At 44.2% G+C, this 115,034-nt stretch overlaps 2 protein-coding genes across 2 annotated transcripts; one reads left to right on the top strand and one right to left on the bottom strand.

Annotated features, from left to right (window-relative positions):
• Positions 1 to 4,868: 4,868 nt before the first annotated feature.
• On the top strand, positions 4,869 to 8,690 carry ppil3 (peptidylprolyl isomerase (cyclophilin)-like 3). Its single transcript, XM_084180365.1, has 6 exons — positions 4,869 to 4,910; positions 6,612 to 6,686; positions 7,334 to 7,427; positions 7,647 to 7,714; positions 7,811 to 7,929; positions 8,257 to 8,690. The coding sequence occupies exons 1-6, from the start codon at positions 4,908 to 4,910 to the stop codon at positions 8,381 to 8,383; spliced, it is 486 nt and encodes a 161-aa protein (XP_084036491.1). The 5' UTR covers positions 4,869 to 4,907; the 3' UTR covers positions 8,384 to 8,690.
• Positions 8,691 to 23,791: 15,101 nt separating this feature from the next.
• On the bottom strand, positions 23,792 to 112,343 carry LOC311144687 (uncharacterized protein). Its single transcript, XM_084180770.1, has 60 exons — positions 112,170 to 112,343; positions 109,621 to 109,691; positions 101,347 to 102,755; positions 97,593 to 97,646; positions 82,885 to 82,938; positions 78,884 to 78,937; positions 78,497 to 78,550; positions 72,690 to 72,734; positions 71,259 to 71,312; positions 69,983 to 70,027; positions 68,575 to 68,628; positions 67,912 to 67,956; positions 64,227 to 64,280; positions 60,930 to 60,974; positions 60,561 to 60,614; positions 60,377 to 60,421; positions 59,910 to 59,963; positions 59,753 to 59,806; positions 59,556 to 59,609; positions 59,401 to 59,454; positions 58,290 to 58,343; positions 58,041 to 58,085; positions 55,887 to 55,940; positions 55,356 to 55,400; positions 54,878 to 54,931; positions 54,106 to 54,159; positions 53,084 to 53,137; positions 51,750 to 51,803; positions 44,767 to 44,820; positions 44,172 to 44,216; positions 43,716 to 43,760; positions 43,398 to 43,451; positions 40,192 to 40,245; positions 40,035 to 40,088; positions 39,743 to 39,796; positions 39,213 to 39,266; positions 37,863 to 37,970; positions 37,491 to 37,544; positions 37,088 to 37,195; positions 36,941 to 36,994; positions 36,605 to 36,658; positions 35,080 to 35,136; positions 33,375 to 33,428; positions 33,218 to 33,271; positions 32,962 to 33,015; positions 32,739 to 32,792; positions 32,503 to 32,610; positions 32,263 to 32,370; positions 31,984 to 32,091; positions 31,805 to 31,858; positions 30,887 to 30,949; positions 28,735 to 28,788; positions 28,592 to 28,627; positions 27,938 to 27,991; positions 27,778 to 27,801; positions 27,597 to 27,662; positions 27,176 to 27,347; positions 26,729 to 26,838; positions 25,973 to 26,191; positions 23,792 to 25,734 (listed from the first exon to the last, which is right to left on the bottom strand). The coding sequence occupies exons 1-60, from the start codon at positions 112,220 to 112,222 to the stop codon at positions 25,588 to 25,590; spliced, it is 5,208 nt and encodes a 1,735-aa protein (XP_084036896.1). The 5' UTR covers positions 112,223 to 112,343; the 3' UTR covers positions 23,792 to 25,587.
• Positions 112,344 to 115,034: the final 2,691 nt, after the last annotated feature.

Below are 115,034 nucleotides of genomic sequence, written 5' to 3'. Positions count from 1 at the left end.
TATCAAGATGGCTAGCGTTCAGTGCAACTCGATTGTCTCTTTGAAAGAAGTTCACTTCAAAGACCATTCAAAACGAGCTACTGGAGTGTATGCTAGCGGTCATGAGGGAACATATTGTGGAGGAGGTGAAGTCGGCGAACTTCGTAGCTATCCAAGCTGACGAGACCACGGACGTTTCTACACAAACACAGCTGGTGCTTGTGCTGAGGTACATAGATAGCAACCACAAAGTGCAGGAGCGCTTTTTTGAGTTCCTTCCCATCTCGGAATCAACCTCAGTCTCAATCGCCAGTGTGCTTTTGGAGAGACTGAACGGTCTTTTTGCCGATGACGAGAAAGTCAAACTGTGGTGCACTGGCACTGTACCAGGTTCTCATGAGCTACAACCTCCAGGAGACGTTCTCTGAGACTGTGACTCTGTTGAACATCCTCATAACTACTCCCATGACAACAGCTGAAGCTGAGAGATGTTTCTCAACTTTGACACGAGTTAAGACATTCCTGCGAAATTCAATGGGCCAGGAACGTCTGAATGCACTGGCCGTGCTTTCCATGGAGAGGGAACTAGTCCTCAGCATGCCTGATTTCAATGAGAAAGTCATTGACCGCTTTGCTGCATTGAAAGAGAGAAGATAACAGTTTCAGTACAAGTAATGTAGCCTCTCTCTCTCTTTGTACCTCCCTGTCTGTCTCTTTAACACACACACGCCCAAATCAGTTCACAGTTGAAAATAGTTGTTGTTTAAAATAGTTATTTTTCATTTAAAAAAAAGTAAAAAAATATATATAATCTGTTCATGTTCATTTTTACAAATCTATACAATTGGCCAGAATATGGTTGTTCATATTTACAAATCTATACAATTGGCCAGAATATGGTTGTTCATTTTTACAAAGCCATACAGATAGCTGTGTTTACCTTTTCTAGAAATTATTTTCAAATTCTGTTTTCAGGCAAAATGTCTATCACTGTTCATTTTCACTAATCTATACAAGAGGGCAGAATATGGAAGTCTATAAAAATTTCTTATTACCAATAACTTGCATCAATGTTTTCAGTAGCCTCTATCAAAAGCTCCTGCTTGCTTGTTGTGAATTATGCTCAGGTGCACATATTTCCAATTCAACCATGAGGCAAAAAATGTGGTAAAAGCTCTTGTTGATCCTGCAATCTGAACAAATACCAAGATGCTGTATTTTCAGCTGATATTTCATTTGTTTATGGAAATGCATATTGTTTATGCAGTGTTGAGGAATGTGAAAGAACACCCTTGATTATTTTTACTGTGATAACTTATTTTGCTTTTGTAAGCCAACACTTTTGAGATCAGTCAATAAATGCTTCTGGCATTGACTTATATGCTGCCCCTGTCTTCATGTTGTTGCTGGACATATCTTTTTTTAAATGTGTGTAGGTCACCTAAATCATCAGAAAAATTGCCCCCCCTGAGAATTTTTTCAGGAGCCGCCACTGGCTCTGACACAGCAACACACCACGTGCATAGAGGAGCCGGCTTGTCATCAGGAACCAGGGACTATAACACAGCTGCAAAGAACATTGCTGTGGATGACATGAAGATAAACAAAATATGCAGTGATTTTATGACTGAAGGACAACACAAACAACACAGGAATGATGGCTGGCTATGTAAAGCTGTTCAGGCATTGCTTGTCTGTCACTCACTAACTGCTAAAGTGTGCAATAATACCTTCGCTCCTTGTAGCCAAAGCTTAATACATTAAGAGATTATTTTTAATTGGCAATGCATGGGCATTTTCACATTCAGTTTATGGGTGGAGAGACATGAACAAGAAGTCAAGAAGATTTAAAGGGATTTATGAGAAATAAATCACACTAGATGGATGAAATCACATAGTAAGAGGATAGTAGAGGCTGGTGAGAGGAGCTATAGGAGGATGGGCTCATTGGAATGGTTGGAATGGATCCACATGTTTGACTCCGTTCCATTGATTCCAGTCCAGCCATTACAATGAGCCCGTCCTCCTATAGCTCATTGTAGTGGCTGGACTACTCTCACTCACTTATTTTTTTAATATACTCTAACTCACTAAATCAATCTTCTTGAAGCCATTAGTATTGTTGTGGATTTTCAAAGCATGTTTACATTTTATTTTCTATTTTATTTTGTATTTTGTGTTCTGTCTAGGGTAGCATAATCAAGTGGTTAATGTGAGCAATACCTAACTATGATAGCTATTCATTCGAAAAATAGTCGCACTTACACATTTTCCCTCCCGTTTTTCTTCAGTGTTGACAGTTATTATTGTACACTATAACCTCAGGAAATTTACATTTCAGTTTTGCATATTTTTTGTTGTTGCTTTAATAGTTTTTTTTTTCACTCAGTATTTTTATGTTAATATAAACAGTTGTTATACTACACATTTTTATAATTCTATACGTTTTGAAAAATGTTCTAGTTTTTATTAGGATTTAATATCATATTTAATATTAATTGCAGGTTCGAAATTATATTTAAAAAAATAAAAAATATATATTTTTAAAAAAATCATACATCACATATCTGTCAATCGATTTCTATTTATTTGGGTATTACTTTGTATTGTTTCCTTTGTTGCTCACTTGAATTAAGAGAATGGAAGGAATGTGTGTGTATATGTTTTAGGGCCATCAAAGACGTACAGTAGGCCATACTCCTACCACAATCCCCTGTAGTTCTATTTTTTATCTGGATTGTCATCCTCCAACATGTTTTTTTTTTTTTTACACCATATTTAAAAAAAATATAATTCGAATTCCTAATTCAAGAGACTGACAACCGCCATTTTACTTTTCATTCAGACACAGTGACTAGCAGTAAGTAGTGCATCAGCAGTATTAACTTAGTTGCCAAAATAAATCTCCCAGCACTTTAGGAAAATAATGTTGCTATTTTGTTTACATGACATGATGTTGTGAACTGTCTATTTGATCCTAATTATGCCCTAAAGTATTGTCATCGTTCCCCTCCTTTACTCCTCACTCCTCTTATGAAATTACAGTATAATAAACTTAATTACGCACACATACTTGTCTCATTTTAGCATTTGTTTCCTGGATCAATTTGTGTTGATTTTGATAAATTAAGTGGCCACTTCACTCTGCCTAACCACAACAATCAAGAGGCTTGATATGGGTATGAAGTATTACTTTATTGGAATAATATTGGAATAGGAGATTCCAATATTTTCTAATAGACATTTGCATATAAGTCTGCAAGTAATTATGTTGACCTTCTCTAGATGAGAGAAAAAAAGTTGAGTTCCATCATAACAGTAGTAACAGAGACCATGTGAGGATGTGACAGAACCAGGTGACAATGGTCGTGTTCCCCTGCTCAGTGCTCCTGGTGCTTTCAAAACAACTCGGAACCTCAGAGTTAACATTTGCGTACGTGTTTTGCGTAGAGCTTCCTATTGGTTGATTCTGATCCTTTCCAAGTGGGAAATTGAGCTCATCTTTCTACAACGTGATTCCAAGTCGGTAAAAATCAGAGTTTCCGAGTTCAAAGTTGTACAACCGTCGGGCACCAGATTGCTTTAACATATGATGTAGTAAAATACCTATCCAAGCGTTGTAAGATCTGCCATGCGTAAGCAACGTCTGAGCAAAGGAACACGTCCTTTGTGTACAGAGAGAACCAAAGGGGACCGAGCCTTAAGGACACCAGTAGTGTTGACGCTTTCAAGGGAACTCTGAAAGAAAACCAGGTTAAATCATGACATCAGTGATTTTCAGGTAGGAAAGTCGGAGCTCTAGAAAAATGCGTTGGAATTCCAAGTTGGATGACGTTCAAAAAACATATTTTTCTGAATAGTTGTCATGAACGCACTGAAGTTGGAAGTCTGAGATTTCCCAGTTCCCAGTTGTTTTGAACAGGGCATGAGGGGGTAAGGTGTGGACATATGGAGATAGATAGAGGACTCATCTTTGTATATGTTCCATTATAGCGTCTGTGACAGCATGGGCAGCGCCATTGAGGCAATCTCCATTTTGAAGTAGTCAATTTTCTTCTTCACGATTGGCTGATCCCTCCTGATGACCCGGTTGGTCCAACAGGGTCACTAGGAGGGATCAGCCAATGAAGTTGGAAGTCCCACCCAGTTGACTACTATAAAATAGTAATAATTAAATAATAATAATTGGTCAATTTAGCAGACGCTCTTATCCAGAGCGACTTACAGGAGCAATTAGGGTTAAATGCCTTGCTCAAGGGCACATCGACAGATTTTTCACCTAGTCGGCTCGGTAGTAGTAGTAGTAGTAGTAGTAGTAGTAGTAGTAGTAGTAGGAGTAGTAGGAGTAGTAGGAGTAGTAGGAGTAGTAGTAGTAGTTTTGTCTTCAACCGAAAATGTTGCCATATTTTGTTTTTCACCTTTAAATATTCATGCTGTAATGACGTTTTACATTTGAACCAATCCAATCTATCTGTTTCAACTTCGATCTAGTGTACATAATTGGCATCAGCTGATGGGGGATGGCGGCAACCATAGCGATAATTACACAACCTCATATCTGTCCGATTATGGCATCTGTGAGAGCATGGGCAGCGCCATTGATGCTAAAATCGGCTTTTGGGCACTAGAGTCGTCTATTTATCTTTATGGCGGCAACAAACAAATCTGTGATTTCACTTCTTGCCACTGTGGGTATTATATATAGCTTTGTGGGGTATTCAGGTTCTCCGGTAATCAAGCACGGGCGATTGAAATTCATGTTTTTCTATTTTACAGCTAATACAAAACACCACGGCAATTCGTCATTTAAACGTCCGATAAGTAGTCAAATCGAACTATAGGTAGAGCGGAACCTATGTTCATTCAGCGTACGACGCTGGTCGAATCTATTTCTCTGACGCACCATCTCATTTTCCGGCGTTAAGAAAATGGTGAGACTTTTCTCTCTTTTACCACGTTTTTCATGTATAAACTGTTGAAGAGATGCAGATAAACATGTAATACAACGCCTTTCTTTTGACTGAACACAGTAATCTTTGCTTGAGGTAAAAAAAAAAATGCCAGCTGTAGTTTAGGGAGCAACATATCGTTTACGCGTCTGCTTCAATGCCAATGTCCACTCACTGACAATGCAATTTACCTGGCTATTTAGCCAACTTTGTGTAAACAGTAATTGCTGGTAATTCTTAATACGTAGATATTAAGGATTAATTAAACAAATATCAACGCTTTTTTAGTTCTTATAAGGAAATCAGTCAATTGAAATACATTCATTAGGCCCTAATCTATGGATATCACATAACTGCGAATACAAATCAGAAAACCAGTCAATATCTGGTGTGACCACCATTTGCCTTATGCAGCGCAACACATCTCATTTGCATAGAGTTGATCAGGCTGTTGATTGTGGCCTGTGGAATATTGTCCCACTCCTCTTCAATGGCTGTGTGAAGTTGCTGGATATTGGCGGGAACTGAAACACGCTGTCGTACACGTCGATCCAGAGCATCCCAAACATGCTCAATGGGTGACATGTCTGGTGAGTATGCAGGCCATGGAAGAACTGGGACATTTTCAGCTTCCAGGAATTGTGTACAGATCCTTGCGACATGGGGCCGTGCATTATTATACTGAAACATGAGTTGATGGTGGCGGGTGAATGGCACGATAATGGGCCTCAGGATCTCGGCTCTTTGCATTAAAATTGCCATCAATGAAATGCAATTGTGTTCGTTGTCCGTAGCTTATGCCTGCCCATTCCATAACCCCAACGCCACCATGGGGCACTCTGCTCACAACCGGGATTAATCCGTGAAGAGCACACTTCTCCAGCATGCCAGTGGCCATCGACGGTGAGCATTGGCCCACTGAAGTTGGTTACGACGCCGAACTACAGTCAGCTCATGACCCTGGTGAGGACGACGAGCACGCAGATGAGCTTGCCTGAGACTGTTTGACAGTTTGTGCAGAAATTCTTCGGTTTTGCAAACCCACAGTTTCATCAGCTGTCCGGGTGGCTGGTCTCAGATGATCCGGCAGGTGAAGAAGCCGGATGTGAAGGTCCTGGGCTGGCGTGGTTACATGTGGTCTGCGGTAGTGAGGCCGGTTGGATGTACTGCCAATTTCTCTAAAACAACATTGGAGGTGGCTTATGGTAGACCGCTATGGTGGACATTCCTGCAGTCAGCATGCCAGTTGCACGCTCCCTCAATTTCAGACATTATTATTATTATTATTATTATTATTATTATTATTATTATTATTATTATTATTATATATATTTTTACCTTTATTTAATTAGGCAAGTCAGTTAAGAACAAATTCTTATTTACAATGACGGCCTACACCGGCTAAACCCGGACGACGCTGGGCCAATTGTGCGCCGCCCTATGGGACTCCCAATCACGGCCGGTTGTGATACAGCCTGGAATCGAACCAGGGTGTCTGTAGTGACGACTCAAGCACTGAGATGCAGTGCCTTAGACCGCTGCGCCACTCGGGAGTTGTGTGACAACTGCACATGTTGCGTTTATATGCGTTGATATTTTTGTTCAGTCTAGTTCATGAAGGAAACAATAAACAACTTTGTGCCTTTTTGGCAATATTTCATTATTTTCAAATCCCTTTTACAGGCTGTGACACTGCACACAGACCTTGGGGATTTAAAAATCGAGCTGTTCTGTGAACGTGCCCCGAAATCATGTGAGGTGAGTCGAGTCATACACTGTGTGTGTGTGTGTGTGTGTGTGTGTGTTCTGATCCTGGAGTCCCACCGGTCTTTGTTCTACCTCAACACTATCCCTGGATTAGTTTGGATTAGTCACCTCAGTCGATAGGGGACTTAACATTCTACAAACACATGTCATACAGCAATTAGCTGCTACGCACTAGCTCAGCACCGGGATGAAACACTCTTGTTTAGTTTCATGTGAAGTCAAACAGTAGTTACCTAGCCACAGCCATCTACCACAGCAATCTTTCACCTCTGCACTGGTTTGAGGGGAAAAGTCGCGCTATTCACTGCAGTTGCATTGATGTGCTTGTCCTAAAGCCAGCCGGGCAAGTAGCCTTCCCGCCCGCTCTGAGCCATTGGCATGGTCCTTAAGCCAGCCCCTTTATACTGCTAAACTGCACTTGCCATTTCATCGGGATTGGAATTATTTTAGAAGCCTATTTTAAATGTGTTGGTGTTGAACTAGTGTATGGCGACTGTCATACCCAATCAACGTCCCTGCTTTACCTCCTTTGGGACTCTAGGACCAGGATTGAAGATCACTGCTCCACATTAGCATGTAATTACAGTCGGCTGTAGCCAATACATTACTCTAATTTAACTTACTGTTTGTGTTGACAGAATTTCCTAGCCCTGTGTGCCGGTGGGTTTTACAATGGCTGCATATTCCACCGGAACATCAAAGGGTTCATGGTTCAGACTGGCGACCCCACAGGTAGCTTAATCAGAACTGCATCATGTTGGAAGGCTTCTTGTTCTTATACTGGCACCAATAGCCCAATATACTGTACAAGTCAATTACTTTATCAGATACCAATTGTCAGCATGCCACTCCAAACCCATGGAAACGTTACTTTCCTCCCCATGATCAGAGACCAAACTATCTGCCTCTCTCTTGACAACATGCATTACTTACTTTTTTTAATCTTGGAAGGCACTGGAAAAGGAGGGACGAGTATTTGGGGGCGGAAATTTGAAGATGAGTTGAGTGAACACCTAAAAGTGAGTACCTCAATGGGACAGGCAGCAACAATTCTGGGTAAATATTATCTGATGACATTTTTTTCATTTGTTATCGTCTCATTTATTTCCCTGCAGCATAATGTGCGAGGCGTGGTTTCTATGGCGAACAACGGCCCCAACACCAATGCCTCCCAGTTCTTCTTCACCTATGCCAAGCAGCCCCATCTGGACATGAAGTACACAGTGTTTGGAAAGTAGGTCATCGTTTCGGCACTTAATGTGGTTATAAGTGGTTGAGTAAGTTGTCTGAAGTTAGCCAACTAAGAGGATTGTCAAGAATGGCTTTAGCTACAATCTGGAGTTGTATGTCATTGTTTGTTTATTTGGATCCTCATAGTGTCAGTACTTAATGTGGTTATAAGTGATCGCTAGCTGATCATGACTTCAATCTCTGTTATTTTGACCTGAGAACACATTCTCCTGATGGTGCATATTATGTGGTTTGTGTATTAACTCTGCAACATTTATTGTGAACTAATACAACAATACTATTTTCTCTTATTTTCTCTTTCGATATGTAGAATAATAGATGGCTTGGAAACACTGGATGAACTGGAGAAGCTCCCTGTCAATGAAAAGTCATTTCGGCCGCTGACTGAGACTCGTATAAAGGACGTGACACTTCATGCCAACCCATTTGCAGGATAGACTGTCTTAAGCACACATGCACGAACGCACACCCCCAGACCTGACGTGTGCCAATTTAGGTGAAATCTTAATGTAAGCCTTCCTAAAACGTTTAGACCATAAATAAACCACAGAAGGAGGCCTTTGATTCAGTAAGGCAACTAAAGAGACTGTTAATGGATTGTAAAACACATTTCCCTTCTCACTGAAATTGACATGTAATACGTCCTCAATGCTCTGCCCTTGCAGCTGTGTGAGCCCAACATGTTGGTTTTATAAGTAACTTTGTGTTTAATATTTTGTACCAAATAAAACGTTTTTTAATACATTGTGTTTTAATTTTTACACCATGATAACTTGACATCCCCTGGGTTTGTGAAATCCATAAAGAAAACTGCATTCGTTTCAATTTGTAAGTCGCTCTGGATAAGAGTGTCTGCTAAATGATGTAAATGTGATTTTGATGACGTCAGAAACTTGTCAATTGTGTGGGATGGAGTTGCTGAGTACAGCCAACGATGGTGGATAAATTAAGATTAGTTCACTCAGGCTGTTCACCATTGGAAAAATATAGTCAGTTCCGGTCTAATTAACTGGGTACCTCCCACAGACACCAATCCAATAGCTGCTGGTTCTGGTCTACTTATTAGTTCATTGACATTAATTGAACCGTCTCTGGCACAGCCACAACTGAACTTTACCGACTTAAAATGTACTTGTAATAGACGTTCTAAAAGCAGTTACGGCCTCGGAAGGATTTCAGGTGAGTCGGATTTCATTGCATATTACGCCTCGATCACACCGATAGTGTTTTTGCATTTAGTCACTCCAGAAGTACATTCATTTCCAATGGAACGCTGTGTTTGGCTTGCAGCGTTGCAGTGCGTTCTGTGTGGTACATACGTTGGATTTATCGAACGTATGCATCAAACTATGTGTAGACGGCTTGACCGGAATTGTAGCAGAAGGTGAATGTTGAGCTTTTGTTGCACACATCCAGATGACGCTGCTTGCCATTTTGTGCTTAAAACTGTCAGTGTGATCCAAGCGTTCGATTAGAACATTTGTCAGGCACTTCATCTTTTTGCAAATATCGTAACCAGTTATAAACCCAGCCTTTAACTCACAAGCATCAGCTGATCCAGATAATGCCTGGAAACCCGACATTGAATTGCACTGATTTCTATGTCTGGCAGAAATAAGCGTTTGGTCGGTTGTTTTGGCAGTAGGAATGTGAGACGATATAGCCACAGGAAAGTACATCAACTTTTCAAAGCACTGGTAGTGTGTGGTGTCGAGAAAACGTTGCTAATTATGCTGTGAGACCAAGGAAATCCGCTGACGCTGTACTTTGATTATAAAGGTTTATTATATCAGAGTATTCCAGCATCAATTTACAGATATCTGGAGAATAATCGCCCCATCTCAAATATGATTATTCTGTCCTCCTTTGTCTCAACCAAGTATTTATAATCTTTACCATGATATGGGTGTTTTTCCTACCAACCAATCCCAGGAGGCCACCTAACAGACTTTCTCGGCTTTAGGGTGCCCCTATAGAACTACTCCCCAGATGCTCCCTTTAAGCTGAGTCAACATCCTCTAAAACCACTTGAAACCATTAGCAAAGTCATAAATTCCTCAGATACTACAAGTGCAATCAGATTTCTATCACCTGAAGCACGCACACAAGATAAAAAATACATGCACGAGATGCATGCATACTTGCCGAGCTTGGACACCTGTTTTACATGGTTCTACACATACTTCAGGTGATAGAAATCTGCTTGCACTACCAGCGCTTTGAAAAGTTTATGTACTTTCCTGTGGATATATTCTCACACAACTACTTTCAAAAGGACCAACTGCACTGACAACTGGTAAAGAACCTTAAAATATAATTATATACAACATTCTGAGTTTCCTCATGACCTCTCATTTTTGCCCTTTGTAGAATTCAAACGTCAGGTTTCCAGGGAAATCCAGATGGTGCTGGATGGGTAAAATGTTATTTGGTTTACATACATTTTTATCTCTAGGTATTGCAGAGCTGCCAACTCTCACGCATTGGCCTGAGATACATGTATTTAACCCTCTTCTCACGCTCTCACGGCACACCTTATCTCACACATTGAAAAGTACTGCTTTATTTTTTTGGTCAGCCCGTTAATTTAGCTACAAATCGTTTTGAAATTGGAGCATCTGCGCCTGCAATTTAACATCACGAGCTGCACCTCTATCGTTGTCCTGTCTTGCCACAGCACTGTGAAAAGCGGTACGTTGAAGCATATGATTGGTCCTTTTATGTAAGTGATCAAGGGGATTGGATGCATGTTTTCAAGAAACGCCCCTCAAGATTAGAGTGGAGTTGAATGGAGAGAGAGAGAACGTTCTCTGCTGAGTTTAAAACTCTAAAAAGAGTAGCACGGTAGCGCTGTTTCATGTACACTGCTCAAAAAAATAAAGGGAACACTTAAACAACACATGTAACTCCAAGTCAATCACACTTCTGTGAAATCAAACTGTCCACTTAGGAAGCAACACTGATTGACAATAAATTTCACATGCTGTTGTGCAAATGGAATAGACAACAGGTGGAAATTATAGGCAATTAGCAAGACACCCCCAATAAAGAAGTGGTTCTGCAGGTGGTGACCACAGACCACTTCTCAGTTCCTTTGCTTCCTGGCTGATGTTTTGGTCACTTTTGAATGCTGGCGGTGCTTTCACTCTAGTGGTAGCATGAGACGGACTCTACAACCCACACAAGTGGCTCAGGTAGTGCAGCTCATCCAGGATGGCACATCAATGCGAGCTGTGGAAAGAAGGTTTGCTGTGTCTGTCAGCGTAGTGTCCAGAGCATGGAGGCGCTACCAGGAGACAGGCCAGTACATCAGGAGACGTGGAGGAGGCCGTAGGAGGGCAACAACCCAGCAGCAGGACCGCTACCTCCGTCTTTGTGCAAGGAGGAGCAGGAGGAGCACTGCCAGAGCCCTGCAAAATGACCTCCAGCAGGCCACAAATGTGCATGTGTCTGCTCAAACGGTCAGAAACAGACGTGAGCGTGGTATGAGGGTCCGACGTCACAGGTGGGGGTTGTGCTTACAGCCCAACACCGTGCAGGACGTTTGGCATTTGCCAGAGAACACCAAAATTGGCAAATTCGCCACTGGCGCCCTGTGCTCTTCACAGATGAGAGCAGGTTCACACTGAGCACATGTGACAGAGTCTGGAGACGCCGTGGAGAACGTTCTGCTGCCTGCAACATCCTCCAGCATGACCGGTTTGGCGGTGGGTCAGTCATGGTGTGGGGTGGCATTTCTTTGGGGGGCCGCACAGCCCTCCATGTGCTCGCCAGAGGTAGCCTGACTGCCATTAGGTACAGAGATGAGATCCTCAGACCCCTTGTGAGACCATATGCTGGTGCGGTTGGCCCTGGGTTCCTCCTAATGCAAGACAATGCTAGACCTCATGTGGCTGGAGTGTGTCAGCAGTTCCTGCAAGAGGAAGGCATTGATGCTATGGACTGGCCCGCCCGTTCCCAAGACCTGAATCCAATTGAGTACATCTGGGACATCATGTCTCGCTCCATCCACCAACGCCACGTTGCACCACAGACTGTCCAGGAGTTGGCGGATGCTTTAGTCCAGGTCTGGGAGGAGATCCCTCAGGAGACCATCCGCCACCTCATCAGGAGCATGCCCAGGCGTTGTAGGGAGGTCATACAGGCACGTGGAGGCCACACACACTACTGAGCCTCATTTTGACTTGTTTTAAGGACATTACATCAAAGTTGGATCAGCCTGTAGTGTGGTTTTCCACTTTAATTTTGAGGGTGACTCCAAATCCAGACCTCCATGGGTTGATAAATTTGATTTCCATTGATAATTTTTGTGTGATTTTGTTGTCAGCACATTCAACTATGTAAAGAAAAAAGGATTTAATAAGATTATTTCATTCATTCAGATCTAGGATGTGTTGTTTAAGTGTTCCCTTTATTTTTTGAGCAGTGTACAATGTTGTCAACAAAATTAGGTTGCTGTTACTCTCTATTGCAGAATGCAGCCTTTTGACAGCATGTACTAATGTCGATTTAATCCACACTTGCATTAGTCCCCTCGTTTGGTGATTGACGTTTAGGCTGTGACAATGAAAAGGCAGCAGACAGACCTACAGTATGTTTTAGCAGGAAGTTTGGTAGGGTGACCTGATTTGTAACTATGAAAATAATTTTCTCAAACAGATTGTGAACCCAAACGTGTACGTTTTATTCTAGAGGGGGGACAATAAATATAAACATAATTTGGTTAGGGTGTAGTGGCAGATTTGTTATTTTGTCTTCAGGAGATTTGATTATTTATTTACTTGATTTTGTCTGATCAGTGGAACAATTCTCATTCTTAACAATGTGCTAAATATAGGGTAATTACTGTGCTTGTTAGCAAGAACACTACTGTCATTCCCCACACTTATTGTATTATTCCACTTATTCCCAATTCTGCCAGTGTTAAAACATATTTGAAATCTGATATGCCTACTGGTGTCTTTGAAAATGAATTATATGAGGCTATGTATTTTTGCAGCCATTCATGGACAGTTTTGAATAAGTCATACAAATAAGCATTGGATATTAAATGCTCCAGGAATCAAATATCATTTTGTACATTTTAGTATTGTTCACATGCTAGGCAGAGATGGTAGGGGTACTCAAACTCATAAACACATCATATTTTGTCTATGTAGAGTAAGGTGATGGCAAGGATCTTTCAAGTAGACAAAATATCTTGACTCACCCAACTTGTAGAGAAACGCCAAAGCCATCCTCTCTTTCATGTTGCCGAAACGGTCTTTGACTGTCATACAGTACACGTTTTTAGTTTTTGTTGTCCTAGACTACCTGGCTAAAATGCTTGCTCGCTAGCCTAACTTCTTTTCATGGGCAACAATGAGCCAGCTAGTTAACATTAGCCTTTTACATCTAGCTACATATTGAACTTCCATCCTCTCAGGCCAGGAGCACAATGTATGAATTTATGGTTGGATCAGAATCGCTGTTATAATCATTGGCCAGAACGGATAAAAAATACTCCAAATCCCTATCTCTGTGTATGTCTAATTTAGAAAAGGGCACATTTTTGCTAGCTAGTTAGCTAGCCACCGGAGGACAACAACACAAGGAGATGCAACAATTACTTTTTTTTCTGTAAATGATGTTTGGCTTTTGATGTGATTGGTGTGACGCTAAATCCAAGCTGGCTTCCTTTATTTATTTGTTGGTGTGCCAGGACCATTCACAGTTGAGTGCACTCATTTTAGCTCAACATTGATTGGCTATTATTATTATTATTATTATATAGACTTGAAGGACAATTCTGAAACAGAGAGACGAAAGATACATTTATTTTTTTCTTAGTCAGTTTTTTGGCATTCATGAATACACACCGCTGGGCTCCTAATGGCATCAATAGCATTGGCAACACTAACAAAATATATCTTGAGTGAGTGACATGATATCATATCCCTGTCCATTGCTGTCAGTGCAGCCCTGGCTTGTACCAGGAGACCTGACCAACAGTAAAGACACACAATACCCCATAATGACAAAGCAAAAACATTTTTTTAGGAATGTTTGCAAAAAACAAAGAAAACGGAAATATCACATTTACATAAGTATTCAGACCCTTTACTCAGTACTATGTTGAAGCACCTTTGGTAGCGATTACAGCCTCGAGTCTTCATGGGTATGACGCTACAAGCTTGGCACACCTGTATTTGGGTAGTTTCTCCCATTCTTCTCTGCAGATTCACTCAAGCTCTGTCAGGTTGGATGATGAGCGCCGCTGCACAGCTATTTTCAGGTCTCTCCAGAGATGTTAGATCGGGTTCAAGTCCGGGCTCTGGCTGGGCCACTCAAGGACATTCAGAGACTTATCCCGAAGCCACTCCTATGTTGTCTTGGCTGTGTGCTTAGGATCGTTGTCCTGTTGTGTAACAGATGTATATCGTACTCTCCTTGCGTTGTGTTTTCTCTTAATAAATCACATCAGCCAGTGGTCCCAGTTGAGCATCATTTATTTCTGTTGTTAAATGGGAAACAGCACGTCAGTTGTGCAGAGCTTAACGATATTGATGGCTGTCGATGGCAAAATCTGTAACATGAAGGCAACTGTGTTAGCAGTGGGCTCATGTGACCATTACGTCGGTGTATGCTAGCTAACACACTTATCTACAGCAATCATATGCCAAAGCACATCCCAGAAAGCCCCTCAATCCCTAACAGGTACCATATACCCACACATGTATGAATCAGTAACGTACAGCAACCTTGTATACATTGTAAAATATAAAACAGTATTCAGAACATGACCTACCCCTTGCATCACATTTTCATACTGGGAAGACCTGACGTTCACGATCTCCCCCTAGCTGCAAGCGGGGCCAATCACAACACGCCTTATTGTCATCAGAGTTGAACCAACCAATAAGAATGCTTGAACATTATATACACATTTCTTTAGAGGCAAGTGGAAACATAACCAACCCTGTTACATTCTCCCCTGCTGAATTACACTTGCATACTATAAAGAAACAAAATGAGGTATGCAATACCTTGCAATACATATGTCACCAAATATTCCAGTGCAAAGACTATTCTCAAAAGAGAATTAGGGGAATTCAAAGACCCCGTAGGACTACATGCCTGTTACATGTTCAGTACACTCAGTGACAATAAGAACCTCAGACAGAAAAAACTTGACCTCTGACCCATGACCTCTATGGGGTCTCTTGAAAGTAAAAAAGAAAAGAAATGGCCTACAGACTTGGATTTTAATCCTATACCCACACAGGTATTCTAATGAATTCTGTATGAAAAACCCTCTGTGTCTGCATAGTCTCTATGAGCCTCACTGGGCGTTTCCTAACCCGACCAGCCCCAGACCTGACAGGCCTAACAGAGTTATTACGTTTAACCTGTTCACCTACAACCACCACTGGTGGGTCACTGTCCACAGTCGGTGGATAGTCAAGGTCAAGGGTTCTGTGACTGTTGTGGAGCTAGTGCTACCAGCGGCATCTTCAGAATGCCTTTCTTCTTCAGAGGGTTCTGACATTTATTCTCCAAAGGTTAGCTCTGACATGCTTGTGCCGCCAGTGGCACCCTCAGAATGTGGTGTTCTGAGGATCCCTCCCCAGTGGCCCATCTTCCAGCACATCTGGGGTTTCTTTTTCAGAGTGCTTCCCCCGAGGTCTGTTCTGATACCCACACCCTAGTCCTCTCACCAATGTCCATTTCTGGTATATCGTTCATGGATGAGTCCTCCATCTCCTCACTCGGATCCTCACGGTCTCCTGTATTAGGTGTCTCCAAGGCAGTGTCGGGGAGAGGCAAGAAGTTTACAGGCATTATCAGATTACGGTGGACCGTTTTCTCCTGGCCAGTTGACATGTTCTGTATCTTGAAGATGTGGATGTCACTATTCTTCTCCGTAACAATATAGAGGTTGTTCTCCCAACGATCTGCCAGCTTTCTCTTTCCACGTTCACCCTTATTCACCAGCAGCACCCGATCACCGACCTCCACTGGAGCTCCTCTGATCTTCCTGTCGTAGAGGCCCGCATGCCTCTTCAGCTGTTTGGTTGCCGACACCTGTAACGTCTCCATGGCCTCCCTCAGGTCTCTCGTCAGGGACTTGATGTACTCATCATAGTCTACAACCTCTGAGTCTTGCAGCACAGTACCAAACATCATGTCGACAGGCAGACGTGGGGTTCTCCCAAACATCAACTGGAAAGGGGCGTAGCCCGTGGTTTCATGGACTGTACAGTTGTAGGCGAAGGTCAACGACTTCAGCTTCTGGGGCCACCTGTGCTTCGCTCTCGCAGGTAAAGCCCTGATCATGTTTCCCAGCGTTCTATTGAACCTTTCGACTCCCCCATTCCCCATCAGATGGTAGGGAGTTGTGTGCGACTTCTGGACTCCTGCAGCACTCAACAACTCAGCAATCAATTTACTTTCAAAGTTGGCCCCTTGGTCAGAGTGGATACGACCAGGAAAACCATACACACAGAAGATGTTGTTCCACAGCTGAAGTGCCACTGCTTTAGCTGATTGGTTCGGACACAAGAAGGCATGGGCCATCTTAGAAAAATGATCAGTGACAACCAGAACATCCAAGGACTTGTTGTTGGAGTCTTCAGCAGACCAGAAGTCCACACACACCAACTCAAGGGGCTCAGTCGTGATGATGTTCTCCAGTGGAGCTCTGGCCTCTAGCTCGGGGGCCTTACTGAACACACACCTCTTGCAGGTCTTGACATACTCTCTCACATCCGACTCCAGACCATGCCAGAAGAACCTCTGTCTCGTCAAGTACAACGTCCGCTGTTGCCCCTGATGACCAGCTTCATCGTGGACACCCTTCAAAACTGTCACCCTCATTGAGGTGGGTACTACATACTGGTACGTCTTCTTCTTTGACAGTGAACTTTTGGTAACGCGATATAGTACACCCATTTTCAGAGTGAGCTTCTCCCAGGTCTTCAGAATCCGCAGAGCCTCGAGTGGTTCATGGCCACGTTCCCTCCTAGAAGGTCTATGGCCCCTGTCCATGTAGAAGACAACTCTGGCGAGTGCGTCATCCTGGCGCTGCTTTGATATCAGGTCGTCACGGGATAGCACTCTCACATCTGACATCTCAGATGGCACCAGTGACTGAGTGAGCTGAGGCAGTAGCAGCGCACAGTTCTGTAGACCAGCCTCCCCCTTGCGACCTCAGGACTGCTGACACCACTTCCTTTGACAGAGAACCAGGAGAAGGATAGGAGGTAGTTTGGCAGTCCATGACAATTTCACAGGCATCTGCCTCAATTGACGGTGAGCAGCTTTCGAGGTCGAATGGGTGGTTCGACCAGCGGAACACATCTTGCACCTTCTCAGCACGTACTCCCGCAGCTTCTTCCAGCAAGCCCTTGTTTGGAACCCTTGTGATGCGGTGGAGAGCGCTCGGCTGCACAAATGGCTGTCTACTGAGTGCATCAGCAATGACATTTTTGGGACCGGGGATGTACTTGATGTCAAACTCGAATGGAGCGAGTTTAGCAACCCATCTCTGTTCACAGGCGTCCAATTTGGGCTTGGACAGGGTGTACGTTAATGGGTTGTTGTCTGTCCATACAGTAAAAGGCTTGCCCCTTAGCCAATGACTAAACTTCTCACAGACGGCCCAGCGTAAAGCAAAAAACTCTAACCTATGGGCAGGATACTTTGACTGTACATAAGTAAGTGATTTGCTAGCGAATGCTACGGGTCTGGATGCAGACCCATCCTCTGGCACCTGGGAGAGGACAGCACCTAATCCATTACTAGATGCGTCTACAGACAGCAAGAAAGGTCTACTAAAATCAGGGTGGGCTAGCATGACCTGATCGAGGAGAGCTTGTTTCAACTGACTAAAGGCCTGTTTGCACTCACCAGTCCAGTCTGCTGCTGTGAGTTTCCTATGTATTCCTCTTTTCCTCTTGCCTTTCCCATGGCGTGGTGCCTTCGTCCCTGTTGTCAGCCCATGCAGCGGCTTAGCGATGGTGGAGCACCCCTCAGTGAACTGCTGGTAATAGACTATTATTCCGAGAAAGGACCGAATCTTCCCTTGAGAGGGCACGTCCGTGTTGTCCTCCATGAGATCCTTCTCTGTCATCCCTGCAATAGCCTTCACTTTTTCTGGGTCTGTGGCCACACCTCCTTCACTGATGACATGCCCCAAGAACCGCACTGACCTCTTCATGAAATGGCATTTCTTTGGAGACAATTTCAGATTATGGGCTTTGAGACGCTCAAAAACTGACTCCAAGCGTTGCAATCCAAGTTCTTCAGTCAGGGCAAAAACCAGCACATCGTCCAGGTAGCATAGAAGGCTAGAAAAATGTTGATCCCCAAAAATGCTCAACATCATCCTCATGAATGTAGCTGGGCTGTTGCAAAGTCCTTGTGGAAGACGGTTATATTCATATAACCCAAAAGGAGAAGTGAAGGCTGTAAACTTCTTGTCGTCTTCATGCACCTCCACATTGTAGTAGCCTGAGGTCAAATCCATTGTAGAGAAGAAGGCATTGCCACCCAAGGCCGCCAGCGCATCAGCTTGGTGAGGTAGAGGGTGAGCATCCTTTACGGTGCGAGCATTGAGCCATCGGAAGTCTGTACACAGTCTCAGATCACCAGACTTCTTCCAGACCAGCACGAGCGGGGAGGCGTACTCATTGCTGGATTTCCTGATTATCTCTCGCTCTTCCATCTCATCCGAGGCCTGCCTGAGCTTGTCATAATGGTTAGGGGAGAGCCTACGGTAAGGTAGCCTAAAAGGCTTAGTGTCACTGAGTCTGATGCGATGGACATATCCAGTAGCCTTCCCGCAATCTAGTTTGTGCCGGGAGAAGAGAGACTCGTAGCGGGCTATAAGCTGAACTAGCCTGGCCTTACACTGTTGCGACAACTGAGTGGACTCAATGTCAATGTCACCTAGCCCTAACTCGTGCAACACCTCATTTGTCACTCTGTTCGGTTTGACGGTACTGTCAACGGTCAAGCTATCTCCACTACCATTGTCAAAGTCTGGATTGTCCTCCATTTTGTATACCTGCTGCACCAGGGGGACCGGTTAGACAGTGGGCCTATCCATATAGTCAGGGTCAAAGTCCTCTAATGCCATGCAAGGAAAAACGTCCGCTATCTTGGCATTGCGTCTCACTGTTACTGGCTTTGATGAGGGATTGATAACTTTGACAGGGACCCAGCCATCGCTCCACAATGTCGCTACTGTTCTCCCCACTAGGATGTTTTTTGGTCTTGAGCGTGCCCTCGTAGGCTCAATAATGACAGCACTGCCTGCGGATACATTTTGAGGCGTACACAGCCGGCCCCAGACTAAATGTTCCTGCATAGGTTCCAATGTGACCGTCCACTTCAGCCTTACTGTGCCCACTCTTTCTGGTACTTCGGTCCCTTTCCATCTCTCTACATTAGCCAGCAGACGGAACAGTTTGTCATCTCCATTGTGTTCAGATGATGACATCTTCTCCCAGAAGTCACCTGTCGTCTTCAGCTCCCTGATGAGGTGTTTTATCACATTGCTGCCTAGGATGAGCTCATGACGTTGGCCATCCACTACTAGAACAGGGACAGAGACCCTGCTGCCATACACACACAGATTCAATTCACACACACCTACAGGCTTGGTCTTCAACCCCCCGCAGCCAACCAACACCACTTCAGTTGGACTGAGGGAGCCACTCTTGAGCACACCTGCTTTCTCAAGGCGTGGCACCACTGTTGAGCTCAATGTGCATGCCATAGAACCGCTGTCAAACATAGCGCTCACCTCTATAGCATCCCCCAGTAACACCCTAGTATAGAAGAGTTCATCATTGTGGAGCACTCTCTGTGTATTTTGCATAATGACTTTTTCGTTCGACTTGACTTCATCACAAACCCTTGAATATATTGACTCTAAATCTACACCACTATCTGATTGGGGCACCTCACAAGGCCCAGCACTTCCCCCCCATCCCGTGCAGGCCAGCTAGTTTTCCTGCCGCTGTGTCGTGTTGCTGTCTGATGGAGGGACGGGAGTTACCGATGAAGTGCGAGGGCATTCTTGACGTGTGTGCCCCGCTGCATAACAGAGGAAGCATAGGTGGTTAGAATAACAATGATCCATTGTGCTGTGATTCGCATCCCCACACACTTTGCATTGCAAAGACGGGTTATCCCTTCTCCTGGGCCTCCTCTGGAAATGGTTATCATAGCCGCCTACAGGTTGCTGTGGCCTCTGCTCCAAGACCCGTTCAAGCATGCCAATCACACGATCCAATGCCTCGGATGAGCCATTTGTGGGCTGCTGCAAGGGGTCCGGGCAGTTTGCAACAGCCAACACTAGCCTACTTACTTCCTGCGTCAGTGTGGTGACCAGTGGGGCCAGCCGCAAGGGACGTGGAGCCTTGCACTTCCTCTGGTACTCCTCCAGCCTGCCATGGACCTCCGCAGCCGTCCACTCATGCAATGGTTTGCACATGAATATCAATGACAGCTCTGGGTTCGGACAGTGCTTGATTAACATGACAGTCAGAACACGTGATGGATTGTCTAGCTCCTTGTTCTGCCTCTTCAAACAGTCCTCTGCCACCTCTATGGCCCTGTTCAGTCTGATCCACTAATCAAATGGAGTCTCCCCTTCCATTGGCAACGTAGAATAAACATCAGCTAGGGGCATGTCGGAGTTGATTGTGTCGCTAAAGTGGTGCTTCAGAATGTCAAAAACTGGTCTAGGGCCCTGGCTTAAGTCAACTGGGTTACTGCGTAGGCTTACTCTTACCACGTCACGTGCCCGCCCTGACAGCTTACCCAAAACTTCATCTGACCTCTCCTGCCCACCATAGCCCTTCTTCTGCATGTACACTAACATGGTCTCCTCCCATCATGCATTGTGCATTCCTCTGAACCATCCCCCCTGAAACAGACTGGTTCCCTGACATCATTTTTCACCACAACATTTAGACTAGAGCTGGCCCCAGCCTTGGTACCACCAACATTATCAACCTTCTGTCCCACCCCATCTCCCATAGCCTTTGATTCCAAACAAGAGGCAATATTTTAATGTAACAAAATGTGGAAAAAGTCAAGGGGTCTGAATACTTTCTGAATGCACTATATACTGTACCGCAAAGGAGCTGGTGTTTATATTTCGCTGCTTGGATGAAGCCTTAAATCTGCAGTACTTCGTCATTGCAGTACATGCTTATTTGGACACTAGGCTAACCTCGGTTAACCAGAACTAAAGTATCACGTAATTGGTTAGCTGGTACCAGTTATGTTTACGTAGATCTGTCCACGAGAGATGACTAGTAGGCGAATTATTTTTCTTTCTTAGTGAAGGTTTGTTTCTTTATTTCACAGATCAGTATCCCACCTGACTCAGCTCTGTGTACCTCACCTCATCAAGTCCAAGGGTTCTATCGTCGCTGTCTCCAGCGTCAACGGCCAACGATCAGTAGGTATCACCACACCAGCGTGTGTGGAGTGTACACCACACAACTCATTTACAGAAGAATATCTGTTAATTGAGATAAGAGCAATAGACAGTGAGGGGTGTGTGTAATACTATTAGTTACCGGAAGTCCCCACAAGGATAGTAAAACGAGGAAAATTCTCCCTCGTGGGGACATTTCTCAGGTTCCCATGAGGAGAAAGGCTATTTTAGGCTTACGGGTTAGGGAAAATAGGATTTTTAATGGAAATCAGTTTTAGGTAGAAACAAGGATAGTAAAACGTGTGTTTCTTTATTATGCTCTCCTGAGTGGCGCAGTGGTCTAAGGCACTGCATCGCAGTGCTAACTGTGCCACTAGAGATCCTGGTTCGAATCCAGGCTCTGTCGCAGCCGGCCGCGACCGGGAGACTCATGGGCGGCGCACAATTGGCCCAGCGTCGTCCAGGGTAGGGGAGGGAATGGCCGGCAGGGATGTAGCTCAGTTGATAGAGCATGGCGTTTGCAACGCCAGGGGTGTGGGTTCGTTTCCCACGGGGGGCCAGTAAAAAAAAATATATATATATATGTATTCACTAACTGTAAGTCGCTCTGGATAAGAGCGTCTGCTAAATGACTAAAAATGTTTAAAAAATGCTCTATTAAATTATGGTTTCTGTTGAGCTCAATTATCTTCTTTTTTTTAGTTCCCAGGTGTCCTTGCCTATTGTATAGCTAAATCTGCCATTGACCAATTCACACGTTGCATAGCACTTGGTCAGGACAAGTTTTTTCTTTTGACTACTTCTTGCTAATTATTTCGGACTGTATTGAAAGCACAGGCACTCATGACTCATATACCTCCCGCTCAGAGCTGGCATCAAAGCAAGTACGAATCAACTCTGTCCGGCAAGTCAAGTCTGTTTAGGTACTAATTTAGGTTACTTTCTAAATGTAATCTGTTACTAGTTACCTGTCCCAAATTGTAATCAGTAAAGTAACTTTTTGATTACCCAAACTCAGTAACATAATCTGGTTACTTTTGGATTATTTTCCCCTGCAGAGTCATTAGAAGAAGACAAAAATGATCCGTCAAACGTTATTGGTATGTCACAGTGGTCTCTAACTTGTGGTCAGACTCGCTCAGGTGGAACAAACGTATAATATATGCATCGATTTACAGTCAAGCGTGCATACATTTTACGTATGGGTGTTCGCGGGAATCGAACCCACTACCCTAGCGTTATAAGCGCCATTCTCTACCAACTGAACTACAAGGGACCAACTTAAACATGCTCTTTTTTTTCAGTGCTGAATTGAATTTCATTGAGAAAACATAAGTGTCATAATGTCTTTTTTCTAGTTTTTCAAAAGTATCTGTAATCTGATTACAATATGTTTGCTGGTAACGTAACTGATTACATGTAATCCGTTACCGCCTAACCCTGCTTATTATGTAGTTGTTACTACAGTGTTGATCTCTCTCTGTCTTTCCTCCTCCAGTCCCGGCGTGATCATAACATAGGTCCACAGGAGAGCAGGACTGGATGAGGAGCAGTATTCTCAGGTAACTCTCTTATGTTATACAGATGTCACACATCATGGTTTACAAGGTCAGGTCCACTGGCTGGGGTTCCAAAGGTTGGGAATACTGTAGAGATCATATATTTGGAGAAAACACGGCTCACATCACAGACCCCCACTCTACTTAGTCTACCTTGCACAGTGTACTTCCTATTTCTCTCACTCTCTCTCTCTCACGTTCACGCTCTTTCTCCTCCCAGTTCCTGGAGAAGCGTAAGCAGACCAGGTGAAGTGGCTCATGCTATAGCCTTCCTGGGGTTGGATGCTGCCACATTCATCACGGGGTCAACCTACCCGTGGACAAGGGGCGCCATGCCATGTGTCCAAGATAATATCGTGTGACCTCGTCATCAGTGGCCTGTCAATACAAAACCCTGAAATATCTGCTTTGTGTCATTTTTGTATCTATGGACAGATAGCTTGATTAAGTGTAGAGCTCTATTCTAGTAAAAAAAACAAAAAAACAACGGATGATGTGATGAATAAGACCCTTAGCTAAATGTTAAACTAGATTAAGTTTTGTTTAAAATTAGACAAGAGTGCCCTCATGTGGCGAGGAGGTGAAGTGTATGGAGAAGGGCCGATCACTAGTCTTTCAAGATACATTTTTCAAAAGGGATAACTATTCATATTGCAGTATTTAAGTTGCAATAACACATGAGCTGTTTTACAATTAAAAACCTCTGGGTTTACACACTGATAACTATTAATAATGCATTAAATATTTAACTTTTATTGAGAACTAAACTCCACTCAGTGTCTTTAGCTGACAATGAAATCGATAATGACCTTTTTAATAAGAGAATAAGAACCAATTGAAACACACAGATCTACTTGGGTTTCAAATATTTATTGAACACCTGAATGTTGAAGAAAATGAAAGTGTTGAAAACTAGAAGCTGTTTTATTATGATGCTGAGGAAGGACCTACAGAGATGAATGAATGAATGAATGAAGTACATGATGACAACTAATATCTGTTCCTGGTCCTAAACAAAGATGTCAGATGACTCTTTTGGATGTGTTATGGTTATAATAATGTAAGAACATGATGGAGGGCTGTTTAAGCTGTGTGATATGAGAGGTATTCTGAGCTTATGGATTGGTTGGTTGAGCTGACTGCCTGTACAGAGATTTCACGAACATGGTCAACAATAAAGTAAAACAGTAAGGCGTAAAAGCATTGAAAAATGGTTACAGTACAGTTATGATTATTTAAAAAAACAACCTATAAAACAAAATTGATGAAGCCCCAAATTTATACAAAATGGAAAATGCTCTACTGATGATGGGTGTCTGGCTTAAAGTTTACAGAAAGTTGCAAAAACCATGGACATTAAATAACATAAATTAGCATGTTGGGATCCACTGTATACAACAAAGCTTTGCATAATTATACACATTTATACATTTCAACAAGTCAAAAATAATACCTAAATCTTTCAATAATAGCTTCAGACTCATACAAAGGGGAGTACAATAACATAACGATGCAGGGAAAGAAATGCTGTTTTGCTAGCTTGAAAAGAGAATTAGATCATTTTTCCTTCTTCTTTGCATTCATACTGTATAAAAAAATATTCCCTTTGCTGTACAAAAGGTTGATTATGTTCTGCCAGGATTAAACAAGACAGCCTCATAACCGACCACAGGAATTATTATAGCACCAGGTATCAGGTGTCATCTCTGGTTCTCTTTTAGTTGAACCACAGCTAGTTGAGAGATGGGAGGTAGACCGACTCTTCTGACACTCTTCTGGATTCACTCTCTTACCGCAACTTCAATTAATTTGACTATGGAAACACACATCAGGAATGTTTGTGTGTGAGCGCAATAGTTATTCGTAGACCGGTGGGCATTTCTTCAGCACCTAATCACCACTACAAGTAGATTAATCTGTCATCTACAGACTAGGCAGGAGAAAATAGATGGACACCTTGTGGATGTATGCTGGAAACTAGGCCTACACCTGAATGTTATAAAATTATATCCAATGGTTTGGTCTCACTGTAAACCTTAATTGCTTTGAAAAACTGCAGGACGAGATATGTTTATTGCACTTTTATGTTAAGATATACATATAACATGTATAAATAATACATGTGTATGTATAACATTTAAAAAGATAAGTAATGCATTCATAATATGCAAATGCATTTATAATTGTTCCCTATTACTTTACACATTTCATAACATGTTGAGAGTTTGTGACCATAGAAAGTAATAAGTTAAAAATGTTTTCCAAGAGTGATGTCAGAGACTGTCATATTATGTTTATCTCACTCGGGCATCTAGGGCTCGTGCTGTGCGACAGTAAAACAAGTCCCTGAAAGAAGCCAAAGCTTAATATCTTCTCCTCAGGCAGACGGTAGGAACTATAGTGCGAGACGTCCCAGTATCTCTGCAGTTTCTCCTGGTCCGTCCCTCAATGGCACCCCCTGCCTGTTTCTGCAGTCCGAGCATATGCTGGAGGGTTAAGGGCCTGCCTCTCCTGAAGGGCCCCAATATATGGAGACAGGGAGACCCCCTAACCTTCCCCATCCCCCCGCAAGTCACTCCTATGAGGAGGCTGTGTATGTACTGTATCCTGGGCCTCTATAAGAACAGGCCTCTATAACAACAGGCCTCTATAAGAAGCACACAGGGCCCACCTCTAGGTGGTAGTGTGAGCCAGGCTCTGTGGCCGGTAGGTTATACACATCCAGGATGGGGAGTAAGTTGGGGTCCTGGGTCTGGAAGACGAAATGGGTCTGGTGCCAGCGGCCATCTTGAATCTGAAAGACAAGGGGATTTGACTTTTAGAACCTGTGATAACAACATTTGGTCAGACTGTGCAATACATTATCTTCAGTTGGTGTACAGTTTACTATAATTACATGATAGCCTTAAATACATGGTAGCCTATGTAACATAATGTAAAGTGTCATCCAATATTTCATTCACTAATCTCCTTCACCAGCTGTATGTTCAGTAGGAGAACAGCATGTCACATGAGGCTGGAGGTTGACATACCCAGCAGTCGTCCTTCACTATGTAGGGCTTTAGTCCTCCAGCCTGGATCATGTCTCCTCCGCTCCAGGCCTTGAAGTGCACGGCGGTGGGGGAGGGCTCCAGGGAGGAGCTGTTGGCCCACACAGGGACGTTCAGGCAGTGGATGGTAACGTGCTGCACCGCCTCAGAGCTCAGGAGGTGGAGGAAGTTCATCTGGATACGACCCACCCCTATCTCCAGCTGCAGACAGACACACATCAACTACCGTTACAATTTAATCCCTAATCTATTGTGACAGACAAGACCAGTGGACATTCAAGATTTGGTTCTGGGTGCCAGATACAAAACCTGTCTGAAGTAAAAATATAGGATGTGTCAAAAGAAACGGAAGACAGGAAATTCAAATGAGCTAAAGAGTAAGAATGCTGTTCTTTAGTACAGTACGACGGTTTTGTGTGGAAACATATGTAGGATCTTCATTTGAGCCAGTTTGCTACAGTAGGAAAATAATCCTGCAAAAACAGGAAATGTGAATTATGTGGATTATAATTAATAGGCATATTTCGTAAGGGAAAATCAAGTTTGAAATTGCAAAGTGGAAATTACAAACTTTAGAAGCCTTTTAAAACCTCAAATACACAACACCTTTTACAGTTCCTGAACATGTTTCTCTGAAAACCTGACTAAAACATTGGCTTCCTATTATCAGTTGTTTTGACTGGATAGTGGCTTGTTTTGACTGTAAACGGCTGAGTAGTAATGGAAGTTGATGCTGACCTTGGATACTGTGATGGGTTTCAGACAGGTCTGGCCGCCGCTGGTGAAGTTACACGTCACCTCGATGGAGTCGGCAGAGCAGCCGAGGTTTGGGTCGATCCAGTAAGTGCCTTAGGAAAGGAGAACAAACTTGAGTGAAAAAGGATACAGGAGTAGTGTACTTTTAGCAGAGTGGACACATATTGGGCTATATGGCAAGTATGTAATGCTTTTGGAAGGGATATCACTGGTCAGGTGTATAGACTTGCTATTTATCATTATAGATTATAATTTAGCTTAGTTATAGCCTTAACTTATAACTAAGGCACAGAGTTTTTCCTAGTCAGGTCCACATGGTCTAGAAAAACTCTTGGACCAAGTATACTGTAACTGAAGGAATGAACCCAAAACATGAGTCTCAGGCTACAGTGTGTCCTGTATCTCAGACGACGTTTGTTCCTCCCTCACCTTCGTTCATCCTCTGTTCACAGTCCTTGAGGTCTCTGCAGATGCGCGCGGGGTTGTCATGGGTTCCTAATGGGTTCTTCAGGCTCTGGATCAAGGTGCTGAGGTAGTGGAGGGTCTTGAATATCTCTGTACCCTGGTGGTCCAACATGGGCAGGTCCATGTCATGGTGACTCTAGAAATGATAGAGACAAAGGGTCACACACAGCACCAAATCACCACAAACAGCCAGCCACTGTTGGAGAGTGATAAATGGCAAAATCCTGGCTTGAGGAGCATGAGGGTAACCCTACATGAATGCTAATGGATACTTTTTGTAAGAGTTGGTCATACAAACAGTACAACCATACAATTATTCTCTGTATTGTACTGGGTACATTGCTTATTTTCCAAGGGACCAATGATGCATCTCACAGTGACTCACCTCTGACCTCAGTGCAGCATGGGAATCAATAATGAGCTGAAAAGCAGCACCAATAGCCTCCCTTCTCTACAAGAGAAGACAAAAAGACATGTATGAACTCTGAAACATTCTCCCGCATTCACTCCTTCTCTCCATCGCTTGATGAGATGAGAAAGTCAAGTTGTAAATAGAGGAGACTTACGAATGGCATAGAACCAGGAAGACCCTATTAAACAAAGGAAATAGAAGGGGGGGGGGGTTAATGCATGGTCCAGTCATAGTACAGTATATACAAATGTTTACTTAAAAAGGAGTGATGCCACTCTTGCGAAGTCTGTACATAAATAACAGAAAGGGCTTACTGGGGGTCCGGGTGGACCAGGAGGACCAGGAGGGCCCCTTGGTCCTTGCACCCCCTGTTTGTAAAACAAAACAAAACAAGAACACTATTGGATTAATCCATCCCCCTAGACCATAATACTGCAGCTTGACCTATCAATATCAAGATCCTCTTCATCTAAACTCCTCTGGCAACAGACGGTAAAGCAGCATCAAGCAGTAAGTAGCCTTTCTGTCTCAACTTATTCCTAGTTGTCATGGTGAGTGGAACAACAAACAGAGAAGCACTGAGGGAAATGAAAAGTGCTTTAGGGGTTGAGGCTGAATCCCTTCTTAGCAGTGTGCTCTCCATACTAAGCACCCTATCCTGTCCTGTGATAAGTAGTGTGCTTTCCATACTAAGCACCCTATCCTGTCCTGTGATCACTCTAAGCCTCAGTGTAAGGCAGAGCTGGGTTCAAATACTATTTGAAATCATTTCAAATACTTTGTGTGATTAATTGAGCTTGCCTGTCTTAATGGACCAATAGAATAGTCCCACAACTCTAATCGCTGCCCATCTGAAATTCCAGGCAGGCAGGCTAGAGCAAATACTCAAAGTATTATAAATATTTCAAATAGTATTTGAACCCAGGTCTGGTATAAGGGATATGATTCATCAAAATAAGGACACGCACCGTATCCCCTCGATTTCCTTTGTCACCTTGGGGACCCTGAGAGAGAGAGAGAGGAGAAATTACTCCATCATAGCCCCCCCAAAAACAGAGGGATAACATGTTCTTTGGCAGATAAGGGGTATGAGATTTGATGATGTACATACTGTATTACCACTGGGGCCGATGATACCGACTGGGCCTGTGGCACCAACATTACCCTGGAGAGAGAAAGAAAGAGAAGCATTGTTAGTGAGGGCAGGCACTATATGAATTAACAAGGCATATATTGTCAATATGGTGGCCCTCTTTTGCTCAGTTAGTTGAGAATGGTGTTTGCAATGCCAGGATAGTGGGTTCGATTTCCCGGGACCACCCGTACGGAAAATGTATAGATAAAAGCATCTGCTAAATGGCATATACTATATGTATTATGAATTAATATGTCCAGTGTTTCTGCCTAGGATGAAATATTGACCAAAGTTCCAACCTATACAGTGGCTAGCGAAAATATTCACCCCCCTTGGCATTTTTCCTATTTTGTTGCCTTACAACCTGGAATTAAAATTGATTTTTTGGAGGTTTGTATCATTTGATTTACACAACATGCCTACCACTTTGAAGATGCAAAATATGTTTTTTTGTGAAACAAACAAGAAATAAGACAAAAAAACAGAACTTGAGCGTGCATAACTATTCACCCCCCCAAAGTCAATACTTTGTAGAGCCACCTTTTGCAGCAATTACAGCTGCAAGTCTCTTGGGGTATGTCTCTATAAGCTTTGCACATCTAGCCACTGGGATTTTTTCCCATTCTTCAAGGCAAAACTGCTCCAGCTCCTTCAAGTTGGATGGGTTCGGCTGGTGTACAGCAATCTTTAAGTCATACCACACTCTTATCCAGAGCGACTTACATGAGCATTTAGGGTTAAGTGCCTTGCTCAAGGGCACATCGGCAGATTTTTCACCTAGTCGGCTCGGGGATTAGAACCAGCGACCTTTCGGTTACTGGCACAACGCTCTTAACCATTAAGCTACCTGCCGCCCCCATTCCAAGACATTTAAATGTTTCCCCTTAAACCACTCGAGTGTTGCTTTAGCAGTATGCTTAGGGTAATTGTCCTGCTGGAAGATGAACCTCCGTCCCAGTCTCAAATCTCTGGAAGACTGAAACAGGTTTCCCTCAAGAATTTCACTGTATTTAGCGCCATCCATCATTCCCAGTCCCTGCCGATGGAAATACATCCCCACAGCATGATGCTACCACCACCATGCTTCACTGTGGGGATGGCATTCTCGGGGTGATGAGAGGTGTTATGATTGCGCCAGACATAGCGTTTTCCTTGATGGCCAAAAAGCTCAATTTTAGTCTCATCTGACCAGAGTACCTTCTTCCATATGTTTGGGGAGTCTCCCACATGCCTTTTGGCGAACACCAAACGTGTTTGCTTCTTTTTTTCTTTAAGCAATGTTTTTTTTCTTCTGGCCACTCTTCCGTAAAGCCCAGCTCTGTGGAGTGTACAGCTTAAAGTGGTCCTATGGACAGATACTCCAATCTCTGCTGTGGAGCTTTGCAGCTCCTTCAGGGTTATCTTTGGTCTCTTTCTTGCCTCTCTGATTAATGCCCTCCTTGCCTGGTCCGTGAGTGTTGGTGGGCGGCCCTCTCTTGGCAGATTTGTTGTGGTGCCATATTCTTTCCATTTTTTTATAATGGATTTAATGGTGCTCCGTGAGATGTTCAAAGTTTCCGATTTTTTTTAAATAACCCAATCCTGATCTGTACTTCTCCACAACTTTGTCCCTGACCTGTTTGGAGAGCTCCTTGGTCTGCATAGTGCCGCTTGCTTGGTGGTGCCCCTTGCTTAGTAGTGGTGCAGACTCTGGGGCCTTTCAGAACAGGAATATATACTGAGATCATGTGACAGATCATGTGACACTTAGATTGCACACAGGTGGACTTTATTTAACTAATTATGTGACTTCTGAAGGTAATTGGTTGCACCAGATCTTATTTAGAGGCTTCATAGCAAAGGGGGTGAATACATATGCACGCACCACTTTTCCATTATTTATTTTTAAGAATTTTTTGAAACAAGTTATTTTTTTCATTTCACTTCACCAATTTGGACTATTTTGTGTATGTCCATTACATGAAATCCAAATAAAAATCCATTTAAATTACAGGTTGTAATGCAACAAAATAGGAAAAAACGCCAAGGGGGATGAATACTTTTGCAAGGCACTGTAAATAGGCCACGTTACCTGACCAGGAAATACATAGGGAATTATGTAATAACACTTTTTCTAATCTCCTCTTACCATCAAACCATGTGGCCCTTTTGGTCCCTGTATGCCGGCTGGGCCCAGATCTCCTGGAGGTCCCTAATGAAGATACAAACATATGTGTTGATAAGATACAATGTGTTAATAAGGCCAGTATCACTTCATATAGAAGCTTAGGCCAACTGAGTGAAAGGTTGCACCATGTGGGCTGTGTGTAGTATGCACAGTAAGCAACACCGTCAGCAAGAGACACAACACTCCAAGTGTCTTCAGTTAACAGCTCTTTCACTGGAATGTTTTCTTCGATAGGTCTTGATGAGGAGTCATTAAGCCTACAGTACGTCTGACATCAATCTCCACTTTAGCATGAAGCCAAGGCTCATCTGCCTAACACTCCTCGTATACAGTATATCAAACTGAAACCCTCTAGGAAAATCTCCAACTGGAGCACTGGCAGTCATATGACTCACTAAATTACCGCCTAAATGTTAATTAAAGCCTGTAACTTCTCAGTTTTCTTAACTGCCCAACACCTGCAGAGCAACATCACTAGAGGGTAATAAAGTAACCGAAGTTATGGCGTGTTAAGTGACATTACACATGGGTGTGTTAAACTTCTTGTGGACCGTGATAGATTTTCTGCCCCAATGCAGCAGTCTTTAATTCAGATTTATCCCTTTCAGACGAAAGACAATAAACGCTACCAAATCGTTCGAGACTTTAAATTCCTTTTAAAGCTTTCTTATTAATCTCCAGCAGATCCCTGATTTACCGCTGAAAATGGGTTATGCTTTTTTGCCGTTGTTTTATTAGAACCATATTTTTTGCAGACGCTCGCGGCTTAGAACTTTATTCTTGTAGGGGAAACTTTATAGATGGTCCATGTTTAAAGCTCTGTGTTATTTGATCATGTGACTCAGGTGTGAGATGAAAATGGAGGGAAGTCTAGTGTACCTTTGGTCCAAACATCCCGAGAACCCCTGGGTACCCTGATTCACCTGTGTCACCCTGGGGAGAGAGATGGAAGCATCTTCATTATCATCATCGCCGTCGTCATTGTCATCCACCTCATCATCATGTCCTAGTCATGATGACCAATCAAACTGACTTAGCAATGTTGCTATGTTACTCACGGGCTGTCCTTTGTTCCCCTGGTCACCCTGTTTTCCTGGAATTCCCATTCCGCCAATGTGGCCTCCTTTCCCTGGAGGTCCAGTTTGGCCGGAGAGACCCCTCTCACCCTGTGATACCGTGTGGAGAAGGTTGATTTCTTTCAACACTCGAGTAACAAGTTACGATGGAGCAACAGTTCCAAGTACCTATTTCTCATCCTTCACACCTAGTACAACATATCATTCGATAACCATGGTGGTCACAGTTCATTGGAGCATGTTCTCTCTTCTCTCTCTCACCTTGGGTCCGAAGGAGCCCTGATCGCCTGGAAGCCCTGGCACGCCCATTTTACCGCTGTTACCAGCTTTGCCAATGATACCTAACTCTCCATCATCCCCTTGCTCCCCCTAAGGAATGGACACAAACAATTTGAGGATGGCTGAGGCTTAACAGAGAAGACCAATCATACAGTAGCAACAGACTCTGCTTATTTCAGTCAATGAGAAGAATACACAGTTATGATGTATGTCCTTCTTCACCTTCACTCCTTTGTCACCATCTTTCCCAGGAGGCCCGTCCATTCCAGGTTGGCCCTCAAGGCCCTCTCTTCCCACCACTCCCTTTGGGCCAGGAGGACCCTCGGGACCCTGAGAAAAATAGAGAATAATGTTACATATGAGATCCTGCATTCTAGCACAATCAATTAATCAATCAACCAATCAATCAATAAATGACATGCGGTATTAAAATGAAAAGATCAAGATGTCTCACTCACCGGTGGTCCTTTGGTCCCAGACTCGCCTTGTTTCCCCCGTTTGCCTTTCTGACCCTGCAGTAGATCAAGAGTTAAAGACCATCAGCTTAAACATGACATCACCACATTGCAAAAGTGCCCATACATTCAAATCAATCAAAGGGGTACCAAATTGGTTCAAACAGGTATTGTGGGTAAAACTGGATACTACAGTTCAGTCGTTGTCGAAGTATTTTGTCCTTACTTGATCACCTTTGGACCCTTTCAGACCCTCTATTCCCCTTGGTCCAGGATGTCCCTACAATATATATATATATAAAAAAAGAATGAATGAAAGAACAAATAAAAGATGAAACAATCAAACAAACAAATCACAAGTTTTGCCTTTTGAATAGGTAGATATTCTAATGTGGATACTGTCACAAATAAAATGTGGTTTGATTTGTATCAGTGTGAGTGAACACTGAATCAGCATGTCATGAACAGAACATTTTACTCACAGGCAGTCCAGTTGCTCCGGCTTTGCCTCTCAATCCATCCACCCCTGGCTGGCCCTGGGAAATAGACATGTGTTAATGTTAGCCCTTTCCATGTATGAAGGATGTATTCCAAATGAGACAACAGTAACGTATACAATACAATCGACGTCCCACTCACTAGGTATCCTGGGTCCCCTGATTCTCCTCTGTCTCCCCTGTCTCCGGTAGGACCCTGGTTTCAGATGATAACCAAAAATAATTAAGCATATACACTACCAGTCAAATGTTTGGACACACCGACTGATTCAAGGGTTTTTCTATATTTTTACTATTTTTTACATTGTAGAATAATAGTGTAGACATAAAACAATGAAATAACACATATGGAATCATGTAGTAACCAAAAAAGTGTTAAAGAAATCAAAATATATTTTATATTTGAGATTCTTCAAATATCCACCCTTTGCCTTGATGGCAGCTTTGCACACTCTTGGCATTCTCTCAACCAGCTTCATGAGGTAGTCACTTGGAATGCATTTCAATTAACAGGTGTGCCTTCTTAAAAGTTAATTTGTGGAATTTATTTCCTTCTTAATGCATTTGAGCCAATCAGTTGTGTTGTGACAAGGTAGGGGGGTGGGGGGGTGGGGGGGGTATACAGAAGATAGACCTATTTGGTAAAAGACCAAGTCCATATTATGGCAAGAACAGCTCAAATAAGCAAAGAGAAACGACAGTCCATCATTACTTTAAGACATGACGGACAGTCAATACGAAATATTTCAAGAACTTTGAAAGTTTCTTCAAGTGCAGCCGCAAAAACCATCAAGTAGTATGATGAAACTAGCTCTCATGAGGACCGCCACAGGAATGGAAGACCCAGAGTTACCTCTGCTGCAGAGGATAAGTTCATTAGAGTTACCAGCCTCAGAAAATGCAGCCCAAATAAATGCATCACAGAGTTCAAGTCATAGACACATCTCAACATCAACTGTTCAGAGGGGACTGTGTGAATCAGGCCTTCATGGTCGAATTGCAGCAAAGAAACCACTACTAAAGGACACCAATAAGAAGAAGAGACCTACTTGGGCCAAGAAACACTAGCAATGGACATTAGACCAGTGGAAATTGGAGATCCAAATTGGAGATTTTTGGTTCCAACTGCCGTGTCTTTGTGAGACGCAATGTGGGTGAACGTGTGTAGTTCCCACCGTAAAGCATGGTAGAGAAGGTGTTATGGTGTGGGGGTGCTTTGCTGGTGACACTGTTTGTGATTTATTTAGAATTCAAGGCAAACTTAACCAGCATGGCTACCACAGCATTCTGCAGCGATACGCCATCCCATCTGGTTTGGGCTTAGTGGGACTATCATTTGTTTTTCAACTGGACAATGACCCAAAACACCTCCAGGATGTGTAAGGACTATTTTACCAAGAAGGAGAGTGATGAAGTGCTGCATCAGATGACCTGGCCTCCACAATCCCCCGACCTCAACCCAATTGAGATGGTTTGGGATGAGTCGGACAGCAGAGTAAAGGAAAAGCAGCCAACAAGTGCTCAGCATATGTGGGAACTCCTTCAAGACTGTTGGAAAAGCATTCCAGGTGAAGCTGGTTGAGAGAATGCCAAGTGTGTGTGCAAAGCTGTCATCAAGGCAAAGGTTGGCTATTTGAAGAATCTCAAATATAAAATATATTTTGATTTGTTTAACACTTTTTTGGTTACTACATGATTCCATATGTGTTATTTCATAGTTTTGATGTCTTCACTATTATTATTATTGTGTCCAAACTTTTGACTGGTACTGTAGATCCCTAGCTACTATAGCAAAGCAACACCAAACAACGCAGCAGACGGAGGGCTACATGATGAGAGGAACTCACTCTGTCACCTTGTGGACCGGGAGGGCCTTCCACCTTACTGTCCTCCCCCTGTTCACCCTGGAAAACAGACAGGGAAAACAGATTTAAAAAAATATATATATATATTTTAATCAGGTTAAATTAATGTTATTCCTTTCAGTACAATGGAATATTCTAAACAATTACAGTTTTTGTTGATGATGGCAATAGGTTGCTTTCAATAAAAAGATTGCGTTGAATGTTCCAGTGACTTTACAGGGGCCGGTGAATGATGTGGAATGCTTGTAGTATTTCATAGTGCATGTGCTGTACATCAGTTAAACACAGGAGGAAACAGTGGAACAGGGATCCAAAACTAAACCATTTATGAGTAGTGGCACAATATTGATCTCATTAGAACGTAAGTATGGTCGACATTACGAGTTTACCAGCAAACAGGAAAGAGTACTTCATATCGAAGTTCTATTTATCCAACTGAACCATGATTGATCTCCTGAATAATGATGACTAGGATTATTCCAATAGCAGTTGAAAGCAGTTTGTGGCCAATGACCTACGTTTGATCAAATTTCTCCAGAGTTAATGAGAAGTAACATGGTGCATACCATTGATCAATTATATTTAATCGCTTCTTGTGGGATAATCAGACTGAAACAGCCGTGGAATTCAGTCACTCTCAGTGGCTGGACACCAATTGATATGGCTAGGACTTTTTCCTGACAGTAATAGCCTATCTCTATGGCCCAGTAATAGCCTATCTCTAGGGCCCAGTAATATCCTATCTCTATGGCCCAGTAATAGCCTATCTCTAGGGCCCAGTAATAGACTATCTCTATGGCCCAGTAATAGCCTATCTCTATGGCCCAGTAATAGCCTATCTCTATGGCCCAGTAATAGCCTATCTCTATGGCCCAGTAATAGCCTATCTCTATGGCCCAGTAATAGCCTATCTCTATGGCCCAGTGATAGCCTATCTCTATGGCCCTGTAATAGCCTATCTCTATGGCCCAGTAATAGCCTATCTCTATGGCCCAGTAATAGCCTATCTCTAGGGCCCAGTAATAGCCTATCTCTATGGCCCAGTAATAGCCTATCTCTATGGCCCAGTAATAGCCTATCTCTATGGCCCAGTAATAGCCTATCTCTATGGCCCAGTAATAGCCTATCTCTATGGCCCAGTAATAGCCTATCTCTATGGCCCAGTAATAGCCTATCTCTATGGCCCAGTAATAGCCTATCTCTAGGGCCCAGTAATAGCCTATCTCTAGGGCCCAGAGTTTCTCCATGACTGTAAGTCGCTTTGGATAAAAGCGTCTGCTAAATCGCATACATTAAATAATAATAATATAATATAATATAATAATATAATAATATAATAATAATAATTAGTATTATATATTACATGGATTGACTAAAGGACAGAGAGAGACAGACAGTGCTAGGGCTGTCACCACTATACCTCCACAGATCATTAGTCCAGACACACACGTCCAGACGCCCACAAAGGGAGAGCTATTAGACACAGACAGGACTGTGGGAAGTGTACCTTTTCACCTTTTGGTCCAGGAGGTCCCAGTGGGCCCTGCCGTCCTGTGTGGCCCTACAACCACAGAGGAGGACAATAGAGACAGTGTTATTCATCACACAGGGCAACGACGATAGCTACCCTCTTGGAGCCATTCAATGGTATGTGTCATTAGGTAAACAATACTCACTAAAGGCAGCAATTTAGATACGGTAGATTTTGTTTGATAATGTCCTAGGTGGCAACGCTTTATAACTCTTCATCGATCGATCATCTGGCTATATTTTAATTGATCTAGAATCATATTGCGTTGATATTGAGTGAAGGATATTGTATGTAGTAAAGGGTAGCTTTTACCTCGTATCCTGTGATGCCTGTTTCACCTTGCTGGCCCATTCTCCCTGGTGCACCCTGTGAACATCAGATGTTCAGTCTTTACGACCTAGCACACAAGGCAACCAACACATCAGCCGAAAAACTATGAATAAATCCACAGAGCCTTACCACTGGTCCAATGGTTCCTCTCGATCCCTTCGGCCCAACAAATCCCGCTTCTCCTTGTTCACCGATTGGCCCAGTCTCTCCCAGGTGACCCATGTGACCCTTGCTGCCCTAGAGAAGGCATGCAAAATGAGCAAGGTCGACTTTCAGTCACTGACAAGTTGTGTGTGGATAGTTTTACTGTGTCATCTCAACTCTCCATTTTGAATGTCCACTTTCAATATAGTGGCTCTAGAGGCCATTGGCCCCTAATGTTTGTTGAATACAATAACAAGCAGCCATCCATATTTCTTTAAAAACCAAGACAGGTACGGTGAAACGACTAACAGGTTTCAGTGAATTAAATTAATGACAGTGACAGATGGAGGGAGGCGTACTTCATGAGGATCTGAGCTGACATACATACCTTCTCTCCTGGTTTTCCTCTTTCACCAAACTTGCCAGGTTTGCCCTCCTGACCCTGGAAGACAGTTATTGGTGTCAGAAGTCAACAGCTGTTTATTCTAACAGCAATAAACCTCTATGACGAAGACAAGGCAATGGTCAAAATGTTCATCCACAGTTTTCTCAGTAAAGAAAATAAAACATCACTGTTTGCAGGAGACAAAAGTGTGTTGGTATCCTTTTTGCCTTGACATGTAGTAGCCTACATGTTGCAGAGTAACATTTCATCTAAAACAACAGCAAGTGAAGCGAGAAACTCAGCAATCTGATTCATGAAAACCTGAGAGTCAAGTACAGGAAATTTAAGAATGTTAGGTTAAGTTTGGACACTCACCCTCACTCCCACTAAGCCAGGAGGTCCGGGAGACCCTTCCTTTCCTTTCAGTCCGATTTCACCCCTCTCTCCTTTACCCCCTTCCGGTCCCATGTCACCCTTCTCACCCTGAGCAGAGGACCAAGGAGACAATTACACCTGATCACACATTTCACGGGTGCAGATGTTGGCGGTAGTAGAAAATATTCAAACAAGGTATTTGAAGGCCGAAGTGGAGAAGGGTTGGGTTCCATGTGAACAGCAATGTATTTCCATAACAACTCCTGCCAGAAGGAAGAGCTCAAAATAGGCCTGCTGCCTGCTCCATGTTTATTTTCACTCAGCGTCAACAGAATGCAGCTCCAACTGTATGACTGCCAATATCTTACACAATGCAACACTTGAGTCTGACCAAAAAGAATTACAGTTTAACAGTATAGTACAGTTCATTAACTCCATATGAGCATGGCTTAGATCACATCTGATGACGATAGAATCACATTCTCTTGTGTGTGTGTGGGGGGGGGGGGGGGGGGTTCTACTAAGCTAATGGAATTGTTTTAAGGTCATACCAAGGATCATTTTGCTATTTGATTTTGAATTTTAAGACCCCTTGAAGCATCCCAAAAATATATAAAAAACTATTTAATGAGAAATGTTTTTGGGCCTTACTGCTATTAGCCCACACAAACACATTGAATAACAGATTCACTACACGGAACAACAGATAGTCCCCCCCAAAAAATCTAAACAAAGTTTGTTCTGAAGTGTCTGTCCTATATCTGAGAGAAATAAGAAAGATCAGGAAACATTTGTATATTTTTTTAAACATGTATTTAACCCCTTCTTTTTGGCACTAAACAGTATCCATACAATATATCCTGTACTTCCATTCATCTGATACCGGGGGACCTTCAGACGAGTCTTGTGAGGCATGTCGGCGTCCTAGAGCAAAACCGACATGTATGTGTTGGTGAGAGTCTCACCTTTCCACAGATGGGTCATATTAGTGTGTAGCCCAAACTCTTCGGACGCTACGGACGATTTTGTAAGAAACACTGATTGTCGGAATGTCTCATAGACTGACACACACCGCTCTAGCTCTGTTACATTTCATAAGTCCGACATAGGCGGATGCGGCAAATTGAGACGCATCCAATGCAAAAAAACATATCTTTAGTTTAAACTGACGGGGGCGTGGACATCGACCTTAGGGGGTTAAACAGTCATACCCTAACTTGAGATAACTGGCAAATCGTCTATTGATGTCAATGAGACAATGACTGTCAACTGTCAACTCTGGTCCAAGACTTTCAACACAAGTTAGGATTCATCACAGTGACTATTGCCTTAGTGTTTTTAATCTCTTACCTTGAGTCCATCAGGACCACTCTGTCCGGCGTCCCCATCGATCCCCATCTCACCCTGAAGGAGAGGGGGTTTAAGTACAAGTGAATAAGGCCAAAGTACCTATGGAACACTGGTCCCTTTAATAATGTTTACATACTGTTTTACTCATTTCATATGTATATACTGTATTCTACTGTCAATGCCACTCCGACATTGCTTGTCCTAATATTTATATATTTCTTAATTCCATTATTTTAGATTTGTGTTTATTGTTGTGAATTGTTAGATACTACTGCACTGTTGGAGCTAGGAACACAAACATTTCGCTACACCCGCAATAACATCTGCTAAAAATAAATAAAATAATAATAATAATTTAATATAATAATATAATAATAATAATAATAATAATAATAATAATAATAATATAATAATAATATAATAATAATAATAATAATACAATAAAATAAAAATGTGTATGTGACCAATAGGATTTGATTTTTACAAGAATCACAAACATTGGTAGAAGACGTGTGCTCTGGGGTACTCACCCTCTGTCCGATAAGGCCCTGCTCTCCGAGGTTTCCTGCTGGTCCGAGGGCACCCTGTCACACAGGTCAATAACACAATGAACAAATGGACGCTTTCCATTTCAATACACTGTGTGCAACGTACATAGACTGAATCGATTAATGGAAATGTGATTACTGGAAATGTGAATATGTCACTGAAAGTATTTAGTATTTTACCAGGATCCCCATTAGCTGTTGCCAAGGCAGCAGCTACTCTTCCTGAGGTCCAAACAGTGAGTACCTTGTTGAGCATTAAAGAGTATAATCTTACCTTCTCTCCTGGTTCGCCTGGTAGTCCCCACTCCCCAATCTTTCCAGTTGGACCCTGTCAGAGAACAATTACCATTGATAATCAAATTCGGGGGCTAGGCATTGGTCACTGGAGCCAGAACTAAGCACACTACGCCATTTAGAATAGTGTAACTCACCTTCAGTCCCATTTCTCCCAGTGGACCCATAGTTCCTGGTGGCCCAGTAAGTCCCTATGGTGATAAGACAGAGCCATGGTATGATGTGATGACCAAGAGCCTACGAAGCCCTTTATATCCTAGTAACTACACTGGTAAAACTAAATAAGTACAGTGCGGATAAAAAAAGCAAATGTGAGTGAAAAAAAGGCAGCAAGAATAGAGTTTGAAAAAGACGTTGAGGATATACATGTGGATGGTGGAGATAAATTAATCTGGTCTTGAGATTGAGATCCAGTCCCTCTCCTGGAGTCTTAGAACACAGAGCCAAAGCTTCTGTATGTGGTGGAAACTATCCAATACTCACATAGAGCTGTCTGCAGGAAGCTCAGAGTAAATCATCTCATCTTACTGTCCTCTCTGTCTCTCTCCGTATTATTTTCTCTCTCTGTCTTTTTCTCTTCCCCCTTTCTCTTTCTCCCTCTCTCTCCCAGTTACATAATGCAGGATGCAGGTTTAGGCTTCCCTGGGCTGCTCAAGCAGATGCTGCACCATTTCAGGTGTCGGAATGAAGATGTACTGTAAAGACAAGTGCACACTTAAGTCTGTCCAATGCGTGGAGATGCAGTTATTTAGGCAAACTGCCCCTAGTCACCTCCTCTCTAAGATGTTGGTTGGGTCCAAAAAACCCTGATTTCAAGCTTGACAGATCCTAACACTAGGCAGAAGGAGTACCCAGCACCGACTGGACAGAGTAGTAGGCCAAACCCAGAGACAGAGAGTGAAGCCCAAGGAAGGGTGTATGGAGATCTTATGGTAAACAGAGTTAGGAATAGTAATGAAATCAGACAGCTTCCTGGCTTGAAGGTGAAATATCATGCAAACCTGATGTGGCATTAAGTGTTGAGCTCTACAGGAATTTAAATATAGGAAATAACACTCATATCCCTGCCTGGGCCGGAGACAGTTAGGGCTGGCAGGGTAAAACAACAAGATGGCGCCTACAATGGTCGCCCGGTTGCTAGCTCCCAGCCAACTTTGCAGTCTTTTGTTTATTTTAATGTTATTTTGTACTTTATTTGATCAGAAAGGTTCTAGTATTATTTCCTATTACCGACAAACACTTCTGGACATCAGATCTGAGATTACTCACCACAAATTCGGCTTTCCGGAGTGGGAACCTCTGTCTAGACTAACCGAAGCAGTTCCCTTCATCACGGGAGCCCTTTTTCCAAAAAGACCCAGCCGGAGGAGGGGAAGGCGAGCTGGAGTTCTAGTCCGATTAAGGAAAAGGGCAAACCACCCTCCTCTCCCTTGTATACTTTACACGGGCAAGGGGGCTTAACCATTGTCAGTTCATTCAGCTGCTCAATGACACAGAGGCAGAGCACCAGGACTTGTTGTACCGTTCAAATGTGCGCTGGCTAAGCCTAGGAAAAGTATTTTGCCGCGTGTGGGAACTGAGAGGGGAGATAGGTATGTTCCTTGATACAGTTGGTAAAGCTGACAACTTCTCAGAGTTGAAAGACACAGACTGGCTGGGCGACTTTGCTTTCGGTGTGGACATATTGGGGCATCTGAACGATCTAAATGTGAAACTGCAGGGAAATTGTGTTTTTGTGCATGAACCTTATTCCAACGTGAAAGCATTCAATGCCAAACTTATGTTGTTCTCCAGACAAATGAGCAGCCGGTCTCTCGCTCATTTTCCGACACTGGCCGCAGTGAACGTGCCCACATCGCAGTGCCGCACTGAGACATACAGTAGCACTTTGATCGACCTGCATGCTGAGTTTTCCCGCCGCTTCTCAGACTTCACCAGGATTGAGGCTGAGCTGGAGCTTGTATCATGCCCCTTGTCTTTCGACAGTGAGAATGCACCACCAGACACACCATTGGAGCTCATCGACATCCAATGTGACAGTGCTTTGAAGGAGAAGTACAAAACAGCAACAATAGAACAGTTCTATGGCTCACTGAGTGAAACAAAGTTTCCAAACATTAAAAAGCATGCCCAAAGGATACTTGTTCTTTTGGTCCACATATGTGTGAACAAACGTTGTCAGTCATGATTTACAACAAAACCTGTCACAGGTCAAATTTAACAAATGACCACCTGTCAGCTGTTCTGAGAATCTCTACATCAAAGATGACACCAGACTTTGATGCCCTTACCAAGAGAGGTGACCAGACCCATCGTTCACATTAAGACTCAGATAACCGTGACTGGCGTAGGCAAGGATTACAGTGAGGGAAAAAAGTATTTGATCCCCTGCGGATTTTCTATGTTTGCCCACCCCTGCCTTAGACCCTCACAAACTTCTACAGATGCACCATTGAGAGCATTCTGTCGGGCTGCATCACCACCTGGTACGGCAACTGCTCCACCCTCAACCGCTCTCCAGAGGGTGGTGTGGACAGCCCAACGCATCACCGGCCCATGCTGCCTGCCCTCCAGGACATCTATAGCACCCGGTGTCAAGGGAAGGCCAAGAAGATCATCAAGGACCTCAGTCACCCGAGCAACGGACTGTTCACTCGGCTACCATCCGACAGACGGAGACAATACAGGTGCATCAAAGCCAAGACCGAGAGACTAAAAAACGGAATCTATTACCAGGCCATCAGACAGCCATCACTAGCCGTCTACCAGGTGATGCACACTCACTCACACGACACAAGCTATCACACACACACACTCACACACACACACTCACAGTCAACACTGCTGTCCCATGTTATAGAGACATTGAACCACTGGTCACTTCCCGTTTCACACGGTGTATTTAAATACTGAATCCCCGACATAGCTTATTCTGATATTTCTACTACTGTACATTGTAGTTTAGTTACACTGTTTATACACTGCATATTTATTTATATACTGGATTCTTGACATAGCTCACTCTAATATATCTACTGCTTTACATACCATTCCTAGTATATCTTATGTAAATTCCCCCGGTGTACATATGTATAGATTGCATTTTGATACTGCTACAGTGCTATTTGGGTTGTTAATTGGATTCGTCCTGCCGTTCTTGATTTCTTGCCTTTTTTTCATTTATTTTTAAAACATTTTAATTGTTTGACATTTGACTGCATTGTTAGGAGCTAGTAACATAAGCATTTCGGTGCACCACTATAACACCTGCTAAACTGTGTACGCGACCAATAAACTTTGATTTGATTTGGGATTTGAAACTTTTAGAGATAAAAGGACTTACCGGCTCTCCTGCTATTCCTTTGGCACCTGGAGCTCCTGAGGGTCCTTTGCGACCCTGGAATATTACAAACCCATTGTAAGGAATGGAGATAGTTTAGTGCTTAGGGCACGTCCATGTTCTACTATATACAGTACATCCCACCCCTAGGCTAGTTGGTTTCGTTACACCAATACATTACTCTCACATTCATATATAAGTGTAATGTCTAACATGCTACACACAAGCCTCTCTTTTCCAATTGCTAATGGTTTCCGCCAACAGGTGTCCACCCTAGTCATGACTAACCTAAAAGAGCACTCTGTTAGCCCAATCACTTACTGGAAATCCTTTAGGCCCAGCTTCCCCAGGCTCCCCAATCTTTCCCTGGTGCAAAATAACACAGAAAGAAAAAGGGTGTAAAAATAATAAGCACATAATATTTCGGTGCATACTTTCCGTTGAAGCTTGCATCGATGTACAAACGGAGTACGCATTCGAGAAGTGCCCACCGTGCTCCGTTTTGCATACTTTGATTTGTACTCCACTCCGACACTCCCGTGCTCCAATTTGGTGCTCAGAGCAGGAAGTAGGTAGTATGCATTTTGAGAAACGCCCATAGTCTCATCGTACTATATTATTCATTACCAGGCATGGCAAAGTAAACATGTAAGGTAGGAAAGCCTATCCCCAAAGGCCCATGAGTTGGACACAGCCTATAACTGGGAAGAGTGGGAGGGTATGAGCAAAAGCTGTTATTAAAAACATAACGATCTTAAAACTGCTTGTACTACATACCATCTCCCCTGAGAAGCCTAGTTTTCCTGGTGGACCATCGGGACCCTGTAGAAAAACACATTTGGCAATGTCACTTACGGTCTTACTAACACACACACACACACACACACACACACACACACACACACACACACACACACACACACACACACACACACACACACACACACACACATACACACACACACAGATAGATGGACACAGACACACACACACAGACACGCACACACACAATACCCAAGAACTCTTGTCTTTAAGAATGCCACAAACCATTTACAATTGCTTTAATTAAAAGTTTCCCAAAGTTGGCAAAAGGAAATGTCCCTAAAAGAAGAACATGTCCCAGAAAGTGTCTTTCAGATGTTGAAAATAATCAAAGCAATAAAAGACTTGTGAACAAAGCCACATTTAAAAGTATTATATGGACATAAAAGTACCAAATTAAGGCACAAACAAATGTCGCATTGCAGTATCCATGTTTTCCATTGGCTGTGGTTGGTGTTCATTGGGGAATGATGAAGTCAAATTGTTCCGTAACTGTGGAGGTACATGCAGCAGAACAACCAACAGTGTGACCGCTGAACCCCATCCTCACCTTTCCTCCAACTGACCCCTTCTCCCCAGCTGGACCGTCGGGACCCCTCGGACCCTGTAGGAGAGAGAGAGAGAGAGGGCGAGCGAGAGAGAGAGAGAGAGAGAGAGAGAGAGAGAGAGAGAGAGAGAGAGAGAGAGAGAGAGTAATTCAATGAATATAAAGTGTCCTCTTCTTCATGTAGGGCTCTTCAGCCAGAAAGGCGTTTAACAGCAATAAATGTGCTCTAACATAAAAGTTTAAATGTTCCCACTTAAATGTTCCCATCCTACTGAAATTGTGTTAATTTGAGGATTTCCTTAAAAAAACAATTTCATCTTTTATTTAGGCACTTCCCATGACTGTGGTGGGTACCGTGGTTACAGAGAGGAAAGAGTGATTATTGGAGACAGTTTTGAAAATACGACTGTGGTTGGAGACACAGAGGGAGAGGTGACTGTGGTCGGTGCTGTAAACGCTAGGGGTTTTCTCCTAAAGCCACTTGTGACCTATACAGTACAATGCACACTGATGTCTCTATACTGCTCCCATCTTCTTTCCATGATCACATGACCACAGTATTCAGCTGAACATTGGGGACAGTGTCACACAGATAAGCCATGACCTTTCAAAGTCCTACTGCTGACTCATTCTTCCTTTTCAACCAAAACAACTAGATATCAATGCCTGCCGAGAAACTCAAAATATAAAAGTGAACAGTTTCACACATTTTTCAATCATCTTTGATCTTGCATGGGTGCATAGAAGATAAAAAGCCATTCTGGCATGTTCTGTTTGAAGGAGAAAAATACAGGGTCAGTCATATGCAGTGAACTAGCCTCAACGTTTGTGAGGAGAGGACATCGCTGATAGGACAGAAATGATAGGACATCACTGGTGGGACATCACTGATAGGACAGCAATGATAGGTCACTTATCCCCTGAAGAGTTTCAGTAGTCCAGTAAGTACAGTAAGATCCAGTCAGCCATCTGATTAGGGTTGGGCGGTATCCAGATTTTCATACCTTTATACCATTTCTGAATACGGTATTACTGGAAGTGCACACAAGGGGTGCTATTTCAAATTATTATTTTAAAAAACACAAAATAAAGGGATATTGATCCAGGAGGGGATTGAATGTCTCTGCTCTAACCAAGAAGCTTGATCTTGACATCTAGCCACTTAGTTAGCGAGTTAGAAAGCCAAATGCATAGCTGGAGCCCTGAGCTGGATATCATTTATTTGACACATCTTAGATTTCTTATAGTTCTACTTAACATACAGTGGGGAGAACAAGTATTTGATACACTGCCGATTTTGCAGGTTTTCCTACTTACAAAGCATGTAGAGGTCTGTAATTGTATCATATGTACACTTCAACTGTAATAATTGCGCCAACAGTTGTTGCCTTCTCAGCAAGCTGCTTGCCTATTGGCTCTCTGGTCTTGGCCATTGTGGAGAGGTCGGAGTCTGTTTGATTGAGTGTGTGGACAGGTGTCTTTTATACAGGTAACGAGTTCAAACAGGTGCAGTTAATACAGGTAATGAGTGGAGAACAGGAGGGCTTCTTAAAGAAAAACTAACAGGTTTGTGAGAGCCGGAATTCTTACTGGTTGGTAGGTGATCAAATACTTATGTCATGCAATAAAAAGCAAATTAATTACTTAAAAATCATACAATGTGATTTTCTGGATTTTTGTTTTAGATTCCGTCTCTCACAGTTGAAGTGTACCTATGATAAAAATTACAGACCTCTACATGCTTTGTAAGTAGGAAAACCTGCAAAATCGGCAGTGTGTCAAATACTTGTTCTTCCCACTGTAGTTAGTTATAAGCAGTGGCGTAGCACACACCCCCGTAGGCCCCGCGAGGCGGGAGTGCCCCCAACCCCCCCGGTATTGAAAACATACCGTCGGTATTTCAAAATACCCCGGTCTACGGTATAAACAGTATATCGCCCAAGCCTACTTCTGATGTCGATAAACGACTTCATCCCATTGCACAGGACAGACTGTAACTAGATACAGTCATTCAGTTTGCTGAGTGATGCCGGTTCTGTACTCATCTCTCTCTGCTGAGTTAATGGGAAATCAACCGTCCTGTTTCTTTGGACCAGAGATGATCGTGACGCTGACTACACTGGTCCATTCTCTGCTCTGGCTATGGACGCCATGATCTGTTCTGCATCGTATCCACTCGACCAGACCATGCCTTTTTGCTGGACTTCTTCCTCTTCCATGCGCATCTTTGTGAATACTATGGCTCTTGGTCTTACAGGAAGAAGAGACTTGATGTATGGTTGAGGTCAAAGATTCAAGGTGGCCAGCATGTGTTTGGTTATTGTACACATAGGATTCGGAGAGATGCATCCCTTGAGGGCTGAAGAGTCATGGATAAAAATAACTCACACCAGGGGGGGTTAGAGTCAATGAAAGAACTGTATACTGTACTGTCATTGTTCCTCCTCCAGCCTCATTCAAAACCGCACTGGCAACGGCTGTCCAACCTCAACATACGCCAGCAAACACTCAAGTAACAAAGGAGGACTTGGACTGATGCTATATAGTAAATGGTCCAATCTGTTGTTACAGAAATGCTCTTACTATCCTTCTCTCTCAAACAGATATCTATCATCTCTGTTCCCAGTGTTGCTGTGCTACTGGCTAGCCTGGGTGCCAGTCTGTGTCTGCTCTCTTGCAAACTCCTTATGGGATTGCCATGCCATGTTTGGCTTGATACTAGGTTTCTGTATGTTCCTAGGCTTGATAATGGAGTTGGCAAGATCACAAACAGATCTGGGACCAGTCGGTGGTGGTGCTGATCTAAAAGATCTCACTGTCTGGCAAGGTTTGGGTAGATGGTGGTGTTGGTGGTGCTTTAATAACTGATCTATCTATATAAGTTATGGTTGTTTCACTTCCAATAATTTCTGCCTCAGAACCAGCTGGTGATCATTTCTAACATTAGTCTACTAACAGGCCTAGGCGGCCTTTGGTAACTGTCCCAATAGAAGACGCTGAGGGGTATTTTCCATTTCCTAATGTGTCTGAACTGAGTTTAATTGCATTCATCTTCTATGGTTTATTTTTATAAGCCTTATTATAATGTACTGCTATTCTAAGTTATTAAATATTCAATATGTGATTGCATAGAACATTAAATGAGTTATGCAAAATTATTCCATAATATGCCCATAATTATACCACTTATGCATATTAGAGGGATCAGTCATATGGTTGGATAGACCTGCAGTTAGTTAACCCATTATTCAAACTGTACAAGAAAGGGTTACCAAGGGTTATTTTGTAGTTGAAGTTGTGAGACTGTGCATTGTACTTTGGTGGTGTCATGATAGCAAATCTATAGTTAGCGTGCGAAGGTCTGCACAAGTTTCCATCCATAGTGATACTAGCTTGCATTAATTCAAAATGTAGCCATAACAAATGATGGTGTGTAGGGAACGTAGTGGATGCTCTTTGTTCTGCGGCAGCTGTCCCCAAAACGAAGACAGTTCTGCCAAGTTGTTCTGCAGGAGTTAGTCGAGGGAGGCCCCGCTCTCTTGCTTCCCCAGATGTTTAGTTAATTTCATTCTGATCTCTTTTGCATTATTGTAGCCTTTTCTGTAGCCTGTCAACTATGTGTCTGTCTATCCCTGTTCTCTCCTTTCTGCACAGGCCATACAAACGCTTCACACCGCGTGGCTGCTACCACTCTAATCTGGTGGTCCCTGCGCGCACGACCCACGTGGAGTTCCAGGTCTCCGGCAGCCTCTGGAACTGCCGTTCTGCGGCCAACAAGGCAGAGTTCATCTCAGCCTATGCTACCCTCCAGTCCCTCGACTTCTTGCCGCTGACAGAAACATGGATTACCACAGAAACTGCAACTCCTACTGCTCTTTCCTCGTCTGATCATGTGTTCTCGCATACCCCGAGAGCATCTGGTCAGCGCAGCGGTGGCACAGGAATCCTTATCTCTCCCAAGTGGACACTCTCTTTTTCCCCTGACCCATCTGTCTATCTCCTCATTTGAATTCCATGCTGTCACAGTCACTAGCCCATTCAAGCTTAACATCCATGTCATTTATCGCCCTCCAGGTTCCCTTGGAGAGTTCATCAGTGAGCTTGACGCCTTGATAAGTTCCTTCCCTGAGGATGGCTCACCCCTCACAGTTCTGGGTGACTTTAACCTTCCTACGTCTACCTTTGACTAATTTCTCTCTGCCTCCTTCTTTCCACTCCTTTCCTCTTTTGACCTCACCCTCTCACCGTCCCCCCCTACTCACAAGGCAGGCAATACGCTTGACCTCATCTTTACTAGATGCTGTTCTTCTACTAATCTCACTGCAACTCCCCTCCAAGTCTCTGACCACTACTTTGTATCCTTTTCTCTCTCGCTTTCCTCCAACACTACTCACTCTGCCCTTACTCAGATGGTAATGCGCCGTCGCAACCTTCGCTCTCTCTCTCTCTGCTAAATCCTTCTCCCTCCGGTCTCCTGATTCTGCCTCCTCGACCCTCCTCTCCTCCCTTTCTGCATCCTTTGACTCTCTATGTCCCCTATCCTCCCGGCCGGCTCGGTCCTCCCCTCCTGCTCCGTGGCTTGACGACTCATTGCGAGCTCACAGAACAGGGCTCCTGGCAGCCGAGCAGAAATGGAGGAAAACTAGACTCCCTGCGGACCTGTCATCTTTTCACTCCCTCCTCTCTACTTTTTCTTCCTCTGTTTCTGCTGCTAAAGCCACTTTCTACCACTCTAAATGTCAAGCCTCTGCCTCTAACCCTAGGAAGCTCTTTGCCACCTTCTCCTCCATGCTGAATCCTCCTCCTCCTCCCCCTCCCTCCTCCCTCTCTGTGGATGACTTCGTCAACCATTTTGAAAAGAATGTTGACGACATCCGATCCTCATTTATTAAGTCAAATGACACCGCTGGTCCTGCTCACACTGCCCTACCCTATGCTTTGACTTCTTTCTCCCCTCTCTCTCCAGATGAAATCTTGCGACTTGTGACGGCCGGCCGCCCAACAACCTGCCCGCTTGACCCTATCCCCTCCTCTCTTCTCCAGACCATTTCCGGAGACCTTCTCCCTTACCTCACCTCGCTCATAAACTCATCCTTGACCGCTGGCTATGTGCCTTCCGTCTTCAAGAGGGCGAGAGTTGCACCCCTCCTCAAAAAACCTACACTCGATCCCTCTTTCTTTTCTCTCCAAAACTCTTGAGCGTGCCGTTTCTAGCCAACTCTCCTGCTATCTCTCTCAGAATGACCTTCTTGATCCTAACCAGTCAGGTTTCAAGACTGGTCATTCAACTGAGACTGCTCTTCTCTGTGTCACGGAGGCTCTCCACACTGCCAAAGCTAACTCTCTCTCCTCTGCTCTTATCCTTCTAGACCTATCTGCTGCCTTTGATACTGTAAACCATCAGATCCTCCTCTCCACCCTCTCCGAGTTGGGCATCTCCGGCGCTGCTCACTCTTGGATTGCGTCCTACCTGACAGGTCGCTCCTACCAGGTGGCGTGGCGAGAATCTGTCTCCGCACCACGTGCTTTCACCACTGGTGTCCCCCAGGGCTCAGTTCTAGGCCCTCTCCTATTCTCTCTATACACCAAGTCACTTGGCTCTGTCATATCCTCACATGGTCTCTCCTATCATTGCTACGCAGACGACACACAATTCATTTTCTCCTTTCCCCCTTCTGATAACCAGGTGGCGAATCGCATCTCTGCATGTCTGGCAGACCTATCAGTGTGGATGTCGGATCACCACCTCAAGCTGAACCTCGGCAAGACGGAGCTGCTCTTCCTCCCGGGGAAGGACTGCCCGCTCCATGATCTCGCCATCACGGTTGACAACTCCATTGTGTCCTCCTCCCAGAGTGCAAAGAACCTTGCCGTGACTCTGGACAACACCCTGTCGTTCTAATAATATAATAATAATATAATATGCCATTTCGCAGACATTTTTATCCAAAGCGACTTACAGTCATGTGTGCATACATTTTTAAGTATGGGTGGTCCCGGGGATCGAACCCACTACCCTGGCGTTACAAGCGCCATGCTCTACCAATTGAGCTACAGAGGACCACATTGAGCTACAGAGGACCAGTTAGTTCTCTGCTAACATCAAAGCGGTGACCCGATCCTGCAGGTTTATGCTCTACAACTTTCGCAGAGTACGACCCTACCTTATACAGAAAGCGGCACAGGTCCTAATCCAAGCACTTGTCATCTCCCGTCTGGATTACTGCAACTCGCTGTTGGCTGGGCTCCCTGCCTGTGCCATTAAACCCCTGCAACTTATCCAGAACGCTGCAGCCCGTCTGGTGTTCAACCTTCCCAAGTTCTCTCACGTCACCCCGCTCCTCCACACACTCCACTGGCTTCCAGTTGAAGCTCGCATCTACTACAAAACCATGGTGCTTGCCTACGGAGCTGTGAGGGGAACGGGACCTCCTTAACTTCAGGCTCTGATCAGACCCTACACCCAAACGAGGGCACTACGTTCATCCACCTCTGGCCTGCTAGCCCCCCTACCGCTACGGAAGCACAGTTCCCGCTCAGCCCAATCAAAGCTATTCGCTGCTCTGGCACCCCAATGGTGGAACAAGCTCCCCCACGACGCCAGGACAGCGGAGTCACTGACCACCTTCCGGAGACACTTGAAACCCTACCTCTTTAAGGAATACCTGGAATAGTAATCCTTCTATCCCCCCTTTACTACCACTGTCTTTTGTCTAAACTAACACCTGACTTATTTCACCTGCTAGCACTGACTTGTTTAAAGAAATGTACTTATTGTGATCGAGATGTATTTGTCCCTGATTGCACTGACTTTGCTCACAGCTGCTTGTTTGAAGAAGTGTACTTACTGCAATCAAGATGTGGTTGTCCCACTGGCTATCCTAAGTTGAATGCACCAATTTGTAAGTCACTCTGGATAAGAGCGTCTGCTAAATGACTTAAATGTAAATGTAAATGATGCTGAAGGAGTAAATCCTGTTCCTTACCCTCCTGCCTTTGGGTCCTCTGATCCCACCGAGACCCCTCGAACCGGCCGGACCCTGTAGGAGGAAGAACACACCACATTATATGAGGGAAGGCAGTAACGTTACCACACTCACTGAGACGAGTAGTAGGACTGACTAATGAGACTGGAGCTGGACCTACAGGATGCTAGTGAATGTAATTAATCCCTATCATGACCAAAGAGCTGATATCATGCCCCTGAAGTATATGCATTTAGTCATGCTTGCACAGGATATCCTATTGAGATGAAGCATGTCATTTTCAAAGGACACCTGGTCAGAAGAAGTTTAAGAGTATTTTCTACTATTAACACTAATGCACTCTGCTGCTGCAGTCTCCTGTGCAGCTTGCTAAAGCATCAACGTGTGTGATGTCAGTGCACGGCGTGAGGAGACTAAAGACATGTAGACATGCTATAAAGGTAAAGGGTGGGAGCTGCATTAGCTTAGCCAGAGGTGCTAAAGTTTACAGCTGGCATGGCAGTACTGAATAATCCTGCCACTTATTGAGTGTCTTTCTGTCACTCCCCATCAACATCAACAAAGATATGTGCTGTGGGGAATGTCTCCCAACCGCCTCTTGTGTGTACAACTGTCTTTAGTGTCTAAATGAGTGAAGATTAGACGTTTTAGTGAGGGTAACTATGTGGGCCTCGTCACAGACCATAATTGGCTATGTTTACGTAGCTGGATTCCAAACAAGGCAGGCAACAAACCCTTGAGGAGCCAGAATGAGTAGTAGCCTAAGAGGTTTTAAGAGGCTAAGTCTGACCTTTGAAGACAGTTAAACTAAACTCAAACAGACTCTATGCCAAGCTGCTGAATGTACCAAATATATTGATGTCTCGTTCAGTTTGTTTACAGCAGTGATGCCTTTCTTATAAATTCATTCTCCCATGCTGTATCCAATGCCAAACTAGAAACTATGATATTTTACATTTACATTTACATTTACGTCATTTAGCAGACGCTCCTATCCAGAGCGACTTACAGTTAGTGAGTGCATTCAATTTATGATAGCCAGTGGGACAACCACTTTTTTTTTTTATGGGGGGGGTGGAGGGTAGAAAGATGACTTGCTTCACACTCTATTTCAGAGTAGTGTTGGTGGGATGGGGTTCATTCTTGTAAATCTACAGGGCACAATAAGTTTAAAATGGTACCAAACGTTATGGGCCGGTTACCCGGACCCAAATTAAGACTATTCCATGGAATAAAAATAATCTCCACTGAAAGTTGTTTCTGGTCCAGGACTAGGCTTAATCTGTGTCCGGGAAACTGTCACTAAATGTGTAAAGCAAACAGGCTTTACTTACTGGTATCCCTAGAGGTCCTGATGAGCCACACTCTCCAGGAGTTCCAGGATGACCCTGACAGACAGACAGAACAACACAACACCATGAAGACATCCATCATACTTCAAACCCATTTAAAACCCCTTTCTAACATACTCTAATACTGACAGTGAACTGATAACTATTGACAATTGTTGGCTGTTCAACTGTTTTGATGTGCTGTATTGTCTATTTTTAGACTGCCTAAACTAATAAACTGTCCAGTCAGCCACATCTTGCTACACTCTTAGAAAAACAGGTGCTATCTAGAACCTAAAAGGGTTTTTCTGCTGTCACCATAGGAAAGCCCTTTGAAGAACCCTTTTTGGTTCCAGGTAGAACCTTTTTGAGTTCCATGTAGAATCCTTTCCATAGAGGGTTCTTCTACATGGAACCCAACATAGTTCTACCTGGAACCAAAAAGGGTTCTACCTGGAACCAAAAAGGGTTCTCCCATGGGGACAGCCGAAGAACTCTTTTGGAACCCTTTTTTCTAAGAGTGTACTGAGATCTGACATAACTGCATCGTACCTACTCTATCGCTTCTCAATAGCTGCAGCACTAAAGCGTGTGTTGTTATACAATCAACATCTTGAGTCAATATGCTGTGAAGATATGTAGATTCAAACAATATGGGGCCTTCAGCTGTTTGCTGCTGTGTGAAGCAAATATTCCTGCATTTACCATACTAGGTAATGAGTTGAGAGACCAAGAAGAGATATATAAATAACTAATTTGGAAACTTCTGCACATTTATATACAACATAAATGCTATACTTCTTACAGTGCAACCCAACATGGAGTTGAGCTGACTTACAGTATGACTTAACAAAATCTTAATTTTGTACAAGATGTACAAGCTATACATATCTCTTTCTCAGTCAGAAGGTTACCTATCTTAGTGCACCATTCCTCATCTCCAAGCCCCCAAATGACATCCTGTCCTACCCATATAGAGTTGAAGGCCCCTGGGAATAGAGACGGGGTCCAGACTTACTCCTTACCATCGCCCCCTTTTCCCCTGGCGGTCCAGGCAAGCCCATCTCCCCACGGTCCCCCTGGGAAAACCAACACAGCTATGAGGACCCTGGATCACATAGGTAGGACCAGGAGTTTTCCCTGTAGTTATTTCTGGTCAGGTCACAAGGTTAAAAATAAACGATGGTGCCTTAGGTACATAGTTAGCAGGGCGGCAGGTAGCCTAGCGGTTAGAACGTTGGACTCTAGTTCGAATCCCCGAGCCGACAAGGTGAAAAATCTGTTGATGTGCCCTTGAGCAAGGCACTTAACCCTAATTACTCCAGGTTTGCCGTTGATAATGGCAGACCCTGGCTGTGACCCCACTGTCCGAGGGTGTCTCAGGGGGAGTGGGATATGCAAAAAACACATTTCCAATTCACATGTGTATTAATACACACTTGCACATGTGTGAAATAGGACAAATATAAGCACCCACCAAATTATTATTATAATTCACATTTCCTGTTGCCTAAGGATTATTTTCTTTCTGTAGCCAACTGGCTCAAATTAAGATCCTACATCTGTAGTTATATCACAAGACATCAACAGGAAGCAACCCCAGCAGGCAAAACGGGTTGAAATGGCATAATTAATTTCAAACAGCTTACAACTGTTTGTAATAACGTCATTTCAACCATCTTTGCCCGCTGGGAAAGTAGATCAATAATATATCGGAATCTTTCAATATGAACAAAACAACAGTATATGAGTTGAAAAGTCTTCCTGTAATGTCTAATGCAAAGATACACAGCTAACCTTTTCTCCTGCGAGACCAGGCTCCCCAATAGGACCAATGAAACCCACCAGCCCCTGAAGAGACCAACACAGGAAAGCACACAGTCAAAGTCCAGTACTTCCACCATGACCTACAGAGCAGTGGGGCAACAGCAAAACACACAGACACACACACAGACACACACAGACACACACACACAAACAGACACACATAGACACACACAGACACACACACAGACACACACACACAGACACACACACACACACACACACACACACACACACACACACACACACACACACACACACACACACACACACACACACACACACACACACACACACACACACACACACACACACACACACACACACACACACACAGACACACACACAGACACACACAGACACACACAGACACACACACAGACACACACACACATACAGAGGAAGTATAAACAAACAGAGAGCGAGAGAGAGGAGAGAGAAAAGCCTTTACCCTCTCGCCAAGCTTTCCGACCTCTCCAGTTATTCCAGTCTCGCCCTACAGCAGAATACCAAATTAGCATTTCATAAAAAGATTCAAAACTTTTTAAAGTTCAGATCAGTCAGAGAGAACATGCTTAGTTAGAGGCCGGTCCCCCTGGTAATAGAAACGTAACATCTAATTTACACACAGTTAAATGAGAGAGAGAGAGAGAGAGAGAGAGAGATAGAGAGAGAGAGAGAGAGAGAGAGAGAGAGAGAGAGAGAGAGAGAGAGAGAGAGAGAGAGAGACAGAGGGAGACAGAGAGAGAGAGAGAGAGAGAGAGAGAGAGAGAGAAGAGAGAGAGAGAGAGAGAGAGAGAGAGAGAGAGAGAGAGAGAGACAGAGAGAGAGAGAGAGAGACAGAGCAGGGGGAAACCATGTTAAACAATAGATGACAGTGATAGTGATAGACTCTGGTGGATGGATGGAGAGAGAGAGTATTAGAGAGAGAGAGTGATAGACTCCGGCGGATGGATGGTGCATTATGTTAATAGAATCTGACCTTTAATCCTTCGGGACCTGTTTTCCCCGGGAATCCCTGCCTTCCAGGTCTGCCCTGAACAGAAAATATACATGAACCATAGTACTGAACCTCTTCACACAGTACAGTAGAATCATAATCTGCCCTAAAGACAACCGTCCTAGTACCGTAACCCACCCGCCACCACACTAACATACCTACAGACAGAATATACAGTAAAGCTACAATCTGTCCTAAGGAGTCCTCCAATCTGGCTTTAAGAGTGTCTGGATGAATGTATGGTGTGAAAATGATGGTTGACTGTGTCATGCAGCAGCATACTGTGTCCAAGACATTTGTCCTTTTAGGGACAGAATATTATACTGTCTTATCTTATCTTACTCAGACCAGTGATATGATGATTGGAAGAATGGGTTAGAACAATACAAGACTAACAAAACGTTCCAAAGTGTACAAGCTATACAGTCAAAAGGTTACCTAGCTTAATGCACCATTCCTCATCTCCAAGCCCCCAAATGACATCCTGTTATTAAGAGCACCATCAGCTTTCACACTCGTGGAATGTCGTCTGTTATCGTCAAAGTTTTAATGCCTGAACAAGCTGTGCTACTTTTGTTGGCTTATTACGAACGTGCTTTTCCTGGCAGAGAAGAGCAACGTCACTGTCCCTCTCTATATTATTCAAAGATTCAAGTCCATCAACAATGGAACCGAGAATTTTGCTCACTAATGCATTAGTAAAACATAATTGGATCTAATGTGTTATATTGAATCAGTATATTCAATGAGTTGTGGTGTCTGTCTTTCGGAGATGGCCGTTTGGATTCCTCTGTTCTTTAATGTGCTTAGTCATCTGTATGAGAGAGTAGAACTGGATTAGTGCTCTGCTATTGTAGAACTGGATTAGTGCTCTGCTATTGTTGAACTGGATTAGTGCTCTGCTATTGTTGAACTGGATTAGTGCTCTGCTATTGTTGAACGGGATTAGTGCTCTGCTATTGTTGAACTGGATTAGTGCTCTGCTATTGTTGAACAGGATTAGTGCTCTGCTATTGTTGAACTGGATTAGTGCTCTGTTATTGTTGAACTGGATTACTGCTCTGCTACTTGAATTTGGGACGACTCCAGACTAACTCTTTATTTAGTCTATAATGGATGAAAATGGGAAGTCTCTGTAGGAGGATACATTATGATGGAATCCAAGGCCAGGCTACTCACTGAAACAATCAGAAGAAAGGTCTGGATTTCAGAGCTAGCTTAACGGATCTAGGAGAGAGAGAGCCTGCGTCCCAAATGACACCCTATTCCCTACACACCTTTAGACCAGAGCTATATGGGCCCTAGTCAAAAGTAGTTCACTATATAGGGAATAGGATGCCATTTGGGATGCAACCAGAGTCTATCCTTATAGATATCCAGATGTTTATGATTATTCAGAGTAAGGAATGGGGGATATGTCCATCTATCAAAATATTAGGCAAGGGAAACATTTACATTTACGTCATTTAGCAGACGCTCTTATCCAGAGCGACTTACAAACCAAGAGGTATTATTTCACAACAGCCATTCCAAGCCGTTTCATAAATTGATTTTTCTGTATTTTTAATGAAGCATTGACATTTACTTCCAGTGTTTAGCAAAATGGCCGCTCTCCAAAAGTACCATCTATACAGATATTTGAACAGTTTTCATAGTAATCCTACTAACTGGGCTAACTGCCTATGCACGGAAATTAATGGCTTTATTTTCATTGGTTTAAAACCATAAAGCTTAGTTTTTTTATAAGTATATCTCATCCCAGGCTGTTGTCTTTGTATAACAGATGAGCACCATGTTGAGATGTGGCAGAGCACAGCAGTTTTACTTACCAAACTCATGCCACAAATCCACACTAAGCAGTCAGCCATCTATCAAAATAGATTTTCTGCACAATAGACTAACAACTCTGCCAAGAGCTAATGGTATATAGCTAACCATATCATAGTGATTCAGCTGGATTTAAACACTAACTGAAGCAAATTGCTTCCCACTCTGAAAGATCCTGGTTATGAAACAGGCTATGGGATGGTGAGAGGTGGACATTTGGGGGTTTTCATGTGCTAAGTGACCCATATTGTATTTTTGGACTTCCTTGTTTTGTTTGTTTTGGTCTTGTGCTGTCCAATCAGCACTCACCTCCGGTCCTGTAGGTCCAGGTGGTCCCAGTGGCCCCTCATCGCCCTGGAAAACAATATGTAGACAGAGGGTCAAGACAGGGACAAAAATATTTTGCACTATCACTGGACTATGTGGAAATGCAAGATCATTGCTGTCATATCTCTTACATACAGTACATCCTATATACATAGCCAAAGTAAGACTTGGTCTTGACATGAATACGTTAAGCATTGTATGTTTTATACAATAAACTATAGACAATCCCACCTCTAGTCTGGCTGTTCCTCTGGGCCCTGGTAAACCTCTGTTTCCTGGCTTCCCCTGAGAAGGATGATACAGGATGTTAGATTATGTACGGACCCCATGTTGCTGTCCATGATGCACTGGCAGTCCAACAGCACTGGTCCCCAGCAGTCCCCATGCGACCCAGAAAGGACCCCCAAGGACCTGCTCCTTGCCAACCACTGTTCTTTGAATTCACTAAAAACCAACTAAACCTCTCAAAGCACTTCCCAAGACTAAGGGTAATCATTGCTCATAAAAGTGCTTGATCCTGCCGACTATGCCAAATGCAGATGTCAAGTAGCCTACACTAATAGATGTCATGTAGCCTACACTAAAGCCTTGTTTATACCTGGTTCTAACATGCATCCTTTTTCGTGATCTTGTCCAAATTCTGATTGTGCCCACATTTTCAGACAGGTGTAGACAATTAAAAGATGCATTGTGGTCTGATTATGATCTTCCTGACCACCTCCAGAGGTAGTCAGGCACACATTGTCGACAGATCTGGACAGAGAAACAATTGAAATCATCATTACAATCATTGACAGGTGGCACCATTGACTTATGGCATACATTTATGTCTTAAAATAAATAAATAAATATTATTTTGAAAGAATAGCTGTTCAATAATTTGCATACAGGGAGGGACCAGGAAATCTGGTCACAATGCTTACACAGTGGACGGATATAAGACACATCAGAATGTAATCTCCCGAGTGGCGGAGTGGTCTAAGGCACTGCATCGCAGTGCTAGCTGTGCCACTAAAGATCCTGGTTCGAATCCAGGCTCTGTCGTAGCCGGCCGTGACCGGGAGACCCATGGGGCGGCACACAATTGGGGAGGGAATGGCCGGCAGGGATGTAGCTCAGTTGGTAGAGCATGGCGTTTGCAACGCCAGGGTTGTGGGTTTTATTCCCACGGGGGGCCAGTATGTAAAAATTATGTATGCACTCACTAACTGTAAGTTGCTCTGGATAAGAGCGTCTGCTAAATGACTAAAATGTAGACAAGATCAGGACAAAGGATTCATGTTAGCACCAGGTATAAACAAGGCTTAATAGGCGTGAGATAGTTTGATTACAGGCTACTGACCTTTGGACCCTCTGGGCCGTTGTGACCTGGTGGGCCGATGTCTCCTGGGAAACCCTTAGAACAACCAGACAACAGGTGGTCATCTCTACCATACATAACAAGGAGAAGATCAGACCTGGTTCATGAGTAATCTTGACGCCCTCACAGATCCTTACCTCTTGGCCCGGAGGGCCAGGTATACCATCAGGACCCGGCTCACCTGTCACCCCCTAGGACAGAGACAGCATGGTAGTTTACTGGATAGCCTTTGTATCACGAGCCATTTCAAAAGTGATACCCTAGTAATTTACCGTACTGTATTCTATACATGGTCCCAGGTACACAGACCCTATATAAGGGTTAACGGACTCACCTGTGGCCCTGGTTTCCCTCGAATGCCTGGCAACCCTGGGGAACCCTGGATACCCTGTAAAACAATGAGAGCATTTTTGTGAAAAGAAAAGACAAACCCCTGACACACAGACTCAGACCACAGGCACCACCATCTGTTAAGTAGTGAAGTGAAATACCTTGTCACCTTGGAATCCATTCTCTCCTTGCTCCCCTGGAAGTCCAACGTCACCCTGAAGAAAGACATAGGTTTTCATACAGTACAGTATGAAAAATGTATGCACTCACTAACTGTAAGTCGCTCTGGATAAGAGCGTCTGCTAAATGACTAAAATGTAAATGTAAAATGTATTTTTACAAAGAAAAGCACATATTTCTCAATAGCTTAAACATACAGCATGTGTGATACGTGGAGCACATTGCAAGCCCAAGCTCTAAACTAGCAGTGATTGATGATAAGCTACAGTAGATACATCTAGTAGGCTTGAGGGTGGTCTACAAACTGTTCCTGAATCAGATTTCTAGAGAAGTCTATGTAGTTATACCTCATGTCCCCCAGAGTGCCAGCTGGTGGATGAGACTACATTTTATCTGATAGCATGGTTGATTTAAATACAGTAGGCTAATAATGAGGTATTCAGATCACCTTATCACCTTTCAGTCCTGGTTCTCCTGGGTTTCCGGGTACCCCCTGAAAAATAACCAGATGAGTAAACAGATATAACATTGCCATAGCGATAGAGATAAACCCCTCTTGAAATTATGACTCCTGCATTTTATTACATCTACAGCATTTACAGTAAAAGTTAGTAAAGGAGTAGGTCAGTTACCTTAAGTCCACATGGTCCTGGCAAACCCATCATCCCTAGAGGACCCATGTCTCCCTGCCACAAACAACATACAGACCACACACACTTAGAAGACTTAGAAGACTTAGAACACTGTAGAGGAAAATGCAGTAGGACAACGATATCATGCACAATCCCAACATATGTATGCAATAGTTGAGCTTCAACGATGACGTAATGCTCTTGCTCTATGTTCTTTAAGGCAACATTTGGGACCTCTGTTAAGCTCTGTTTAGCATCAACAATGTTGCAACAAGGCAAGTCATAAACAGGCATCCCCAAACCAAGCAGAGTGTCCTAGAGAGTGCAGTGGAGCACAGAGTGAAGGTACACATGGCTTTAAATACTCACAATGAGGCCGAGAACTCCGTTAGGACCAGGGGCTCCCAGCTCGCCCTAAGAAAGAAAGAAAGAAAGAAAGAAAGAAAGAAAGAAAGAAAGAAAGAAAGAGAGAGAGAGAGAGAGAGAGAGAGAGAGAGAGAGAGAGAGAGAGAGAGAGAGAGAGAGAGATAGAGAGAGAGAGAGAGAGAGAGCAGATTTCTAAGGTTATAGGCTTTGTTCTAAACAAACACAAGCAGAAGAGAGGCACAGTGTTCCTTTACGCTGCTGGCAGTAGGAGTGGGAGAGACCCCAGCCCTCAGTGTGTTTGTGTTTTCCCCTGATAGCTTGTGTAATCTCCAGCTCCCATCTCGCAGGCCAGGCTAATGAAAGATGGTGCAACACACAGAGAGGGGCTTGTTGTCCCCGGTAACTACCCCACTGCTACGTGCCATGCCCACATCCTCTCCAGGGAGAGAGAGAGAGAGAGAGGGGGAGAGAGATAGGGAGAGAGGGTGAAAGAGAGAGAGAGAGAAACCGAGGGAGAGGGAGAAAGAGGGGAGCTTTTTCTAAAAGGGGAGATAGATGTTAGAGAGCCCTGTGTGGCCTTCCTGCCCCCTCCCCCTCCTCCCCTCCCTCCTCCTCTAGTTTCATTATGACTGAAGGAGAGGTTATTCAGCCAACAGAAACTTTCCCTCTTGTTCCAACAGGGCAGGAAATGGGGTTGTAGAGGTCTGTCGAGGTCAGCCAATCATAATATCTCCATACAGCTGCCACTCAAAGAGCTGTTAAGAGAGGTAGAGTTTAGGGAGCTTTAGAACCACATATGTCCCATGTCAAACTGGCTTGAGTGAGATGTGGTCTAAGAAATTGCTTTAGTGAAGATATGATTATCTTTTTGACCTTGTGAAGTACAGTACCCGCTTCATTGCTTGGATATACACTCTTATGCAGTGATCTGATTCTCCCAAGTTGTCACCAATGCAGCTACTGAGAAGTGCATAAGAGTGTACACTGCACCTATAATAACTACTTGGCATATGAGTGCTCTAGGTTACAGTTCTTACAGACATTACTGCAACATTTAAAACAGTAGACATGGTCCAGATCTCACAGAGTCCAGAGCCCCCTCCCTCATGGCTGTAAATGTGGATAGCTGTGGTCTGACATGATCAGAGACCAGAACGAGATGCTCTGGGCATGTAACTATGTAACAAACTCTCAGGCTGGAATCATTATGGCCTCAGGAGCAGGAATAAATCAGGAGGTCTCACTCCCAGGAAGAAGCAGAGGAGATGAAATGCAGTGCGGAGGTCTACGTACCCCAACAGGGGAAACTAAAGGTGGTTGTTTTCAATTCATCAAGTGTGACTTTTATTAGCATGTCTGTTCACCAGACAAATTATATTAGTGTGGGTGTGTGTGTGCGCGTGCGTACGTGCGTGTGCGTGAGTTTAAGTAATTCCTTGAAGCCAGGGTATGTTCCAAACCAGTCAGGTTTCAAAACTGGTCATTCAACTGAGACTGCTCTTCTCTGTGTCACGGAGGCTCTCCGCACTGCTAAAGCTAACTCTCTCTCCTCTGCTCTTGTCCTTCTAGACCTGTCTGCTGCCTTTGATACTGTGAACCATCAGATCCTCCTCTCCACCCTCTCCGAGTTGGGCATCTCCGGCGCGGCTCTCTCTTGGATTGCGTCCTACCTGACAGGTCGCTCCTACCAAGTGGCGTGGCGAGAATCTGTCTCCGCACCACGTGCTCTCACCACTGGTGTCCCCCAGGGCTCAGTTCTAGGCCCTCTCCTATTCTCGCTATACACCAAGTCACTTGGCTCTGTCATATCCTCACATGGCCTCTCCTATCATTGCTACGCAGACGACACACAACTAATCTTCTCCTTTCCCCCTTCTGATAACCAGGTGGCGAATCGCATCTCTGCATGTCTGGCAGACATATCAGTGTGGATGACGGATCACCACCTCAAGCTGAACCTCGGCAAGACGGAGCTGCTCTTCCTCCCGGGGAAGGACTGCCCGTTCCATGATCTCACCATCACGGTTGACAACTCCATCCTCCCAAAGTGCAAAGAGCCTTGACGTGACCCTGGACAACACCCTGCCGTTCTCTGCTAACATCAAGGCGGTGACCCGATCCTGTAGGTTCATGCACTACAACATTCGGAGAGTACGACCCTGCCTTACACAGGAAGCAGCACAGGTCCTAATCCAGGCACTTGTCATCTCCCGTCTGGATTACTGCAACTCGCTGTTGGCTGGGCTCCCTGCCTGTGCCATTAAACCCCTACAACTCATCCAGAATGCCGCAGCCCGTCTGGTGTTCAACCTTCCCAAATTCTCTCACGTCACCCCGCTCCTCCGCACACTCCACTGGCTTCCAGTTGAAGCTCGCATCTGCTACAAGACCATGGTGCTTGCCTACAAAGCTGTGAGGGGAACGGCACCTCCGTACCTTCAGGCTCTGATCAGTTCCTACACCCAAACGAGGGCATTGCGTTCATCCACCTCTGGCCTGCTAGCCCCCCTACCTCTGCGGATGCACAGTTCCCGCTCAGCCCAGTCAAAACTGTTCGCTGCTCTGGCACCCCAAAGGTGGAACAAGCTCGCTCACAACGCCAGGACGGCGGAGTCACTCACCACCTTCCGGAGACACTTGAAACCCCACGTCTTTAAGGAATACCTGGGATAGGATCAAGTGATCCTTCTACCCCCCCCCCCCCTTACCCCAACCCAAAAAAAACAACAAAAAAAAACAAAAAACTTTTGTAAAGTGGTTATCCCACTGGCTATCAGGTGAATGCACCAATTTGTAAGTCGCTCTGGATAAGAGCGTCTGCTAAATGACTAAATGTAATGTAAATGTATGTAGTTTACACCACTTATGGAGTGATTAAGCCCACTTGACCACTGTACTGAAATGATGTAAATCAGTCATTCAAATTCTCTAAATAGATTGTTGTTGTGTATACTTCAGGAGATAATGCACTGGCTAATTATTGAATCCAAACCAAGATCCAAAAACAAGAAGGCTAGACCTGTGACTTTAAAAACAAACAACAGAAACCTTCACTAAAGGCTGAAACTCCAATTGTTTTTAGTTTTTTTTTGTATTTCAAATACCTTGAGCATTTGATTGAGCCTGCCTGGAGTGCCTGAAGGATGAGCTTTGCACTTTTGGGACTATTCCATTCGTTCCATTGCACCAGGTAAGCTCAATAGAGCACAACGTAAGTATTTGAAAAAAATATATATATATATCTGAACCCAGGTCTGAAGTGATGGCCAGGGGAACAGTCATCTCTGCTGTTTCACTTACTGGGTTTCCGTCTGGTCCTGGTGGTCCCCGCTCGCCAAAGTCCCCAGGAAACCCCTGAGTACACAAACACAGAGAGAGTAGGCATGTTATCACTCTGTACAAGGGTGGCAGAGAGCTGTTAAACACTGTGGAAGAAACACATTCAAACACAACCATTCTGCAAAGAAACAAAATTGTACTAAAAATAATGGTATTGAACCATAATGCTTGGCATGGCCAACCATATCATTACATACCATTACTTTTCCACACCCAGAGTAGTTGACCATGAGAATGTGTTCTTGGAATATTGGGCTTCCTAGTATAAACCATAATGGTGTGGATGTATATTAGACACAAAGCTAAAGTATTACGGCATGCACATGTCTTACAATGCATGATTTGTTGCGTTGTTTTGCTTACCATTCAGTTCAGCAAATCAGCAGATAAAAGAATGGTGATGTTTTTCTAAATGAGTTTAGTTAATGAGTGATTACCTCATTTCCCTTCTTCTAGTAATTACAGTATTCATTTACTGATTCTTTACTAGTCCTTTATGTTTATCCACACTGCAGTTCTGTATGTGCGGAAAATAAACCAAACACAATGTCAGCACTCAGTAGACAAACTCAATCCCTGTCAAAGAGGTTTGCTGAATAAACCCCAAGCAAGCGAGTAGCACGTCAAGCAGCATGTCAAGCAGCACATCAAGCAGCATGTCAAGCAGCACATCAAGCAGCATGTCAAGCAGCACGTCAAGCAGCATGTCAAGCTGCATGCTGCAAACAAGCTCCTTAGACTCTTTATTCCTAGAGACCGTGTGCGTGCGCGGCGGCAGGAAATTCCATGGCAGAATGTTTGGGAGTGCGCGTGCTGCGCTGAGCCTCGCTGGCAGGAGCCCTAACCAGCAGCCTGGGGACTGACTGGCTGGCCCAGGATCTGCTGACTGGGCTCTTTCCTTTCCTCCTCCTGGCTCCAACTGTTCCATTATAAAACCAGAGAACAAGAGCGGTGACACTATGATAGGCTACACTAAGGCTCTGGGAGGCTGAGGGTTCCACTAGGCCACACGCTCAACATGTGCTGCTTGTCACAATGCCAAGGTCAACAAAACCTTGCTGTAGCTTCAGCTTCAGCCTTGGCCTTTCTCCACCACAGAATACAAGCGCTGTAGTTACTGTAGTTACTGTATAGACTGCGTCTGTATGATTAATGGCACTAGTAGTAGAGGTCTCATAGGCACACAGAGTGAGAATGGAAAATGTAATATTAGATGAAGCAATGGCGATCTTACCGGCAGTTTCTATTGCATGAGATATTATTCAGATGGACGGAATGTGTGTGGCAGGCAGAGTGTTGAGTTAAGCATTAGTAAAAAAAATCTGGGGGAACGTAATAAATTGGTAATTGCTGTAATGTGATGCCATCGAAAATGTGCAAAATGGCACTTTTATCCAAAGATTCTAATAGTGTTGGTTTAAACTAAAACATATGGCTCCTCCTCAGCTCTTGAGTTGTTTTAACTCAAAGATGTTACTTGAAAGATTGCAGGTAGTACGACATCTGCTGCAAAGGTAATGTGTCTGATCCCAGATTTGATTAACTCTGTCATATGCAAGTGCCACTCAGAGAACATTACGCTAGTAACTGTGAACATATAGTATGTTTAGACGACTCAATGTAAGGAAGCAAAACTAGCTACTGAAGATGAAAAGGAGATGGTACGGCACCACAGAGACAAACACACACAGAGATGCCATCATCAAATGCTAAAGTTGCACTCTCCTCATAAAAAACTACAACATCTTAGTCATTTAGCAGACTTACAGGAGCAATTACGGTTAAGTGCCTTGCTCAAGGGGCACATTGCCAGATTTTTCACCAAGTCAGCTCGAGGATTCTGTGCCAGCTTCAATTCTCGTTCACTGACCATCGTCAGCTTAATAACCCAATTCATCATGTAACATTGTAAAGCTATGCTTGGGAAAATATCTCTATTACATAAGTAATTGGGAACATCAGGATTTTCCATGTAAGCACAACTCAACATGTTGATAGGAGAATTGGAAAATCCCCATTCAGGCGCCAATGAATATACTTCCCTGGTCTGTGGCTAACTGGTCTGGAATTCCAAAACCAAAAGTTCCTTCACTGCACTAAAAATTGTTCCAATGTAAAAGGCTTTGTTATAGTCCAATGTAAAAGGCTTTGTTTTAGTCCAATGAAATAGACTTTCGAATAACACAATACAAAACACAGATATGCTCAGTGAACTACCCTCTGAATGAATTTCATTTTAATGATATAATTGTTCAACATTTTATTAAATTAAGGACTAGAACTCTGTGTTAATCATATGTGATGATATACACTGAGTGTACAAAACATTAAGAACACCTTCCTATTATGGAGTTGCACCCCCTCCCCCTTTTGCCCTCAGAACAGCCTCAATTCGTTGGGGCATGGACTCTACAAGGTGTCAAAAGTGTTCCACAGGGATGCTGGCCCATTCTTGACTTCAATGCTTCCCACAGTTGTGTCAAGTTGGCTGGATGTCCTTTGGGTGGTGGACCATTCTTGATGCACATGGGAAACCCATCTGCGTTGCAGTTCTTGACACAAACCGGTGCGCCTGACACATACTACCAAACCCTGTTCAAAGGCACATAAATATTTTGTCTTGCCCATTCACCCTCTGAATGGCACACATACACAATCCATGTCTCAATTGTCTCAAGGCTTAAAAATCCTTCTTTAACCTGTCTCCTCCCCTTCATCTACACTGATTGAAGAGGATTTAACATGTGATATCAATAAGGGATCATAGCTTTCACCTGGATTCACCTGTTCAGTATATGTAATGGAAAGAGCATGTAATGTTCTTAATGTTTTGTACACCCAGTGTATAATCAATGGGATAGTTGTCCATTGGTGTCCTAGTTATAGTCCGTTGAGATCTCATCCTATTCTAAATGATATACTGTATAGACTAGTGGAAATATGCAGACAGACTCAAGGCTCAAGGGGTAGCCAGCCATCTCAAGAGTGAAAAGACAACAGTCGTCAACAGTCTTCCTCACTGGTTGTGTGGAGGCTACCACAACATACATCACTGATGTATGGCTAAAACCAAGATGGCCCCATACACACTCAAGACTGTTCCTCTGAATAATAGCCATGCCATACTCACTAAATTACCCTAGCTATATCTTTATAGGGGCAATTCTGCCACTTTGCAACCTCATATTCATTATCTCCAGCACCAAACCAGTGTCTACATATGTGAAAACAGAGCGTTTCTATGATCTGTGGTTAAAAAGATAAGAAGAAAGGTCCTAAGAAAAAATGCTTCTCTGTGACACCACGGGTAGGATTAAAAGTAAAAAAAACAGTGATTTTCAAAACCTGCAACGTGCTCCTAGACCAGGGGAGGGTATTTTATTGCTCCTTGCGTCACCGTGAATCTCATAGTGTTTGAAAATCCCTGTTTTAACTTTTGGTGAACTTTATATTTTTTCCTACAAAAAGTAGAAATGCGGCCGTTTTCACATCTATGTTGACACTGGTATTGTGCTGGAGATAATGAAAATGAGGATGAAAGTGGTGGAATTGCCCTTTAAGCTATGACAGAATTGAAAAAATAAACAGTTGATTTCATGGTATTATTGCATTCACTATAAAAAGGTATGTTGAGAGAAATCTTTACCGGCCTACCCATCTTGCCCTTCTTCCCATGAACACCAGGAATTCCCTGAGGAGGTAGAGAAAAAGAAAGAAGATAATTGTCAATAATAATTGCATATTTATTTTACAAGCAGATTATGAATGGTTCTTAAAAGGTAGCCTACTAGAACCAATACAAATACTGTATCAAATGTAAGTTAGTGCAAGCATGTCCAAAAATACTCTCTAATATAGCCTACAATTCTACTCCAGTGGCCTGGGGGGTGCTGGGAAAATGAGTCTTGGTCAGGCTAATCCGAAGCAGCTCTTGTTCCAGCTCCTTAGTGTTAGCCCATCTCCTGACTATTATCCCGAACAGTAGGGATGGCTGGAATTCCACCAGCACTTGATCCTGTGCAAATATTGTGAAAGGGCTACTCCAGTCATCTTTCTGCGGTTTGGTGGAGCGCGTCTACTACTAGCATTTCATCTAGTTTAAAGCACCTCTATTTCACAATCATTTTGACTCACTAAGGATTAGATCTGATAATCCTGACTGATAACAAATGCTTACAGGAGGGTTTTCAGCTACTGTGTACCCCTCACATAGGACGCACCAAACAAGTAGCTGAAAGAGGTAGAAATCCTCAGGTTCTTGTATAGTTCTTAATTTTCGTATTTTGCAGAGTTATTCTGGACTACTTACTCTCTCACCATCAGGTCCAGGAAGGCCAAAAACCCCAGGGATTCCTATGAAACCCTGCAGAGATAATGGGTGGGATAGAGGGGTATAGGTGAGAGGAAGTGGATCAGAGGAAAGTGGGAGGACAGTGGAGAGAGGAGGTGAAAGTGGAGGATGGGTGAAAGAAGGGTTATGGAATAAAGCAGAGGAGAGGAGACAGGTGAAGAAAGGGATAGTGAAGAAGGAAGTGGGAAAATAGAGGGAGGAGGGACAAAGGAGGAGGAGATCAATTAGATTTCTATAAGTCTCTTCTTTGGTTTCATCACATCAGTGTTGCTTTAGTCCTTTTGGGGATTTTCTGTTGGCCGCAGGGGTGGGGCTCTTCGTGAAGAACAAAGCCTTGAGGCAAGTGTATATGCCCATGGACTGCATGGTGCTGGCTTCCACGATGTAGTCCAAGGGCACATACCCTCACGTCAGGGATCTCTGATGAGTCCAGGGTGGCTGCTTAGTGATGGAGGGATAGAGGAGGGAACTAGAGGACAAGGGATGATCAAAATGTTTAAAGGGGAAAATACATTCAAGAGTCAACAGGACCATGTTGGCCTTCAGATGAACGCCAGCAGAGCGATGCAGGGTGGTATAGCTGTTGGTACTATACATGCAACAACAACAAATACAACAAATACAACAACAACAACAACAATAACAACAACAAATACAACACCAGCAACTACAATTGACATTCAGGTGAAAAGTTTTTCAACACAATCCTATCCAACACAAGCTAATTACTTTTACAGCACTTCAAATCTCCTGTTGTACCAGCATCACCACAAAGAGCTCTGTGATTGTAATCATGGTGAGTTAACAGGGCCAGCTTGTTGGACGCATGGTGTTTACATTATGGCTCTTTCTATGTGGCCGCTCTGGTCTTGTTGATTTATTTAACATGTTTTTCCCAGTTCATTTAACACAGCCAAATCCTCTTTAGAGTAGGGTGTGCTGTACTGTTGGGTGTACTGTACTGTACAAACAGAGGATTTGACTGTGTGGCCTTGCTCGTTGTCTGTAAAAAACATTCTGTGTTTTAATCTGTAACATGTCTTGGGCAAGCACTCTGGCTGACAGTGATGCTCTCTGACCTTGACAGAAGTCATAAAGATTATTCTAAACATCTTCCAATGATATGACTGTATTGGCAGTGGATTTACACAGTAAGTAAACAGAACATGATAGAAATCAAATCAAACAGTAAGTAGGTTCATACGGTACATATCATTCTATAAATACAAATATATGTGATATTTATCAGACCGATTGCACCGAAACACTCAAACAGAACAAGATATACAGTATCTTTAACACTGATTAACAACCATATACAGAACAGAGATAGTACTTTGTTAATGCCATTTTTTTGATGACTCACCCGGACTCCTTTTGGACCCATAATGCCAACAGGCCCAGGTAAACCCTACAGAACACAGCATAACAAATTACGTTACAAATGAATTTACATAATGCATTTCATAATGCATACAATACATTAAATGTTTAATGTCCATAAAACAGATAGAATTGTAAGTGGATTGGACCCAAATTGTGATTAGTGCTTTCACCATCATAACTAATTGACGATTATTCGTTTTGGCTGAATATTTCCAAGATGTGTTTACAGGCATGCAGATTAGTGGAGTGACAGTCTTGTTAGGGACTCATAGAACATCTCCATGATGTCATCTTGAAGATGAGCAGACCTTAATGAACATACATGGCCTCTGTCTACACTGTCTCAACTCCTCAGGAGACCAACTGGTCCAGCGATTCACACTGTCTCAACTCCTCACTGTAGCCAGTGATTCACAGTCTACAGATGGTAGGTGGTGCTAAAACCTAATTCATCAGTCTGAAGGGTGTGTGTGGGTGTCTGAAGTGTGAGTGTAGCTAGGGAGTTACAACAGTGTGTGTGCGTTTGTGTGTGTGTGTGTGTGTGTGTGTATATATATATGGGGCATTACAACATTGACAGGGTAAGAGCACTAAAGAAACAGAGGCAAAACACAAAGCCCCAGGTCTGAACTCTAAGCTATCATAAACATTTTCTAACAAGCCGAGTTATGAGCGATTTTGCAGCTGTTCTTGTGTGTAGGCGGCATTACAAATGTGCATGTTTTACAGTGCGGAGAAACCCAAATACTACTCAGCATTGAGAGACTTTTAAAAATGTATTCAAATGATATTCCCAGAAGTGGCAGCGCTGCATGAAACTCACAGAGTGAGTTCCTAAAGACTCCTAAGGATATGTATTCACATCGGGGGAGCAGCTACATTAGTCACAGCTTTATTGCATTTCCATTTTCAGTCAAGGTATTGACTACTAAGTAAAAGCCTATGGCAAGTCCAGGGGCAGCAAACCAAAGAATCGTATCCCTAATCCTGCCACGGGTGCTTTTGACAGTGTTGCAGCTCTTTCAAAGACCCTTTCTTTCTCTCTGCCCACCTCGTACAGAGTGTTTGCACTCCCAGTCCCTCACTCTAGCCTCCACACACTCTCATGAGCGGAGTGTGTTTGGTGTGTGTACTGTAGTCCTGCTTAGCTTAGCCTTAGCTAGCACCTCTCTCTCTCTCTCTCTTACAGCTGTTAATGTACTGTATGGTGTGTGTAGTCCTGCTTAACCAGCACCGCAACATTAGATTTACTGCACCTGCCTGCCAGGATAACCTTTGGCCCCTGGGCTTCCGTCTGCCCCTCGCTCGCCCTGCGGAAAGAGGGAAAGGAGAGAAGTGAGACGAGAGAGAAGGATTGGGATGAAAGAGGTGGGCGGGGGTTGCGACAATAGTTGTGTCATTCTCAGCCTCCATGGCTTTGGAGTGAAGCTATGTGAGTATAGGAAGAAAGGGGAAATGGAGGGAGCAATACAGGGAGAGGGTTTCATCTACACACTCTTCATAAAGACCCTTTGTTTCATCAGCATTGTGTTTGGAAGGCAGCAGAACCACTGCAAATATTGACACTATTTAAGTTCAACTGAATCCCAGTGGGTAGTTTTATGTTGTGGTAGAACCAAGTACTGTTTGACTACTGTACAGTAGTGGTCTGTTACTCATGGGGCTTTCCTTAACTCAAATATTTTCCATGTGGAGAAATAAATGTTCAATTATTCTCTTCATAAAACTTTAATTTTTTATTTTTTTAATTTTTTACTTTAAATATATGCAAAGGACAACATGGGTTTTTTAATGAATGGAAAATTACAGCTTATTTGTAATGAGAGCCAACCAATGTAATTACAGACTACCGGCGATGACGTTGATGCATCATGCATTTTCATTTCCCACTGGAAACCCAAACACGAACATCGCTGTGAGAGCACAGTGTTGTCTATAGCAACAAAAGAGCCAAAGAGTATTAGTGATACTCTAGATCACTAGGACATTTCCTGACCACATCAACCTGACCAGGAAGAAGTCTAGCCCTTTAAATAAGACCCAGATTATGTTCCTGCTCAGGCCATGTGGTCAGGAAGAACTCAATACTGTTTGTACTGATAGTACACTACACATTGCACATTCTTTGTAGTGAAAGTAAGTGCACTAAACACTATTTTTAGTTTTCCTTAGGAATCCCTGGGAGCAGTGACCTTAGGTTGTCCAGACTATTTGACCCACTTTAAGCTCTGCCAAAAACTAAATCTCTCTGGCCAAGATTCCTTAAGTACTAATGTGTTCATGTTTAACATCCTCCCCTGACAAGGCTTAGTCACCTCCTCTCTCTCTCTCTCTCTCTCTCTCTCTCTCTCTCTCTCTCTCTCTCTCTCTCTCTCTCTCTCTCTCTCTCTCTCTCTCTCTCTCTATATATATATATATATATATATATATATAATATTTCCCTTCTCTCTATATCTCTCCTTCCCCCCCACTCTCCCTGCATCTCTCTCCCTCTCTTTTCTTCTCTCTGTTCAGGAATTCATGTTTGGGTCCTCAGGGAGCAATGTGTTCTGACAGCGAGCCATAGCTTTAGCTTTGTTGGGTAAACAGATGGAGAGTCTATTGTCTGATGTATGCAGTGGTTCAAACACAGTCTAGGTTGAAGATGCAGAAGTTATTGATATGATATGATACAACAGAATACTCACAGAATCTCCTGGTTGACCGGCAGGACCTGGATGGCCTTTCTGTCCCTGCAGAGAGCGGAACAATAAAGTTAGAAAACTTTATATGGATATGATTTGGATCACATAACTCCTCATATCAGGGATATGAACAGTACCGATATGCTATGCTTCATTTCAGTTACCAAGTTAAGTTACCATAGCACCAAGATACAGACTCACATGTAGTCAATCAGAGACCAGTGGAACATTAACAAAGTACTGAGAGGAAAGGATGGAAATCATATTTAAATCTAGAGGAGGAGGTTTTGATCAAAGAGTTCCTTTAATCCCAAGGTTCTGTTTTGTAAGAACACACACACACACACACTGCAGGGAGCTGAAATCACGTCAGAGTGTTTCCCTGTGTTTCATTACTGTATGTTTATTGGAGGAGACACCTCACCTCATTAGCTTGTAAAAGAGCTCAAAGCTATGGATGATTTGGCTTAAAGAGACCCAAAAAATCCACAACAACAAACAACAGAGTCTAATGGTTGTGAAACAGCAGGCCATTAATCAACTGTGAGGCTGAGAAATTGTCTCAGTATTCTCTCTGTGATGCAGGCTTATAACGCTTGGTGCATGCTGTACAACTAGACGGTGTACACACATAATACTGAGTACAATGAATGTGGTAATATGCAAATGACCCTAGGCCGGCCACTGTCAATCAGTGTAGCTAGAGGAAGCTTCAAAACAACAAGACTCAGGACACATCTGTTATTTTAGAACCTGCATATCAGACTCCTGAGGAGACAGAGAGACAGGAGCATATGCGTGTGTATGCGCACGAGCAAGTGTGTGTGTGTGTACGTGCAAGTGTGTGTGCATGTGTGTGTGAATGTATCCCCCTCAGTCTGTTGTGCCACTGCAGGCTCCTACGAATGGCCATGCCTTTCAGCAGCAGGCACATTGAGTAAACCACTGCCTGCCAACACCACCATCGAGATGAGCATCGATGTAAACACACAGACCAACCACCACAGCATGCAGTTCCAAATGTTCCTAACTCCATCTCCTACAGTTTACATACAGACATTATGAGATACAGTACTTCTATGAAGCCAGGTCGTTGTTTTACAGGTGATTCTAAACAGAAGGCTGGCCGTTTTTTGTTTTGTTCCTGCTACCAATCACGCACCACCTGAAGACCGAAATACACTATATAAAGTCTTTACTGCCCAGTTCCCTGGAGCAGAGTAAATGATACCCTATTCCCTATATAGTGCTACTACTTTTGACCATAGCCTTATGGGCCCTGGTCAAAAGTAGTGCACTCTGTAGGGAATAGGGTGCCATTTGGGACACAGCCTAGATGAGGACTAGGAAGGAGCCAATGCACGACCATAGAGAAGGGAAGGGGGGAAGAATGTGTCTGGGCTCCAGAGCCAGCGATATACAGCGGAGCACAGACAAAGGAAATGCTGCAGTCTCCGACCTGAGAGTCCCTGCCAGAGAGACAGACAGGAGCATTATCCAACCTGAGAGTCCCTGCCAGAGAGACAGACAGGAGCAGTCTCTGATCTGAGATTCCCTGCCAGAGAGACAGACAGGAGCAGTCTCTGATCTGAGATTCCCTGCCAGAGAGACAGACAGGAGCAGTCTCTGATCTGAGATTCCCTGCCAGAGAGACAGACAGGAGCAGTCTCTGATCTGAGATTCCCTGCCAGAGAGACAGACAGGAGCAGTCTCTGATCTGAGATTCCCTGCCAGAGAGACAGACAGGAGCAGTCTCAGATCTGAGAGTCCCTGCCAGAGAGACAGACAGGAGCAGTCTCTGATCTGAGATTCCCTGCCAGAGAGACAGACAGGAGCAGTCTCTGATCTGAGATTCCCTGCCAGAGAGACAGACAGGAGCAGTCTCTGATCTGAGATTCCCTGCCAGAGAGACAGACAGGAGCAGTCTCTGATCTGAGATTCCCTGCCAGAGAGACAGACAGGAGCAGTCTCAGATCTGAGAGTCCCTGCCAGAGAGACAGACAGGAGCAGTCTCTGATCTGAGATTCCCTGCCAGAGAGACAGACAGGAGCAGTCTCTGATCTGAGATTCCCTGCCAGAGAGACAGACAGGCGCAGTCTCAGATCTGAGAGTCCCTGCAAGAGAGACAGAGGAGAGCAGCAGTGTCTACATGTGTGCCATTGAAGGCGTGTTTCAGTCCAAGTGTGAAGTCAACATAAGCCCTGTTAGTTGAATAATGTGATTCAAATGGCCTTGTAGTATCTGTTGCTATAAACTTTATTGGAGGAGAAGTATGTGCCTGAACATGTAGTCCCGTGCAGTGTACATGTATACAGCCATTGCTCTCGGTTTACAGAACATCAAAGAAAACACTACTTTATCATAAAACTAATCATATAAAAGAACGAGGCAGGGTCTTGACCATGATCCACAATTGTACATGCATGTCACAAGGTCTAATCTCACCCATTTTGTATGAAGCAGTAAAATGACTTTGGTAGACAGACAATATTCTTTCCATTGGATTCTTTCATTATTAATGAGAAACTGGCTTCATATTCTCACGTCTTTCATCCCCACAATTTACCCTTACGCCAATGTAATTCTCTGCTGAACAAATAGGAAACCTAACCAAGGCCCAGCCACCAAACGTGTCAGACCATTACCTATAGCCAGGAATATGAAGGGAAAGTCTAGGAGAAAAAAGACTTAGCTAGTATCTAATAAAAATCAGAGCAATTCCACCATGCCAATGATATCATAGCTGGACTGGTAGTGGAAAGAGCAGGGTCCAGACGCATGTGAGCAAGCACGCTACCATTCACGCATGCACACACACACACACACCCCGCTCCACTACATCCAGGTCCAAGGCTGGTAATGCTCTCCACAGTGTGTCAGTTTCCCCACCAGCCCACCTGCCTCTTCTGATTTACTAGCCCAACCACTGACTCTGTCTGGCTGACTGCAGGGTAACCTTGACCCATTACACCTCTGACTCTGTCTGTCTGTCTGTCTGACTGTCTGTCTGTCTGTCTGTCTGGCTGACTGCAGGGTAACCTTGATCCATTACACCGCTGACTCTGTCTGTCTGTCTGTCTGTCTGTCTGTCTGTCTGTCTGTCTGTCTGTCTGTCTGTCTGTCTGCAGGGTAACCTTGACCCATTACACCGCTGACTCTGTCTGTCTGACTGTCTGTCTGTCTGTCTGTCTGACTGCAGGGTAACCTTGACCCATTACACCGCTGACTCTGTCTGTCTGTCTGTCTGTCTGTCTGACTGACTGCAGGGTAACCTTGACCCATTACACCGCTGACTCTGTCTGTCTGTCTGTCTGTCTGTCTGACTGACTGCAGGGTAACCTTGACCCATTACACCGCTGAATCTGTCTATCTGACTGTCTGTCTGTCTGTCTGTCTGACTGCAGGGTAACCTTGACCCATTACACCGCTGAATCTGTCTGTCTGTCTGTCTGTCTGTCTGTCTGTCTGTCTGTCTGTCTGTCTGTCTGTCTGTCTGTCTGTCTGGGGTACAACTTCAAGAGGCACAGGGAGCAAGTGCCTACACAGCTGTTGAGGTCACAGGGTACTGTAGAACACAGTCAGTGAGGTCACAGGGTACTGTAGAACACAGTCAGTGAGGTCACAGGGTACTGTAGAACACAGTCAGTGAGGTCACAGGGTACTGTAGAACACAGTCAGTGAGGTCACAGGGTACAGTCGAACACAGTCAGTGAGGTCACAGGGTACTGTAGAACACAGTCAGTGAGGTCACAGGGTACTGTAGAACACAGTCAGTGAGGTTACAGGGTACTGTAGAACACAGTCAGTGAGGTCACAGGGTACTGTAGAACACAGTAAAACACAGTCAGTGAGGTCACAGGGTCGGTAGAAGTGTATGTAGGAATCAACAGATTCCTGGTTACAGAGTACAGATTCCTACATACATGCAGCAGATGCAACTGCAACAAGTGCCACAAAATAGTGAGACGTCTATGTGGTGGCCTTAGTAACTAAACATTTTTTTTTTTAACACATAACATTCAGCTACCTCCCAGCATGATTCAGGGGTTTCTCATGCTGACAATAGTGAGTAAGGGAAAAAAATATCCCCCAGCTGGACACCCACCTCCCTACAGTACATTAGTTAGAGGGATGCAACATTCACTTCCCCCTACAGTACATTAGTTATAGGGATGTAACATTCACTTCCCCCTACAGTACATTAGTTAGAGGGATGTAACATTCACTTCCCCCTACAGTACATTAGTTAGAGGGATGCAACATTCACTTCCCCCTACAGTACATTAGTTAGAGGGATGTAACATTCACTTCCCCCTACAGTACATTAGTTAGAGGGATGTAACATTCACTTCCCCCTACAGTACATTAGTTAGAGGGATGCAACATTCACTTCCCCCTACAGTACATTAGTTACAGGGATGTAACATTCACTTCCCCCTACAGTACATTAGTTACAGGGATGTAACATTCACTTCCCCCTACAGTACATTAGTTAGAGGGATTTAAGAGTCACTTAACCTCTGTCCACACTTAGAGAGAAGCTGCAATTACCATCATTCAGCTCTTCAATGGAAGAAAGAGACGCTATTTTCCCATAAACTATTTTTTCCATTACGCACATCATACAGGGTGCATCACAAATTGGACCCTAATTCCCTATGTAGGCTCTGGTCAACAGTAGCGCACAATATTGGGAATAGGGTGCCATTTATTACGCACCCACATAGACAGCTGAAAGAGACCCTCTATTTTACTGTGGTGAATGAAACAACCTTGACTGGAGCCTAGACCAGATGGTCTTTCACCGCCAGCCTGTCCTACTGCGTAGCTGTTGTTTCTACGCCAGGTTCAGGCTTTACTGCTCTCATACAAATGTGTCCAAAACGGACTGCATGGTGATTGTGCGTGTTGCTGAACAGAGCTCATCATCATTAGGGATTTTTTAAATTAGCACCAATGTTATTTTCTGGTAATGAAAAACGTGTTGGGGCATTGGGGCACGGAGCAGATGTTCCCCTTCCCACCTGAGTGTGTGTAATAGTCTCCCATGGGACATGTGTGATTAAGCTGTGTTACATGCTCAGGGCAAGGCCAGGTCTGGAGCAATCAAGCACACAGAACAGCTCTGGCAGCCTGGTAATCCCCTGGAATACTGACACGTGTGACTGACCGTCAAAGAAATGAGCGTCCTAGAAAATGACTGAATAATGATCCTCATACTCAGTTTGGACATGTTGATTTGAGGCAGTGCACCAAAGGAGCTAAAGACGTTACAAAATGTAATGGTTACTAAACATAGTAGCTGCAGAATACTGTTGAGGACAGTTGTCAAAGAGAGGCAATGACATAACATTTTGAGCTGCATGGAGTGAAAGCGTGATTCCCACTGTAAAAAGTTCCCACCCAAAAAAGACTCTCCTCAATCGCCCTCTTCGTGTTGGAAGCCATTAGTGATGATGTCACAACCCAGCTATTCCATTCCAATCCACCTGCTCCAGAGTCCTGAAGAAGAGTCTGTCTGAACACAGGCACTCTAAACGTACAGGACTACTACGCCTTCACTATGTTAGGTTCTTCTCCAAACAAGAGAATAAACATCATGTGAAAAAAAGCTCTTGGCTTCAGCCCTCCTAACCAGTCCTCTTTGAAAAATTCCTGCTGAACACTGCTTGAAAGAGATTTAGGAGTGGGCAGGCAGGGTGTAGCCTATGATTTAGTGCACTTCAATGTGGTCCACCGTACTCCTTCAAAGAATCTGATTCATAACGTAAGGTGAGCATGGCAGGATTAAGGGTAAAGGGGTTTCCTACCTTTCTACCAACTTGACCAGTCAGTCCAGGGGATCCTGAAGCACCACGGTCTCCCTAGACAGATCATAATTAGTGATACAGTACATACAGTTAAATCAACTTCATACTCTTCATGTTCATGAAACAGGTTTCTACTACTTTACTTGCTACTTGCCAGCTAACACAGATAACACTTTAGGTCTTATCGGACAATGTTGAAAATTGGGTTATTGCAAAATGTGTTTCCATTTTGTTGAGTAACTCTCAATGACTAAAGCTCAATGATATGATTCTCTGTTACAGATAACGTATTATATTATTGAATTATTACATTATCCGGAGTTATTAGGTTAGCCGTTGTTCCACTCCCGTTTTAAAGAACGATACACTGAAACACAAGATACTCACTCTCTCTCCTTTTGGTGCTCTGCCAGGTGAAAGGCCAGGGTCTCCTTTCCGTCCCTGGAACAGAGAAGACACACACACACACACACACAGAGAAACAGAGAGAGAGAAAAACTGTTTAGTAGTCAGATTCCCCTGATTCTCTTGACGTCTTACGGCATTAGTCTCCAAATACTGAACAGATGTAGATTTCTGAAATCTTGAAAGAAGGTTCAGGACGGCGACATGATTCCCCTCAATAGTATTTATTTTGAAGCAAGCTGCTTCGTCAAAGCACAGATGTTGATTTCTCCCATATACCTTGACTTAAAGAGCCTACTCAATGTTACTCAGTTCAAATCAAATTTTAACCTCACATGCGCCGAATACAACAGGTGTATACTTTACTGTGAAATGCTTGCTTACGAGCCCTTCTCAAAGATGCAGAGTTTAAAAAATATATGAAAAATAAAAATAGTAACACAAGAGGAATAACATACACAAGAATAGAGCTATACAGGGAGTACCAGTACCAGATCAATGTGGAGCTATGTACAGGGAGTACCAGTACCAGATCAATGTGGAGCTATATACAGGGAGTACCAGTACCAGATCAATGTGAAGCTATATACAGAATGTACCAGTACCAGATCAATGTGGAGCTATATACAGGAAGTACCAGTACCAGATCAATGTGGAGCTATATACAGGAAGTACCAGTAGCAGATCAATGTGCAGGGGTACGAGGTACTTTAGGTAGATACAGTGGGGGAAAAAAGTATTTAGTCAGCCACCAATTGTGCAAGTTCTCCCACTTAAAAAGATGAGAGAGGCCTGTAATTTTCATCATAGGTACATCTATGACAGACAAAATGAGATTATTTTTTCCAGAAAATCACATTGTAGGATTTTTAATGAATTTATTTGCAAATTATGGTGGAAAATAAGTATTTGGTCAATAACACAAGTTTCTCAATACTTTGTTATATACCCTTTGTTGGCAATGACACAGGTCAAACGTTTTCTGTAAGTCTTCACAAGGTTTTCACACACTGGTATTTTGGCCCATTCCTCCATGCAGATCTCCTCTAGAGCAGTGATGTTTTGGGGCTGTCGCTGGGCAACACTGACTTTCAACTCCCTCCAAATATTTTCTATGGGGTTGAGATCTGGAGACTGGCTAGGCCACTCCAGGACCTTGAAATGCTTCTTACGAAGCCACTCCTTCGTTGCCCGGGCGGTGTGTTTGGGATCATTGTCATGCTGAAAGACCCAGCCACGTTTCATCTTCAATGCCCTTGCTGATGGAAGGAGGTTTTCACTCAAAATCTCACGATACATGGCCCCATTCATTCTTTCCTTTACACGGATCAGTCGTCCTGGTCCCTTTGCAGAAAAACAACCCCAAAGCATGATGTTTCCACCCCCAAGCTTCACAGTAGGTATGGTGTTCTTTGGATGCAACTCAGCATTCTTTGTCCTCCAAACACGACGAGTTGAGTTTTTACCAAAAAGTTATATTTTGGTTTCATCTGACCATATGACATTCTCCCATTCTGGATCATCCAAATGCACTCTAGCAAACTTCAGATGGGCCTGGACATGTACTGGCTTAAGCAGGGGGACACGTCTGGCACTGCAGGATTTGAGTCCCTGGCGGAGTAGTGTGTTATTGATGGTAGGCTTTGTTACTTTGGTCCCAGCTCTCTGCAGGTCATTCACTAGGTCCCCCCGTGTGGTTCTGGGATTTTTGCTCACCATTCTTGTGATCATTTTGACCCCACGGGGTGAGATCTTGCGTGGAGCCCCAGATCGAGGGAGATTATCAGTGGTCTTGTATGTCTTCCATTTCCTAATAATTGCTCCCACAGTTGATTTCTTCAAACCAAGCTGCTTACCTATTGCAGATTCAGTCTTCCCAGCCTGGTGCAGGTCTACAATTTTGTTTCTGGTGTCCTTTGACAGCTCTTTGGTCTTGGCCATAGTGGAGTTTGGAGTGTGACTGTTTGAGGTTGTGGACAGGTGTCTTTTATACTGATAACAAGTTCAAACAGGTGCCATTAATACAGGTAACGAGTGGAGGACAGAGGAGCCTCTTAAAGAAGAAGTTACAGGTCTGTGAGAGCCAGAAATCTTGCTTGTTTGTAGGTGACCAAATATTTTTTTTCCACCATAATTTGCAAATAAATTCATTAAAAATCCTACAATGTGATTTTCTGGATTTTTTTTCCTCAATGTGTCTGTCATACTTGACGTGTACCTATGATGGAAATTACAGGCCTCTTTCATCTTTTTAAGTGGGAGAACTTGCACAATTGGTGGCTGACTAAATACTTTTTTCCCCCACTGTATGTACATAAAGGCAGGGTAAAGTGACTAGACATCAAAATAGATAATAATAAGACTACTCTTAGAACCCTTTTTGGTTCCAGGTAGAACCCTTTTGGTTGGTTCCCTTTCCACAGAGAGTTCTACATGGAACCCAAAAGGGTTCTACCTGGAGCCAGAGAGGGTTCTCCTATTGGGACAGCCGAAGAACAGTTTTGGAACCCTTTTCTCTGAGTGTAAGAATAAAGAGCAGATTAGCGTGTGTTGTGGGTGTGTGTGTGTGTGTGTGTGTGTGTGTGTGTGTGTGTGTGTGTGTGTATGTATGTGTGTGTGTATGTGTGTGTGTGTGCGTTTGTGTGTGTATGTAGTGTATATGTATGTGAATGTGTGTAGTTCAATGTTAGGTTTAAATATAATGGTTTTATATACATGTTCTCTGCCATGGCATGCAGAACTCAAGCACTGGAGTTTACATGTAGTACTCACTGTTAGTCAACATTAGTGATCTGGTATACACACAATGGCTTGATGTAATGGTGCATTCTCTGGAAAGTTATGCTGTTTAATCACACAAAGGTGGATAATTACAGTTTACATGCCGGCCTGCAGTGTCAGGGAGTGAATGGGTTCACACACAACAGTTGTATTTACACGAGTCCATTAATATGAGTGACCAGGCACACTCCTTGCCCTTTCCAGTAGTGTGGTGCTGTCTGACTATTGCTGTAGTCCAGGGTACTGGGAAGTGATTACTTTCTAATCTTACTACTGTACCATAAAGACGCCGAACGCAAATAATCCTAAACTTCACTCATTCATAGGGCCAGGAGTTTTTCACTGAACACTTGATCTGACCCAGAAAAACTCAGGGCCCTTTAAATATAACTAGGGCCCATGGTTTTTACTGGCCAGGTGGAAAGGAAAACAACCTGGCCCTCTACATGTTAATTGGGCCATTCAAGGCCTAACGCAGAAACATTTACAACCAGTAGTAACATTTGTGTTTCTTTAAAGGAATTGGATCAAAGGGAATCATTTTACACCACACTGGGCTTCTGAACAAACCCTGTACTGTGGGTAACATTTATGAATACCCTCCTGCTGTTTACGACTCAAGAGTCTCCACCTGAATGCACCAGGCCAATTTCAGCAGGTACTCTAGTCAACAGTCACTGTTGGTGCTAAAACTGTGAAAATACATAAACGGTCACAAAATAATACAATTATTCTACAAGGTTATTGATGGTAGAAATATTAGCTTCTCCATTATCACCTCCATCGCACCATTTAAGTGTACATTTTAAACCCCAACTTGGCATGAAATGGGCATGCGTCCCAAACAGCACCCTATTCCCCTATTGGCCCCGGTAAAAAGTAGTGCACTATAGAGAATAGGGTGGCATTTGGGACACAACCGTGGTCCTGAAATTTCCTCCAGAACAGCCTCTCCTGGACAGGGCTAGGGAAATGAGGTTGTAACTGGTGCCAACATCTACACTTGTGAACACCATATTCCTTTCATTGTCCAACTGACTCCTTTTTTTCAGTGGAAACTTTTAGAATCACAGGATCTACATGTAATGAATGATAACAATATATACAGTGCATACACTATCACGAATACCTGTCTCTATATTAGCCCTCTAATCTGTCCCCCAAAACACCTATGGATCATAATTGATCTACTGAATACATACCTTGAGTCCAGGGGGTCCGGGGCGACCAGGGTTTCCATGGGGACCAGAAGGACCCTACAAAACAGGAAGACACAATGTTGAGATTAAATGAAGATTGAGGAGAAAAACAGGTGGATCTACCATACATTTGTTTCAGTACGAAGGGAGTGTGACAATGTGTTAATGTATCATATGGTGGCTAATGTATACGCTTCAACCACTTTGCGATTTTCGTGAGGGTGTAGGGGATATAGAAGTATCTAGGGGATACTTCTATATCTATCACTGTCTGAGTAATCTCACCGCCTGTAGAGTTTCCACTCTCTAACGTCTGGCTATGCAACTGGTCAGGGTTGATCTGAGCCCTCTCTGTGTGTGTTTGTGTAGGCGCTCTGCGGGCCATATGCACTCTGTCTGCCTGTCTGCCTGTCTGCCTGCCTGCCTGTCTGCCTGCCTGCCTGCCTGCCTGCCTGCCTGTCTGTCTGTCTGTCTGTCTGTCTGTCTGTCTGTCTGTCTGTCTGTCTGTCTGCCTGCCTGCCTGCCTGCCTGCCTGCCTGCCTGCCTGCCTGCCTGCCTGCCTGCCTGCCTGTCTGCCTGCCTGCCTGCATGTCTGTCTGTCTGTCTGTCTGTCTGCCTGTCTGCCCGTCTGCCTGCCTGTCTGCCTGCCTGTCTGTCTGTCTGTCTGTCTGTCTGTCTGTCTGTCTGTCTGTCTGTCTGTCTGTCTGTCTGTCTGCCTGCCTGTCTGCCCGTCTGTCTGACTGCCTGTCTGCCTGCCTGTCTGTCTGTCTGTCTGTCTGTCTGTCTGTCTGTCTGCTTATCTGTCTGTCTGTCTGTCTGTCTGTCTGCCTGTCTGTCTGCCTGCCTGTCTGTCTGTCTGTCTGTCTGTCTGTCTGTCTGTCTGTCTGTCTGTCTGTCTGTCTGTCTGTCTGTCTGTCTGTCTGTCTGTCTGTCTGCCTGCCTGTCTGCCCGTCTGTCTGCCCATCTGTCTGCCTGCCTGCCTGTCTGCCTGCCTGCCTGCCTGTCTGCCTGTCTGCATGTCTGTCTGTCTGTCTGTCTGCCTGCCTGCCTGCCTGCCTGTCTGCCTGTCTGTCTGCTTGCCTGCATGTCTGTTTCCCTGCCTGCCCGCCTGTCTGAGTTTTTAAATATGGATGTGGTTTTCCTCAACGGTTCACTATTCCACCATCATCCCAGGGGCCCACAGAGCAGAGTGAAGGCAAGGCCAGTTAACCATTTCTATAGTGGATATTCTGTCTCTCTTACAGGAGTTGTACCACAAACTGTTGGTCCATGTAGAATCCTATTGGACCAGGCATGCCAAATGTTTTAGCAGGGGACCAACTAAATAACAACCAGACATAAATCCACTGGTGATTAATGGTAAAGGATAAGTCCTCTTGGGGAAACAGAACATAAATTCCAAGTGGGCCCCATTCAACAGAACAGGGAGTTGGGGCTGATAGGACCCTTTGGAAAATAGCATTGTGAAGGCGTATTGGTCTAAGGCACTGCATCACAGTGCTAGCTGTGCCACTAGAGATCCTGGTTCGAATCCAGGCTCTGTCGTAGCCGGCCGTGACCGGGAGACCCATGGGGCGGCGCACAATTGGCCCAGCGTCGTCCAGGGTAGGGGAAGGAATGGCCGGCAGGGATGTAGCTCAGTTGGTAGAGCATGGCGTTTGCAACGCCAGGGTTGTGGGTTCGTTTCCCACGGGGGGTATAAAAAAATAATGTATGCACTCACAAACTGTAAGTCGCTCTGGATAAGAGTGTCTGCTAAATTACTAAAATGTAAATGTAAATGTATTGTGAGTAGCCTGATGAAATTGGATTCAAATCAATATTGAATTATTTTGGAGAGAGATAAGCTGCACCTTAGACAACGTTGGACGTGCTGGGGTAATGTCCATCACAAACACCTCTGGTGACAGGGATGATGACAGTTGAAGTTATGACTTAAATGTGTTTGTTTCCCCGGTCGTACATGAAAAGCAAATGAACCTAAAGCATTCCTGAACACCAAAACCCTCTGACTCCCAAGTTTTCCATTGTGGAGGAGAGAAGAGAGAGGGGGAATTATTTTCAATCACATCCAGAGGAGAGAGAGAGAGAGGAGAGAGAGAGGAGAGAAAGAATATACAGAGGAGAGTGAGAAATGGGGGGAGACAGAGGAGAGAGAGAGGAGAGTGAGAGGAGAGACAGAGGAGAGAGGGGAGAGACAGAGGAGAGAGGGGAGAGACAGAGGAGAGAGAGGAGAAAGAGAGCAGAGAGAGGAGAGACAGAGGATATAGAGATGGGAGACAGAGGAGAGAGAGGGGGAGAGACAGAGGAGAGAGAAGGGGAGAGACAGAGGAGATAGAGGGGGAAAGACAGAGGAGATAGAGAGGAGAGACAGAGGAGAGAGAGAGGAGAGACAGAGGAGAGAGAGAGAGGAGAGACAGAGGAGAGAGAGGGGGAGAGACAGAGGAGAGAAATGGGGAGAGACAGAGGAGAGAGAGAGGAGAGACAGAGGAGAGAGAATGGAAAGACAGAGGAGATAGAGATGGGAGACAGAGGAGAGAGAGGGGGAGAGACAGAGGAGAGAGAGAGGAGAGACAGAGGAGAGAGGGGGGAGAGACAAAGGAGAGAGAGGGGAGAGACAGAGGAGAGAGAGGGGGAGAGACAGAGGAGAGAGAGGGGGAGAGACAGAGGAGAGAGAGAGGAGAGACAGAGGAGAGAGAGAGGAGAGACAGAGGAGAGAGAGAGAGGAGAGACAGAGGAGAGAGAGGGGGAGAGAGAGAGTAGAGAGAGAGGAGAGACAGAGGAGAGAGAGGGGAGAGACAGAGGAGAGAGAGAGGAGAGAGGAGAGAGAGGGGGAGAGTCAGAGGAGAGAGAGAGGAGAGACAGAGGAGAGCGAGGGGGAGAGACAGAGGAGAGAGAGAGGAGAGAGGAGAGAGAGGGGGAGAGTCAGAGGAGAGAGAGAGGAGAGACAGAGGAGAGCAAGGGGGAGAGACATATGAGATAGAGAGGAGAGACAGAGGAGAGAGAGGGGGAGACACAGATGAGAGAGAGAGGAGAGACAGAGGAGAGAGAGGGGAGAGACATAGGAGATACAGAGGAGAGAGAGGAGAGACAGAGGAGAGAGAGAGGAGCGACAGAGGAGAGAGAGAGGAGAGACAGAGAAGAGACAGAGGAGATAGAGAGGAGAGACAGAGGAGAGAGAGGGGGAGAGACAGAGGAGAGAGGGGGGAGAGACAGAGGAGGAGAAGAGGAGAGACAGAGGAGAGAGAGAGGAGAGACAGAGAATAGAGAGGGGGAGAGACAGAGGAGCGAGAGAGGAGAGATAGAGGAGAGAGAGGGGGAGAGACAGAGGAGAGAGAGGGGGGGAGAGACAGAGGAGAGACAGAGGAGAGACAGATGAGAGAAAGGGGAGATACAGAGGAGAGAGAGGAGAGACAGACGAGAGAGAGAGGAGAGACAGAGGAGAGAGAGAGGAGAGACAGAGAAGAGACAGAGAAGAGACAGAGAGGAGAGACAGAGGAGAGAGAGGGGGAGAGAGACAGAGGAGAGCGAGGGGGAGAGACAGAGGAGAGACAGAGGAGAGAGAGAGGAGAGACAGAGGAGAGAGAGGGGAGATACAGAGGAGAGACAGAGGAGAGACATAGGAGATACAGAGGAGAGACAGAGGAGAGAGAGGGGAGATACAGAGGAGAGAGAGGAGAGACAGAGGAGATAGAGAGGAGAGACAGGAGAGAGAGAGGAGAGACAGAGGTGAGAGAGAGAAGAGACAGAGAAGAGACAGAGGAGATAGAGAGGAGAGACAGAGGAGAGAGAGGGGGAGAGACAGAGGAGAGAGGGGGGAGAGACAGAGGAGGAGAGGAGGAGAGACAGAGGAGAGAGAGAGGAGAGACAGAGAATAGAGAGGGGGAGAGACAGAGGAGCGAGAGAGGAGAGATAGAGGAGAGAGAGGGGGAGAGACAGAGGAGAGAGAGGGGGGGAGAGACAGAGGAGAGACAGAGGAGAGACAGAGGAGAGACAGAGGAGAGAAAGGGGAGAGACATAGGAGATACAGAGGAGAGAGAGGAGAGACAGAGGAGAGAGAGAGGAGAGACAGAGGAGAGAGAGAGGAGAGACATAGGAGATACAGAGGAGAGAGAGGAGAGACAGAGGAGAGAGAGAGGAGAGACAGAGGAGAGAGAGAGGAGAGACAGAGAAGAGACAGAGGAGATAGAGAGGAGAGACAGAGGAGAGAGAGGGGGAGAGACAGAGGAGAGAGGGGGGGAGACAGAGGAGAGAGAGGGGAGAGACAACAGAGAGAGGGGGAGAGACAGATTAGAGAGAGGGGGAGAGACAGAGGAGAGAGAGAGGAGAGACAACAGAGAGAGGGGGAGAGACAGAGGAGAGAGGAGAGACAGAGGAGAGAGAGGGGGAGAGACAGAGGAGAGAGAGGGGGAGAGACAGAGGAGAGAGAGAGGAGAGACAACAGAGATATAGAGGAGAGACAGAGGAGAGAGAGAGAGGAGAGACAGAGGAGAGAGAGGGGAGAGACAGAGGACAGAGAGAGGAGAGACAGAGGAGAGAGAGGTGGAGGGAGACAGAGGAGAGAGGGGGAGAGACAGAGGAGAGAGAGGAGGAAAGACAGAGGAGAGAGAGAGGAGAGACAGAGGAGAGAGAGAGGAGAGACAGAGGAGAGGCAGTGGAGAGAGAGGGGGAGAGACAGAGGAGAGAGAGAGGAAAGAGAGGGGGAGACAGAGGAGGGAGAGAGAGGAAAAAGAGAGGGAGCGAGAGAGAGAGAGAGAGAGAGAGAGAGAGAGAGAGAGAGAGAGAGAGAGAGAGAGAGAGAGAGAGAGAGAGAGAGAGAGAGAGAGAGAGAGGAAAGTGAGAGAATAGACAGAGGAGAGAGAGAGGGGAGACACAGGAGAGACAGAGGAGAGAGAGACGGGAGACAGAGGAGAGAGAGAGGAGAGAGAGGGGAGAGAGAGTGGAGAGGAGAGACAGAGGAAAGACAAAGGAGGGACAGAGGAGAGACAGGAGAGAGAGAGAGAGGAGAGACAGAGGAGAGAGAGGGGAGAGACAGAGGAGAGAGAGAGGAGAGACAGAGTAGAGAGAGGAGGAGAGACAGAGGAAAGAGAGAAGGGAGGGGAGGGGAGGGCCAAGTGTTTGGTTTAGTAATCCTGCCTGTCTCAGTCTGTGTTATTTACAGTATGTGTGCTTTATTATCAGCCTATAGAGAAGTTGCTTTATTATCAGCCTGTAGAGAAGTCAGCAGATTTCACTACCCCCCCCATATACTACCCTGCCCCCTCAGCCCCAGTACCACCACACCTCACACAGCTCAGTGGACATATGGAGACACTTACCAGAAGCTCATTTACAGATTTCCTCCCTCTCTATTCAACCATTCAGTGCATCTCATTGCATTTGCATTAGCTGGATATTACAACACATGGAAATCATTATATCTTAATACAAAGACGGGGAAGAAATATAGAGAGGGAGAGACACACAGAGAGAGAGAGAGAGAGAGAGAGAGAGAGAGAGAGAGAGAGAGAGAGAGAGAGAGAGAGAGAGAGAGAGAGAGAGAGAGAGAGAGAGAGTAGAGGGAGAGAAGACAGAGAGAGAGAGAGAGAGAGAGAGAGAGAGAGAGAGAGAGAGAGAGAGAGAGAGAGAGAGAGAGAGAGAGAGAGAGAGAGAAGACACAGAGAGAGAGAAGGGAGAGAGAGAGAAGACAGAGAGAGAGAGAGAAAGAGAGAGAGAGAGAAGGAGAGAGAGAGAATAGAGAGAGAGAGCGAGAGAAGACACAGAGAGAGAGAGAAGACAGAGAGAGAGAAGATAGAGAGAGAGAGAGAGAGAGAGAGAGAGAGAGAGAGAGAGAGAGAGAGATATGACAGAGAGAGAGAGAGAGAAGACAGAGAGAGAGAGAGAAGACAGAGAGAGAGAAGAGAGAGAGAGAGAAGACAGAAATGTCTTTATTCTTTTGAAACTTCTGAGTGTAATGTTTACTGTTAATATTTATTGTTTATTTCACTTTTGTTTACTATCTACTTCACTTGCTTTGGCAATGTTAACACACGTTTCCCATGCCAATAAAGCCCTTAAATTGAAATTGAATTGAATTGAATTGAGAGAGAGAGAGAGAGAGAGAGAGAGAGAGAGAGAGAGAGAGAGAGAGAATACAGAGAGAGAGAGAGAATGGTAGAGAGAAAGAAGAGATAATAGGAGAGACATGCAGAGACTAAGATATTAGCTTACACATCATATTCAATGATGGCATGATGGGAAGGTAGAGAGATATTCCCCCTATGGAGACAGGAGGAGCATTACTCAGTCTATCCTTCAGCCTTTCAGTGTGTGGCCTGACACGGAGGAGTGAGCCTCTCTTTTCCCCTGAGTCCTGATAGTATCCCCACTGATCCCTGTAAAAAGAGGCCTTTATACAAGGAAAGAAATCTGCCCTGGGTGTGTATGTGCACACACACTCACATCAGCTCATGCCTGACACACGTCAGCTCATTCGTCAAAACACACACATGGCTCTCTCTCCCCCCCCCCGAGACCCGGGCTTGGGTCTGGGGTCTGGACCTGCCAGTGGATGAAGGTGCAGCTGTGTCACAGGGCGAGAGCTGTGACCAGGTTTACGATGTGGGCCAACAACTTTTACAGGGGTGACACGTGCTACTGTCTTTACAGCCCATTAATCCAGAACAGACATTCTAACACACTCTGAGGTTAAACGGACCGAAGAGAGACATGACGCTTGGATCCAGATGACTTGAAGTCAGATAACAGACTTCTCAGAGCTTTAATGTGCTCTACAACACGAGTATGTAGAAAGCAAATGGGTGAGTATGTATATTCTATATGTAGATCACATGAAATGACATCAAGGAAGTAACATAATGAAACATTATTGCGGTCTTTAATTTATCTCTGGAGGAAAATATGTGTGTACTGTTGTACTATATAAACACAGACCTGGATTAAAATACTATTTCAAATATCAAAAATACTTTCACATATATTGGAAGTAAGTATTCAGATATCTTTTACTTGAAAAGACAAGTAGTTTAATATTTTAATGTACACTACATGACCAAAAGTATGTGGACACCTGCTTGTCGAACATCTCATTCCAAAATCGTGGGTATTAATATGGAGTTGGTCCCCCCTTTGCTGCTATAACAGCCTCCACTCTTCTGGGAAGGCTTTCCACTAGATGTTGGAACATTGCTGCGGGGACTTGCTTCCATGCATCCACAAGAGCATTAGTGAGGTCAGGCCCTGATGTTGGGCGATTAGGCCTGGCTCGCAGTCGGCATTCAAATTCATCCAAAAGGTGTTCGATGGGGTTGAGGTCAGAGCTCTGTGCAGGCCAGTCAAGTTCTTCCACACCGATCTCGACAAACCATTTCTGTATGGACCTCGCTTTGTGCACAGGCGCATTGTCATGATGAAACAGGAAAGGGCCTTACCCAAACTGTTGCCAGAAAGATGGAAGCACAGAATGGTCTAGAATGTCATCGTATGCTGTAGCGTTAAGATGTCCCTTTACTGGAACTAAGGGGCCGAGCCCGAACCATGAAAAACAGCCCCAGACCATTAGTCCTCCTCCACCAAACTTTACAGTTGGCACTATGCATTCGGGCAGGTAGCGTTCTCCTGGCATCCGCCAAACCTAGATTAGTCCGTCACTCCAGAGAACGCGTTACGACTGCTCCAGAGTCCAATGGCGGCAAGCTTTACACCACTCCAGCCAATGCTTGGCATTGCGCATGGTGATCTTAGGTTTGCTCATTCATAGAAACCCATTTCATGAAGCTCCCAACGAACAGTTCTTATACTGCGTTGCTTCCAGAGGCAGTTTGGAACTCGGTAGTGAGTGTTGCAACTGAGCACTCGGCGGTCCCGTTCTATGAGCTTGTGTGGCCTACCACTTCGCGGCTGAGCCGTTGTTGCTTCTAGACGTTTCCACTTCACAATAACAGCACTTACAGTTGACCGGGGCAGCTCTAGCAGGGCAGAAATTTGGTGAACTGACTTGTTGGAAAGGTGGCATCCTATGACGGTGCCACATTGAAAGTAACTGAGCTCTTCAGTAAGGCCATTCTACTGCCAATGTTTGTGTATGGAGATTGCATGGCGGTGTGCTCGATTTTATACACCTGTCAGCAGCGGGTGTGGCTGAAATAGCCGAATCCACTAATTTGAAGGGGTGTCCACATACTTTTGTATATATACAGTGAGGGAAAAAAGTATTTGATCCCCTGCTGATTTTGTACGTTTGCCCACTGACAAAGACATGATCAGTCTATCATTTTAATGGTAGGTTTATTTGAACAGTGAGAGACAGAATAACAACAAAAAAATCCTGAAAAACACATGTCAAAAATGTTATAAATTGATTTGCATTTTAATGCGGGAAATAAGTATTTGACCCCTCTGCAAAACATGACTTAGTACTTGGTGGCAAAACCCTTGTTGGCAATCACAGAGGTCAGACGTTTCTTGTAGTTGGCCACCAGGTTTGCACACATATCAGGAGGGATTTTGTCCCACTCCTCTTTGCAGATCTTCTCCAAGTCATTAAGGTTTCGAGGATGACGTTTGGCAACTCGAACCTTCAGCTCCCTCCTCAGATTTTCTATAGGATTAAGGTCTGGAGACTGGCTAGGCCACTCCAGGACCTTAATGTGCTTCTTCTTGAGCCACTCCTTTGTTTCCTTGGCCGTGTCTTTTGGGTCATTGTCATGCTGGAATACCCATCCACGACCCATTTTCAATGCCCTGGCTGAGAGAAGGAGGTTCTCACTCAAGATTTGACGGTATATGGCCCCGTCCATCGTCCCTTTGATGCGGTGAAGTTATCCTGTCCCCTTAGCAAAAAAACACCCCCAAAGCATAATGTTTCCACCTCCATGTTTGACGGTGGGGATGGTGTTCTTGGGGTCATATGCAGCATTCCTCCTCCTCCAAACACGGCGAGTTGAGTTGATGCCAAAGAGCTCGATTTTGGTCTCATCTGACCACAACACTTTCACCCAATTCTCTTCTGAATCATTCAGATGTTCATTGGCAAACTTCAGACGGCCATGTCTATGTGCTTTCTTGAGCAGGGGGACCTTGCGGGCGCTGCAGGATTTCAGTCCTTCACGGCGTAGTGTGTTACCAATTGTTTTCTTGGTGACTATGGTCCCAGCTGCCTTGAGATCATTGACAAGATCCTCCCGTGTAGTTCTGGGCTGATTCCTCACCGTTCTCATGATCATTGCAACTCCACGAGGTGAGAACTTGCATGGAGCCCCAGGCCGAGGGATATTGACAGTTCTTTTGTGTTTCTTCCATTTGCGAATAATCGCACCAACTGTTGTCACCTTCTCACCAAGCTGCTTGGCGATGGTCTTGTAGCCCATTCCAGCCTTGTGTAGGTCTACAATCTTGTCCCTGACATCCTTGGAGAGCTCTTTGGTCTTGGCCATGGTGGAGAGTTTGGAATCTGATTGATTGATTGCTTCTGTGGACAGGTGTCTTTTATACAGGTAACAAGCTGAGATTAGGAGAACTCCCTTTAAGAGTGTGCTCATAATCTCAGCTCGTTACCAGTATAAAAGACACATGGGAGCCAGAAATCTTTCTGATTGAGAGGGGGTCAAATACTTAATTCCCTCATTAAAATGCAAATCAATTTATAACATTTTTGACATGCGTTTTTCTGGATTTTTTTGTTGTTATTCTGTCTCTCACTATTCAAATAAACCTACCATTAAAATTATAGACTGATCACTTCTTTGTCAGTGGGCAAATGTACAAAATCAGCAGGGGATCAAATACTTTTTTCCCTACCTGTAGTGTATTTGGAAATACACTTGGAAAGTATTTGACAGTATTTTCATTTACATTTACATTTTTACATTTTAGTCATTTAGCAGACGCTCTTATCCAGAGCGACTTACAGTTAGTGAGTGCATACATTATTTTGTTTTGAGTATTTTTATTTTTATTTTTTTTCATACCCCCCCTTGGGAATCGAACCCACAACCCTGGCGTTGCAAACACCATGCTCTACCAACTGAGCTACATCCCTGCCGGCCATTCCCTGCCCTACCCTGGATGACGCTGGGCCAATTGTGCGCCGCCCCATGGGTCTCCCGGTCGCGGCCGGCTACGACAGAGCCTGGATTTCAAATACTATTTTCAAACACCTGGGTTAAATTCATGGGAATGTATTTGAGTCAGTGTATTTGAGTATTTGAAATACAATTTGGAAGGCTATTTGGTTTTTACAAATAAGCATTCAAATACTCAAATAAAAATACTTGTTTTGGGCTGTGTACTTGAAAATACTCAAATTGACAAAAAAAATACCAGATACTCAAATACATATGTACCGTATTTGAACCCAGGTCTGATAAACAATACCCAAAACAGTGAATGGAAATGCCAGTGCAGTGCTGAACGGCTGTAATCGACCTGCATCAGCCTTCTGTCAGAACCAGTGACCCTGGCACATTCAACCAAGAACATTCATCTTGATTTCCTCATCAGTGCCACTACCACGCTTCACTACAGTCAGTTTCACTTTCCACTTTCTACAGTCTTTTCTTCATGACACAGTGACTGCAATGATTCCATTGGCAATCGTGCTAATGCCCTTTCCTCGCTCCACACAATACGTACTTTAGCTACACCATTAGCAAAAAAAGGTGCCATCTAGAACCTAAAATGTTTTTTTTCGGCTGTCCCCATAAGATAACCCTTTGAAGAAGCCTTTTTGGTTCAAGTTAGAACCCTTTTGGTTCCAGGTATAACTTTTTTGAGTTCCATGTAGAACCCTTTCTATAGAGGGTTCTACCTGGAACCAAAAAGGGTTCTCCTTAGGGACAGCCAAATAACTCTTTTGGAACCCTTTTTTTCTAAGAGTATACTGCACTGCAATCTACTGAACTGCACACTACAGCACCTTCACACCGTCCCTTCTGCCTACGCTGCACTGAGGGTCAGTTCCCCACCACACAAAGGCTCCTTTGATGGCGGCTCAGGCACCAGGCACCAGGCACCAGGCCTCCCTGCAGGGCTGGGTGATATCCTCCTCAGTCAGGCAGGGCTTTCTTTGAGTGCTAGCCGGCTAGCCGCCCGCAGGCTTGATGACTGAGCTGAGGAAGGCTGGTGTGAGGCTCTCACGTGTCTGAAGAGGAAGAGGTGAAGGAAGAGGTGAGGTGAGACAGGCTGCCCACAGGCAGACATGACACCTCTCTGTCAAGAGAAGCGGGCGGTTAGATTAGTGAGGTAGCACCGACCGTCACCAACCCTTTACTGCAGTAGCTGAGCTGTGATGATGAATAGGGGGTGGCTATACGTCTAGATGACTCACGTGCGCTCACTCCCCGTGTGTTGACGACGGTTGCTAGATTACACCTCACGTATCTGTGTCAAAGGTGACATGTCAAATGAGTTCAAGGGCTTCTAAAGGTTAGGTTTCACTATTGCGTCAGTCCCCTGAAAACAGGTTTTATTAAATCAGTATTCACCATCCAGAGCCACCAAGGTCATTTGTAAAGGTTCATGAAGGTCACAGAAAATAAGCTGTGTTTAGTACAATGCCATTGCACTGTTTAAACAGTTAAACATGTCTTTGTCAATATTAGAAGAATCAAAGTGTCCCCCCATGTGTTTGCGTTTGCTGAGCCATGACCCAGAGAGTAGAGCTATCCATATCCAGCTGACTCAACCACTTCTTTTAGACATCATACAGTCTCGGGGGCGAATCTTAACTTCCATTTAAGTTACATTTTCACTTAGTCTCCCATTGACATTAATGCATGACTAAGTGACGCCTAGAACACACCTAGTGTCATAGCGCAAAATGGTACGCAGCATCATCTGGATATGTGTGCAACAAAAGTTCAACATTCACCTTCTGCTACCATTTCTGTCAAGCCGTCTACGCATATAATTTTATGCATACGTTCGATAAATCAAACGTATGCACCACACAGAACGCACTGCAACTGCCTCTGCAACGCAATGCTGCAAGGCAAACGCAGCGTTCCATTGGAAATGAATGCACTTCTGGTGTACCAAAACGCAATGACGCAGTCGGTGTGATTGTGGCGTTAAGATTTACCCCATACAGTACAAGATACTGCACCACCAAGTCACTCAGGAATCATTCAGTCCACAGTGAATTGGAGTGAGTTGTCTTGCGTTCCGGGTCTCAGGCTTTTGATCATGAATGAACTGCTTGGAGGTAGTGTACTGGCGGGAGCTAGTAGTGAGCTCCAGTCTGGCTCTTAAATGCCTTTAATAAGATGGGGACAAAGCTTTCTTTCTTCAGTTAAAGAGATTGGGTTGCCACAGCCTACCCCTATGAGGCCCCAGCCTCCAGCCCCCATCCTCCAGACCCCAGCCTCTAGCCTCCAGACCCCAGACCCCATCCTCCAGCCCACACCCCCACTTCCAGCCTCCAACCCCTAGCCGCCGCCCTCCAGCCTCCAGCCCCCAGCCTCCAGCACCCAGCCTCCAGCCCCCAGCCTCCATCCACCAACCTCCAGCCTCCAGCACCCAGCCTCCAGACCCCAGCCTCTAGCCTCCAGACCCCAGCCTCCAGCCCCCATCCTCCAGCCCACACCCCCACTTCCAGCCTCCAACCCCTAGCCGCCGCCCTCCAGCCTCCAGCCCCCAGCCTCCAGCACCCAGCCTCCAGCCCCCAGCCTCCATCCACCAACCTCCAGCCTCCAGCACCCAGCCTCCATCCCCCATCCTCCAGCACCCAGCCTCCAGCCCCCAGCCTCCATCCCCCAGCCTCCAGCACCCAGCCTCCATCCCCCAGCCTCCAGCACCCAGCCTCCAGCCTCCACAGCCTCATGGACTACGGTAGGTAGCTGATACGCACACACTTATGCAGGCAGACACACATGTGCACATACCTACGCAAACACACACACACATACACGTACAGTCACACACACTACCTAGAGATCTCTGTCTGCACAGGATTGCTGAACAGACGGTAAAGTGTCCATTTGTCTGTTTCTTACTCACTTCCTGCGCTCACTCCTTCACACATGTATTATCTTGACATTAATTAGGAACATATCTGATTTTGTAAAACTACTGCTGAAAATCCCTGAAAACCTGAATAATGGAAGAGAGGATTCCATTATCATCGTGGGAAAGAAACAATATCTTCTGATGCGCTAATCTAAAAGATCAACTCCTGATCCACTGATAAATCCTTAGATATCTCAGTGGGGGGGATTTAGGCTTGCTTCCTACTGAGTAAAGTCTAATAAACATCCATTTAATATGACATGGATTAGATAGGTCCTATGTTCAAAGGTTGTTCCAGCTGCCCTTCAGACCAAACCGTGGCCCTAAGATAGGTCACAGGGAGTTTAAACACAACAACAACAACAACAACAACAACAACAACAACAACAACATTAACATTCAGAGAAACATAACATGTCTTTGTTTTGTTCTGTTATTCACAACATGAGCATATTCTAACTCCTATAAAGTGCTGCTCATTTTACTAAGGCCAGAAACACAGACTGAGTATGGAGCCCCAAGTGGAGAAGTCTAGCAATAGGGAAATATTTAATTTAGAGCACTAACACACTGGAAGCATTCATACAAGTAGAAGTAGCCTAACATAGAGGCTAAGTGAAATTATACAACAGGTGGTTCTAATCCTGAATGCTGATTGGTTAAAATCGCATTCCAGCCGGTGTCTATTCCTCAAGCACTAGTGATATATAAATACCCAATAGTATGCTACTTAATTGAACTAATCCAGAGAGTTGTTTCTAAGTTTTACATAACGTACTCATTCTTTAACACCTGAATTGCTCCTGTATATACCCCATAAAATGAGGACCTTGTGTCTTTCCCTTAATGACTGTAGGTTTCACTCACTACTTTGCCTTCGGCTCCACTGACTATCATAGTCTTACGGCTGTTTGCTCTCCAGCTTTAGAGGCATACCTTGGCAGCAGACAAACCCAGTGTGATCAAAGCCAAAGGAAACTGAACCTAGGGTGAATAATGCTCCATAATCCAGAGATATTATTGAGAGCTTTATCATAATTCTCTATAAACCCCTCTGTATTAAGACACTACTAATGGTGTTATCTTAAAGGGATACTACGGGATTTTGGCAACCAGGCCCTTTATCTACATCCCCAGAGTCAGATGAACTCATGGATACCACTTTTATGTCTCTGCGTGCAGTTTGAAGGAAGTTGCTAACTAGAGCTAGCGCAAAAACATGCTAGCAGATACCATAGACTTCCAGTCATTGCACTAACGCTAATTAGCATTGGATCATGAAACTACCTCTAACTTCCTTCATACTGGACACAGAGACATAAAAACGGTATCCATGAGTTCATCTGACTCTGGGGAAGTAGATAAAGGGCCTGGTTGCCAAATTCCCGAAGTCTCCCTTTAATGTATTGGTGTTGGAATATAGACAGTACAATGGACCAGACAAGGGACAGCTGGCTCCACAGAGCTTCACTTAAAGGATGGACGATGGATATGACTCTGGATAGGAAGAACAGGAGGGATGTGAGCGTTTTTTATGAAGCTTGTCACTGGTTTTAGTGCCAGGGTTTTCAACTTTCTTCCATTTTTAGGTCCACTGAAACCCTTAAAAAAAAAAAAAAGCTATTTCTTTCCAGGGGCCCCCTGGTTAAAAATCACTGTTTTACTGTACTCCAAGAGGAACAGGAACACAACCAAGAGAAACTCACCCGAGGCCCCCTCTTCCCGGGCGTCCCTGGCTTCCCAGGAGGTCCTTGAAGTCCCTAGAAGGGGAAAAATAAAAATAAAAGATGTCAATAAAGCAGGAAGTGAGTAAGAGCACTAAAAGACTGAGTACAGGAAGTGGATTGAATTGATTGAATGAATCCACGTGAGAGAACAGAATTTGAATGAGATACAGTTGCATGGAAGAGTTGGCACTTGGAAGAGTTTGAGAGTTGGAAATGTAACATACAATCCACATAGGGCATGTCATCACTAGTTAAGCTAATTGCCCTCATTACACTGGCAGTAAAACACCTATCCACCCACCCAGCACTGTTATACTCGGCCTGATCAAGAGTCAATTTCAGGAGCTGCGTAGCGAAACAAGGCTTTGTTCTTTTCCCTGCCATTCTGCAAGCATAGCCTGTTAGCCTGTTACATTCAAGACAGCTTAGTTTCAACTTGGATCAGCGCTAGCAAACCTCCTTTGTTAGGTCTTGGGTTTAAATGTTGGCAGTGTCGTTGAGAGCGTATTGTTAAGCCAGCTACGGCTCACTCTCACTGAAACCAATATTATTCCAGTTCCAAAACCACTCCAGTGCTTGGATGTGGAAGTGTGAGTCATTGTGCTGGTAGGGCGGCCTGGACTGTGGACCGGGTCTGCGTTGGTCGGTTCCAACCACAGCCACTCTTGTTAATTACGGGCATCAGCTAGCTTTAAACCAATTACACACATGGATTAGCTCAGCTCTCAAAGGTCATTGCTAATGAGGGGTCAGCGTCTGCAAACCCAAGCAGAGAGCAGACCCTTAGTTAGGTTTGGAAATGTTAGGTTTTGATCTCATTTCTACTTTTCCACTAGCACCAGGCTCATAAAACACAAAGAAAAGAGAGGAAAGAGGAAATGAAAAACATGTTGAGATATCCGGTTTTGTTAACATACAGTAGGAACTTTATGGTGGATCCTGTATATAAAAGACTAATCAGAAGGGAAATGGCTCCAGAGAAGTCCCTGGAAATCCTGATGGTCTGTGAGTGAGAAAATTGTTTATATTTGGACACTTTAACTACCCTACTAAGACTTTAACTACAAAAAAATGTATTGTCTAGACCTTGGAGGTGAAAACACAAAAGGAAACATTTAGGGGTCAAACACTGGAGCTAAGCCTGATATTGGAAATGCACTATAGGACTACTACCAAGACTACTTTACACAGATAGAGAAACAAGTCTTTATCGAACAAGCCTCCTGTAAGTACAAATTGAGGAGACCTGTTCTCAGTGTGCTGCTTATTTAACTGGAAAGCAGTCCTGAAAGAAGACTGTTTATGCTTTGGTGTGGTCCACAGTTGAAATGACACTGACAGCTTGAAGATAGAGTCCATTGTGGGCTATGCCAGGACCCATGTATAACCTCACAGATGCCAAGCTTGCACTGCAGTGGAGTTCAACAGTGTTTGAAGATTCCAATAGTCAGACCGGCTGCCACAAACCCTCAAAACGAAGCTTGTCAATAGTTCTATCTACATTCCAGTCAATTTGTAGAATTGCGCTGCTAAGAAGAACGTCCAGTCTCCAATTCTACTGACAGGAATAGAAACAAATTGTAGTTGTGGAATTTTTCGTTCTGAATGAGTGAGTTATTCTAGCTGCTGTAAACTTTGAATGATAGAGCGGTGTTACATAGCAGTGGAACTTGAAAGGCATTCTAACACATTATCATGCCAGGCAGGAGACACTGTGTCCCAATGGCATCCTATTATCTACATAGTGCACTATGTAGGAAATAGGGTGCCATTTGGGATGCAAACTAGGCCTATATCCTGGTAATGTCAGCCTTGACCAAGCATGTGACGGATCCAGCCCAGCATCAATTGTAGGCTAGCTCTCCAATAAACGTTTCACCCACCTTTAAGCAACTATGACGTACATAGCCGTATGGATTCCCTCACTGCAGAAGTACAAGCGGAAATAATTGCCAAAGCTGCTCTGTTCAGTCAAGTATGACCTAATGCTGGGACTCTCTGGGCTTCAGTTAACAATGGAAAATGTGGGTAACCATCGTCAGTACCCTAGACAAGTGAATTGCCTCACAGCAGGGCCTGCATAATATGTGCAAATGTCTTCAATATAACAAATAAAGGCCATTATATTAAAACTATAAGCTATGCCATACTTTGAGTACAAAGTATGTTCTGAAAGTTCTGACAAAAAAAGATCTGTGATCAGTATTTGATTTAGCCTTGGACAGAGTCAAGGGCAGACATTGACTTAGCAGCATAAGCAAGCGTTATCATCAAGTACATCAACATACAACATTGTGAGAAGATTGAATCTTGACACCACAAAACACATGAAAACACCTGAAATAGTCTATGACACGGGGACACATGGCCAAGGCCAAGAGTGTCAGAGAAGACCAATAACTCACATTTCATGAGATCTTTAAAGACAAGTAATGCCTCAAGCCCTGCCATCCTACCTGGGCACCATAACATTCCAAGGTTCCAATAAGAACAAACGACCTACATTCTATGAGCTATCAATGGTCTGTTAGGAGCTGGAAAGTCATACTTGTTATAGTTTTCAAAGTTGTTCAAACGTCTGACTTCATAACATTTCTCATTTGCTCTCTGGGAATCCATGTATCATTTTCATCGCTTTCACAAGACGAGAAGCCTTCACTTCAACCCAAAAACGTTGAAGTACAGGTTTTAAAATTACACCACAGGTTTGAACTAACTCAACAAAATGTACAGAGAATCTTCATCTGACAAATCACACACTCAACAAATCCATATCGCCTTAATTTAATTATGATTATCAGGTCAAGCATTCCTGGAACTTCTAATTAGGCCCCCACTTCATAAAACGTCTGGTTGGTTCCAAAACGGTTAAATGTTCCAAGACATTTTATCCACCATGACCTCTGATCCTGCTCTAAAGGTCTCAATTTTTCCTCCTGGGAGGAATCTCTCGCCCCGGCGTCAGCCCCTCAGCTCAGACACACAGACCACTGGCTGGCAGGGCTCTTCTGTTGGCCTGGCTATTTCTACCTATCCCGCTAAAAAGGAAATCTCACATTAACAAGCAAGCAAGCACCGGTAGCTAGCACTGGCCCGCCAGCCTTTCATACTGGATAGGGGGGGAGGCACTAGCGAGCAGGCCATAGAGAAGGTCACGTTTTAGTGAGCTCCTACTAAAATACAAGATAGAATCAAAAAACTGAAAGTGAAAGATTGAGCCTCTGCAATGTGTTATGTAAACTGAACAGATGCACAACTGAAAGGCAGTTTACAAGTAAAAGTGACACTTCTAAGCCTTGTAATTCCCAATAAAAGCCTGCAAAGACACTTATCTCAGTCAGTGCCTTTCTGGCTTTATAGGACCACACAGCCAGTGCTCAGAGGGGCACTTCGATGTCTGTAACCCATGGAAGGGCTTCATGTCAGGGGCTTATAAGTTGGCTGAACCTACCCCCAACCCCCAACCGCCGCTTCATCAACAGAGCGACTTAGCATCAGGCTCCCTGCTTGTTTAACACCATGGGCGGAGGAGGGATTAGAACAGTACAGAACAGCTCCCAGAGCTCAGTGTGAAATATGGCTATCAGGAGTTCAAAGAGATCAGGCTGCTGCTGCCACACATGCCAGGCATGTTAGGAGTCCCTTCTGTACATTCAAATACACACTTACTGTATGTGTGTGTATGCATGACCACATACACACACACACCTCTATTTGAAAAACATGTTCTTACCGCGGGTCCTGGTTCTCCCTTTAGTCCAGGTGGTCCCGGCCCAGCCAGCAATGAGAACTGGGTCGGTTCCAGGTCCCAGGTTTGGAAGCCATCTGTGGCAGGCGGAGTGACAGGGATAAACGAGGTGTGTTTGACAGCCTCCACGCTGGTCATTCTGGGCTCAGGTTTCTGTGCAGCCAGAGCGGTCAGCTGCTTCCTCTGTACGGAGAGGACAGAGGTGTTTGCATTTGAAGAAGTAGTAGTAGAAGAAGAAGAGAGTCGTTTGGATGCTGCCGTGGTTTGGTGGTCTGGCTTCTTCTTTGGTGGCCTGGTGGTGGTGGAAAGAAGTGGTACAGCAGCCAAACTGCTCCCTGTGGGTTTCTGGGTTTTAACACCTGGTTCCACCGCCGTGCTCTTTTTATCTAAACTGTCGCCACGGGACGTTGGTTTTGGGGATGTTTGTGTTTCGCTGGTCCTGAGGGGTACAGTAACAGTTTGGGTCGTGGCCACTAAGGGGCGCTTTAATCCCGTCCTGGCTATTGTTGGGGCGACAGTCACAGGACGAGACAGGGACATAGTTCCAGGCTTTGGTGTCACAAAACTCTCACGCACAGAGAGGGTCGGCGCCTCTGTGGGGCGGTTAGTCGGGACAACAAGCTTAGTCCTGGTTCTGTCCCCAATCAAGGCCAGATTAGGGCTGGGGGCCTTCCTGGGTATTTCAGTCAGCATTAGCGGGGTGAGGAGGGCGACAGTAAGGTTTGGGTCTGAGGGGACCAGAGGTAGCAGGGATGGGAGATTCACGGGCCTGTAGTTGTCGGCCTCCCTGCACTGTTTCTTAATGTACTTACAATAGTTATGAGCTGCCTTGGCAGAGGGGTAAATATCAAACTGGCAAACGGCGCCCTCGAACTGCACCGAGTTCTGGGCCATCTTACCCAAGAGGAAAGAGCCCTCGGGATCCAAGGCCTCCTCTTTTTTAGAATGCAGATCTGCATGTACACTAGTCTTCCCACAAGAAGTATATAACGAGACCCTCTGGCCTCGGATGTCCAGGGCCAGGTTATGCCACTGGCCATTGTGAACGTCATAGTCAAAACTGACCAAGTCCCTCTGGCCCACGTAGACCAGCACCTTCCCCAGGATGAACTGGACCCCCAGCTGCAGTCTCCTTCTCCTGGACAGGACGGTGAAGAGGAAGGCGCTGTTGATGCGGTGGGAGCGTAGGCTGAGGATCAGAGAGAGGTTGGTGGTGGGGTAGGAGGCAGGGGGTAGGACGGACGACAGGGGGGCCTGGACCCGGGCCCGCTGGGTGAGGATGACCCCAGACTTAAAGGGGATGACCCCCTGGGGTGCGAAGCGGGCCCCTGCGGACGATGCACCTCCTCCGGTCCTCGTCCCTGTGAGCCCCAGCTGCTGTAGAACGTCCACATCTACAGAGGTCCAGAAGAAACACACCATTAGGCAGATCACATGACCATATCTCATACAGAAGATGTGAAAGACACAAAAATGGAAACTCAACTGGTAAAAAACCAAGTGTTTTAGAGACAGACTCAACATCAGGCTGTCTATAGACAGCTTCCAGATGATGTCAGATTACAGGTTGTATTTGGAGGTGTGATGTGACAGCAAAGTGACATGGTATTTATGTTGATGTTTGCCTTTTTCTGTCTGTTCTCACTACAGATTGAGTTATAGTGATGTGGACTTGACAGAGGAGATCTTGTTATACTCTAGGATATGTTCCAGGCATTCAGCCATCTTTCCAGGAATTATCTCAGACAGAGAGTCTCTTCTGAGTTACTGAATTTACATAATGTGTTTGGTTTAATTCAGTAGTGGCATTTAGACGTTGTTAAAGTCAAACATTGGCAATATGTTCCATCAATCATGATATCGAGATGAGGCAGTGAAACTGCGATTCATGGCGAACGATTGATTTTCTGATATCAGACATCACTCATTCACTAAAATAGGTGTGGAATATATTTCTCATACAGACTGAAGTCTCAGGGACAGTGTTCCTGGTACTCAAGTATCAAAATCAGTTCATCCAAGGTCTTACCAGCAACAACTGTTTATGCATACATGTGGGATATGTTTATAATGTGATTTCAGGCTTCGTGCCTGAAACTAAAAGAGCAGGGGTCACAAGAGTTGATCACAGACATTTCAGCATCGCATTAGTGGAAACCAAGAATCTTCTCAGGGAAGTCCTGGTTGTAGCTAGATATGTTTAAGTCGCGTTTGGGACAATTTTAGCATTTTAGCTAACCCTAACCCTTTTCCTAACCTGCCACGTTAATTATCCTAACCTGCTGCGTAAGTTCTCTTAACTTGCTACGAAAAGTCACTTCTGCTAGTCAAAACCGACATATCTACCCTGAGAACAGTCTTGGTTTCCACTATTGCGATATAGCACTGACATTGCCCTTTGTTGGCCCTTGCCTTTTCAACTTTTAACGTGGCAGTGGAATGAGTAGAGGTGAGTCGAGGCTCAGGTTAAAAACACAATGCAAAATCAAATTAACTGATTTGATTTCTTCATTAGACCTGAATTGAATTTATTTAATATAACCAAATAAATGAAAAACTGCAAGCCCAAGCCATATCTGAACCTGCTCTGAGTCCAAACTGGCTAAAATGTGAGACTGAATGGACTAAATGGAAATCCTGTGGCAAAAACCGTGTGTAAAGAGATCGCCAGCGATCTCCACTGGGGCTGTGCATCAACGTCCAACTCCACCAATGGCCCACAGATTATGTAGCTATTATGTCAGTCTTGGTTAGAAAGACCTCTTGAAACAGAAGCTCAACGGCTCCCTGGAGAGGACAGTGATGGCGGTTTAACAATGAAGGATATCTGCAGATCTACAGTGCAGACAGATAACCTCCCTTTCCTTTGTCTGGAAAGGAACGATGTGTTCTGCTGAGTACGGTGTAAAGATGACTGGAACTGACTGAGACAGGAGGCCAGGATTAAGGGGTTATAGTATTGTGGAAACTTTACAGTAGCCTGGATGTTCTAGGTTTTAATTACAATCTCATGGGAAGGAATAGAGGTTATAAATCATTGTTGTAACCATACGCCGGTTAAACATATAGTGCTTTGTGCTTAGTGTTAGTGACTGCATAAATGTTGTAAAATGCTCAAATTTCAAATTAGTACTTATTTCAGACATTGAATTGAACTCAAATTCAATTTCTAGCTACAACCCTGACTCCCAAACCAGGACAAGAAGTGCTCTACATTCTACATATGTGAAACTGTCATCTGCCACGCTGGGAAGAAAGACATTCTTTGAAAGCAGCTTTACTTACAGGAGATCAAATGGTCCAGAAAGAAAATCTAATAAATCAGATGAGTTGTTGTAGCAAAACCTTCAACACTTGTTACAACATTGTTACAACATTACACTTGGTTTTAAATAGCTGATAGGAGATCAACCAGATACAGTCCAGTCCAGTCCAGTCTCTATTGCTTGCCTATAGTAACTTGTGTATTGCTTTATACAAATCATCATCCTTCTTCTCTGTGTCAAACTCTATGTCTATGTGGAGTAATGTAGCTGAAGTATGGTACTGTAGTAAGCCATCTGGGTACCACCAGGTACAGTGCTGGTACCATGCTGTATACTCAAAAAAATGATGGGTTAAAAAAAAAAAAATGTGGGTAAATATTGGACAGAACACACGTTGGGTTATTTTCACCCAGCCAGTTGGGTCACAAACAACACATAGATTTCTTTAAAATGAGCCAGGTTGGGTTGTTGATTCTGGGTTATTGAGCTATGATCCACCAGGTCAGATGAGAAGACTGGAGGTGTGGCTTAGTAGGGGCGTGACTTTCAGATAGTTGTTTTTGGCAACCCATGAGAGTAGATGTCATTCTGGTTCATATGAAGGAATGTGCCTACCTCATTTAGAGGACACAGTAAACAATTGGGAGTTGGGGCAAATTTAATCGTAAAACGTTTCCTTGGTGTTAAATTCAGTCTTTGAACAAACTTAAAATGTATAGGTTGATGGTTTCAATTACGGGATGCCAAAGTTATATTTTTCCATATTCTGTTCCAGTTAAAAGGTTGAAATATGAGCTTTCCAAAAGTTTTTAAAAATATATTATGGAGATCAGTCCTTTTGGGAGCCGAGATAATTTATTTATAAATCCCATCATTGGATGGTTCAGTAGTTAGGTTTCCCAAGGGACTTCATAGGCCAGTATAACTGACCTAAGTTATAAATATAGAAGAAGAAAAAAGAGTTGCCTGGTAATGTGTATGTGTCTTTCAAATCTTGGAAGGGTCTCAAACCATTACTGTCCATGATATTGACATGGGTACGGATTCCACATTTGTAACATTGGGGGGGATGCAAAAGGCTGTCCCCCAGATCACAAGGCGTTATTGTGAAATATTGGAGTATGGGCATGCCATTTTGATTCCCAGTTACACTGTTTAAAAATGTTGCTCCAAATAGAGATTGTGTGAGCAATAATAGGACCAAAGCGTAGTTTACATTGTTTAAGTGATATACAGTTGAAGTCGGAAGTTTACATACACCTTAGCCAAATACATTTAAACTCAGTTTTTCACAATTCCTGACATTTAATCCTAGTAAAAATTACCTGTCTTAGGTCAGTTAGGATCACCACTTTATTTTAAGAATGTGAAATGTCAGAATAATAGTAGAGAGAATGATTTATTTCAGCTTTTATTTCTTTAATCACATTCCCAGTGGGTCAGAAGTTTACATGCACTCAATTCGTATTTGGTAGCATTGCCTTTAAATTGTTTAATTTGGGTCAAACGTTTCGGGTAGCCACAAGCTTCCCAAAATAAGTTGGGTGAATTCTGGCCCATTCCTCCTGACAGAGCTGGTGTAACTGAGTCAGGTTTGTAGGCCTGCTTGCTCGCACACACTTTTTCAGTTCTGACCACAAATGTTCTATAGGATGGAGGTCAGGGCTTTGTGATGGCCACTCCAATACCTTGACTTTGTTGTCCTTAAGCCATTTTGCCACAACTTTGGAAGTATGCTTGGGGTCATTGTCCATTTGGAAGAACCATTTGCGACCAAGCTTTAACTTCCTGACTGATGTCTTGAGATGTTGCTTCAATATATCCACATACCTTTCCTTCCTCATGATGCCATTTATTTGTGAAGTGCACCAGTCCCTCCTGCAGCAAAGCACCCCCACAGCATGATGCTGCCACCCCCGTGCTTCACGGTTGGGATGGTTCTTTGGCTTGCAAGCATCCCCCTTTTTCCTCCAAACATAACGATGGTCATTATGGCCAAACAGTTCTATTTTTGTTTCATCAGACCAGAGGACATTTCGCCTAAAAGTACAATCTTTGTCCCCATGTGCAGTTACAAACCGTAGTCTGGCTTTTTTATGGCGGTTTTGGAGCAGTGGCTTCTTCCTTGCTGAGTGGCCTTTCAAGAAATGTCGATATAGGACTCGTTTTACTGTGGATATAGATACTTTTGTACCTGTTTCCTCCAGCATCTTCACAAGGTCCTTTGCTGTTGTTCTGGGATTGATTTGCACTTTTCGCACCAAAGTATGTTCATCTCTAGGAGACAGAACGCGCCTCCTTCCTGAGCGGTATGACGGCTGCGTGGTCCCATGGTGTTTATACTTGTGTACTATTGTTTGTACAGACGAATGTGGTACCTTCAGGCATTTGGAAATTGCTCCCAAGGATGAACCAGACTTGTGGAGGCCTACAATTATTTTTCTGAGGTCTTGGCTGATTTCTTTTGATTTTCCCATGATGTCGAGCAAAGAGGCACTGAGTTTGAAGGTAGGCCTTGAAATACATCCACAGGTACACCTCCAATTGACTCAAATGATGTCAATTAGCCTATCAGAAGCATGACATCATTTTCTGGAATTTTCCAAGCTGTTTAAAGGCACAGTCAACTTAGTGTATGTAAACTTCTGACCCACTGGCATTGTGATACAGTGAATTATAAGTGAAATAATCTGTCTGTAAACAATTGTTGGAAAAATGACTTGTGTCATGCACAAAGTAGATGTCCTAACCGACTTGCCAAAACTATAGTTTGGTTGAAAAACAAGTTTTAATGATTCCATCCTAAGTGTATGTAAACTTCTGACTTCAACTGTATCAGTGAAGAGCACCTCTTCCAGGGCAATAGGGGGTGCCATATTTGTCTATATACTCAGCAAGGGGGCAGAAGAATCATGTCTAAACACTGGGTTGTTTTTAACCCAGCATTTTTTAGAGTGTAGTAAGCCATCTGGGTACCACCAGGGACAGTGGTTGTACCATGCTGTAGTAAGCCATCCGGGCACCACCAGGGACAGTGGTTGCACCATACTGTTTGAGGCCCACAAAGGCTGAATCAGCAGCAAAAGATAACCCTTTGAAGAACTATTTTTGGTTCCAGGTAGAACCCTTTTGGTTCCAGGTAGAACCCTTTTCAGTTCCATGTAGAACCCTTTCCACAGAGGGTTCTACATGAAACTCAAAAGTATTCTATCTGGAACCAAAAAGGGTACAGAAGAACCCTTTTGGAACCCTGTTTAGGACCACGTTCAGCAGGCAAACATTGTGGAACATTGTAGATAGAAATACCATGAATATCGATAACATTATTCCACATTCTGCATAATACAATTATCTGAACATTCCACAATGTTGTGTCCTACTGAACAAACCCCAGGTTGAAGTATGGTGGCTGAAATGGTTCATCCTGTCTTTGTGATCCACATGAAGAATACAGTACAAGGCTCAGATGTACATGAGCAGATTCCTCCAGAACTGATGGAAAACAAATGTGGGCAACAGTCAACTAAACACTTAGAGAGTTAAATTATATATAGTGCTACAATAGAGAGGAAGAAATACAAAACAGTACAGACACTCTCTCTGCTGCTATGATTCTCAAAGGCTGTTGGGACATCAGTCATGTTATGGGGGAAGGAGAGGGGTTTGCAGGCAGAATATTATCAAAAGTGGTGCACTATGTAGGGAATAGGGTGCCATGTGTGATGCCGATATGTGCAGGCAAGTGGTAGGCAGGGAGGGCACGATCACTGGACAGACCCCCTACACATGGAAAGAACTGAAGCTGAACTTGAAGACAAAAACAAAAAACGTCCTTCATCAGCAGAATGTCCCATGATAGTATAGTTTAAAATGATCTGGTTTTAATTTTGAAAGAGCAGTAAGTGCACTAAGAAGATACATGATGAAATATAATAACATAATAGCTGGTTTGCTAGAGGAAGTGGCACAGTGAAAACCCTATTACAGGTTAAAGTACATCCAGATCTCCACAGACATCCTCTTTTAGAAAATGTTGGCAGAGTTGCACAGTAAATGCAGCCGTCTCATCAGAGACAGTGGAGGGGGATGTGCAGTATTGTTTGATAGAATCCCACATTCTGAGGGATATCAGAAGATTCCCAATAATCCCAGTAGAAGCTGCATCTCCCACCATAGAAATAGAACAGAGATAGATTTATCTCCATCACGTCTTCACTTCCACATCAGATGATAACAAAGTTATCTGGCTATCTCTCTCTGAACCTCTAGAATAGACAGACAGACAGACAGACAGGCAGGCAGGCAGGCAGGCAGGCAGGCAGGCAGGCAGGCAGGCAGGCAGGCAGGCAGGCAGGCAGGCAGGCAGGCAGGCAGGCAGGCAGGCAGGCAGGCAGGCAGGCAGGCAGGCAGGCAGGCAGGCAGGCAGGCAGGCAGGCAGGCAGGCAGGCAGGCAGGCAGGCAGGCAGGCAGGCAGGCAGACAGACAGACAGACAGACAGACAGACAGACAGACAGACAGACAGACAGACAGACAGACAGACAGACAGACAGACAGACAGACAGACAGACAGACAGACAGACAGACAGACAGACAGACAGACAGACAGACAGACAGACAGACAGATAGATAGATAGATAGATAGATAGATAGATAGATAGATAGATAGATAGATAGATAGATAGATAGATAGGTGTTTGGATGGGTTGAATTGGTTTTAGCCAGGTTATGATCTATTTTACAATCCACCTTTCACCCCTGTATATTAAATCATACACTTTAGGCTGTAGGCCTCAACTTGACTCTTTCCAAGTGTGTGTGTGTGTGTGTGTGTGTGTGTGTGTGTGTGTGTGTGTGTGTGTGTGTGTGTGTGTGTGTGTGTGTGTGTGTGTCTACTTAGCAGTACCCATTTGGTCTACAGGGGTAATGCAATAAGAGATGATGGCATTTGTATATACATGAATTCTTACTACAGAATGAGATAATGAAACCTCACCTTCAGGGTGTGCTTGTGCTAGTCCGAGAAAACAGGTACTATAGAAAATAGTCCAGAGTATCAGAGCTCTCCTGTGGGGTAGAGAAAGAACATGGTCACACACACACACCTGCACACACACAAACACACAAACACACACACACATAACTGGGGTTGTAGAAGGTCATTTCTACACTCATTTCATTTTTAGTTTATAAGTATTAAACAATTTATAACATCCTAGCTCCTGAGTGGTCAGATCTTATGCATAGTAACCCATTGTGGCAGCAGCATCAGCAGCAGTACTGCTTTCACCCAAATCCCATCTAGATGTTCTAGTCACTGATGCACCAGATAATCTGGCCCTTAGGGGAGCTAGGTGGGTACTGCTCCTGAGTAGGCCATCCAAACACTTGCATTACCATCACCAATGGTTCTTAGAAATCAAGGAGGCAATGAGAGGGGGAAAATTTGGAAAAGTCCTTCATTTACAAGGGCAGGGGGAGACAAACATCTGGAAACATCAACACTTAGGAACTCAACACAGGAAACCAATGCAGTAAATCATCAGTCAGCACTTACCGGTCAGATCGTGACTTCACATACATAAACGGGCTTATGTTATCCTGTGAGTTTGTTTTGTAGTAGTTACCATGACTACATTAAACTGAAGATATTGAAAGTAGATGAGGCCAAAGAATGAGTCTCAATGATGTACTGGGAATATCTCTGAGTAGTTTTCAGCCTGGATGTCAGCTTGGATAAGTGTTTTTACACATGTAAAGTGTAAAAATGTTATGCATGTATTTGGTTTCACCAGCAATGCAGTACTCACGAGGCACCAGCAATAAGTATTTGAGCTGGATGAGAGTGCCTTACAGTAGGTACGTGGTTACAGCACAGCAGCTTGTCCACAATCTGTTAAACTCATTGACTTCTGGGGGGTTTCCTCTTACAGAATAAGGCCTCGCAATGACCTGCAGGCCTGAAAACTCCAGCCAGGCAGCCAGGGAGGGAGGGAGACACTGGCTGAATCCCAAACCACTCTTCCCCTCACCCCTCCATTTGCATGTTCATGCGCGCCTCCGCCATATGCACAAGTGTCCCAAAGCTGAGGGAGTGAAAATGATTGAGGGTGTAGAGGCTCATTAGACCCTCCAATAACCACTTCGGCCGAGCTAGCAACGCTGCCGGCTTCAGAGCGAAGTGTAATCCCATAAGGCACCACATTCTTTTTTAGTTTGCGCAATTTCATATGCCACGTGCATTTGTTTATGTCGGCTTTCGAGATTTGACACGTGTAAAATACCTACCAAATTAAATGTTGAACTGTTACTGAGGTTTATATCTTGTAAAACGACAAGGGGGATTTGTTAATTTGAATTTCACGCTTGTTTTCTTATTTAAAAGTGGAACATGCGTTGTATCATTCAAGTCAAGAGTGTGTCCTGAAGTTGATGGGTTTATTAATCCCCTTGCCACTCTCTGGACGTCACCCTCATTCAATGTTTTCACACTACATTCAACATTTACATTTGCAGAAAACTATATAAGGCGTGGTTTTTTGAGTTGCACCCCCAGCAGGTTGGCTACAACTGGATGCATCCGGTTTTCATGGGAAATGGAAAGCGAGCCTTGTGACTCGATTTACGCATTCGGAAGTTAACAAGCTGACACTCCATCTTAACTCCTCCTCCACATTTACTGGATTGGATGAACAGTCTAGAAGAGAACCTACCATAATGTAATATGATGCAACTTTTTTTTATGAATAGTGTATTCCCCCACCCACTTATCGAACTAGCCAACCAGTAGAGTGAGATGTAGGAGAGAAGAGGAGTGGAAAAGGATGGGAGGGAATAAGGGAATCTCCTACTCTCTCTAACCCCATCCCAACAAATCACTCCGACAGCATTAATTTGGCACCGCAGCAGTGCACAGCTGCATAAGCAGCAAAGAGTGAATAAAAGGGAAATGCTTCATTTTTTTTAAACAAAATGTTTTTAACTGGAACTTGTATTTTACTAATACATTGCAATGCATCTGAAATCCAAAATGTGCCATTGCTATCATTAATAACTATCTAATAATACCCTAATTATTGATAGTAAATAGCCACCAGCTCTACTGGAATCCAGAACTTTTCACAGGCTATTCAAGTTTCCGCTGACAATGTTTCTGCAAGTCCTCTGCACAGACAACAAACTCCCCCAAAATAGGCCTAGACCTTATTCCCTGGGGATCCTCTCATAGATAAGACTCGTTAAATTGAGACAAATTACGTGTTTATGTCATAGCTGACAAATACAACATGAAAATGGTAAGGCAAAATATTAGTCTACACATTGGGATCACGTTATATGGATCATTCATTCATTGACACCGACATGATTCCCACTTTGTCTCTATTCTTGTGTGCTCTCAAGAAAATAAACATGGGTTTCTTCTGGAATGTGTGGAAACGCAATGTCCTACTGGAGCTGAACAGTTGTTCACAAGTGAGTTAAATAATCATCAGTCTACATAAGAGATGGACGGAAGAGCTATTTGTTTGGATAATGTGTACTCACCCCCCGACTCCAGCTGTTTTGAGTTTGGAGTACGGGGCATTGTCCGGCTCCATAGCGGTTACTTCATTATTTCTTGAGACTTTTTACAACGGTCCAGACGTGGCAGGAGACATACGCGAATTATTTCCATTCCAGCTGATCCTTTACAACTTTGACAGGGAACCAAAAATGCACCGGGGATAAGAGATCATTAGATCAATATAAAGTGGCTTCCTCCTTTCTCAGAGTCGTTCCGTTATCTTCCTTCAGGAGATCATTACATAGGACAAACCTCGATCTAACTTGAAAAGCTCCATCGGTGTGTTACGTTTTCGCGCGAGGCAAACAACCGACAACCGGTGGATGTCACAATCTGCGGGAGAAGTCCAATCTCTCTCCACACTCATGCAAGCACCACGGTGGAATCTATGACGACCGCAAAAATGCACCGGGGATAGGAGATCAATAGATCAATATAAAGTGGCTTCCTCCTTTCTCAGAGTCGTTCCGTTATCTTCCTTCAGGAGATCATTACATAGAACAAACCTCGATCTAACTTTACAATCTCTATCGGTGTGTTACGTTTTCGCGCGAGGCAAACAACGAACCGATAACCGTCACAATCTGAGGGAGAAGTCCAATCTCTCTCCACACTCATACAAGCACCACCGTGGAATCTATGACGAACGCCTTGTCGCCTGCGCCGAAGTTTCTAATATGCAAGATATCGTGGACTGAGTGAGGGAATTCTTTGCTCGGTACTCGGAGAAACACACCTCCCTCTGTCGCCCTCAGCTGACATAGAAGGAGGAAACAAACGGAGCACACATGTATAGTGTAAAGAAGACGAAGACGTTTCATTGGAAGGTGTGTCTTGGTTGCTTGGAAAGCAAAACCTTCTCAAATTTCAACTTGCATGGTCATAGTAAGTAGTAATAATAATAATATATGGGTCTTATGTAGTGGTAGAAGATCATGCATGCGCTGCACTGGATTGTAAAAATCACATGAGGTGTATTACTGTATCATCTAATATAGCCATATACCACAACTACATGCCCTAGACCTCTTCAGAGACTGTGATTAGGTATGAGTAACCTACAGCTGTCCAGTTATTTTACGGGCCAGGTGACATGTCTAGTCTGTAGACAGATGGGTTATTTGTTTACCCTGCACACTGACACTCTCACACAAAACCGACACACATTCACATAGCCTACACTATATAGGCACACACAAACACAAACATACCAACACAACACAAACACACACATGCACAAACAAACACTTTTACACTCTTCATTTGCTGCTGCTACTCTGTTCTTTATTTTACTCTTATTATTATCTATCCTGATGCCTAGTCACTTCACTCTGCCTTCATGTACATATCTACCTAAAAAACCGTGTACCCCTGCACATTGATCTAGTACACATTGCTCTAGTACACATTGATCTAGTACCCCTGTATATAGCTCCTATATAGCTCCATTCTTGTGTATTTTATTACTATTGAGTTACAATTATTATTATTTTTTTTTTTATTTATTTTTTTTACTCTGCATCTTTGAGAAGGGGTCGTAAGCAAGCATTTCACGGTAAAGTCTACACCCGTTGTATTCGGCGCACGTGACAAATAATATTTGATTTGATTTGATTTACACTTGTTTTCTGTGGGGCAAGGTGGCACGTTGATATTCCACTGCTCTCCAGCACAGCATACTCAACATAGATGGACGTTTATCTGAGAAAATGTCAAAGGGACACGGTCATACGGTACAGTATGTGGGTCCATTTCCCCATAGAGACGGTGAAGTAATGACATATTTAGCTGGCATTCTCTATTGTCTTCAGATTTGTTTACTGACGTTTCAGTGTTCCGGGCCATAGCTGTCTATCCTCCCTGCCCACCTCACCTACGGTCAGTAACTGTATATCCGCTCATGCCTGTGAGCTAGAGCCAGAGTAGAGCTCTCTGCCTAGCGCTGCTGCTGCTGCGGTCGTGTGCTGTGAAATTCCTATGTCAAAGAAAGTCCTCATTGACCCGCCCTCAACAAACACGCAGTGACAGTGTCCAGCCGAGCCCCAACAGAGCGCCGATTCAGCTCCCTGCAACTGGATCCCCCCATCCCTGAGCCCTGGCTCCCGGCATACAGAGCCCCTCACAGTTCTCCCATAGCAGGCAGGCAGGACAAGTCTGTGTCCCAAATGGCACGCTATTCCCTATATAATGCACTACCTTTGACCAGTTTTGGTCGCTATAAAGGGAATAGGGTGCCATTTGGGACGCATCCCAGCAAGGGTGCACACCACCTTGAAAGAGCACTTCCCATGTACCTGTCTGAGCTTACATGTCTGATGGTAGATTTTGTTACTTCAAACTTTTATTTCGCAGAACAATGGAGGCAATGTCCGAGAAGTGGTAACAGAGTAGGCACAACAGATTAGACAGGTTTTGAGTGTTGAGGGGTTTTGTTTCAGCAACTGTAGGTTCGTGATCAGTGATAACTTACTGTAGCCCTACTGTACCTGAGAGCAAGTGGCAGAATATGGAACAGTGCATAGCCTATATTTCTGTTTCTCTGTCCCGCCTCAGTTCAATGGGAGAGCTCAGCCAACCGGCCAACATAGAGAACTCCTTCCATTTGATTCACAATCATTTTGCCAATATTTCATGGAAAACATGAATGAACCCTGGTGGAATGAGTGGACAGCTAGCACGCAGCTCCAAGAAATATGATGAGACAGCAAAACCTGTCTTTATAAAAAGACCTAGAGGCTAGTTTATATATTAGGGTTTTATGAGTTGACTTTCCTCCACTCATCACACGACTGCCATGTTGGAGCCCCTGCCTTTAACCATTGACAGGTGTGGCCAACTCTGCATTT

Source organism: Coregonus lavaretus (assembly GCF_964263955.1).
Source record: "Coregonus lavaretus genome assembly, chromosome: 17".
In the NCBI taxonomy this organism is placed as follows: Eukaryota; Metazoa; Chordata; class Actinopteri; order Salmoniformes; family Salmonidae; genus Coregonus; species Coregonus lavaretus.
Note: the sequence above shows the minus strand (reverse complement) of the source record. Positions and strands in the feature narration are given on the sequence as shown.

Excerpts from the sequence above, each read along its gene's own strand:
- ppil3 (XM_084180365.1), top strand. Across the intron at positions 7,428-7,646 it reads TCAGACTGGCGACCCCACAG|GCACTGGAAAAGGAGGGACG; the intron begins GTAGCTTAATCA and ends TAATCTTGGAAG. Across the intron at positions 7,930-8,256 it reads AAGTACACAGTGTTTGGAAA|AATAATAGATGGCTTGGAAA; the intron begins GTAGGTCATCGT and ends TTCGATATGTAG.
- LOC311144687 (XM_084180770.1), bottom strand. The coding sequence starts at position 112,222 with ATGGAGCCGGACAATGCCCCGTACTCCAAACTCAAAACAGCTGGAGTC. Across the intron at positions 82,939-97,592 it reads CCGGGAAGAGGGGGCCTCGG|GGTCCTTCTGGTCCCCATGG; the intron begins GTGAGTTTCTCT and ends CCTGTTTTGTAG. Across the intron at positions 37,545-37,862 it reads CTGGCTTAGTGGGAGTGAGG|GGTCAGGAGGGCAAACCTGG; the intron begins GTGAGTGTCCAA and ends ACTGTCTTCCAG.